The 116,370-nt window shown below is 44.9% G+C and overlaps 2 protein-coding genes, 1 long non-coding RNA gene and 1 other non-coding gene across 4 annotated transcripts in view; 3 read left to right on the top strand and 1 right to left on the bottom strand.

The window, feature by feature from the left end:
- Positions 1-26,912: 26,912 nt before the first annotated feature.
- Positions 26,913-69,660, top strand: tmem135 (transmembrane protein 135). Its single transcript, XM_029770405.1, has 14 exons — positions 26,913-27,142; positions 47,044-47,171; positions 47,359-47,451; positions 47,928-47,961; positions 48,095-48,160; positions 49,008-49,096; positions 51,595-51,762; positions 52,037-52,106; positions 59,826-59,993; positions 66,648-66,711; positions 67,501-67,577; positions 67,724-67,822; positions 68,704-68,771; positions 69,149-69,660. Exons 1-14 carry the CDS (start codon positions 27,005-27,007, stop codon positions 69,255-69,257), a joined length of 1,371 nt encoding a protein of 456 aa, XP_029626265.1. The 5' UTR covers positions 26,913-27,004; the 3' UTR covers positions 69,258-69,660.
- On the bottom strand, positions 30,709-30,781 carry trnaa-ugc (transfer RNA alanine (anticodon UGC)). Its single transcript has one exon. It is a non-coding gene; the product is annotated as a tRNA-Ala (tRNA).
- Positions 69,661-92,502: 22,842 nt separating the features above from the next.
- Positions 92,503-102,409, top strand: LOC115204686 (uncharacterized). The gene is made up of 2 exons (XR_003880433.1): positions 92,503-92,599; positions 102,068-102,409. It is a non-coding gene; the product is annotated as an uncharacterized LOC115204686 (long non-coding RNA).
- Positions 102,410-102,566: 157 nt separating this feature from the next.
- The window catches only part of grm5a (glutamate receptor, metabotropic 5a), a 69,538-nt gene continuing 55,734 nt past the window's right edge, over positions 102,567-116,370 (top strand). Inside the window, exons 1-5 of the mRNA XM_029766751.1 lie at positions 102,567-102,779; positions 103,199-103,251; positions 103,682-103,864; positions 103,994-104,267; positions 107,086-107,200. Coding sequence (XP_029622611.1) covers positions 102,579-102,779; positions 103,199-103,251; positions 103,682-103,864; positions 103,994-104,267; positions 107,086-107,200 — 826 coding nt within the window. The 5' untranslated portion in view covers positions 102,567-102,578. The remainder of the gene's footprint in view (positions 102,780-103,198; positions 103,252-103,681; positions 103,865-103,993; positions 104,268-107,085; positions 107,201-116,370) is intronic.

The raw sequence follows: 116,370 nt of genomic DNA, 5'->3' as shown, positions 1-116,370 counted from the left end.
CACTCTGGGAGGAGGACACAATGGAGTTGTCAACCGTGATGGCGAGATCATGGAACGGGCAGTCCTTCCCCGGGAGGAAAAGCAGCTCTGTCTTGCCGAGGTTCAGCTTGAGGTGGTGATCCGTCATCCACACTGATATGTCTGCCAGACATGCAGAGATGCGATTCGCCACCTGGTTATCAGAAGGGTGAAAGGAGAAGATTAATTGTGTGTCGTCTGCATAGCAATCATAGGAGAGACCATGTGAGGATATGACAGAGCCAAATGACTTGGTGTATAGCGAGAATAGGAGAGGGCCTAGAACAGAGCCCTGGGGGAAACCAGTGGTGAGAGCACGTGGTGCGGAGACAGATTCTTGCCACGCCACCTGGTAGGAGCGACCTGTCAGGTAGGACGCGATCCAAGCGTGGGCCGCGCCGGAGATGCCCAACTCGGAGAGGGTGGAGAGGAGGATCTGGTGGTTCACAGTATCAAAGGCAGCAGATAGGTCTAGAAGGATGAGAGCAGAGGAGAGAGAGTTAGCTTTAGCAGTGCGGAGAGCCTCCGTGACACAGAGAAGAGCAGTCTCAGTTGAATGACCAGTCTTGAAACCTGACTGATTTGGATCAAGAAGGTCATTCTGAGAGAGATAGCAAGAGAGCTGGCCAAGGACGGCACGTTCAAGAGTTTTGGAGAGAAAAGAAAGAAGGGATACTGGTCTGTAGTTGTTGACATCGGAGGGATCGAGTGTAGGTTTTTTCAGAAGGGTTGCAACTCTCGCTCTCTTGAAGACGGAAGGGACGTAGCCAGCGGTCAAGGATGAGTTGATGAGCGAGGTGAGGTAAGGCAGAAGGTCTCCGGAAATGGTCTGGAGAAGAGAGGAGGGGATAGGGTCAAGTGGGCAGGTTGTTGGGCGGCCGGCCGTCACAAGACGCGAGATTTCATCTGGAGAGAGAGGGGAGAAAGAGGTCAAAGCACAGGGTAGGGCAGTGTGAGCAGGACCAGCGGTGTCGTTTGACTTAACAAACGAGGATCGGATGTCGTCAACCTTCTTTCAAAATGGTTGACAAAGTCATCCGCAGAGAGGGAGGAGGGGGGAGGAGGATTCAGGAGGGAGGAGAAGGTGGCAAAGAGCTTCCTAGGGTTAGAGACAGATGCTTGGAATTTAGAGTGGTAGAAAGTGGCTTTAGCAGCAGAAACAGAAGAGGAAAATGTAGAGAGGAGGGAGTGAAAGGATGCCAGGTCCGCAGGGAGGCGAGTTTTCCTCCATTTCCGCTCGGCTGCCCGGAGCCCTGTTCTGTGAGCTCGCAATGAGTCTTCGAGCCACGGAGCAGGAGGGGAGGACCGAGCCGGCCTGGAGGATAGGGGACATAGAGAGTCAAAGGATGCAGAAAGGGAGGAGAGGAGGGTTGAGGAGGCAGAATCAGGAGGTAGGTTGGAGAAGGTTTGAGCAGAGGTGAAGAGATGATAGGATGGAAGAGGAGAGAGTAGCGGGAGAGAGAGAGCGAAGGTTGCGATGGCGCAATACCATCCGAGTAGGGGCAGAGTGAGAAGTGTTGGAGGAGAGCGGGAGGGAAAAGGATACAAGGTAGTGGTCGGAGACTTGGAGGGGAGTTGCAATGAGATTAGTGGAAGAACAGCATCTAGTAAAAATGAGGTCAAGCGTATTGCCTGCCTTGTGAGTAGGGGGGAAGGTGAGAGGGTGAGGTCAAAAGAGGAGAGGAGTGGAAAGAAGGAGGCAGAGAGGAATGAGTCAAAGGTAGACGTGGGGAGGTTAAAGTCACCCAGAACTGTGAGAGGTGAGCCATCCTCAGGAAAGGAACTTATCAAGGCGTCAAGCTCATTGATGAACTCTCCAAGGGAACCTGGAGGGCGATAAATGATAAGGATGTTAAGCTTGAAAGGGCTGGTAACTGTGACAGCATGGAATTCAAAGGAGGCGATAGACAGATGGGTCAGGGGAGAAAGAGAGAATGTCCACTTGGGAGAGATGAGGATTCCAGTGCCACCACCCCGCTGGCCAGATGCTCTCGGGGTATGCGAGAACACGTGGGCAGATGAGGAGGGAGCAGTAGGAGTAGCAGGTTTATCTGTGGTAATCCATGTTTCCTTCAGCGCCAAGAAGTCGAGGGACTGGAGGGTAGCATAGGCTGAGATGAACTCTGCCTTGTTGGCCGCAGACCGGCAGTTCCAGAGGCTGCCGGAGACCTGGAACTCCACGTGGGTCAAGCGCGCAGGGACCACCAGGTTAGAGTGGCAGCGGCCACGCGGTGTGAAGCGTTTGTATGGCCTGTGCAGAGGGGAGAGAACAGGGATTGACAGACACATAGTTGACAGGCTACAGAAGAGGCTACGCTAATGCAAAGGAGATTGGAATGACAAGTGGACTACACGTCTCGAATGTTCAGAAAGTTAAGCTTACGTTGCAAAAATCTTATTAACTAAAATGACTAAAATGATACAGTACTGCTGGCTGGTGAAGTAGGCTAGCTAGCAGTGGCTGCGTTGTTGACTTTGTATAAGGGGTGTTTGGTTTATGTAATCCGGGGTTTTTGTGTATGTTCTAGTGTTGGTTTTCTATGGTTTTCTAGTTTGTATATTTCTTTGTAGTCTGTGTGGCTCTCGATCAGGAACAGCTGTTCATCGTTGTTCCTGATTGGGAGTCATATTTAAAATGCTTATTTTCACCTGGGGATTTTGTGGGTAGTTGTCTTTAGCACTGCTAGTTGTATTTAGCCTGTTAAACTGTCTTCTGTCGTTCTTCGTTTTTGTTATTTTTTCCGTGCTCTCTGTGTTAATAAATATTCAAGATGAGCATCCACATTCCTGCTGCGTTTTGGTCGTCTTTACCCGACGACACCCGTGACAGTTAATCAGGGTGATATTTCCACAAATAGACAGGTATTTTCCTTTCCATGGTAGCAAGATCTTATCTATTTTTGCTAACTTTCTATAAAAATGTATTGGAGTGAGATCATTTCTTTCTTTTGGGATATGTATACCGAGTATGTCCACATCTCCGTCAGACCATTTAATTGGTAAACTACATGGTAATGTAAAATTAGCATTTTTTTGTGATCCAATACTTATCATAATTTGGTTTTAATCCAGAGAGGATAGCGGAAGTATCTAGATCCTCTATGAGGCCGTGGAGAGATTCTAATTGTGATTTTAAAAGAAAACATGAATCATCGTCGTATATTGACACCTTTGTTTTTAAGCCACGGATTTCTAATCCCTTAATATTATTGTTTGCTCTAATCTTAACAGCTAACATTTCAATGGCAATAATAAATAAATATACCGATAGTGGACAACCTTGTTTTACTCCTCTAGATAGTTTAAAACTTTCTGAGATGTAGCCATTATTTACTATTTTACACCTAGGGTTACTATACATAACTTTAACCCATTTTATAAGAGAATTACTGGGATCTTTTTTTTTCAGCTCATGAAACTTGGGACCATCACTTTACATGTTGCGTTTATTATTTTGTTCAGTGTATATGTATATATATATATATATATATATATCTAATTTACATAATTATTCACACCCCTGAGGCAATACTTTGTAGATGCACCTTTGGCAGCGATTACAGCTGTGTGTCTTTCTGGGTAAGTCTCTAACAGTGATTACAGCTGTGTGTCTTTCTGGGTAAGTCTCTAACAGCGATTACAGCTGTGAGTCTTTCCGGGTAAGTCTCTAAAGAGCTGTGAGTCTTTCCGGGTAAGTCTCTAAAGAGCTGTGAGTCTTTCCGGGTAAGTCTCTAAAGAGCTGTGAGTCTTTCCGGGTAAGTCTCTAAAGAGCTGTGTGTCTTTCCGGGTAAGTCTCTAAAGAGCTGTGTGTCTTTCTGGGTAAGTCTCTAAAGAGCTGTGTGTCTTTCTGGGTAAGTCTCTAAAGAGCTTTTACACCTGGATTGTACAATATTTGCAGAAAATTCTTTAAAAATTCTTCAAGCTCTGTCAAGTTGATTATTGATCATTGCTAGACAACCAATTTCCAGTCTTGGAATAGATTTTCAAGCCAATTTAAGTCAAAACTCTAACTAGACCACTCAGGAAAATGCAGTGTCGTCTTGGTAAGCAACTCCAGTGTAGATTTGGTCTTGTGTTTTAAGTTGTCCTGCTGAAAGGTGAATCCATCTCCAATGTTGTTGGAAAGCAGATTGAACCAGGTTTACCTGTAGGATTAAAATATATATATATATATATATTTATATTTATATTTATATTTATATTTATATTTATATTTATATTTATATTTATATTTATATTTATATTTATATTTATATTTGATACAATATGGAGCTTGCGCTTTACTACTTTAACAGCCCATAGAAACCAGCCCATAGAAACCAGCCCATAGAAACCAGCCCATAGAAACCAGCCCATAGAAACCAGCCCATAGAAACCAGCCCATAGAAACCAGCCCATAGAAACCAGCCCATAGAAACCAGCCCATAGAAACCAGCCCGTAGAAACCATTCATAAATGGCAGCAAAAAAAAAGACAAAAAGTAAATAATAAGGAATAAGGTTTTGAGTAAGTTTTCTAGAGCTCCCGAGTGGCGCAGTGGTCTAAGGCACTGCATCTCAGTGCTAGAGGTGTCACTACATACCCTGGTTCGAAGCCAGGCTGTATCACATCTGGCTGTGATTGGCAGTCTCATAGAGCAGTGTGCAATTGGTCTGGGTTTGGCCGTCATTGTAAATAAGAATTTGTTCTTAACCTGACACCAAACGAGCACTGCTTATTTACAACCCTCTCATTGAGGATGTGCTGACTGTATACTTATAATCACATTTCAGGGTACACCCCCCTAGCCTTTAAATTCAATCTTTCAGGGGCCAGATCCCGTGGTTGTGGGTGACAAACTCTCCTGTGTGCCCAAGTTACACAGAACCCTCTATGGGTCCACTGGCACATGCTCTCTAGGAACCAGGGTTGTCTTGGCCAATGAGGAGCCACCAGAATAAACCACAGACCCCTTCCTGATGGACTCTCTCCACGGTGGCCTGAATCAGGTCCATAGAGCAGGGTCTGATGCCACTGAAGCACCCAAAGGAGTGTCCATAGTGCCCAGATCCCTCATTGACAAGACAACAATGCATGTTTTCTCGCAATGCGTAAAGATTTAGTTAGGCCCCTGCCAAACGCTTCCCATATCTGGGCAACCAGTTGATGTACACCACCGCTGTCCTTTTGTCTGACCTTGCCCTCCAACCACAGCTAATGAAGTCACTGAAACCCTTAACAAAGAGTTGCAGTCTGTTTTGGAATGGGTGGCCAGTAATAAACTGGTCCTGAACATCTCTAAAACTAAGAGCATTGTATTTGGTACAAATCATTCCTTAAGCTCTAGACCTCAGCTGAATCTGGTAATGAATGGTGTGGCTGTTGAACAAGTTGAGGAGACAAAATCTTAGATTGTAAACTGTCATGGTCAAAACATACAGATTCAATGGTTGTAAAGATGAGGAGAGGTCCGTCCGTAATGAAGAGATGCTCTGCTTTTTTGACCCCACACTCAAAAAAGCAAGTTCTGCAGGCTCTAGTTTTGTCTAATCTTGATTATTGTCCAGTCGTGTGGTCGAGTGATGCAAGGAAATGCCTAGTTAAGCTGCAGCTTGTCCAGAATAGAGCGGCACGTTTTGCTCTTCATTGTAATCAGAGGGCTGATATAAATACTATGCATGCCAGTCTCTCTTGGCTCAGAGTTGAGGAAAGACTGACTGCATCACTTCTTTTTTTATGAGAAACATTAATGTGTTTAAAATCCTAAATTGTTTGCATAGTCAACTTCCACACAGCTCTGACACACACACTTATCCCACCAGACATGCCACCAGGGGTCTTTTCACAGTCCCCAAATCCAGAACAAATTCAAGAAAGCGTACAGTATTATATAGAGCCCTTATTGCATGGAACTTCCTTCCGTTTCATAATGCTTTAAATAAACAGCAAACCTGGTTTCAAAAAACAGATAAAGCAACACCTCACGGCACAACGCCTCTCCCCTATTGGACCTCGATAGTTTGTGTGTGTGTATTGATATGTAGGCTACGTGTGCCTTTTTAAAAAAATGTATGTAGTTCTGTCCTTGAGCTGTTCTTGTCTATTAATGTTCTGTATCATGTTTCATGTTTTGTGAAGACCCCAGAAAGAGTAGCTGGTGGTTTTGTAACAACAACTAATGGAGATCCTAATAAAATCCCAAATAGTAAACATCGGAAGGGAACACCTCAGCGCTAGCAAAACAGTTAGTAGCTCTAGGTAATTAATATGCAATGCCCATTGTGCTGTTGACCAAATCCCTCTTTCCCAGTAGCCCCCACACAGCGCTCCCCGTGCCAGTAAAGATGCATCTGTCGTGATCACCCTGCAGGATACTACACGGCCCATCAGAACCCCCTGCAAAAGCAGTCGCAGGTCCCCTCCCAAAGAGTCAACGCCCTTAGGCACAACGGGGATTCCTTGAGTACCCAATGGCAGTGGCAAGATGCGTCCAGACAGATTAACATAAGTCCCAAAGGCACCACAGCTATAGTAGAGGCCAACAGACCCAATAACCGCAGGCACAAGTGAAAAAGGAAGTGCCTCCAGCTGAAACCGTGCCAGACAGAGCCGGAATGCAACAATCCTCTGTTAGGACAAAAAAATACACGATTCAGAACTGTGGCTAGCACAAGACTCAGAAACTGAAAGCGTTGAGCCCGAGTCAAATATATGTTCATGAACCCCAGAGACTAAATATGGGAAACCTCAGAAACTTTTTTGTGGGGGAGGATGTATAGCCACATGGAAATACGCATCGAGACATTTTAGAGCATTGTTGCCCGTGTCAATGCTTGGGGAGGAAGGCCCCCGAGAACACGCCCCCCCAACTCCTGCCTCCAACTAGGGTCAAGAGGTCTGCTTCTACCCCTCGGGAACCGCCGAGCCCCCCCCTGGAAAAAAAGAATTTTCATGGGAAAAGAACCCGTAGAACTGTGTCCTGTTTTGTTGATTCTCCTTGAAACGGGCTTGTAAAGACTCCATAGCCAAGCCAAACGACCTTAATAATGGCGAAAAATGGATCATCCAAATGTAACCGCCTGTCCCTCTCAGGACTTTGGGATAACGTCGACCAGAGGTTGTGTCATTGATATTTGGAAATTCACATATAAATATTCAGTTCATAAGCACTGACTGTAATATCTCTAGGATCCAAGGTATCGGGAAACAGCTTTCTTCCCAGCCTATAGAGTTGGAATAGTGAATTAGGACCAGCTCCCCCCTTGTCCATGTAATCATTCATTGTGATATAAAAGGCAAAACTGATCCTAAAATAGTACTCCTACTTTGTGAATACGGGCCCTTGTCTGTCTGGATGCTGCTCTGGTCTGTCTGGATGCTTCCCTGGTCTGTCTGCATGCTGCCCTGGTCTGTCTGCGTGCTGCCCTGGTCTGTCTGCATGATGCCCTGGTCTGTCTGCATGATGCCCTGGTCTGTCTGCATGCTGCCCTGGTCTGTCTGCATGCTTCCCTGGTCTGTCTGCATGATGCCCTGGTCTGTCTGCATGCTGCCCTGGTCTGTCTGCATGCTTCCCTGGTCTGTCTGCATGCTTCCCTGGTATGTCTAGATGCTGCCCTGGCCTGTCTGCATGCTTCCCTGGTCTGTCTGTGTGCTGCCCTGGTATGTCTAGATTCTGCCCTGGTCTGTCTGCATGCTTCCCTGGTCTGTCTGCATGCTGTCCTGGTCTGTCTGCATGCTTCCCTGGTATGTCTGCATGCTTCCCTGGTATGTCTAGATGCTGCCCTGGTCTGTCTGCATGCTTCCCTGGTCTGTCTGCATGCTGCCCTGGTCTGTCTGAATATTCCCTTGGTCTGTCTGCATGCTTCCCTGGTCTGTCTGGATGCTTCCCTGGTCTGTCTGGATGTTGCCCTGGTCTGTCTGCATGCTTCCCTGGTCTGTCTGTGTGCTGCCCTGGTATGTCTAGATTCTGCCCTGGTCTGTCTGCATGCTTCCCTGGTCTGTCTGCATGCTGTCCTGGTCTGTCTGCATGCTTCCCTGGTATGTCTGCATGCTTCCCTGGTATGTCTAGATGCTGCCCTGGTCTGTCTGCATGCTTCCCTGGTCTGTCTGAATATTCCCTTGGTCTGTCTGCATGCTTCCCTGGTCTGTCTGGATGCTTCCCTGGTCTGTCTGGATGTTGCCCTGGTCTGTCTGCATGCTTCCCTGGTCTGTCTGGATGCTGCCCTGGTCTGTCTGCATGCTGCCCTGGTCTGTCTGCATGCTGCCCTAGTCTGTCTGCATGCTGCCCTGGTCTGTCTGCATGCTGCTTTCTAGTGATCTAACTCCCCTCTTCATCTGAAATGCAACACCACCAAAAACATGAAGAATTAGCCTAGTCAGTCAGTAACTTAGTTAACTAATGAAACACTTATGTAAATATGCAGAAGCCTATTCAACCAATTTATACCAAAACATCAGCCTATTTAAATAAATATTTAACCTTTATTTAACGAGGTAAGTCAGTTAAGAACAAATTGTTATTTACAATGATGACCTGTTTGCAGTGAAATCAAGAGGGGCATTTTTCTTGCCAATGTTTTCAGTCACCAGGGCGTCATTAAACAGACAGGGGAATTAGGTAGTTTGACAAACAAAAACAAATCACAATAGTCAGTATTATAGCTAGAAAATATAGTTGTTATTTTCTAGAAACCTACAGTCCACTAAGCTAGCTCAAATTAATACAACAGGTGTAGACCTTACAGTGAAATGCTTACTTACAAGCCCTTAACCAACAATGATTTAAGAAGTTTTAATAAAAATAAGTGTTCAGTAAAAAATTGAAAATAAAAGAAACAAATAATTCAAAAGCAGCAGTAAAATAACAATATTGTTGATTTATTTTATTTCACCTTTATTTAACCAGGTAGGCCAGTTGAGAACAAGTCCTTTATTTAACCAGGTAGGCCAGTTGAGAACAAGTTCTCATTTACAACTACGACCTGGCCAAGATAAAGCAAAGCAGTTCGACAACATACAACAATACAGAGTTACACATAAACAAACGTACAGTCAATAGCTAGACTATATACAGGGTGTTACGGTACAGAGTCAATGTGGAGGCTATATACAGGGGGTACCGGTACAGAGTCAATGTGGAGGCTATATACAGGGGGTACCAGTACAGAGTCAATGTGGAGGCTATATACAAGGAGTACTGGTACAGAGTCAATGTGGAGGCTATATACAAGGGGTACCAGTACAGAGTCAATGTGGAGGCTATATACAGGGGGTACCGGTACAGAGTCAATGTGGAGGCTATATACAGGGGGTACCGGTACAGAGTCAATGTGGAGGCTATATACAGGGGGTACCGGTACAGAGTCAATGTGGAGGATATATACAGGGGGTACCGGTATCGAGTCAATGTGGAGGCTATATACAGGGGGTACCGGTACAGAGTCAATGTGGAGGCTATATACAGGGGGTACCGGTACAGAGTCAATGTGGAGGCTATATACAGGGGGTACCAGTACAGAGTCAATGTGGAGACTATATACAGGGGGTACCAGTACAGAGTCAATGTGGAGGCTATATACAAGGGGTACCAGTACAGAGTCAATGTGGAGGCTATATACAAGGGGTACCGGTACAGAGTCAATGTGGAGACTATATACAGGGGGTACCAGTACAGAGTCAATGTGGAGGCTATATACAAGGAGTACTGGTACAGAGTCAATGTGGAGGCTATATACAAGGGGTACCGGTACAGAGTCAATGTGGAGGCTATATTGCGTTTTATTGCGTTTACAATTGCAACAAATAATCTGCTCAGACCCCAACCAAGGAAGATTAAAAGTCGTGCTATAAATTCTCAGACAACCCAAAGATTCCTTGATGCCCTTCCAGACTCCCTCTGCCTACCCAAGGACGTCAGAGGACAAGAATCAGTTAACCACCTAACCGAGGAACTCAATTCAACCTTGCGCAATACCCTAGATGCAGTTGCACCCCTAAAAATTAAAAACATCTGTCATAAGAAACTAGCTCCCTGGTATACAGAAAATACACGAGCTCTGAAGCAAGCTTCCAGAAAATTGGAACGGAAATGGCGCCACACTAAACTGGAAGTCTTCCGACTAGCTTGGAAAGACAGTACCGTGCAGTATCGAAGAGCCCTCACTGCTGCACGATCATCCTATTTTTCTAACTTAATTGAGGAAAATAAGAACAATCCGAAATTTCTTTTTGACACTGTCGCAAAGCTAACTAAAAAGCAGCATTCGCAAATGGAGGATGGCTTTCACTTCAGCAGTAATAAATTTATGAACTTTTTTGAGGAAAAGATCATGATCATTAGAAAGCAAATTACGGACTCCTCTTTAAATCTGGGTATTCCTCCAGGGCTTCATTGTCCAGAGTCTGCACAACTCTGCCAGGACCTTGGCTCAAGGGAGATACTAAAGTGTTTTAGTACTATATCTCTTGACACAATGATGAAAATAATCATGGCCTCCAAACCCTCAAGCTGCATACTGGACCCTATTCCAACTAAACTACTGAAAGAGCTGCTTCCTGTGCTTGGCCCTCCTATGTTGAACATAATAAACGGCTCTCTATCCACCGGATGTGTACCAAGCTCACTAAAAGTGGCAGTAATAAAGCCTCTCTTGAAAAAGCCGAATCTTGACCCAGAAATTATAAAAAACTATCGGCCTATATCGAATCTTCCATTCCTCTCAAAAATTTTTGAAAAAGTTGTTGCGCAGCAACTCACTGCCTTCCTGAAGACAAACAATGTATACGAAACGCTTCAGTCTGGTTTTAGACCCCATCATAGCACTGAGACTGCACTTGTGAAGGTGGTAAATGACCTTTTAATGACGTCAGACCGAGGCTCTGCATCTGTCCTCATGCTCCTAGATCTTAGTGCCGCTTTTGATACCATCGATCACCACATTCTTTTGGAGAGATTGGAAACCCAAATTGGTCTACATGGACAAGTTCTGGCCTGGTTTAGATCTTATCTGTCGGAAAGATATCAGTTTGTCTCTGTGAATGGTTCGTCCTCTGACAAATCAATTGTAAATTTCGGTGTTCCTCAAGGTTCCGTTCTAGGACCACTATTGTTTTCACTATATATTTTACCTCTTGGGGATGTCATTCGAAAACATAATGTTAAATTTCACTGCTATGCGGACGACACACAGCTGTACATTTCAATGAAACATGGTGAAGCCCCAAAATTGCCCTCGCTAGAAGCCTGTGTTTCAGACATAAGGAAGTGGATGGCTGCAAATTTTCTACTTTTAAACTCGGACAAAACAGAGATGCTTGTCCTAGGTCCCAAGAAACAAAGAGATCTTCTGTTGAATCTGACAATTAATCTGGATGGTTGTACAGTCGTCTCAAATAAAACTGTGAAGGACCTCGGCGTTACTCTGGACCCTGATCTCTCTTTTGAAGAACATATCAAGACTGCTTCACGGACAGCTTTTTTCCATCTACGTAACATTGCAAAAATCTGAAACTTTCTGTCCAAAAATGACGCAGAAAAATTAATCCATGCTTTTGTTACTTCTAGGCTCGACTACTGCAATGCTCTACTTTCCGGCTACCCGGATAAAGCACTAAACAAACTTCAGTTAGTGCTAAATACGGCTGCTAGAATCCTGACTAGAACCAAAAAATTTGATCATATTACTCCAGTGCTAGCTTCCCTACACTGGCTTCCTGTTAAGGCAAGGGCTGATTTCAAGGTTTTACTGCTAACCTACAAAGCATTACATGGGCTTGCTCCTACCTATCTTTCCGATTTGGTCCTGCCGTACATACCTACACGTACGCTACGGTCACAAGACGCAGGCCTCCTAATTGTCCCTAGAATTTCTAAGCAAACGGCTGGAGGTAGGGCTTTCTCCTATAGAGCTCCATTTTTATGGAATGGTCTGCCTACCCATGTGAGAGACGCAGACTCAGTCTCAACCTTTAAGTCTTTACTGAAGACTTATCTCTTCAGTAGGTCCTATGATTAAGTATAGTCTGGCCCAGGAGTGTGAAGGTGAACGGAAAGGCTGGAGCAACGAACCGCCCTTGCTGTCTCTGCCTTGTCGGTTCCCCTCTTCCCACTGGGATTCTCTGCCTCTAACCCTTTTACAGGGGCTGAGTCACTGACTTACTGGTGTTCTTCCATGCCGTCCATGGGAGGGGTGCGTCACTTGAGTAGGTTGACCCACTGACGTGGTCTTCCTGTCTGGGTTGGCGCCCCCCCCTTGGGTTGTGCCGTGGCGGACATCTTTGTGGGCTATACTCGGCCTTGTCTTCGGACGGTAAGTTGGTGGTTGTAGATATCCCTCTAGTGGTGTGGGGGCTGTGCTTTGGCAAAGTGGGTGGGGTTATATCCTGCCTGTTTGGCCCTGTCCGGGGGTATCATCGGATGGGGCCACAGTGTCTTCTGATCCCTCCTGTCTCAGCCTCCAGTATTTATGCTGCAGTAGTTTATGTGTCGGGGGGCTAGGGTCAGTCTGTTACATCTGGAGTATTCTCTTGTCTTATCCGGTGTCCTGTGTGAATGTAAATATGCTCTCTCTAATTCTCTCTTTCTTTCTTTCTTTCTCTCGGAGGACCTGAGCCCTAGGACTACCTGGCATGATGACTCCTTGCTGTCCCCAGTCCACCTGGCCATGCTGCTGCTCCAGTTTCAACTGTTCTGCCTGCGGCTACGGAACCCTGACCTGTTCACCGGACGTGCTTGTTGCACCCTCGACAATTACTATGATTATTATTATTTGACCATGCTGGTCATTTACGAACATTTTAACATCTTGACCATGTTCTGTTATAATATCCACCCGGCACAGCCAGAAGAGGACTGGCCACCCCTCATAGCCTGGTTCCTCTCTAGGTTTCTTCCTAGGTTTTTGGCCTTTCTCAGGAGTTTTTCCTAGGGAGTTTTTCCCAGCCACCGTGCTTCTTTCACATGCATTGCTTGCTGTTTGGGGTTTTAGGCTGGGTTTCTGTACAGCACTTTGAGATTTCAGCTGATGTACGAAGGGCTATATAAATAAATTTGATTTGATTTGATTATATACTTGTGGAGGCTATACACTTGCAGACTTGTTTACGCTGCTGTGCGTTTTTGTTGCCGTTTTTACCTTGCTACCTGACGGTTTTTACTTTTTCATTACCGTATATTTTTACTTTTTCCCTCACTCAACTTTTTTTTTTTCATTCAACTTTCCTACCCCGGAGGTTTTATCTGGACATGGTTCGTCAGGACTTCAAACAGCCGAAGCTAAGTAACATTAACATGATGCCTTCTAATTGCAGCCGTTGTACTCATAATATACAGGAGAACGATCGCCTTACGGCAAGGATAGCTGTGCTGCAAGCCCAGCTTCAGACGCAATCGTTAGGCAAGGGTCATTTCAGTGTAGGAAAGGATGAAACAGCGTCTGTGCCACCAGCAAGTACAGATAGTAACGTTAGTATAAACCCCCTCGCACGGTCCCCGCAGCCGGACATCTTTCTCATGGCGTCTGGAGGGAAACGCTGTAGGAATGCTCAACCGGTGTCGCTTATTCAGCCGACAGAAACTTTCAACCGGTTCTCCCCGTTAAGCGAGTCGGAGTCGGAGGCCGAGACTTCTCTGGTCTCTGCTCCTCCCGTTGTGGGGTCTGAGACGCCGACGGCTCCCACCATTAGCTCTGACAAATTGAAAACCCTAGCCATTGGCGACTCCATTACCCGCAGTATTAGACTTAAAACTAATCATCCAGCGATCATACACTGTTTACCAGGGGGCAGGGCTACCGACGTTAAGGCTAATCTAAAGACGGTGCTGGCTAAAGCTAAAACTGGCGAGTGTAGAGAGTATAGAGATATTGTTATCCACGTCGGCACCAACGATGTTAGGATGAAACAGTCAGAGGTCACCAAGCGCAACATAGCTTCAGCATGTAAATCAGCTAGAAAGATGTGTCGGCATCGATTAATTGTCTCTGGCCCCCTCCCAGTTAGGGGGAGTGATGAGCTCTACAGCAGAGTCTCACAACTCAATCGCTGGATGAAAACTGTTTTCTGCCCCTCCCAAAAGATAGAATTTGTAGATAACTGGCCCTCTTTCTGGAATTCACCCACAAACAGGACCAAGCCTGGCCTGCTGAGGAGTGACGGACTCCATCCTAGCTGGAGGGGTGCTCTCATCTTATCTACGAACATAGACAGGGCTCTAACTCCTCTAGCTCCACAATGAAATAGGGTGCAGGCCAGGCAACAGGCTGTTAGCCAGCCTGCCAGCTTAGTGGAGTCTGCCACTAGCACAGTTAGCGTAGTCAGCTCAGCTTTCCCCATTGAGACCGTGTCTGTGCCTCGATCTAGGTTGGGCAAAATTAAAAATGGCGGTGTTCGCTTCAGTAATCTTACTAGTATAAAGACCTCCTCCATTCCTGCCATTATTGAAAGAGATTGTGATACTTCACATCTCAAAATTGGGTTACTTAATGTTAGATCCCTCACTTCCAAGGCAGTTATAGTCAATGAACTAATCACTGATCATAATCTTGATGTGATTGGCCTGACTGAAACATGGCTTAAGCCTGATGAATTTACTGTGCTAAATGAGGCCTCACCCCCTGTTTACACTAGTGACCATACCCCCCGTGCATCCGGCAAAGGCGGAGGTGTTGCTAACATTTACGATAGCAAATTTCAATTTACAAAAAAAAAACAATGACGTTTTCGTCTTTTGAGCTTCTAGTCATGAAATCTATGCAGCCTACTCAATCACTTTTTATAGCTACTGTTTACAGGCCTCCTGGGCCATATGCAGTGTTCCTTACTGAGTTCCCTGAATTCCTATCGGATCTTGTAGTCATAGCAGATAATATTCTAATTTTTGGTGACTTTAACATTCACATGGAAAAGTCCACAGACCCACTCCAAAAGGCTTTCGGAGCCATCGTCGACTCAGTGGGTTTTGTCCAACATGTCTCTGGACCTACTCACTGCCACAGTCATACTCTGGACCTAGTTTTGTCCCATGGAATAAATGTTGTGGATCTTAATGTTTTTCCTCATAATCCTGGATTATCGGACCACCATTTTATTGCGTTTACAATTGCAACAAATAATCTGCTCAGACCCCAACCAAGGAAGATTAAAAGTCGTGCTATAAATTCTCAGACAACCCAAAGATTCCTTGATGCCCTTCCAGACTCCCTCTGCCTACCCAAGGACGTCAGAGGACAAGAATCAGTTAACCACCTAACCGAGGAACTCAATTTAACCTTGCGCAATACCCTAGATGCAGTTGCACCCCTAAAAATTAAAAACATCTGTCATAAGAAACTAGCTCCCTGGTATACAGAAAATACACGAGCTCTGAAGCAAGCTTCCAGAAAATTGGAACGGAAATGGCGCCACACTAAACTGGAAGTCTTCCGACTAGCTTGGAAAGACAGTACCGTGCAGTATCGAAGAGCCCTCACTGCTGCACGATCATCCTATTTTTCCAACTTAATTGAGGAAAATAAGAACAATCCGAAATTTCTTTTTGACACTGTCGCAAAGCTAACTAAAAAGCAGCATTCGCAAATGGAGGATGGCTTTCACTTCAGCAGTAATAAATTTATGAACTTCTTTGAGGAAAAGATCATGATCATTAGAAAGCAAATTACGGACTCCTCTTTAAATCTGGGTATTCCTCCAGGGCTCCATTGTCCTGAGTCTGCACAACTCTGCCAGGACCTAGGATCAAGGGAGATACTAAAGTGTTTTAGTACTATATCTCTTGACATAATGATGAAAATAATCATGGCCTCCAAACCCTCAAGCTGCATACTGGACCCTATTCCAACTAAACTACTGAAAGAGCTGCTTCCTGTGCTTGGCCCTCCTATGTTGAACATAATAAACGGCTCTCTATCCACCGGATGTGTACCAAGCTCACTAAAAGTGGCAGTAATAAAGCCTCTCTTGAAAAAGCCGAATCTTGACCCAGAAATTATAAAAAACTATCGGCCTATATCGAATCTTCCATTCCTCTCAAAAATTTTAGAAAAAGTTGTTGCGCAGCAACTCACTGCCTTCCTGAAGACAAACAATGTATACGAAACGCTTCAGTCTGGTTTTAGACCCCATCATAGCACTGAGACTGCACTTGTGAAGGTGGTAAATGACCTTTTAATGACGTCAGACCGAGGCTCTGCATCTGTCCTCATGCTCCTAGATCTTAGTGCCGCTTTTGATACCATCGATCACCACATTCTTTTGGAGAGATTGGAAACCCAAATTGGTCTACATGGACAAGTTCTGGCCTGGTTTAGATCTTATCTGTCGGAAAGATATCAGTTTGTCTCTGTGAATGGTTCGTCCTCTGACAAATCAATTGTAAATTTCGGTGTTCCTCAAGGTTCCGTTCTAGGACCACTATTGTTTTCACTATATATTTTACCTCTTGGGGATGTCATTCGAAAACATAATGTTAAATTTCACTGCTATGCGGACGACACACAGCTGTACATTTCAATGAAACATGGTGAAGCCCCAAAATTGCCCTCGCTAGAAGCCTGTGTTTCAGACATAAGGAAGTGGATGGCTGCAAATTTTCTACTTTTAAACTCGGACAAAACAGAGATGCTTGTCCTAGGTCCCAAGAAACAAAGAGATCTTCTGTTGAATCTGACAATTAATCTGGATGGTTGTACAGTTGTCTCAAATAAAACTGTGAAGGACCTCGGCGTTACTCTGGACCCTGATCTCTCTTTTGAAGAACATATCAAGACTGCTTCAAGGACAGCTTTTTTCCATCTACGTAACATTGCAAAAATCAGAAACTTTCTGTTCAAAAATGACGCAGAAAAATTAATCCATGCTTTTGTTACTTCTAGGCTTGACTACTGCAATGCTCTACTTTCCGGCTACCCGGATAAAGCACTAAACAAACTTCAGTTAGTGCTAAATACGGCTGCTAGAATCCTGACTAGAACCAAAAAATTTGATCATATTACTCCAGTGCTAGCCTCCCTACACTGGCTTCCTGTTAAGGCAAGGGCTGATTTCAAGGTTTTACTGCTAACCTACAAAGCATTACATGGGCTTGCTCCTACCTATCTTTCCGATTTGGTCCTGCCGTACATACCTACACGTACGCTACGGTCACAAGACGCAGGCCTCCTAATTGTCCCTAGAATTTCTAAGCAAACGGCTGGAGGTAGGGCTTTCTCCTATAGAGCTCCATTTTTATGGAATGGTCTGCCTACCCATGTGAGAGACGCAGACTCAGTCTCAACCTTTAAGTCTTTACTGAAGATTTATCTCTTCAGTAGGTCCTATGATTAAGTATAGTCTGGCCCAGGAGTGTGAAGGTGAACGGAAAGGCTGGAGCAACGAACCACCCTTGCTGTCTCTGCCTTGTCGGTTCCCCTCTTCCCACTGGGATTCTCTGCCTCTAACCCTTTTACAGGGGCTGAGTCACTGACTTACTGGTGTTCTTCCATGCCGTCCATGGGAGGGGTGCGTCACTTGAGTAGGTTGAGCCACTGACGTGGTCTTCCTGTCTGGGTTGGCGCCCCCCCCTTGGGTTGTGCCGTGGCGGAGATCTTTGTAGGCTATACTCGGCCTTGTCTTCGGACGGTAAGTTGGTGGTTGTAGATATCCCTCTAGTGGTGTGGGGGCTGTGCTTTGGCATAGTGGGTGGGGTTATATCCTGCCTGTTTGGCCCTGTCCGGGGGTATCATCGGATGGGGCCACAGTGTCTTCTGATCCCTCCTGTCTCAGCCTCCAGTATTTATGCTGCAGTAGTTTATGTGTCGGGGGGCTAGGGTCAGTCTGTTACATCTGGAGTATTCTCTTGTCTTATCCGGTGTCCTGTGTGAATGTCAATATGCTCTCTCTAATTCTCTCTTTCTCTCTTTCTTTCTTTCTCTCGGAAAGGACCATGCCTCAGGACTACCTGGCATGATGACTCCTTGCTGTCCCCAGTCCACCTGGCCATGCTGCTGCTCCAGTTTCAACTGTTCTGCCTGCGGCTACGGAACCCTGACCTGTTCACCGGACGTGCTTGTTGCACCCTCGACAACTACTATGATTATTATTATTTGACCATGCTGGTCATTTACGAACATTTTAACATCTTGACCATGTTCTGTTATAATATCCACCCGGCACAGCCAGAAGAGGACTGGCCACCCCTCATAGCCTGGTTCCTCTCTAGGTTTCTTCCTAGGTTTTTGGCCTTTCTCAGGAGTTTTTCCTAGGGAGTTTTTCCCAGCCACCGTGCTTCTTTCACATGCATTGCTTGCTGTTTGGGGTTTTAGGCTGGGTTTCTGTACAGCACTTTGAGATTTCAGCTGATGTACGAAGGGCTATATAAATAAATTTGATTTGATTTGATACAGGGGGTACCGGTACAGAGTCAATGTGGAGGCTATATACAGGGGGTACCGGTACAGAGTCAATGTGGAGGCTATATACAGGGGGTACCGGTACAGAGTCAAAGTGGAGGCTATATACAGGGGGTACCGGTACAGAGTCAATGTGAAGGCTATATACAGAGGGTACCGGTACAGAGTCAATGTGGAGGCTATATACAGGGGGTACCGGTACAGAGTCAATGTGAAGGCTTTATACAGGGGGTACCGGTACAGAGTCAATGTGGAGGCTATATACAGGGGGGTACCGGTACAGAGTCCATGTGGAGGCTATATACAGGGGGTACCAGTACAGAGTCAATGTGGAGGCTATATACAGGGGGTACCGGTACAGAGTCAATGTGGAGGCTATATACAGGGGGTACCGGTACAGAATCAATGTGGAGGCTATATACAGGGGGTACCGGTACAGAGTCAATGTGCAGGGGCACCGGTTATCGAGGTAATTCAGGTAATATGTACATGTAGGTAGAAGTAAAGTGACTATTCATAGATAATAACAGAGAGTAGCAGCAGCGTAGGGGGGGGGGGCAATGCAAATTAGCCATTTGATTAGCTGTTCAGGAGACTTATGGCTTAAGGGGTAGAAGCTGTTTAGAAGCCTCTTGGACCTAGACTTGGCACTTCAGCACCGCTTGCTGTGTGGTAGCAGAGAGAACAATCTATGACTAGGGTGGCTGGAGTCTTTGACAATTATTAGGGCCTTCCTCTGACACCGCCTGATATAGAGGTCCTGGATGGCAGGAAGCTTGGCCCCAGTGATGTACTGGGACGTACGCACTACCCTTTGTAGTGCCTTGCGGTCAGAGTCCCGAGCAGTTGCCATACCAGGCAACCCATCAGGATGCTCTCAATGGTGCAGCTGTAAAACCTTTTGAGGATCTGAGGACCCATGCCAAGTCTTTTCAGTCTCCTGAGGGGGAATAGATTTTGTCGTGCCCTCTTTACGACTGTCTTGGTGTGCTTGGACCATGTTAGTTTGTTGGTGATGTGGACGCCAAGGAACTTGAAGCTCTCAACCTGCTCCACTACAGCCCCGTCGATGAGAATGGGGGTGTGTTTGGTCCTCTTTTTCCTGTAGTCCACAATCATCTCCTTTGTCTTGATCATGTTGAGAGGTTGTTGTCCTGGCACCACACAGCCAGGTCTCTGACCTCCTCCCTATAGGCTGTCTCCTCATTGTCGGTGATCAGGCCTACCACTGTTGTGTCATCAGCAAACTTAATGATGGTGTTGGAGTTGTGCCTGGCAGTGCAGTCATGAGTGAACAGGGAGTACAGGAGGGGAATGAGCACGCACCCCTGAGGGTCCCCCGTGTTGAGGATCAGCGTGGCGGATGTGTTGTTACCTACCCTTACCATCTGGGGGTAATAGTTTGCAAGTCCTGCCACATCCGACGAGCATCAGAGCCAGTGTAGTACGATTCGATCTTAGTCCTGTATTGACGCTTTGCCTGATTGATAGTTCGTCGGGGGGCATAGCGGGATTTCTTATAAGCTCCTTGAAAGTGGCAGCTCTACCCTTTAGCTCAGTGTGAATGTTGCCTGTAATCCATGGCTTCTGGTCCGGGGTATGTACGTATAGTCACTGTGGGTACGACGTCCTCGATGCACTTATTGATGAAGCCAGTGACTGATGTGGTGTACTCCTTAATGCCATCGGAAGAATCCCGAAACATATTCCAGTCTGTGCTAGCACAACAGTCCTGTAGTTTAGCATCTGCTTCATCTGATCACTTTTTTATTGACCGAGTCACTGGTGCTTCCTGCTTTAATTTTGGCTTGTAAGCAGGAATCAGGAGGATAGAGTTATGGTCAGATTTGCCAAATGGAGGGCGAGGGAGAGCTTTGTACGCATCTCTGTGTGTGGAGTAAAAGTGGTCTAGAGTTTTTTTCCTCTGGTTGCACATTTAACATGTTGATAGAAATTAGGTAAAACTGATTCATGTTTCCCTGCATTAAAGTCCCCGGCCTCTAGGAGTGCCACCTCTGGATGAGCGTTTTCCTGTTTGCTTATGGCGGTATACAGCTCATTGAGCGCGGTTTTAGTGCCAGCATTGGTCTGTGGTGGTAGGCAGCTGCGAAAAATACAGATGAAAACTCTCTAGGTAGATAGTGTGGTCTACAGCTTATAATGAGATACTCTAACTCAGGCAAGCAAAACCTCAAGACTTTCTAAGATATTGTGCACCAGGCTGCAGTTCTGTTCGGCCGATAGAGTATTTTAGTGCCAGCTGTATGTTTTAAATGTCGTCGTTCAGCCACGACTCGGTGAAACATAAGATATTACAGTTTTTAATGTCCCGTTGGTAGGATATTCGTGTTTTCAGTTCGTCCCATTTATTTTTCAGTGATTGAACGTTAGCTAGCAGAACGGAAGGCAAGGGCAGATTAGCCACTCGTTGCCTGATCCTCACAAGGCGTATGTTATCGTGTGTGTCTGTGTCTGTGTGTCTGTGTGTCACATGTATTGCCGTGTTGAAGGGAGGACCAATACGCAGCAGGAATGCGGATGCTAATCTTTTAATTAGATATAATGAAGCATACACAAAAAACAAGACCGACGAAGGACAGTTTCACAGGCTAAAGCAACAATACTTAGCAGTGCAAAATGAAACTACCCACAAATGACAAACCAAACACACACCTACTTATAGGACTCCCAATCATAGGCAACTAGAAACACCTGCCTCCAATTGAGAGTCCAGCACCCAAACCTACACATAGAAAAACTAACCTAGAACATACTAATTCAGAAACATACACCCAAAACCCAGGAACACATAAATAACACACACCTCTAAACCACACCCAAAAAAACCCCGCCATACAAAACAAACATACCTCTGCCAAGCCCTGACCAAATATAATACAAATAATACCTAAATACTGGTCAGGACGTGACACTGTGTTTGTGTTGCTTCACAGTCCCCTCTGTTCTATAAGGTGGTTTTTTATCTGTTTTTTAAATCTTATTTTACTGCTGCATTATTTACCAGATGTGGAATAGAGTTCCATGTAGTCTTGGCTCTATGTAGTACTGTGTGCCTCCCATAGTCTGTTCTGGACTTGGGGACTGTGAAGAGACCTCTGGCAGCATGTCTTGTGGGGTAATGCATGGGTGTCTGAGCTGTGTGCTAGTAGTTTAAACAGACAGCTCGGTGCATTCAACATGTCAACACTTCTTACAAAAACAAATAGTGATGAAGTCAATCTCTCCTCCACTTTGAGCCAGGAGAGATTGACATGCATATTATTAATATTAGCTCTCTGTGTACATCTAAGGGCCAGCTGTGCTGCCCTGTTCTGAGCCAATTGCAATTTTCCTAAGTCATTTTTTGTGGTACCTGACCACATGGCTGAATAGTAGTCCAGGTGCGACAAAACTAGAGTCTGTAGGACCTGCCTTGTTGATAGTGTTGTTAAGAAGGTAGAAACTAGGGCCTGTAAGTTAAGAAGGTAGAAACTAGGGCCTGTAGGTTAAGAAGGTAGAAACTAGGGCCTGTAGGACCTGCCTTGTTGATAGTGCTGTTAAGAAGGTAGAAACTAGGGCCTGTAGGACCTGCCTTGTTGATAGTGTTGTTAAGAAGGTAGAAACTAGGGCCTGTAGGACCTGCCTTGTTGATAGTGCTGTTAAGAAGGTAGAAACTAGGGCCTGTAGGACCTGCCTTGTTGATAGTGTTGTTAAGAAGGTAGAAACTAGGGCCTGTAGGACCTGCCTTGTTGATAGTGCTGTTAAGAAGGTAGAAACTAGGGCCTGTAGGACCTGCCTTGTTGATAGTGTTGTTAAGAAGGTAGAAACTAGGGCCTGTAGGACCTGCCTTGTTGATAGTGCTGTTAAGAAGGCAGAGCAGTGCTTTATTATGGACAGACTTCTCCCCATCTTAGCTACTGTTGTATCAATATTTTTTGATCATGACAGTTTACAATCCAGGGTTACTCCAAGCAGTTTAGTCACCTCAACTTGCTCAAGGTCCACATGATTTATTACACGATTTAGCTGAGGTTTAGGGTTTAGTGAAGGATTTGTTCCAAATACAATGCTTTTAGTTTTTTAAATATTTAGGACTAACTTATTTCTTGCTACCCATTCTGAAACTAACTGCAGCTCTTTGTTAAGTGTTGCAGTCATTTCAGTCTCTGTAATTTTTTTTTTACCCCTTTTCTCCCCAATTGGTAGTTACAGTCTTGTCCCATCACTGCAACTCCGGTACAGGCTCGGGAGAGGCAATGGTCGAGAGCCATGCATCCTCCAAAACACAACCCTGCCAAGCCGCACTGCTTCTTGACACACTGCTCACTTAACCCGGAAGCCAGCCGCACCAATGTGTCAGAGGAAACACTGTACAACTGTCGACCGCAGTCAGCTTGCAGGCGCCCCGCCCGCCACAAGAGGGCGATGGGACAAGGACATCACGGCCAGCCAAACCCTCCCATAACCTGGACCATGTGCACCACCTCATGGGTCTCCCCATCACGGCCGGCTGTGACACAGCCTGGGATCGAACCCAGGTCTGTAATGACGCTTCAAGAACTGCGATGCAGTGTCTTAGACCGCTGCACCACTTATTAGGCCCGGAATTCTTGATTCTACCTGGATCATGTTGGAGAGGCTTCCATTAAAGAACAACGTCTGTGTTCTGTTAGACAGGGAATTCTTTATCCACAATATAGCAGGGGGTGTAAAGCCATTATAGCAGGGGGTGTAAAGCCATAACACGTTTTTCCAGCAGCAGACCATGATCAATAATGTCTAAGGCCGCACTGAAGTCTAACAAAACAGCCCCCACAATCATTTTATTATCAATTTCTTTCAGCTAATCATGCCATTTGTGTAAGTGCTGTGCTTGTTGAATGTCCTTCCCTATAAGTGTGCTGAAAGTCTGTTGTAAATTTGTTTACTCTAAAATAGCATTGTATTTGGTCAAACACCATTTTTTCCAGAAGTTTACTAAGAGTTGGTAACAGGCTGATTGGTCGGCTATTTGAGCCAGTAAAGGGGGCTTTACTATTCTTGGGTATTAGAATGACTTTAGCTTCCCTCCAGGCCTGAGGGAACACGCTCTCTCTAGTAAACCAGGAGCAACAATATAGTGTCACTTTGGTTTACGTTCAAATCTCCAATTTAGACGTTCCTACTTCCTTTAGTCAAGTGTTCTTAAGGTAAGAGATCACAAAGATGTGGGCTGTGAGGTCACGTCAGTGAGGTCATCCATTTAAAAACAACAGGAACTCTCTGACAGTCTGGCGTGGACACTGCCGTGTGTGTGTGTGTGTGTGTGTGTGTGTGTGTGTGTGTGTGTGTGTGTGTGTGTGTGTGTGTGTGTGTGTGTGTGTGTGTGTGTGTGTGAACGTACCAGGTGTGTGTGTCAGGGCACACAATTTACAATTCTTTATTTTACTTGTATTTTTTTTTCAATCTTGTCTCATCACTCCCTAATGGTCTCGGGAGGCGAAGGTTGAGTTATGCGAAACATGACACCTTTCAACTGACTACCGAGGTCAGCTTGCAGGTGCCCGGCCTGCCACAAGGTGTCGCTAGAGCGTGATGGGACAAGGACTTCTCGGCCGGCCAAACCCTCCCCTAACCCAGACAACACTGGGCCAATTGTGCGCCGCCTCATGGGTCTCCCCGTCACGGCCATCCAACTTGTCAGACCAAGGTGGCTTGTCATTTGTTGAAAGACAACAATAATTGTTTCACCTCTTCCACACTCACTTTACGGAATTCAAAATTGCAATTCTTGTCTTTCATAATTTGGTCAGATATACTTGGATGTGTAGTGTCAGTGTTTGTTGCTGGCATTTCATGCCTACGTTTGCTAATCTGGCCAATGAAAAAATCATTACAGTAGTTGGCAATATCAGTGGGTTTTGTGATGAATGAGCCATCTGATTCAATGAAGGAAATGTCCCTAAATGTCATTAAATGTGCTCCAAAGCCTTTTTACTGTCATTCATTATGTCATTTCTCTTTGTTTCATAGTGTAGTTTCTTCTTTTTATTCAGTTTAGTCACATGGTTATTCAATTTGCAGCGCGTTTGCCAATCGGTATTTGCCATTCCTTTTGCCTCATCCCGCTCAACCGTACAACTTTTCAATTCCTCATCAATCCACGGGGATTTAACAGTTTTTACAGTCATTTTCTTAATGGGTACTTATTAGTAACTGGGATAAGCAATTTCATAAATGTGTCAAGTGCAGCGTCTGGTTGCTCCTCATTACACACCACGGACCAACAAATATTATTATAATATTATTATTTACATCAGCAACATATGAATCACTACAAAACGTATTGTATGACCTCTCATACACTATATTAGGCCCAGCCTTTGGGACTTTGGTTTTCCTAGATATGGCTACTATGTTGTGATCACTACATCCTATGGATTTGGATACTGCTTTAAAGCAAATATCTGCAGTGTTAGTAAAGATGTGATCAATACATGTGGATGATTTCATTCCTGTGCTGTTTGTAACTACCCTGGTAGGTTGACTGATAACCTGAACCAGGTTGCAGGCACTGGTTACAGTTTGAAGATTTTTCTTGAGTGGGCAGCTTGATGAAAGCCAGTCAATATTTAAATCACCCAGAAAATATACCTCTCTGTTGATATCACATACATTATCAAGCATTTCACACATTTTATCGAGATACTGACTGTTAGCACTTGGTGGTCTATAGCAGCTTCCCACCAGAATAGACTTTAGGTGAGGCAGATGAACTTGTAGCCATATTACTTCAACAGTATTTAACATGAGATCCTCTCTAAGCTTTACAGGAATGTGGTTCTGAATATAAACAGCAACACCTCCCCCATTGGCATTTCTGTATTTTCTGTAAATGTTATAAGCTTGTGTTGCTACGACTGTATCATCAAATGTATTATCTAAGTGAGTTTCAGAGATAGTCAGAATATGAATGTCATCTGTTACTAGCAAGTTATTAATTTCATGAACCTTGTTTCTTAAGCTACATATTTCAACGTGAGCTTTTTTTAAGCCCTTTTCCGGGATGCTTGCTTGTTTTCATTGCTTTACTGGGAAGCTTAGCAGAAGTAGACATTCTCATGTTATTTATGTAAGTGCAGGGTGAGCTACACACAGCGGACTTCCTGCTAGGGCACAGCACCTCAGTGCTAACAGTATAACTCTGATTCATAGGCACATGATTGCTGCAGACAATGGCTGTAGGATCAGAAGAGGCATTCGGGGCAGTTAGAGGGGCATAAATTAGTTTACTTACATTTTGTCTACCAGTCCTCTTCTGGCTGTGCCGGGTGGAGATTATAACAGCACATGGCCTAGATGTTCAAATGTTCATAAATGACCAGCATGGTCAAATAATAATAATCATAGTAGTTGTCGAGGGTGCAACAAGTCAGTAACACAAGAGTAAGTGTCAGTTGGCTTTTTCATAGCCGATCTTTGAGAGTATCTCTACCGCTCCTCCTGTCTCTAGAGAGTTGAAAACAGCAGGTCTGGGACAGGTAGCACGTCCGGTGAACAGGTCAGGGTTCCAGCAGGTCTGGGACAGCAGGTCTGGGACAGGTAGCACGTCCGGTGAACAGGTCAGGGTTCCATAGCTGCAGGCAGAACAGTTGGAACTGGAGCAGCAGCACAGCCAGGTGAACTGGGGACAGCAAGAAGTCATCAAGCCAGGTAGTCCTGAGGCATGGTCCTAGGGCTCAGGTCCTCCGAGAGAGAGAAAGAGAGAAAGAGAGAATTAGAGAGAGCATATTTAAATTCACACAGGACACCGGAAAAGACGAGAGAAATACTCCAGATGTGACAGACTGACCCTAGCCCCCCGACACATAAACTACTGCAGCATAAATACTGGAGGCTGAGACAGGAGGGGTCAGGAGACACTGTCTCTACAGTGAAGTTAAACTGCAATCTGTCCATAGTAGACCTGCAGTCTACATGGAAGTTAAACTGCACTCTGTCCATAGTAGGCCTACAGTCTCTACAGTGAAGTTAAACTGCACTCCGTCCATAGTAGGCCTACAGTCTCTACAGTGAAGTTAAACTGCCCTCTGTCCATAGTAGACCTACAGTCTCTACAGGGAAGTTAAACTGCACTCTCTTTTCATAATGGGGTAATATGACAGGCAGACAGGCTAGGTGTGATAAACAAGCCACCATTGACATCAGCAGGGAGATGTTCCACTACAACAGAGACTGATTGGTTGTTGAACTCTTAGGAACACCATTAAATAAAAGAAATAAAAAAAATACAAATTAATTTGGCTGGCTGTAAATTTAAAAGGAGGGGAAACAGGTTGGTTAGGCTGACAGTTTTGGAGGGTGAATTGCCACAAGGCACATCCAGCAAGAGGGAACGCACACGCACACACACACACACACACACACACACACACACACACACACACACACACACACACACACTGAACTCCCACCTACACCGCATGCGTGTGTCGACTGTTACCCCCCCAGCCTGACCCTTTGCCTTCAATTGCATCGGTGCCGCGCATCTCCCCACAGTCGGGAGCGCGCCTCCGTTCACCAGCCGTCTGTGTTTTTCCCCCCTCAGTGCACAGCTCCGCTTCCCGACGGTCCACCGTGTAACTATGGCAGCGCTGAGTAAAATACCGCACAGCTGCTATGAGATTGGACATACGTGGAACCCTTCTTGTGTCATGTCAACCCTGGAGATCACTGCTGGGGCTCTGGAGGTTTCTTTTAAAATATATGCACCGCTTTACCTGGTGAGTAGCTAGCTCCAAATACACCGCCAGGGGATCTGTCCACCTAATGCTAACTAGCTAGCTAGCCGTGTTGTGCTACAAGGGCCTAAGTTCATGGCTATGGATGGATGGAAGCTAGTTAGCTAGCTAGTTAGCTCAATTAATCTGTCGTATGAATAGCTATGTTGCTAACTACAGTTTGTAGCCGGTCGTTAGCAATGTGACATATTTTGACACGTCGTTGCATACAGATTTCACATAATTGCTTTTTGCATGACAACGTTTTTTTAACTTCCCTATTTAGCTAGCGAATCCCAGCTAGCTATAATTGCAATTTGCCAGCTAACTAACTAGCTACTTAACGTTAGTTGGACTTTCCTCTCGGCACAGTCAGTAATATTATGTTTTAATATTATGTTTTAAAGCTAACTAGCTAGTTAACGTTAGTTGGACTTGAGTTGGTCAGTAATTTTATGTTTTAAAGCTAACTAGCAGGGTTAACGGTGGCTGAGAGATTTGCAGAACTTTGCCCTCAGCCAACATCCCTAATAGACCAGGCAATGTGTGGAAAAAAAGGATGTTCACTTTTTCATGAAACTTGGCACACTTGTACAGTTTTAGGGGCCCCTGGACATTTTCAGAGAGGGAGCCATTACAAAAAGAGTATTTTTTTTCTTTCTTCTTCAACTGGTGTTTTACCCAGTGGGCGGTGTTATATGTTATTAAGCTGAGAGTGGGTTTCAAAGTACAAGGACAGTCTGATACGTGTCCTGTTCTTCAAACCTATAATCCTCTGCCTGGTAAACCAGATATATTAGATAACATTCCACTCCTGGTCATTTCCCATGTCTTTGGCAAATGATACATGAGTGGAATGAAATAGCTTAAAAAACAAGCAGGCTAGAACCAGGAACTACTCAGCCTTCATTCCTGGTCATTTCCCATGTCTTTGAAATAGCTTAACAAGCAACCAGGAACTACCCAGCCTTCATAACTTAAGCTATGATGGGTGTTATTGTTTATAGTTGCAACTTTCCATATTGGTACATCATTTGGCTTTATTTAAATAAACTATAGCCAGCTAACAAGTGGTAGGACCAGGTTCCCAAAAAAGTGAACGATGTGTAAAGTAGTTTTTTTGCTTACTAGCCAACCAACAACGTCAATGCTGCTATGAAGGTAATCTACTAAATTTACCTGAATTAAACTGATCCTGACTAGATTTAATGTGATTTCACAGCTATTGGTTAGTCAACATGCAATAATACCTGTATACTGTCCATCACCGAGATTAATGATTTCATTAAAACAATATGTAATCTTTATTTAAACTAGGCAAGTCGGTTAAGAACAAATTCTTATTTACAATGACGGTTGGTTAACTGCCTTGTTCAGGAGCAGAACGACAGATTATTACCTTGTCAGCTTGGGGATTTGATCCAGCAACCTTTCGGTTACTAGTCCAAGGCTCTAACCACTAGGCTACCTGCCGCCCCTGCACTCTAACCACTAGGCTACCTGCCGCCCCTCCACTCTAACCACTAGGCTACCTGCCGCCCCTCCACTCTAACCACTAGGCTACCTGCCGCCCCTCCACTCTAACCACTAGGCTACCTGCCGCCCCTCCACTCTAACCACTAGGCTACCTGCCGCCCCTCCACTCTAACCACTAGGCTACCTGCCGCCCCTCCACTCTAACCACTAGGCTACCTGCCGCCTCTCCACTCTAACCACTAGGCTACCTGCCTCCCCTCCACTCTAACCACTAGGCTACCTGCCTCCCCTCCACTCTAACCACTAGGCTACCTGCCGCCCCCCTCCACTCTAACCACTAGGCTACCTGCCGCCCCCCTCCACTCTAACCACTAGGCTACCTGCCGCCCCCCTCCACTCTAACCACTAGGCTACCTGCCGCCCCTCCACTCTAAACACTAGGCTACCTGCCGCCCCTACACTCTAACCACTAGGCTACCTGCCGCCCCTCCACTCTAACCACTAGGCTACCTGCCGCCCCTCTCCACTCTAACCACTAGGCTACCTGCCCCCCCTCCACTCTAACCACTAGGCTACCTGCCTCCCCTCCACTCTAACCACTAGGCTACCTGCCGCCCCTCCGCTCTAACCACTAGGCTACCTGCCGCCCCTCCGCTCTAACCACTAGGCTACCTGCCGCCCCTCCTCTCTAACCACTAGGCTACCTGCCGCCCCTCCACTCTAACCACTAGGCTACCTGCCTCCCTGCCTCCCCTCCACTCTAACCACTAGGCTACCTGCCTCCCTGCCTCCCCTCCACTCTAACCACTAGGCTACCTGCCTCCCCTCCACTCTAACCGCTAGGCTACCTGCCGCCCCTCCACTCTAACCACTAGGCTACCTGCCGCCCCTCCACTCTAACCACTAGGCTACCTGCCGCCACTCCACTCTAACCACTAGGCTACCTGCCGCCCCTCCACTCTAACCACTAGGCTACCTGCCTCCCTGCCGCCCCTCCACTCTAACCACTAGGCTACCTGCCTCCCCTCCACTCTAACCACTAGGCTACCTGCCGCCCCTCCACTCTAACCACTAGGCTACCTGCCTCCCCTCCACTCTAACCACTAGGCTACCTGCCGCCCCTCCACTCTAACCACTAGGCTACCTGCCTCCACTCTAACCACTAGGCTACCTGCCTCCACTCTAACCACTAGGCTACCTGCCGCCCCTCCACTCTCTAACCACTAGGCTACCTGCCTCCCCTCCACTCTAACCACTAGGCTACCTGCCTCCCCTCCACTCTAACCACTAGGCTACCTGCCGCCCCTCCACTCTAACCACTAGGCTACCTGCCGCCCCTCCACTCTAACCACTAGGCTACCTGCCGCCCCTCCACTCTCTAACCACTAGGCTACCTGCCTCCCCTCCACTCTAACCACTAGGCTACCTGCCGCCCCTCCACTCTAACCACTAGGCTACCTGCCTCCCCTCCACTCTAACCACTAGGCTACCTGCCGCCCCTCCACTCTAACCACTAGGCTACCTGCCGCCCCTCCACTCTAACCACTAGGCTACATGCCGCCCCTCCACTCTAACCACTAGGCTACCTGCCGCCCCTCCACTCTAACCACTAGGCTACCTGCCTCCCCTCCACTCTAACCACTAGGCTACCTGCCGCCCCTCCACTCTAACCACTAGGCTACCTGCCGCCCCTCCACTCTAACCACTACCTGTTGCTGCTGGCTTCATTAAAAACTGTTCATCTGATGAGTGTGGATGTCCATGGTCTTCTGTATATGTTGGAAGGCCGATACACGAGGCTTTGACATATTATCTTGGAGGCAGACTTACACACCCAGTCTCATTACTTTGTGTAACTTATATCTCTCAACTTTAAACAATGTGAAATTCCAATACAAAATCATTTGTTTAGCCTAATACTATTCTGTGGCTGCTTGAAATAGCAAGCACAAAGTGAATTCAGCAATTACATTTGTTATCTTACATTTACATTACATTTTAGTAATTTAGCAGACGCTCTTATCCAGAGCGACTTACAGTAGTGAATACATACATTTCATAAATGTTTTAAAATATGTTTTCTCTTCTGTACTCGTCCCCCGTGGGAATCGAACCCACAACCCTGGCATTGCAAACACCATGCTCTACCAACTGAGCTACAGGGACCGTCAGATAGACACATCTTTGTGTCTCTCTGATGAAACAGTAACATCCATTATTGTAGTTAGACTGAGCCAACCTGTACTATAGTGGTCTCCCATGGCCCAGTGACTGTCTAGTGGTCTCCCAGTGACTGTCTAGTGGTCTCCCATGGCCCAGTGACTGTCTAGTGGTCTCCCATGGCCCAGTGACTGTCTAGTGGTCTCCCATGGCCCAGTGACTTTCTAGTGGTCTCCCATGGCCCAGTGACTGTCTAGTGGTCTCCCAGTGACTGTCTAGTGGTCTCCCAGTGACTGTCTAGTGGTCTCCCAGTGACTGTCTAGTGGTCTCCCAGTGACTGTCTAGTGGTCTCCCATGGCCCAGTGACTGTCTAGTGGTCTCCCAGTGACTGTCTAGTGGTCTCCCAGTGACTGTCTAGTGGTCTCCCATGGCCCAGTGACTGTCTAGTGGTCTCCCATGGCCCAGTGACTGTCTAGTGGTCTCCCAGTGACTGTCTAGTGGTCTCCCAGTGACTGTCTAGTGGTCTCCCAGTGACTGTCTAGTGGTCTCCCAGTGACTGTCTAGTGGTCTCCCAGTGACTGTCTAGTGGTCTCCCAGTGACTGTCTAGTGGTCTCCCAGTGACTGTCTAGTGGTCTCCCAGTGACTGTCTAGGGGTCTCCCAGTGACTGTCTAGGGGTCTCCCAGTGACTGTCTAGTGGTCTCCCAGTGACTGTCTAGTGGTCTCCCAGTGACTGTCTAGTGGTCTCCCCCATGGCCCAGTGACTGTCTAGTGGTCTCCCCCATGGCCCAGTGACTGTCTAGTGGTCTCCCAGTGACTGTCTAGTGGTCTCCCATGGCCCAGTGACTGTCTAGTGGTCTCCCATGGCCCAGTGACTGTCTAGTGGTCTCCCATGTTGATGGAAACAGAAAATTCTGAGCCTTTTGGGTAAAACACTGGGGTAAATCCTCAGTGGAAATGCACCATATACAGTGCATTTGGAAAGTATTCAGACCCCTTGACTTTTTCTACATTTTGTTACGTCACAGCCGTATTCTACAATGTATTAAATTGTTTTTTTCTCTCATCAATCAACAGACAATACCCCATAATGACAAAGCAAAAACAGTTTTAAAAAAATACAGAAAATATCACATTTACATAAGTATTCAGACCCTTTATTCAGTACTTTGTTGAAGTACCTTTGGCAGCGATTACAGCCTCGAGTCTTCTTGGGTTTGGCCCTACAAGCTTGGCACACCTGTATTTGGGGAGTTTCTCCCATTCTTCTCTGCAGATCCTCTCAAGCTCTGTCAGGTTGGATGGGGAGTGTCGCTCCACAGCTATTTTCATGTCTCTCAAGTGATGTTTGATCAGGTTGAAGTTTGAGCCCTCGCTGGGCCTCTCAAGGACTTTCAGAGTCCTGAGTCCACTCCTGCATTGTCTTGGCTGTGTGCTTAGGGTCGTTGTCCTGTTGGAAGGTGAACCTTCGCCCCAGTCTGAGGTCCTGAGTGCTCTGGAGCAGGTTTTCATCAAGGAGACTCTCTGTACTTTGCTCCGTTCATCTTGCCCTCAATCCTGTCTAGTCTCGCAGTCCCTGCTGCTGAAAAACATCTCCACAGCATGATGCCGCCACCACCATGCTTCACCATAGGGATGGTGACAGGTTTCCTACAGATGTGACGCTTGGCATTCAGGTCCAAAGATTTCAATCTTGGTTTCATCAAACCAGAGAATTTTGTTTCACATGATCTGAGAGTCTTTAGGTGCCGTTTGGCATCTGATGGAGGAATTACAGGTCAGTAGATGGATTGGCATGAGTAGTCTAGTACTCAAGAACGGATGTCAAAACTCTATATTTAACCAGAGATGGAAAAACAAAATACTGTAAAACTATTTGGTGGAATGTTGCTATGTGGCTGCCTGTTGTCTTGAAGACAATATAACATTTTCTTTGACTCTAGTGTTGCATTTGCAGGGCACAAAAAAACAAAGCCAAGGATCACACAGTTCTTCTCCCTGTACTCCTGTTAGGCCTACAGACATGGTTTTGATGTCACGTGCACAAGTACAGTTAAACCCAACCATGCAGTAATCTATATCAATGTAGCACTAAAAATAACACGGCAGAACAAAATACACAAGAAATAAAAATAAGAACAGCACGAAGAAAGCATCTTATATACAGGCTCAGTTCCAGAACCATATTATATACAGGCTCAGTTCTAGAACCATATTATATACAGGCTCAGTTCTAGAACCATATTATATACAGGCTCAGTTCTAGAACCATATTATATACAGGCTCAGTTCCAGAACCATATTATATACAGGCTCAGTTCCAGAACCATATTATATACAGGCTCAGTTCCAGAACCATATTATATACAGGCTCAGTTCCAGAACCATATTATATACAGGCTCAGTTCCAGAACCATATTATATACAGGCTCAGTTCTAGAACCATCTTATATACAGGCTCAGTTCCAGAACCATCTTATATACAGGCTCAGTTCCAGAACCATATTATATACAGGGTCAGTTCCGGAACCATATTATATACAGGCTCAGTTCCAGAACCATATTATATACAGGCTCAGTTCTAGAACCATATTATATACAGGCTCACTTCCAGAACCATATTATATACAGGCTCAGTCAGTTCCAGAACCATATTATATACAGGCTCAGTCAGTTCCAGAACCATATTATATACAGGCTCAGTCAGTTCCAGAACCATATTATATACGGGCTCAGTCAGTTCCAGAACCATATTATATACAGGCTCAGTTCCAGAACCATATTATATACAGGCTCAGTTCCAGAACCATATTATATACAGGCTCAGTTCCAGAACCATATTATATACAGGCTCAGTTCCAGAACCAGAACCATATTATATACAGGCTCAGTTCCAGAACCATATTATATACAGGCTCTGTCAGTTCCAGAACCATATTATATACAGGCTCAGTCAGTTCCAGAACCATATTATATACAGGCTCAGTCAGTTCCAGAACCATATTATATACAGGCTCAGTCAGTTCCAGAACCATATTATATACAGGCTCAGTCAGTTCCAGAACCATATTATATACAGGCTCGGTCAGTTCCAGAACCATATTATATACAGGCTCTGTCAGTTCCAGAACCATATTATATACAGGCTCTGTCAGTTCCAGAACCATATTATATACAGGCTCAGTCAGGTCCAGAACCATATTATATACAGGCTCAGTCAGGTCCAGAACCATATTATATACAGGCTCAGTCAGGTCCAGAACCATATTATATACAGGCTCAGTCAGTTCCGGAACCATATTATATACAGGCTGTCAGTTCCAGAACCATATTATATACAGGCTCAGTCAGTTCCGGAACCATATTATATACAGGCTCGGTCAGGTCCAGAACCATATTATATACAGGCTCGGTCAGGTCCAGAACCATATTATGTACAGGCTCGGTCAGTTCCGGAACCATATTATGTACAGGCTCGGTCAGTTCCGGAACCATATTATGTACAGGCTCGGTCAGTTCCGGAACCATATTATGTACAGGCTCGGTCAGTTCCGGAACCATATTATATACAGGCTCGGTCAGTTCCGGAACCATATTATATACAGGCTCGGTCTGTTCCGGAACCATATTATATACAGGCTCGGTCACTTCCGGAACCATATTATATACAGGCTCTGTCAGTTCCAGAACCATATTATATACAGGCTCTGTCAGTTCCAGAACCATATTATATACAGGCTCTGTCAGTTCCAGAACCATATTATATACAGGCTCTGTCAGTTCCAGAACCATATTATATACAGGCTCAGTTCCAGAACCATATTATATACAGGCTCAGTTCCAGAACCATATTATATACAGGCTCAGTTCCAGAACCATATTATATACAGGCTCAGTTCCAGAACCATATTATATACAGGGTCAGTTCCGGAACCATATTATATACAGGCTCAGTTCCAGAACCATATTATATACAGGCTCAGTTCTAGAACCATATTATATACAGGCTCACTTCCAGAACCATATTATATACAGGCTCAGTCAGTTCCAGAACCATATTATATACAGGCTCAGTCAGTTCCAGAACCATATTATATACAGGCTCAGTTCCAGAACCATATTATATACAGGCTCAGTTCCAGAACCATATTATATACAGGCTCAGTCAGTTCCAGAACCATATTATATACAGGCTCAGTCAGTTCCAGAACCATATTATATACAGGCTCAGTCAGTTCCAGAACCATATTATATACAGGCTCAGTCAGTTCCAGAACCATATTATATACAGGCTCAGTCAGGTCCAGAACCATATTATATACAGGCTCAGTTCCAGAACCATATTATATACAGGCTCTGTCAGTTCCAGAACCATATTATATACAGGCTCGGTCAGTTCCAGAACCATATTATATACAGGCTCGGTCAGTTCCAGAACCATATTATATACAGGCTCAGTTCCAGAACCATATTATATACAGGCCCTGTCAGTTCCAGAACCATATTATATACAGGCTCAGTCAGTTCCAGAACCATATTATATACAGGCTCAGTCAGTTCCAGAACCATATTATATACAGGCTCAGTCAGTTCCAGAACCATATTATATACAGGCTCAGTCAGTTCCAGAACCATATTATATACAGGCTCAGTCAGGTCCAGAACCATATTATATACAGGCTCAGTTCCAGAACCATATTATATACAGGCTCTGTCAGTTCCAGAACCATATTATATACAGGCTCGGTCAGTTCCAGAACCATATTATATACAGGCTCGGTCAGTTCCAGAACCATATTATATACAGGCTCTGTCAGTTCCAGAACCATATTATATACAGGCTCAGTTCCAGAACCATATTATATACAGGCTCAGTTCCAGAACCAGAACCATATTATATACAGGCTCAGTTCCAGAACCAGAACCATATTATATACAGGCTCAGTTCCAGAACCATATTATATACAGGCTCTGTCAGTTCCAGAACCATATTATATACAGGCTCAGTCAGTTCCAGAACCATATTATATACAGGCTCAGTTCCAGAACCATATTATATACAGGCTCAGTCAGTTCCAGAACCATATTATATACAGGCTCAGTCAGTTCCAGAACCATATTATATACAGGCTCAGTCAGTTCCAGAACCATATTATATACAGGCTCAGTTCCAGAACCATATTATATACAGGCTCAGTCAGTTCCAGAACCATATTATATACAGGCTCAGTCAGTTCCAGAACCATATTATATACAGGCTCAGTCAGGTCCAGAACCATATTATATACAGGCTCAGTCAGGTCCAGAACCATATTATATACAGGCTCAGTCAGGTCCAGAACCATATTATATACAGGCTCAGTCAGGTCCAGAACCATATTATATACAGGCTCAGTCAGGTCCAGAACCATATTATATACAGGCTCGGTCAGGTCCGGAACCATATTATGTACAGGCTCGGTCAGTTCCGGAACCATATTATGTACAGGCTCGGTCAGTTCCGGAACCATATTATGTACAGGCTCGGTCAGTTCCGGAACCATATTATGTACAGGCTCGGTCAGGTCCGGAACCATATTATATACAGGCTCGGTCAGGTCCGGAACCATATTATATACAGGCTCGGTCAGTTCCGGAACCATATTATATACAGGCTCGGTCAGTTCCGGAACCATATTATATACAGGCTCGGTCAGTTCCGGAACCATATTATATACAGGCTCGGTCAGTTCCGGAACCATATTATATACAGGCTCGGTCAGTTCCGGAACCATATTATATACAGGCTCGGTCAGTTCCGGAACCATATTATATACAGGCTCGGTCTGTTCCGGAACCATATTATATACAGGCTCGGTCACTTCCGGAACCATATTATATACAGGCTCGGTCAGGTCCAGAACCATATTATATACAGGCTCGGTCAGTTCCAGAACCATATTATATACAGGCTCGGTCAGTTCCAGAACCATATTATATACAGGCTCGGTCAGGTCCAGAACCATATTATATACAGGCTCAGTCAGTTCCAGAACCATATTATATACAGGCTCAGTCAGTTCCAGAACCATATTATATACAGGCTCAGTCAGTTCCAGAACCATATTATATACAGTCTCGGTCAGGTCCAGAACCATATTATATACAGGCTCTGTCAGTTCCAGAACCATATTATATACAGGCTCTGTCAGTTCCAGAACCATATTATATACAGGCTCAGTCAGTTCCAGAACCATATTATATACAGGCTCAGTCAGTTCCAGAACCATATTATATACAGGCTCAGTCAGTTCCAGAACCATATTATATACAGGCTCAGTCAGTTCCAGAACCATATTATATACAGGCTCAGTCAGTTCCAGAACCATATTATATACAGGCTCGGTCAGTTCCAGAACCATATTATATACAGGCTCTGTCAGTTCCAGAACCATATTATATACAGGCTCTGTCAGTTCCAGAACCATATTATATACAGGCTCAGTCAGGTCCAGAACCATATTATATACAGGCTCAGTCAGGTCCAGAACCATATTATATACAGGCTCAGTCAGGTCCAGAACCATATTATATACAGGCTCAGTCAGTTCCGGAACCATATTATATACAGGCTCGGTCAGGTCCGGAACCATATTATATACAGGCTCGGTCAGGTCCAGAACCATATTATGTACAGGCTCGGTCAGTTCCGGAACCATATTATGTACAGGCTCGGTCAGTTCCGGAACCATATTATGTACAGGCTCGGTCAGTTCCGGAACCATATTATGTACAGGCTCGGTCAGTTCCGGAACCATATTATATACAGGCTCGGTCAGTTCCGGAACCATATTATATACAGGCTCGGTCAGTTCCGGAACCATATTATATACAGGCTCGGTCACTTCCGGAACCATATTATATACAGGCTCGGTCACTTCCAGAACCATATTATATACAGGCTCTGTCAGTTCCAGAACCATATTATATACAGGCTCTGTCAGTTCCAGAACCATATTATATACAGGCTCTGTCAGTTCCAGAACCATATTATATACAGGCTCTGTCAGTTCCAGAACCATATTATATACAGGCTCTGTCAGTTCCAGAACCATATTATATACAGGCTCTGTCAGTTCCAGAACCATATTATATACAGGCTCTGTCAGTTCCAGAACCATATTATATACAGGCTCAGTTCCAGAACCATATTATATACAGGCTCAGTTCCAGAACCATATTATATACAGGCTCAGTTCCAGAACCATATTATATACAGGCTCGGTCAGTTCCGGAACCATATTATATACAGGCTCAGTTCTAGAACCATATTATATACAGGCTCAGTTCCAGAACCATATTATATACAGGCTCAGTTCTAGAACCATATTATATACAGGCTCACTTCCAGAACCATATTATATACAGGCTCAGTCAGTTCCAGAACCATATTATATACAGGCTCAGTCAGTTCCAGAACCATATTATATACAGGCTCAGTTCCAGAACCATATTATATACAGGCTCAGTTCCAGAACCATATTATATACAGGCTCAGTCAGTTCCAGAACCATATTATATACAGGCTCAGTCAGTTCCAGAACCATATTATATACAGGCTCAGTCAGTTCCAGAACCATATTATATACAGGCTCAGTCAGTTCCAGAACCATATTATATACAGGCTCAGTCAGGTCCAGAACCATATTATATACAGGCTCAGTTCCAGAACCATATTATATACAGGCTCTGTCAGTTCCAGAACCATATTATATACAGGCTCGGTCAGTTCCAGAACCATATTATATACAGGCTCAGTTCCAGAACCATATTATATACAGGCCCTGTCAGTTCCAGAACCATATTATATACAGGCTCAGTCAGTTCCAGAACCATATTATATACAGGCTCAGTCAGTTCCAGAACCATATTATATACAGGCTCAGTCAGTTCCAGAACCATATTATATACAGGCTCAGTCAGTTCCAGAACCATATTATATACAGGCTCAGTCAGGTCCAGAACCATATTATATACAGGCTCAGTTCCAGAACCATATTATATACAGGCTCTGTCAGTTCCAGAACCATATTATATACAGGCTCGGTCAGTTCCAGAACCATATTATATACAGGCTCGGTCAGTTCCAGAACCATATTATATACAGGCTCTGTCAGTTCCAGAACCATATTATATACAGGCTCTGTCAGTTCCAGAACCATATTATATACAGGCTCAGTTCCAGAACCAGAACCATATTATATACAGGCTCAGTTCCAGAACCAGAACCATATTATATACAGGCTCAGTTCCAGAACCATATTATATACAGGCTCTGTCAGTTCCAGAACCATATTATATACAGGCTCAGTCAGTTCCAGAACCATATTATATACAGGCTCAGTCAGTTCCAGAACCATATTATATACAGGCTCGGTCAGTTCCAGAACCATATTATATACAGGCTCAGTCAGTTCCAGAACCATATTATATACAGGCTCAGTCAGTTCCAGAACCATATTATATACAGGCTCAGTCAGTTCCAGAACCATATTATATACAGGCTCAGTCAGTTCCAGAACCATATTATATACAGGCTCAGTCAGGTCCAGAACCATATTATATACAGGCTCAGTCAGGTCCAGAACCATATTATATACAGGCTCAGTCAGGTCCAGAACCATATTATATACGGGCTCAGTCAGTTCCAGAACCATATTATATACGGGCTCAGTCAGTTCCAGAACCATATTATATACGGGCTCAGTCAGTTCCAGAACCATATTATATACGGGCTCAGTCAGTTCCAGAACCATATTATATACGGGCTCAGTCAGTTCCAGAACCATATTATATACGGGCTCAGTCAGTTCCAGAACCATATTATATACGGGCTCAGTCAGTTCCAGAACCATATTATATACGGGCTCAGTCAGTTCCAGAACCATATTATATACGGGCTCAGTCAGTTCCAGAACCATATTATATACGGGCTCAGTCAGTTCCAGAACCATATTATATACGGGCTCAGTCAGTTCCAGAACCATATTATATACAGGCTCGGTCAGTTCCAGAACCATATTATATACAGGCTCAGTCAGTTCCAGAACCATATTATATACAGGCTCAGTCAGGTCCAGAACCATATTATATACAGGCTCAGTCAGGTCCAGAACCATATTATATACAGGCTCAGTTCCAGAACCATATTATATACAGGCTCAGTCAGTTCCAGAACCATATTATATACAGGCTCAGTCAGGTCCAGAACCATATTATATACAGGCTCAGTTCCAGAACCATATTATATACAGGCTCAGTCAGTTCCGGAACCATATTATATACAGGCTCAGTTAGTTCCAGAACCATATTAACAATGTGCAGGGGTTCTGGAGTGATAGAGGTAGGAATGTATCTCGCCCTGTGAGTGTGCATAGAGATAAAAGGTCAATAAAGATTCAAGGTGAACTCGGTCCGTGTAGCTATTTTATTACCTATTTATCAGTTTTATTGCTTTGGGATAGAAGCTGTTCAGGAGCCTGTTGGTGTCAGACTTGATGCACCGCTACCTCTTGCCCTGTGGAAGCAGAGAGAACAGTCTATGACTTGGGTGACTGGAGTCTTAATAATTCTTCAGGCCTTCCTTTCACACCGCCTGGTATAGCAGGGAGTTCAGCCCCAGTGATGTACTGGGCTGTCCTCACCACCCTCCGTAGCACCATGTGATCCAGGGCGGTGCTATTGTCATACCAAGCAGTGATGCAGCCAGTCATTCACGACTGTGTGTGTGTGTGTGTGTGTGTGGGTGGGTGGGTGTGTGTGTGTGTGTGTGTGTGTGTGTGTGTGGACCATTTGAAGTCCTTAATGATTAACTTGAAGCTCTCGACCCGCTCCACTACAACTCTGTCCATTTGGATAAATGCCTATTAAAACTTCTTAACTAACTGATGTGATACCCAAGCTATATTCCATGCCAAATGACGACAGTTTCATCAGAAATTCAAAATGGACTTTGAAGTAGAGAATCATGTGTTCCAACAATGAGCTTCAGTTTCAGAATAATTGCGCTCCCCGGCTATTTCACGCTTAGGCTACATTGCGAACAGCTAGTGCCGTTTTAGAATTGGTTATCCTAGGCTATTACCCTCCTTAAATATAGCTTCCCACACTGAAAAATAGGCCAAAACATTAGTTTGATAGACAGTGTATTTTGTATGTTTTTACATCAACACATACGAACAATACAATACGATAGACCCCAAACTAATTTAACCACTATATATATCAAATAACTTTTAAAAGCAATGAGATTCATGCAACAGAACATTTTAGCTTAAAATGTTATTAAACTATTATTTCTTCACATTTATAAGCACAGCAATGAGCACATGGCAGTAGGCTATAAACGCACATGTTCTAGAATGGAATTACCGGAAAACACCGTTCTCAAAAGTGCTGCTGTAAATGCCAGCGGTTTCATTTGACAAGAGATGAAAATATCCTTCAGCAATGTAGAGAGACGGAAGATCTAAAGATGCAACAACAAGCATGGGTTGTTGCTATGGGTTGTTGCTATGGGTTGTTGCTATGGGTTGTTGCTATGGGTTGTTGCTGTGGGTTGTTGCTGTGGGTTGTTGCTGTGGGTTGTTGCTGTGGGTTGTTGCTATGGGTTGTTGCTGTGGGTTGTTGCTGTGGGTTGTTGCTGTGGGTTGTTGCTGTGGGTTGTTGCTATGGGTTGTTGCTATGGGTTGTTGCTATGGGTTGTTGCTGTGGGTTGTTGCTGTGGGTTGTTGCTGTGGGTTGTTGCTATTGGTTGTTAATATGACTCGGATTGTGTCTTTGGCCGCTGGACAATTTTGAGAACATGAGAAATACTGGTTTCAATGGCATATGAGGAAGTGTTTATACAATAATACCCTTAACATTCCTATGGTCTGAACACCATAGCCTCGGTGCCCTGGCTGATGGCCTCGGTGCCCTGGCTGATGGCCTCGGTGCCCTGGCAGATTGGGGACCTCTTGAAGGCCAAATGGCCTTGACCCTAAAATCATGAAACTCCAGGCCTGATAGCAAGTACTCTATAGTAACCTACTCTACAGTAACCTACTCTACAGTAACCTACTCTACAGTAACCTACTCTATAGTAACCTACTCTACAGTAACCTACTCTACAGTAACCTACTCTACAGTAACCTACTCTACAGTAACCTACTCTACAGTAACCTACTCTACAGTAACCTATACTACAGTAACCTACTCTACAGTAACCTACTCTACAGTAACCTACTCTACAGTAACCTACTCTACAGTAACCTACAGTAACCTACTCTACAGTAACCTACAGTAACCTACTCTACAGTAACCTACTCTACAGTAACCTACTCTACAGTAACCTACTCTACAGTAACCTACAGTAACCTACTCTACAGTAACCTATACTACAGTAACCTACTCTACAGTAACCTACTCTACAGTAACCTACAGTAACCTACTCTACAGTAACCTACAGTAACCTACTCTACAGTAACCTACTCTACAGTAACCTACTCTACAGTAACCTACTCTACAGTAACCTACAGTAACCTACTCTACAGTAACCTACACTACAGTAACCTACTCTACAGTAACCTACTCTACAGTAACCTACTCTACAGTAACCTACAGTAACCTACTCTACAGTAACCTATACTACAGTAACCTACAGTAACCTACTCTACAGTAACCTACTCTACAGTAACCTACTCTACAGTAACCTACACTACAGTAACCTATACTACAGTAACCTATACTACAGTAACCTATACTACAGTAACCTATACTACAGTAACCTACTCTACAGTAACCTACTCTACAGTAACCTACTCTACAGTAACCTACACTACAGTAATCTACTCTACAGTAACCTACTCTACAGTAACCTACAGTAACCTATACTACAGTAACCTATACTACAGTAACCTATACTACAGTAACCTACTCTACAGTAACCTACTCTACAGTAACCTACTCTACAGTAACCTACTCTACAGTAAGCTACTCTACAGTAACCTACAGTAACCTATACTACAGTAACCTACTCTACAGTAATCTAAACTACAGTAACCTATACTACAGTAATCTAAACTACAGTAACCTTCATGTGGAGTTCTGTCTGGTGAACTAAGAGGCTTATTATACTACTAGACACCAGCTGTCATTGTCTGTATGTCCCTCTTACTTTGTCTCCTCTCTCTTTCTTGTCCCCCTCTGACCGTGGACAGTAAGGCTAGTTGATCTGTCCTGACCGTGGACAGTAAGGTTAGTTGATCTGTCCTGACCGTGGACAGTAAGGCTAGTTGATCTCTCCTGACCGCGGACAGTAGTCTGACCGTGGACGGTAGTCTGACCGTGGACAGTAGTCTGACCGTGGACAGTAAGACTAGTTGATCTGTCCTGACCGTGGACAGTAGTCTGACCGTGGACAGTAGTCTGACCGTGGACAGTAAGGTTAGTTGATCTGTCCTGACCGTGGACAGTAGTCTGACCGTGGACAGTAGTCTGACCGTGGACAGTAGTCTGACCGTGGACAGTAGTCTGACCGTGGACAGTAGTCTGACCGTGGACAGTAGTCTGACCGTGGACAGTAAGGCTAGTTGATCTGTCCTGACCGTGGACAGTAAGGCTAGTTGATCTGTCCTGACCGTGGACAGTAAGGCTAGTTGATCTGTCCTGACCGTGGACAGTAAGGCTAGTTGATCTGTTCTGACCGTGGACAGTAAGGTTAGTTGATCTGTTCTGACCGTGGACAGTAGTCTGACCGTGGACAGTAAGGTTAGTTGATCTGTTCTGACCGTGGACAGTAAGGCTAGTTGATCTGTTCTGACCGTGGACAGTAAGGCTAGTTGATCTGTTCTGACCGTGGACAGTAAGGTTAGTTGATCTGTTCTGACCGTGGACAGTAAGGTTAGTTGATCTGTTCTGACCGTGGACAGTAAGGTTAGTTGATCTGTCCTGACCGTGGACAGTAAGACTAGTTGATCTGTCCTGACCGTGGACAGTAAGGCTAGTTGATCTGTTCTGACCGTGGACAGTAGTCTGACCGTGGACAGTAGTCTGACCGTGGACAGTAGTCTGACCGTGGACAGTAGCCTGACAGTAGCCTGACCGTGGACAGTAAGGCTAGTTGATCTGTCCTGACCGTGGACAGTAAGGCTAGTTGATCTGTCCTGACCGTGGACAGTAGTCTGACCGTGGACAGTAGTCTGACCGTGGACAGTAGTCTGACCGTGGACAGTAGCCTGACCGTGGACAGTAAGGCTAGATGGTCTGTTCTGACCGTGGACAGTAAGGTTAGTTGATCTGTTCTGACCGTGGACAGTAAGGTTAGTTGATCTGTTCTGACCGTGGACAGTAAGGTTAGTTGATCTGTTCTGACCGTGGACAGTAAGGTTAGTTGATCTGACCGTGGACAGTAAGGCTAGTTGATCTGTCCTGACCGTGGACAGTAGTCTGACCGTGGACAGTTGATCTGTCCTGACCGTGGACAGTAAGGTTAGTTGATCTATCCAGACCGTGGACAGTAGTCTGACCGTGGACAGTAAGGCTAGTTGATCTGACCGTGGACAGTAAGGCTAGTTGATCTGTCCTGACCGTGGACAGTAAGGCTAGTTGATCTGTTCTGACCGTGGACAGTAGTCTGACCGTGGACAGTAGTCTGACCGTGGACAGTAAGGCTAGTTGATCTGTCCTGACCGTGGACAGTAGTCTGACCGTGGACAGTTGATCTGTCCTGACCGTGGACAGTAAGGTTAGTTGATCTATCCAGACCGTGGACAGTAGTCTGACCGTGGACAGTAAGGCTAGTTGATCTGACCGTGGACAGTAAGGCTAGTTGATCTGTCCTGACCGTGGACAGTAAGGCTAGTTGATCTGTTCTGACCGTGGACAGTAGTCTGACCGTGGACAGTAAGGCTAGTTGATCTGTTCTGACCGTGGACAGTAAGGTTAGTTGATCTGTTCTGACCGTGGACAGTAAGGTTAGTTGATCTGTTCTGACCGTGGACAGTAAGGTTAGTTGATCTGTCCTGACCGTGGACAGTAAGGTTAGTTGATCTGTTCTGACCGTGGACAGTAAGGCTAGTTGATCTGTCCTGACCGTGGACAGTAAGGCTAGTTGATCTGTCCTGACCATGGACAGTAAGGCTAGTTGATCTGTCCTGACCGTGGACAGTAAGGCTAGTTGATCTGTCCTGACCGTGGACAGTAAGGCTAGTTGATCTGTTCTGACCGTGGACAGTAAGGCTAGTTGATCTGTTCTGACCGTGGACAGTAAGGCTAGTTGATCTGTTCTGACCGTGGACAGTAAGGCTAGTTGATCTGTTCTGACCGTGGACAGTAAGGCTAGTTGATCTGTCCTGACCGTGGACAGTAAGGCTAGTTGATCTGTCCTGACCGTGGACAGTAGGCTAGTTGATCTGTTCTGACCGTGGACAGTAAGACTAGTTGATCTGTCCTGACCGTGGACAGTAAGGTTAGTTGATCTGTTCTGACCGTGGACAGTAGTCTGACCGTGGACAGAAAGACTAGTTGATCTGTCCTGACCGTGGACAGTAAGGCTAGTTGATCTGTTCTGACCGTGGACAGTAGTCTGACCGTGGACAGTAGTCTGACCGTGGACAGTAAGGCTAGTTGATCTGTTCTGACCGTGGACAGTAAGGCTAGTTGATCTGTTCTGACCGTGGACAGTAAGGCTAGTTGATCTGTTCTGACCGTGGACAGTAAGGTTAGTTGATCTGTTCTGACCGTGGACAGTAAGACTAGTTGATCTGTCCTGACCGTGGACAGTAAGACTAGTTGATCTGTCCTGACCGTGGACAGTAAGGCTAGTTGATCTGTCCTGACCGTGGACAGTAAGGCTAGTTGATCTGTTCTGACCGTGGACAGTAGTCTGACCGTGGACAGTAGTCTGACCGTGGACAGTAGTCTGACCGTGGACAGTAGCCTGACAGTAGCCTGACGTGGACAGTAAGGCTAGTTGATCTGTCCTGACCGTGGACAGTAAGGCTAGTTGATCTGTTCTGACCGTGGACAGTAGCCTGACCGTGGACAGTAAGGCTAGTTGATCTGTCCTGACCGTGGACAGTAGTCTGACCGTGGACAGTAGTCTGACCGTGGACAGTAGTCTGACCGTGGACAGTAGTCTGACCGTGGACAGTAGTCTGACCGTGGACAGTAGTCTGACCGTGGACAGTAGTCTGACCGTGGACAGTAAGACTAGTTGATCTGTCCTGACCGTGGACAGTAAGGCTAGTTGATCTGTTCTGACCGTGGACAGTAGCCTGACCGTGGACAGTAAGGCTAGTTGATCTGTCCTGACCGTGGACAGTAGTCTGACCGTGGACAGTAGTCTGACCGTGGACAGTAGCCTGACCGTGGACAGTAAGGCTAGATGGTCTGTTCTGACCGTGGACAGTAAGACTAGTTGATCTGTCCTGACCGTGGACAGTAAGGCTAGTTGATCTGTCCTGACCGTGGACAGTAGTCTGACCGTGGGCAGTAAGGTTAGTTGATCTGTCCTGACCGTGGACAGTAGGCTGACGTGGACAGTAGTCTGACCGTGGACAGTAAGGCTAGTTGATCTGTTCTGACCGTGGACAGTAAGGCTAGTTGATCTGTCCTGACCGTGGACAGTAGACTGACCGTGGACAGTAAGACTAGTTGATCTGTTCTGACCGTGGACAGTAGTCTGACCGTGGACAGTAAGGCTAGTTGATCTGTCCTGACCGTGGACAGTAAGGCTAGTTGATCTGTCCTGACCGTGGACAGTAAGGCTAGTTGATCTGTCCTGACCGTGGACAGTAAGGTTAGTTGATCTGTCCTGACCGTGGACAGTAAGGCTAGTTGATCTGTCCTGACCGTGGACAGTAAGGCTAGTTGATCTTTCCTGACCGTGGACAGTAAGGCTAGTTGATCTGTCCTGACCGTGGACAGTAAGGCTAGTTGATCTTTCCTGACCGTGGACAGTAAGGCTAGTTGATCTTTCCTGACCGTGGACAGTAAGGCTAGTTGATCTGTCCTGACCGTGGACAGTAAGGTTAGTTGATCTGTTCTGACCGTGGACAGTAAGGCTAGTTGATCTGTCCTGACCGTGGACAGTAAGGTTAGTTGATCTGTCCTGACCGTGGACAGTAAGGCTAGTTTAAACTACTCCTACTGTTTGCATTTGTTCAACTTTATGTTCACTTCCTGATCTCAACTCTGTGTGTGTGTGTGTGTGTGTGTGTGTGTGTGTGTGTGTGTGTGTGCGCGCAGATAGCAGCCATCCTGCGGAGGAGGAAGAAAGAGTATTATCTGAAGAGACTACTCCCTGAGATCCTTCAGTCCACGTCCTTCCTCACCGCTAATGGCGGACTCTACATCGCCTTCTTCTGCATCCTCAGGTAACACACACACACACACGCAATCCTTGAGTGGCCTGACCTGATAGCCAATCAGAGGGATTTGAAACAGTCCTCTTGTCCTTGGCCCAGTAGGTTGAAGAGGGTGAAGTCCATAGCGTACTAGATGGTACCAGGCAGGTTCAGATAAGACTTGAGATATGTTGTTATCTTGTTTGGTGTGTGTTAGGAGACTGCTGGGTGGCTTCACGTCCTGGTCAGCTGGCTTCGGAGCAGCTCTACCTGCCTCTTACATCTCTATCCTCATGGAACGCAAGAGCAGGTAAACCTCTTTTCTCCCCTCCCATTTTCTCTCCTCCCCTCTCTTCCCTTTTCCCCTCTCCTCCCCTCTTCCCTTTTCCCCTCTCCTCCCCTCTTCCCTTTTCCCCTCTCCTCCCCTCTCCCCTCCTCTCCTCTCTTCCCCCCTCTCTCCCTCCCCTCTCTTCCACTTTCCCCTCTCTTCCACTTTCCCCTCTCTTCCCTTTTCCCCTCTCCCCCTCTTCCCTTTTCCCCTCTCCTCCTCCCCCTCCTCTCTTCCCTTTTCCTGTCTCCTCTCTTCCCCTTTTCTCTCCTCCCCTCTCCTCCCCTCTCCTCCCCTCTCCTCTCTCTCCCCTTTTCTCCTGTTCTTTCCTCTCCCCTCTTTTCTCTTCTCCTCCCCTCTCCTCCCCTCTCCTCTCCCCTCTTTTCTCTTCTCCTCCCCTGTTTTCTGTCTTCTATCCACAGGTTTAATCATTATTATTGATGTATGTTTTCTTGTAGGAGAGGCCTGCTGACGATCTACATGGCCAACCTGGTAAGAGACATGTACTTGTTACAGCCCTGCTGTTACGCCGAGATCGTATGATGGGAATGTGGGTGGGCGGACGGACGGACAGGCAGACATACATGTGAATAGCTATTGTTTGTGCGTGTGTTTTGTTTCCTAGGCGACAGAGACCTTGTTCCGTATGGCTGTCACACGAGGCATCGTCAACCCTCTCAAACACGGGGAGGTAGGATGGAGGGAGGGGGAGGGATGGAGGGAGGGGGAGGGATGGAGGGAGGGGGAGGGATGGATAGAGGGGGAGGGATGGATAGAGGGGGAGGGATGGATAGAGGGGGAGGATGGATAGAGGGGGAGGATGGATAGAGGGGGAGGATGGATAGAGGGGGAGGGGGAGGATGGATAGAGGGGGAGGGGGAGGATGGATAGAGGGGGAGGATGGATGGATAGAGGGGGAGGATGGATGGATAGAGGGGGAGGATGGATGGATAGAGGGGGAGGATGGATGGATAGAAGGGGAGGGGGAGGATGGATGGAGGGGGAGGGAGGGAGGATGGATGGAGGGGGAGGGAGGGAGGGAGGATGGATGGAGGGGGAGGGAGGGAGGGAGGATGGATGGAGGGGGAGGGAGGGAGGGAGGATGGATGGAGGGGGATGGAGGAGGGAGGGAGGGAGGAGGAGGATGATGGATGGATGGATGGGGAGGGAGGATGGAGGGGGATGGAGGAGGATGGAGGGAGGGAGGAGGAGGAGGATAGAAAGTGTGAGGGATGTGTCATTATTTTAATCTCTCACCCTCTCTCTCTCTCTCTCACTCTCTCTCTCTCTCTCTCTCTGTCTCTCTCTCTCTCTCTCTCTCTCTCTCTCTCTCTCTCTCTCTCTCTCTCTCTCTCTCTCTCTCTCTCTCTCTCTCTGTCTCTCTCTGTCTCTCTCTCTCTCTCTCTCTCTCTCTCTCTCTCTCTCTCTCTCTCTGTCTCTCTCTCTCTCTCTCTCTCTCTCTCTCTCTCTCTCTCTCTCTCTCTCTGTCTCTCTCTCACTCTCTCTCACCCTCTCTCTCACCCTCTCTCTCTCTCCAGGTTCTGCTGTTCTGTATGACAGCGTCTCTCTACATGTTCTTCTTCAGGAGTAAAGATGGACTGAAAGGATTCTCTTTCTCAGCGCTGAAGTAAAGGGTTCTATATGAAACTGGTTTGGGATTTAGCATGTGTCTAGTGGTGAATTCGGCAGTATTTCTTTTTTTAAACCTCCAGCTTTGGGCTGGATTTACCAATGTGTAGTTCATACATACATACATAGTCTATGAGCAGAATTACTGTTTCACCTCAATTAACCACAAACTTCCTGGTTTGAAAGTAACTGTTTACTGAAAGCCGTGCAGCGCCATTTTCCCTATTCATGGAATCTACACACACGGTGATGTACTGTAAGGTTGGGGGGCCAGCCCCCTGCCACTTTGAATTCCAGCCAATGAGCTTCAGTCCCTCACCATTTGAGTGAAAGCTAGCAAGAGGCACACACTGTCTATATATTATATATCTACCTGATCTGTCCTGACCGTTACAGCTAGAGGTTAGGGGAAGTGTTTATCTATATATTATATATCTACCTGATCTCTCCTGACCGTTACAGCTAGAGGTTAGGGGAAGTGTTTATCTATATATTATATATCTACCTGATCTGTCCTGACCGTTATAGCTAGAGGTCAGGGGAAGTGTTTATCTATATATTATATATCTACCTGATCTGTCCTGACCGTTATAGCTAGAGGTCAGGGGAAGTGTTTATCTATATATTATATATCTACCTGATCTGTCCTGACCGTTACAGCTAGAGGTTAGGGGAAGTGTTTATCTATATATTATACATCTACCTGATCTGTCCTGACCGTTACAGCTAGAGGTTAGGGGAAGTGTTTATCTATATGTTATATATCTACCTGATCTGTCCTGACCGTTACAGCTAGAGGTTAGGGGAAGTGTTTATCTATATGTTATATATCTACCTGATCTCTCCTGACCGTTATAGCTAGAGGTTAGGGGAAGTGTTTATCTATATATTATATATCTACCTGATCTCTCCTGACCGTTACAGCTAGAGGTTAGGGGAAGTGTTTATCTATATATTATATATCTACCTGATCTGTCCTGACCGTTACAGCTAGAGGTTAGGGGAAGTGTTTATCTATATGTTATATATCTACCTGATCTGACCGTTACAGCTAGAGGTTAGGGGAAGTGTTTATCTATATGTTATATATCTACCTGATCTGACCGTTACAGCTAGAGGTTAGGGGAAGTGTTTATCTATATATTATATATCTACCTGATCTGTCCTGACCGTTATAGCTAGAGGTTAGGGGAAGTGTTTATCTATATATTATATATCTACCTGATCTGTCCTGACCGTTATAGCTAGAGGTTAGGGGAAGTGTTTATCTATATATGATATACAGTTGAAGTTGGAAGTTTAAATACACCTTAGCCAAATACATTTCAACTCAATTTTTCACAATTCCTGACATTTAATCTGAGTAAAAATTCCCTGTCTTAGGTCAGTTAGGATCACCACTTTATTTTAAGAATGTGAAATGTCAGAATAATAGTAGAGAGAATGATTTATTTCAGCTTTTATTTCTTTCATCACATTCCCAGTGGGTCAGAAGTTTACATACACTCAATTAGTATTTGGTAGCATTGCCTTTTAATTGTTTAACTTGGGTCAAACGTTTCAGGTAGCCTTCCACAAGCTTCTCACAATAAGTTGGGTGAATTTTGGCCCATTCCTCCTTACAGAGCTGGTGTAACTGAGTCAGGTTTGTAGGCCTCCTTGCTCGCACACGCTTTTTCAGTTCTTCCCACAAATTTTCTATGGGATTGAGGTCAGGGCTTTGTGATGGCCACTCCAATACCTTGACTTTGTTGTTCTTAAGCCATTTTGCCACAACTTTGGAAGTATGTTTGGGGTCACTGTCCATTTGGAAGACCCATTTGCGACCAAGCTTTAACTTCCTGACTGATGTCTTGAGATGTTGCTTCAATATATCCACATAATTTCCCTGCCTCATGATGCCATCTATTTTGTGAAGTGCACCAGTCCCTCCTGCAGCAAAGCACCCCCACAACATGATGCTGCCACCCCCGTGCTTCACTGTTGGGATGGTGTTCTTTGGCTTGCAAGCCTCCCCCTTTTTCCTCCAAACATAACGATGGTCATTATGGCCAAACAGTTCCATTTTTGTTTCATCAGACCAGAGGACATTTCTCCAAAAAGTACAATCTTTGTCCCCATATCTAGTTGCAAACCGTAGACTGGCTTTTTTTTATGGTGGTTTTGGAGCAGTGGCTTCTTCCTTGCTGAGCGGCCTTTCAGATTATGTCAATATAGGACTCGTTTTACTGTGGATATAGATACTTTTGTACCTGTTTCCTCCAGCATCTTCACAAGGTCCTTTGCTGTTGTTCTGGGATATATTTGCACTTTTCGCACCAAAGCATGTTCATCTCTAGGAGACAGAACGCATCTCCTTCCTGAGCGGTATGACGGCTGCGTGGTCCCATGGTGTTTATACTTGCGTACTATTACCGTTACAGCTAGAGGTTAGAGGAAGTGTTTATCTATATATGCTATATCTGTGCCGTTGTGATGATTGCTTTCCTCCCAAAGGTTCATCGTTGGGAAGGAGGAGATTCCAACGCACTCCAACCTGTCCGAGCACAGCTTTCCACAACCCCCGGACACATCCGTCAACACAGAGTCACAGAGGTCAATAGGAAGCCCCGCATCTGGCAGGAAGTCCCTCATCACCCTCACCAGGAGACTGCTAGAATCTATGTGAGGACAACACGCACAGCAACGTTTATACACAGGCACGCACGCACGCACACACACACACACACACACACACACACACACACACACACACACACACACACACACACACACAGTAACATTTACAAGCAAGCACACACACACACACACACACACAGTAACATTTGCAAGCACACACACACACACACACAGTAACATTTACAAGCAAGCACTCACACACACACACACAGTAACGTTTACACACACACAGAGTTGTGACCGTGTTGTTTGTCTCCAGATGCAAGCATGGACCCAGACATAGATGCTGTAAACACTACCAGGACAACTGCATAGCCTACTGCGTCAAGGTGAGATACCTGTAAACACTACCAGGACAACTGCATAGCCTACTGCGTCAAGGTGAGATACCTGTCAGGTGCTGTGAGGAAGGAAAAACATCCCTTGAAAAGTATTTTTTGGACATGGATATTTGATCATCATTTCAACACGATTGACAGTAAAGAAAACCTAATTTAACAAATACACTTTGCAATCATTTATGTAGAAATGCAGGTTTGTACACCCCTACCTTTATCATAGAATCAGGTGCACCAAAATAGGTGATAGGAATCATTGGAGAGTAACTTGGAGGGTCCAGCCTTCCATGAAGATCAGAAACTGGGTCTGGTTTGGTAGGGTCCAGCCTTCCATGAAGATAGGAAACTGGGTCTGGTTTGGTAGGGTCCAGCCTTCCATGAAGATCAGAAACTGGGTCTGGTTTGGTAGGGTCCAGCCTTCCATGAAGATCAGAAACTGGGTCTGGTTTGGTAGGGTCCAGCCTTCCATGAAGATCAGAAACTGGGTCTGGTTTGGTAGGGTCCAGCCTTCCATGAAGATAGGAAACTGGGTCTGGTTTGGTAGGGTCCAGCCTTCCATGAAGATCAGAAACTGGGTCTGGTTTGGTAGGGTCCAGCCTTCCATGAAGATCAGAAACTGGGTCTGGTTTGGTCTTAAACATACAGGTGTGTGGTAACACATTATGCCAAGACCAAAAGAGCTCTCTGAGGTCCTCAGAATAAACATTGATGATGCCCATGAGTCTGGGAGGAGTTACAAGCAATTTCACAGCACTGTACACTGAATGTACAAAACATTAAGGTGCCCCCCCCCCCCCCCCTTGCCCTCAGCCTCATTTTGTCGGGGCATGGACTCCACAAGGTGTCTAAAGCGTTCCACAGGGATGCTGGCCCATGTTGACTCCAATGCTTCCCACAGTTGTGTCAAGTTGTCTGGATGTCCTTTGGGTGGTAGATCATTCTTGATACACACAGAAAACTGCTGAGTGTGAAAAACCCAGCAGCGTTGTAGTTCTTGACACAAACCGGTACGCTTGACACCTACTACCATACCCCCCGTTCAAAGGCACTGAAGTCTTTTATCTTGCCTCATTCACCCTCTGAATGAAACACATACACAATCCATAACTCAAGGCTTAAAAATCCTTCTTTAACCTGTCTCCTCCCTTTCATCTACACTACTGTTCAAAAGTTTGGGGTCACTTAAAAAATGTCCTTGTTTTTGAAAGAAAATCACATTTTTTTTGTCAATTTAAAATAACATCAAATTGATCAAATCAAAGTTTAATTGTCACGTGCGCCGAATACAACAGGTGTAGTAGACCTCACAGTGAAATGCTGAATACAACAGGTGTAGTAGACCTCACAGTGAAATGCTGAATACAACAGGTGTAGTAGACCTTACAGTGAAATGCCGAATACAACAGGTGTAGTAGACCTCACAGTGAAATGCTGAATACAACAGGTGTAGTAGACCTTACAGTGAAATGCTGAATATAACAGGTGTAGTAGACCTCACAGTGAAATGCTGAATACAACAGGTGTAGTAGACCTTACAGAGAAATGCTGAATACAACAGGTGTAGTAGACCTCACAGTGAAATGCTTAATACAACAGGTGTAGTAGACCTTACAGTGAAATGCTGAATACAACAGGTGTAGTAGACCTCACAGTGAAATGCTGAATACAACAGGTGTAGTAGACCTTACAGTGAAATGCTGAATACAACAGGTGTAGACCTCACAGTGAAATGCTGAATACAACAGGTGTAGTAGACCTTACAGTGAAATGCTGAATACAACAGGTGTAGACCTCACAGTGAAATGCTGAATACAACAGGTGTAGTAGACCTCACAGTGAAATGCTGAATACAACAGGTGTAGTAGACCTCACAGTGAAATGCTGAATACAACAGGTGTAGTAGACCTCACAGTGAAATGCTGAATACAACAGGTGTAGTAGACCTGACAGTGAAATGCTGAATACAACAGGTGTAGTAGACCTCACAGTGAAATGCTGAATACAACAGGTGTAGGTAGACCTCACAGTGAAATGCTGAATACAACAGGTGTAGTAGACCTTACAGTGAAATGCTAAATACAACAGGTGTAGACCTCACAGTGAAATGCTTAATACAACATGTGTAGACCTCACAGTGAAATGCTGAATACAACAGGTGTAGTAGACCTCACAGTGAAATGCTGAATACAACAGGTGTAGTAGACCTCACAGTGAAATGCTGAATACAACAGGTGTAGGTAGACCTCACAGTGAAATGCTGAATACAACAGGTGTAGGTAGACCTTACAGTGAAATGCTGAATACAACAGGTGTAGTAGACCTCACAGTGAAATGCCGAATACAACAGGTGTAGTAGACCTCACAGTGAAATGCTGAATACAACAGGTGTAGACCTTACAGTGAAATGCTGAATACAACAGGTGTAGGTAGACCTCACAGTGAAATGCTGAATACAACAGGTGTAGTAGACCTCACAGTGAAATGCTGAATACAACAGGTGTAGTAGACCTCACAGTGAAATGCTGAATACAACAGGTGTAGTAGACCTCACAGTGAAATGCTGAATACAACAGGTGTTGTAGACCTTACAGTGAAATGCTGAATACAACAGGTGTTGTAGACCTTACAGTGAAATGCTGAATACAACAGGTGTAGTAGACCTTACAGTGAAATGCTGAATACAACAGGTGTAGTAGACCTTACAGTGAAATGCTGAATACAACAGGTGTAGTAGACCTTACAGTGAAATGCTGAATACAACAGGTGTAGTAGACCTCACAGTGAAATGCTGAATACAACAGGTGTAGTAGACCTCACAGTGAAATGCTGAATACAACAGGTGTAGTAGACCTCACAGTGAAATGCTGAATACAACAGGTGTAGTAGACCTCACAGTGAAATGCTGAATACAACAGGTGTAGTAGACCTCACAGTGAAATGCTGAATACAACAGGTGTAGTAGACCTCACAGTGAAATGCTGAATACAACAGGTGTAGTAGACCTCACAGTGAAATGCTGAATACAACAGGTGTAGGTAGACCTTACAGTGAAATGCTGAATACAACAGGTGTAGTAGACTTTACAGTGAAATGCTGAATACAACAGGTGTAGTAGACCTTACAGTGAAATGCTGAATACAACAGGTGTAGTAGACCTTACAGTGAAATGCTGAATACAACAGGTGTAGTAGACCTCACAGTGAAATGCTGAATACAACAGGTGTAGTAGACCTCACAGTGAAATGCTTAATACAACAGGTGTAGTAGACCTTACAGTGAAATGCTGAATACAACAGGTGTAGTAGACCTCACAGTGAAATGCTGAATACAACAGGTGTAGTAGACCTTACAGTGAAATGCTGAATATAACAGGTGTAGTAGACCTCACAGTGAAATGCTGAATACAACAGGTGTAGTAGACCTCACAGTGAAATGCTGAATACAACAGGTGTAGTAGACCTCACAGTGAAATGCTGAATACAACAGGTGTAGTAGACCTCACAGTGAAATGCTGAATACAACAGGTGTAGTAGACCTCACAGTGAAATGCTGAATACAACAGGTGTAGTAGACCTCACAGTGAAATGCTGAATACAACAGGTGTAGTAGACCTCAGTGAAATGCTGAATACAACAGGTGTAGTAGACCTCACAGTGAAATGCTTACTTACAGGCTCTAACCAACAGTAGAGAGGTTATATACAGTAGAGAGGTTATATACAGTAGAGGTTATATACAGTAGAGAGGCTATATACAGTAGAGAGGCTATATACAGTAGAGGGGCTATATACAGTAGAGAGGCTATATACAGTAGAGAGGCTATATACAGTAGAGGGGCTATATACAGTAGAGGGGCTATATACAGTAGAGGGGCTATATACAGTAGAGGGGCTATATACAGTAGAGGGGCTATATACAGTAGAGGGGCTATATACAGTAGTGAGGCTATATACAGTAGAGAGGCTATATACAGTAGAGGCTATATACAGTAGAGGCTATATACAGTAGAGGCTATATACAGTAGAGAGGCTATATACAGTAGAGGGGCTATATACAGTAGAGGGGCTATATACAGTAGAGGGGCTATATACAGTAGTGGGGCTATATACAGTAGTGGGGCTATATACAGTAGAGAGGCTATATACAGTAGAGAGGCTATATACAGTAGAGAGGCTATATACAGTAGAGAGGCTATATACAGTAGAGAGGCTATATACAGTAGAGAGGCTATATACAGTAGAGAGGCTATATACAGTAGAGAGGCTATATACAGTAGAGAGGCTATATACAGTAGAGAGGCTATATACAGTAGAGAGGCTATATACAGTAGAGAGGCTATATACAGTAGAGAGGCTATATACAGTAGAGGCTATATACAGTAGAGGCTATATACAGTAGAGGCTATATACAGTAGAGGCTATATACAGTAGAGGTTATATACAGTAGAGGTTATATACAGTAGAGGTTATATACAGTAGAGGCTATATACAGTAGAGGCTATATACAGTAGAGGCTATATACAGTAGAGAGGCTATATACAGTAGAGAGGCTATATACAGTAGAGAGGCTATATACAGTAGAGAGGCTATATACAGTAGAGAGGCTATATACAGTAGAGAGGCTATATACAGTAGAGAGGCTATATACAGTAGAGGCTATATACAGTAGAGGCTATATACAGGAGAGGCTATATACAGTAGAGAGGCTATATACAGTAGAGAGGCTATATACAGTAGAGAGGCTATATACAGGAGAGGCTATATACAGGAGAGGCTATATACAGGAGAGGCTATATACAGGAGAGGCTATATACAGGAGAGGCTATATACAGGAGAGGCTATATACAGGAGAGGCTATATACAGGAGAGGCTATATACAGTAGAGGCTATATACAGTAGAGGCTATATACAGTAGAGAGGCTATATACAGGAGAGAGGCTATATACAGGAGAGAGGCTATATACAGGAGAGAGGCTATATACAGGAGAGAGGCTATATACAGGAGAGAGGCTATATACAGGAGAGAGGCTATATACAGGAGAGGGGCTATATACAGTAGAGGGGCTATATACAGTAGAGGGGCTATATACAGTAGAGGGGCTATATACAGTAGAGGGGCTATATACAGTAGAGGGGCTATATACAGTAGAGGGGCTATATACAGTAGAGGGGCTATATACAGTAGAGGGGCTATATACAGTAGAGGGGCTATATACAGTAGAGGGGCTATATACAGTAGAGGGGCTATATACAGTAGAGGGGCTATATACAGTAGCGGGGCTATATACAGGAGAGGGGCTATATACAGGAGAGGGGCTATATACAGGAGAGGGGCTATATACAGGAGAGGGGCTATATACAGGAGAGGGGCTATATACAGGAGAGGGGCTATATACAGGAGAGGGGCTATATACAGGAGAGGGGCTATATACAGGAGAGGGGCTATATACAGGAGAGGGGCTATATACAGGAGAGGGGCTATATACAGGAGAGGGGCTATATACAGGAGAGGGGCTATATACAGGAGAGGGGCTATATACAGTAGAGGGGCTATATACAGTAGAGGGGCTATATACAGTAGAGGGGCTATATACAGTAGAGAGGCTATATACAGTAGAGGCTATATACAGGAGAGAGGCTATATACAGGAGAGAGGCTATATACAGGAGAGAGGCTATATACAGGAGAGAGGCTACATACAGTAGAGAGGCTACATACAGGAGAGGCTATATACAGTAGAGAGGCTATATACAGTAGAGAGGCTATATACAGTAGAGAGGCTATATACAGTAGAGGTTATATACAGTAGAGAGGCTATATACAGTAGAGGTTATATACAGTAGAGAGGCTATATACAGTAGAGAGGCTATATACAGTAGAGAGGCTATATACAGTAGAGAGGCTATATACAGTAGAGGTTATATACAGTAGAGAGGCTATATACAGTAGAGAGGCTATATACAGTAGAGAGGCTATATACAGTAGAGAGGCTATATACAGTAGAGAGGCTATATACAGTAGAGAGGCTATATACAGGAGAGGCTATATACAGGAGAGGCTATATACAGTAGAGGCTATATACAGTAGAGGCTATATACAGTAGTGAGGCTATATACAGTAGAGAGGCTATATACAGTAGAGAGGCTATAATAAAACTGGCCTTCTTTAGACTAGTTGAGTATCTGGAGCATCAGCATTTGTGAGTTCCATTACAGGTTCAAAATGGCCAGAAACAAAGCCCTTTCTTCTGAAACTCGTCAGTCTATTCTTGTTCTGAGAAATGAAGGCTATTCCATGAGAGAAATTGCCAAGAAACTGAAGATCTCGTACAACGCTGTGTGCTACTCCCTTCACAGAACAGCGCAAACTGGCTCTAACCAGAATAGAAAGAGGACTGGGAGGCCCCAGGGGCACAACTGAGCAAGAGGACAAGTACATTAGAGTGTCTAGTTTGAGAAACAGACGCCTCACAAGTCCTCAACAAACACCAGTTAAACGTCAACAGTGAAGAGGCGACTCCGGGATGCTGGCCTTCTAGGCAGAGTTCCTCTGTCCAGTGTCTGTGTTCTTTTTGCACATTTTAATCTTTTATTTTTATTGGCCAGTCTGAGATATGGCTTTTTCTTTGCAACTCTGCCTATACTGCGTTGTACGAGCTCTTCAGTTTCTTGGCATTTTCTCACATGGAATGGCCTTCATATTGAACAACATGGATCGGTATCCTAGGCTAGGTCTCATAGCTCTGCTATCATGAACTCTGACCTGTCTGATCTGTTATTTTCTTATTATGGTTTTGTGTATACGGTAATCAAAATATTTTGTCATGTTTTTTTTTTTTTAACATTGAAACAGAATACCATGTGATCACCTCGATTCTCTTTTAAATGTTTTATTGTTTGACAGCCCTGATTTATAGTGTATTATCTTGGTGTTATTTGTATGTTGACTTCACAAAATGAATTTCCATGTAAATGGTCAATAAATTATATTGTCAAAGACGGTACAGTATGAAGATGGGCAGAAACTGCTTCTCCAATAGAAACCCCCGATCATGCTCTTAGGCGACGTTGGTTAGCTAAGCTCGTACGCGGAAACACGTCATCTAGTCTGTTTGTCTCGTGCTGAACTGTGCAGGCTGTCAAGACACTCCTTCCATATAGTCATTTTTTAAAAATTAAAATGAAAACAATGCTGGAGTATTAATATGTTCAACTATTGAAGACATCGGCTCCAATCTTGGATGCGCCTTTTATATTTGGAGAAAATGAACAACTAAGGAAGAATGTTTTACTTTTTCTCATGTGACTTCTTTAACACCAAATCCCGTCCTGGTCTGCCTGGTCGTCCTGGTCTGCCTGGTCGTCCTGGTCTGCCTGGTCGGCCGTCCTGGTCTGCCTGGTCGGTCGTCCTGGTCTGCCTGGTCGGTCGTCCTGGTCGGCCTGGTCTGCCTGGTCGTCCTTGTCGGCTTCACAAGCGTTCCCAGAAGTCTGGTGATGTCTCAGTTTAGAAACTGAAATCGTATTGTATTAATGTGGTTTCCATGGCTACCTGATCCAGTGTTGTCTGAAGGTTATAACATGTTATAGCGACGTTATAATAATGTTATATTAATGTTTCCAGAGCTTCATCCGTATGTTCAGTGTGGGTTACCTGATCCAGTGTTGTCTGAAGGTTATAACGACGTTATAATAATGTTATATTAATGTTTCCAGGGCTTCATCCGTATGTTCAGTGTGGGCTACCTGATCCAGTGTTGTCTGAAGGTTCCGGCAGCGTTCCGCCAGGTCTTCACGAAGCCGTCCTGCCTCCCCTCTCTCTTCTACAACAAAGAGAACTTCCAGCTCGGGGCTTTCCTCGGGTCCTTCGTCTCTATATACAAGGTAAACGCTAGATTCAGTGTTGGGATTTAGTTACTTTAAACAAAAGTCATATTGCGTATTACTCTTTTAACTAATGACGTATTTCTCCCTGGGAAACGTAATGAGTTGCACTACCAGTTAGAGGTTCACCGCTGTTATTCTGAAACCTGTTCTTACTCTTTTCATCTCTTTGCTTGACATGATCTAATAACTCAAGCAGAGTTTGGTAACACTTTTCATGATCTAATAACTCAAGCAGAGTTTGGTAACACTTTTCATGATCTAATAACTCAAGCAGAGTTTGGTAACACTTTTCATGATCTAATAACTCAAGCAGAGTTTGGTAACACTTTTCATGATCTAATAACTCAAGCAGAGTTTGGTAACACTTTTCATGATCTAATAACTCAAGCAGAGTTTGGTAACACTTTTCATGATCTAATAACTCAAGCAGAGTTTGGTAACACTTTTCATGATCTAATAACTCAAGCAGAGTTTGGTAACACTTTTCATGATCTAATAACTCAAGCAGAGTTTGGTAACACTTTTCATGATCTAATAACTCAAGCAGAGTTTGGTAACACTTTTCATGATCTAATAACTCAAGCAGAGTTTGGTAACACTTTTCATGATCTAATAACTCAAGCAGAGTTTGGTAACACTTTTCATGATCTAATAACTCAAGCAGAGTTTGGTAACACTTTTCATGATCTAATAACTCAAGCAGAGTTTGGTAACACTTTTCATGATCTAATAACTCAAGCAGAGTTTGGTAACACTTTTCATGATCTAATAACTCAAGCAGAGTTTGGTAACACTTTTCATGATCTAATAACTCAAGCAGAGTTTGGTAACACTTTTCATGATCTAATAACTCAAGCAGAGTTTGGTAACACTTTTCATGATCTAATAACTCAAGCAGAGTTTGGTAACACTTTTCATGATCTAATAACTCAAGCAGAGTTTGGTAACACTTTTCATGATCTAATAACTCAAGCAGAGTTTGGTAACACTTTTCATGATCTAATAACTCAAGCAGAGTTTGGTAACACTTTTCATGATCTAATAACTTTTCTAGTTTGGCACACAGAAACTACAGGCCATGAGTAACTGGGTAAAAAAATAATGGCTCTGATTGGCCTGTTAGGTGGTGCCGATTGGCCTGTTAGGTGGTGCCGATTGGCCTGTTAGGTGGTGCCGATTGGCCTGTTAGGTGGTGCCGATTGGCCTGTTAGGTGGTGCCGATTGGCCTGTTAGGTGGTGCCGATTGGCCTGTTAGGTGGTGCCGATTGGCCTGTTAGGTGGTGCCGATTGGCCTGTTAGGTGGTGCCGATTGGCCTGTTAGGTGGTGCCGATTGGCCTGTAGGTGGTGCCGATTGGTCTGTAGGTGGTGCTGATTGGCCTGTAGGTGGTGCCGATTGGCCTGTAGGTGGTGCTGATTGGCCTGTAGGTGGTGCCGATTGGCCTGTTAGGTGGTGCCGATTGGCCTGTAGGTGGTGCCGATTGGCCTGTAGGTGGTGCCGATTGGCCTGTAGGTGGTGCCGATTGGCCTGTAGGTGGTGCCGATTGGCCGATTGGCCTGTAGGTGGTGCCGATTGGCCTGTAGGTGGTGCCGATTGGCCTGTAGGTGGTGCCGATTGGCCTGTAGGTGGCGCCGATTGGCCTGTAGGTGGCGCCGATTGGCCTGTAGGTGGCGCCGATTGGCCTGTAGGTGGCGCCGATTGGCCTGTAGGTGGTGCCGATTGGCCTGTAGGTGGTGCCGATTGGCCTGTAGGTGGTGCCGATTGGCCTGTTAGGTGGCGCCGATTGGCCTGTAGGTGGTGCCGATTGGCCTGTTAGGTGGCGCCGATTGGCCTGTAGGTGGTGCCGATTGGCCTGTAGGTGGCGCCGATTGGCCTGTTAGGTGGCGCCGATTGGCCTGTAGGTGGTGCTGATTGGCCTGTAGGTGGTGCTGATTGGCCTGTAGGTGGTGCCGATTGGCCTGTTAGGTGGTGCCGATTGGCCTGTAGGTGGTGCCGATTGGCCTGTTAGGTGGTGCCGATTGGCCTGTTAGGTGGTGCTGATTGGCCTGTTAGGTGGTGCCGATTGGCCTGTAGGTGGTGCTGATTGGCCTGTTAGGTGGTGCTGATTGGCCTGTTAGGTGGCGCCGATTGGCCTGTAGGTGGCGCCGATTGGCCTGTAGGTGGCGCCGATTGGCCTGTAGGTGGTGCCGATTGGCCTGTTAGGTGGTGCTGATTGGCCTGTAGGTGGTGCTGATTGGCCTGTTAGGTGGTGCTGATTGGCCTGTAGGTGGTGCTGATTGGCCTGTAGGTGGTGCTGATTGGCCTGTAGGTGGTGCCGATTGGCCTGTAGGTGGTGCCGATTGGCCTGTAGGTGGTGCCGATTGGCCTGTTAGGTGGTGCCGATTGGCCTGTTAGGTGGTGCCGATTGGCCTGTTAGGTGGTGCCGATTGGCCTGTTAGGTGGTGCCGATTGGCCTGTAGGTGGTGCCGATTGGCCTGTTAGGTGGTGCCGATTGGCCTGTAGGTGGTGCCGATTGGCCTGTAGGTGGTGCCGATTGGCCTGTAGGTGGTGCCGATTGGCCTGTAGGTGGTGCCGATTGGCCTGTTAGGTGGCGCCGATTGGCCTGTAGGTGGTGCCGATTGGCCTGTTAGGTGGTGCCGATTGGCCTGTAGGTGGTGCCGATTGGCCTGTAGGTGGTGCCGATTGGCCTGTTAGGTGGTGCCGATTGGCCTGTTAGGTGGTGCCGATTGGCCTGTTAGGTGGTGCCGATTGGCCTGTTAGGTGGTGCCGATTGGCCTGTTAGGTGGTGCTGATTGGCCTGTAGGTGGCGCCGATTGGCCTGTAGGTGGCGCCGATTGGCCTGTAGGTGGCGCCGATTGGCCTGTAGGTGGCGCCGATTGGCCTGTTAGGTGGTGCCGATTGGCCTGTAGGTGGCGCCGATTGGCCTGTTAGGTGGTGCCGATTGGCCTGTTAGGTGGTGCCGATTGGCCTGTAGGTGGCGCCGATTGGCCTGTTAGGTGGTGCCGATTGGCCTGTTAGGTGGTGCCGATTGGCCTGTAGGTGGCGCCGATTGGCCTGTTAGGTGGCGCCGATTGGCCTGTTAGGTGGTGCCGATTGGCCTGTAGGTGGCGCCGATTGGCCTGTAGGTGGCGCCGATTGGCCTGTTAGGTGGTGCCGATTGGCCTGTTAGGTGGTGCCGATTGGCCTGTTAGGTGGTGCCGATTGGCCTGTAGGTGGTGCCGATTGGCCTGTTAGGTGGTGCCGATTGGCCTGTTAGGTGGCGCCGATTGGCCTGTTAGGTGGCGCCGATTGGCCTGTTAGGTGGCGCCGATTGGCCTGTAGGTGGTGCCGATTGGCCTGTAGGTGGCGCCGATTGGCCTGTAGGTGGCGCTGATTGGCCTGTTAGGTGGCGCTGATTGGCCTGTAGGTGGTGCCGATTGGCCTGTAGGTGGTGCCGATTGGCCTGTAGGTGGTGCCGATTGGCCTGTAGGTGGTGCCGATTGGCCTGTTAGGTGGTGCCGATTGGCCTGTTAGGTGGTGCCGATTGGCCTGTTAGGTGGTGCCGATTGGCCTGTTAGGTGGTGCCGATTGGCCTGTTAGGTGGTGCCGATTGGCCTGTAGGTGGTGCCGATTGGCCTGTTAGGTGGTGCCGATTGGCCTGTAGGTGGTGCCGATTGGCCTGTTAGGTGGTGCCGATTGGCCTGTAGGTGGTGCCGATTGGCCTGTTAGGTGGCGCCGATTGGCCTGTAGGTGGCGCCGATTGGCCTGTTAGGTGGCGCCGATTGGCCTGTAGGTGGTGCCGATTGGCCTGTAGGTGGTGCCGATTGGCCTGTAGGTGGTGCCGATTGGCCTGTTAGGTGGTGCCGATTGGCCTGTTAGGTGGTGCCGATTGGCCTGTTAGGTGGTGCCGATTGGCCTGTTAGGTGGTGCCGATTGGCCTGTTAGGTGGTGCCGATTGGCCTGTTAGGTGGTGCCGATTGGCCTGTAGGTGGTGCCGATTGGCCTGTTAGGTGGTGCCGATTGGCCTGTAGGTGGTGCCGATTGGCCTGTTAGGTGGTGCCGATTGGCCTGTAGGTGGTGCCGATTGGCCTGTTAGGTGGCGCCGATTGGCCTGTAGGTGGTGCCGATTGGCCTGTTAGGTGGTGCTGTAGGTGGTGCCGATTGGCCTGTAGGTGGTGCCGATTGGCCTGTAGGTGGTGCCGATTGGCCTGTAGGTGGTGCCGATTGGCCTGTAGGTGGTGCTGATTGGCCTGTTAGGTGGCGCCGATTGGCCTGTAGGTGGTGCCGATTGGCCTGTTAGGTGGCGCCGATTGGCCTGTAGGTGGTGCCGATTGGCCTGTAGGTGGCGCCGATTGGCCTGTTAGGTGGCGCCGATTGGCCTGTAGGTGGTGCTGATTGGCCTGTAGGTGGTGCTGATTGGCCTGTAGGTGGTGCCGATTGGCCTGTTAGGTGGCGCCGATTGGCCTGTAGGTGGTGCCGATTGGCCTGTAGGTGGTGCCGATTGGCCTGTAGGTGGTGCCGATTGGCCTGTAGGTGGTGCCGATTGGCCTGTAGGTGGTGCCGATTGGCCTGTAGGTGGTGCCGATTGGCCTGTAGGTGGTGCCGATTGGCCTGTAGGTGGTGCCGATTGGCCTGTAGGTGGTGCCGATTGGCCTGTAGGTGGTGCCGATTGGTCTGTAGGTGGTGCCGATTGGCCTGTAGGTGGTGCCGATTGGCCTGTAGGTGGTGCCGATTGGCCTGTAGGTGGTGCCGATTGGCCTGTAGGTGGTGCCGATTGGCCTGTTAGGTGGCGCCGATTGGCCTGTAGGTGGTGCCGATTGGCCTGTTAGGTGGCGCCGATTGGCCTGTTAGGTGGTGCCGATTGGCCTGTTAGGTGGCGCCGATTGGCCTGTTAGGTGGCGCCGATTGGCCTGTTAGGTGGTGCCGATTGGCCTGTAGGTGGTGCCGATTGGCCTGTAGGTGGTGCCGATTGGCCTGTAGGTGGTGCCGATTGGCCTGTTAGGTGGTGCCGATTGGCCTGTAGGTGGTGCCGATTGGCCTGTTAGGTGGTGCCGATTGGCCTGTTAGGTGGTGCCGATTGGCCTGTTAGGTGGTGCCGATTGGCCTGTTAGGTGGTGCCGATTGGCCTGTTAGGTGGTGCCGATTGGCCTGTTAGGTGGTGCCGATTGGCCTGTTAGGTGGTGCCGATTGGCCTGTTAGGTGGTGCCGATTGGCCTGTAGGTGGTGCCGATTGGCCTGTTAGGTGGCGCCGATTGGCCTGTTAGGTGGCGCCGATTGGCCTGTAGGTGGCGCCGATTGGCCTGTAGGTGGCGCCGATTGGCCTGTAGGTGGCGCCGATTGGCCTGTAGGTGGCGCCGATTGGCCTGTAGGTGGTGCCGATTGGCCTGTAGGTGGTGCCGATTGGCCTGTAGGTGGTGCCGATTGGCCTGTTAGGTGGTGCCGATTGGCCTGTTAGGTGGTGCCGATTGGCCTGTTAGGTGGTGCCGATTGGCCTGTTAGGTGGTGCCGATTGGCCTGTTAGGTGGTGCCGATTGGCCTGTTAGGTGGTGCCGATTGGCCTGTAGGTGGTGCCGATTGGCCTGTTAGGTGGTGCCGATTGGCCTGTAGGTGGTGCCGATTGGCCTGTTAGGTGGTGCCGATTGGCCTGTAGGTGGTGCCGATTGGCCTGTAGGTGGTGCCGATTGGCCTGTAGGTGGTGCCGATTGGCCTGTAGGTGGTGCCGATTGGCCTGTAGGTGGTGCCACCTACAGGCCAATCGGCGCCACCTACAGGCCAATCGGCGCCACCTACAGGCCAATCGGCGCCACCTACAGGCCAATCGGCGCCACCTACAGGCCAATCGGCGCCACCTACAGGCCAATCGGCGCCACCTACAGGCCTGTAGGTGGCGCCGATTGGCCTGTAGGTGGCGCCGATTGGCCTGTAGGTGGCGCCGATTGGCCTGTAGGTGGCGCCGATTGGCCTGCAGGTGGCGCCGATTGGCCTGCAGGTGGCTCCGACTGTAGGTGGCGCCGATTGGCCTGTAGGTGGCTCTGTTATAAGCAGTCTCACTTAAACCCTCATATCCACCACCCCGTTTGACCTAGAGACTTGAAACTTTGTTTTGTAGGTGTCTTTCCTCACGCTGAACAAATTTGCCTCAAGGACCCATCAGGTCTGCCAGGATAGGTTGTCCTCCATCTTGGACAGTTTGAACATATGAAGTGTGGTTCTCAGTGATGTGTTGGATTGACCCCAAACATACCACTTTGTATTCAGGACAGAAAGTTAATTTCTCTGCCACATTTTTTTTGCAGTTTTACTTTAGTGCCTTATTGCAAACAGGATGCATGTTTTGGAATATTTTTTATTCTGTACAGGCTTCCTTCTTTTACATTAGTATTGTGGAGTAACTACAATGTTGTTGGTCCATCCTCAGTTCTCTCCTATCACAGCCATTAAACTCTAACTGTTTTAAAATCACCATTGGGCTCATGGTGAAAATCCCTGAGCGGTTTCCTTCCTCTCCGGCAACTGAGTTAGGAAGGGATGCCTGTAACATGTTACCCCCAACACTGTATATAATCCCTCTCCTTCTTCTTCTTCTCTATCATTTCTAGGGTCCTAAGGTACATATATTCTCTCCTTCTCTTTCTCTCTGATATGAACTACTCTCTCTCTCTCTCTCTCCCAGGGGACCAGCTGCTTGCTGCGTTGGGTGCGTAACCTTGATGACGAGCTCCACGCTCTTATAGCGGGTAGGTCAGTCTTTCCCGTGTCCAATCAGCTAGCTGTAAGTCTTGCCACTGTCCAATCAGCTAGTCATCGGTTAGAGTCCAGCAATGCATTCATTTCTGTTTTTGTCCCATTTGAATCTCCTCTTTCTCTCTTTCCCTCTTTCTCTCCATCTCTCCTCTTTCTCTCTCCGCCTCCTCTTTCTCTCTCCCCCTCCTCTTTCTCTCTCCCCCTCCTCTTTCTCTCTCCCCCTCCTCTTTCTCTCTCCCCCTCCTCTTTCTCTCTCCCCCTCCTCTTTCTCTCTCTTTCCCTCTTTCTCTGCCTCCTCTCGCTTTCACTCTCTCTCTCCTCTTTCTCTCTCCCCCTCTTTCTCTCTCTTTCCCTCTTTCTCTGCCTCCTCTCGCTTTCACTCTCTCTCTCCTCTTTCTCTCTCCCCCTCCTCTTTCTCTCTCTTTCCCTCTTTCTCTGCCTCCTCTCGCTTTCACTCTCTCTCTCCTCTTTCTCTCTCCCCCTCCTCTTTCTCTCTCCCCCTCCTCTTTCTCTCTCCCCCTCCTCTTTCTCTCTCCCCCTCCTCTTTCTCTCCATCTCTCCTCTTTCTCTCTCCCCCTCCTCTTTCTCTCTCCCCCTCCTCTTTCTCTCTCCCCCTCCTCTTTCTCTCCATCTCTCCTCTTTCTCTCTCCCCCTCCTCTTTCTCTCTCCCCCTCCTCTTTCTCTCTTTCCCTCCTCTTTCCCTCTTTCTCTGACTCCTCTCGCTTTCTCTCTCCCTCTTACTCTCTCCCTCCCTCCATCTTGATCTCTCTCTCTCTCTCTAGGGTTCCTGGCTGGCATGTCCATGTTCTTCTACAAAAGCACAACAATCTCCATGTACCTGTTCTCCAAGCTAGTGGAGGTGAGGTCTGTGTCTGTGTCCCATTTCACATTCCCCTGGACACATTCACAAAGAACCTGTGTTATTGTAGGAAATTATACTACCGTTTCAGATGTGTGTCAGATGAAAACCACATATCTTTATTGTACTGCTGTGTCCCTCTCCAGACCATGTACTTTAAAGGCATTGAGACGGGCCACCTCCCCTACTTCTCCCAGGCTGACACCATTATCTACGCCATATCTACTGCAATCTGCTTCCAGGCTGTAAGAGACACACACACACACACACACACACACACACACACACACACACACACACACACACACACACACACACACACACACACACTGTTCAGTGCTGACCCTTTCTCTGTCTGTCTCTCTCTCTGTCTCTCTCTCTCTCGCTCTGGCTCTCTCTGTCTCTCGCGCTCTGTCTCTCTCTCGCGCTCTGTCTCTCTCTCTCGCGCTCTGTCTGTCTCTCTCGCGCTCTGTCTGTCTCTCTCGCGCTCTGTCTCTCTCTCTCGCGCTCTGTCTCTCTCTCTCGCGCTCTGGCTCTCTCTCTCGCGCTCTGGCTCTCTCTCTCGCGCTCTGGCTCTCTCTCTCGCGCTCTGGCTCTCTCTCTCGCGCTCTGGCTCTCTCTCTCGCGCTCTGGCTCTCTCTCGCGCTCTGGCTCTCTCTCTCGCGCTCTGGCTCTCTCTCTCGCGCTCTGGCTCTCTCTCTCGCGCTCTGGCTCTCTCTCTCGCGCTCTGGCTCTCTCTCTCGCGCTCTGGCTCTCTCTCTCGCGCTCTGGCTCTCTCTCTCGCGCTCTGGCTCTCTCTCTCGCGCTCTGGCTCTCTCTCTCGCGCTCTGGCTCTCTCTCTCGCGCTCTGGCTCTCTCTCTCGCGCTCTGGCTCTCTCTCTCGCGCTCTGGCTCTCTCTCTCGCGCTCTGGCTCTCTCTCTCGCGCTCTGGCTCTCTCTCTCGCGCTCTGGCTCTCTCTCTCGCGCTCTGGCTCTCTCTCTCGCGCTCTGGCTCTCTCTCTCGCGCTCTGGCTCTCTCTCTCGCGCTCTGGCTCTCTCTCTCGCGCTCTGGCTCTCTCTCTCGCGCTCTGGCTCTCTCTCTCGCGCTCTGGCTCTCTCTCTCGCGCTCTGGCTCTCTCTGTCCTAGGCGGTGATGGAGGTGCAGAATCTGAGACCCTCCTACTGGAAGTTTCTCCTCAGGCTGACCAAGGGCAGGTGTGTCTACTTGTTAGTTAGAAACAAAACATCAAGCGGGTTTAACTCCTTTAGGAGAGCAGACATCGTTATGTTGTCGTCCTGAGTCACTTTTATTTATTTTCCAAGCTATAGCACACACTATCTGTGTGTCAGATCTGGGTTCAAATACTTTTCCAGTTTCTTTCACATACATTTGATATATATTCAGATATATTTTATTTGAAAATACAAGAAGTTTAATATTTTTATGTATTTTGAAATACACTCCTATGCATTTAAATACCAGATACTAAAATACACTCATACTACCCAGGTCTGGTGGGGGTGTCGTTGGGTGGGTGTGGTTGGGGGTGTGTTGGTGACTAAAACCCCTCCCTCTCTCTCTCCCTCTACAGGTTTGCTTTTATGAACAGGAGAGTGCTGGATGTGTTTGGGACTCAGGCCTCCAGAGACTTCCATGGATTCATGCCCAACTGGACCCCCGTTACGCCACCCCGACCCTGACCCCCGTTACGCCACCCTGACCCCCGTTACGCCACCCTGACCCCCGTTACGCCACCCCGACCCCTGGACAGAACATCGCTCTGGGTTGACCCCACACTGTTAAAGGTCAGGGGGTCAGCCAGAGTGGGGGGAGGGGAGAGTCCTAAATGGCGCCCTGTTTCCTATAGAGTGCACTACTTTTGATCAGGGGCCTGCGTAGGATAGTGCACTACATAGGGAACACATTGGCTCTCTCTAAGAAACCTATGTCTGTGTGAGGACACTTCATAAGGCTGTCTTAAGGCTGTTCAACCCGTTAGAGGGCAGATGATATTGTATGTAATGTGGTGAAGGGAGAAGGTTTTGGGAAACTGCCCTCGTCGGTAGAAGTCTGGATATCTGAGTTGATTTAATATGAGCAATAGGGCTTAAACCTATCCAATATGCTCTCAGATCTGCCCTGGAGAATAGAGGCTAGGGGAAAGAGGCTAGGGGAAAGAGGCTAGGGGGAAGAGGCTAGGGGGAAGAGGCTAGGGGGAAGAGGCTAGGGGGAAGGGGCTAGGGGGAAGAGGCTAGGGGGAAGGGGCTAGGGGGAAGGGGCTAGGGGGAAGGGGCTAGGGGGAAGAGGCTAAGGGGAAGAGGCTAGGGGGAAGAGGCTAGGGGGAAGAGGCTAGGGGGAAGAGGCTAGGGGGAAGAGGCTAGGGGAAAGAGGCTAGGGGCTAGGGGGAAGAGGCTAGGGGGAAGAGGCTAGGGGGAAGAGGATAGGGGGAAGAGGATAGGGGGAAGAGGCTAGGGGGAAGAGGCTAGGGGGAAGAGGCTAGGGGGAAGGGGCTAGCCCGGGCTAGGGGGAAGGGGCTAGGGGAAGAGGCTAGGGGGAAGAGGCTAGGGGCAAGAGGCTAGGGGCAAGAGGCTAGGGGAAAGAGGCTAGGGGCTAGGGGAAAGAGGCTAGGGGAAAGAGGCTAGGGGAAAGAGGCTAGGGGGAAGAGGCTAGGGGGAAGGGGCTAGGGGGAAGGGGCTAGGGGGAAGAGGCTAGGGGGAAGAGGCTAGGGGGAAGAGGCTAGGGGAAAGAGGCTAGGGGCTAGGGGAAAGAGGCTAGGGGAAAGAGGCTAGGGGGAAGAGGCTAGGGGGAAGGGGCTAGGGGGAAGAGGCTAGGGGGAAGAGGCTAGGGGAAAGAGGCTAGGGGCTAGGGGAAAGAGGCTAGGGGAAAGAGGCTAGGGGGAAGAGGCTAGGGGGAAGAGGCTAGGGGGAAGAGGCTAGGGGCAAGAGGCTAGGGGGAAGAGGATAGGGGGAAGAGGCTAGGGGGAAGAGGCTAGGGGGAAGAGGCTAGGGGGAAGAGGCTAGGGGAAAGAGGCTAGGGGGAAGGGGCTAGGGGGAAGGGGCTAGCCCGGGCTAGGGGGAAGAGGCTAAGGGGAAAGGGGCTAGGGGGAAGGGGCTAGGGGAAAGGGGCTAGGGGAAAGGGGCTAGGGGGAAGGGGCTAGGGGGAAGGGGCTAGGGGGAAGGGGCTAGGGCTTGATTTGGGTCACTGAGTTAAGGTGGGGAGGGGGAGTTTACTGGACGGTTTTCTAGCTGTTGTCTTGGTGTTCTGTTGTGGAAACCAACCTTCTGGGGTTACACTGGCCGTGTCCCAAATGTGGCTTGCGTACTACTTACTAAAACGGCATACTGTGTATTAATCATAACTTATACTATTTAGCAGTGATGTGGTCGAGTCACTAAACGTCAAGTCCGAGTCGAGGCCCAAGTCCCTTTTTCTATATCAGGTTATTTACCCAGTCAGATATAGAGGAGTTATTTACCCAGTCAGATATAGAGGAGTTATTTACCCAGTCGGATATAGAGGAGTTATTTACCCAGTCAGATATAGAGGAGTTATTTACCCAGTCAGATATAGAGGAGTTATTTACCCAGTCGGATATAGAGGAGTTATTTACCCAGTCAGATATAGAGGAGTTATTTACCCAGGCGGATATAGAGGAGTTATTTACCCAGGCGGATATAGAGGAGTTATTTACCCAGTCAGATATAGAGGAGTTATTTAACGTAGTGTTTAGTAAAAAAACAACAACGAATGCAGTAAGCACCAAGTATCAGGATCCTACTGAGAATGAGTCATCCTCGTGCAGTTGATTCCTGCCATTTGTTCATCGAAGGCCCCCCCCCACCCGATTATCAACTGTTGTCAGATACACGTCTGGAAAGACGATTCTCTTCCTCAATAACGTGCAGCGAATTCTACTAGATGAAAAGCCGAAATGAGTATAACATCCTGGTATTTAAAGTATTGTACATTTTAGAAATTTCACCGACCTATATAAAACATTTATTTTTAATTTTTAAATGCCTTCTGTTTAAAACACAAGTACGGTTATTGGGACATGGCCAATCAATGGGGGCTGCAGGTAGTCTAGTGGTTAGAGTGGAGGGGCGGCAGGTAGCCTAGTGGTTAGAGTGGAGGGGCGGCAGGTAGCCTAGTGGTTAGAGTGGAGGGGCGGCAGGTAGCCTAGTGGTTAGAGTGGAGGGGGGGGCAGGTAGCCTAGTGGTTAGAGTGGAGGGGCGGCAGGTAGCCTAGTGGTTAGAGTGGAGGGGCGGCAGGTAGCCTAGTGGTTAGAGTGGAGGGGCGGCAGGTAGCCTAGTGGTTAGAGTGGAGGGGAGGCAGGTAGTCTAGTGGTTAGAGTGGAGGGGGGGCAGGTAGCCTAGTGGTTAGACTGGAGGGGCGGCAGGTAGTTAGAGCGTTGGGCCAGTAACCGAAAGGTTGCTAGATCGAATCCCCGAGCTGACAAGGTAAAAAATCTGTCGTTCTGCCCCTAAACAAGGCAGTTAACCCACTGTTCCCCGGTAGGCCGTCTTTGTAAATAAGAATTTGTTCTTAACTGACCCCAACCACACCCTTAACTGGTTAAATAAAGGTTTAAAAATGTTTTATAAAAAAAGGGCAACACACACCTCAATTCAGCAGCACAGTAACTCCTATCCTCTCCACCAGGGGGCAGGCTTCATTCAGTAACTCCTATCCTCTCCACCAGGGGGCAGGCTTCATTCAGTAACTCCTATCCTCTCCACCAGGGGGCAGGCTTCATTCAGTAACTCCTATCCTCTCCACCAGGGGGCAGGCTTCATTCACTTCTCAATTCCACTTTCTATTTAGTCATTTATTGATGTCAGAGTTCTACTTCAGTGGGAGTTCAGATTAATCCTGTACTAAATTGAAAACTCCTTTCATAAAACATTGAACATATTCAATCGACGACTTTAATTGACTGAGTTAAAACTGTCAGGTCCCAATCCTGCTCTCTTCCCTCTCTCCCTCTTCCCTCTCTCCCCCTTCCCTCTCTCCCCCCTCCCTCTCTCCCCTCCCTCCCCTCCTCTCTCCCCCTCCCTCTCTCCCCCTCCCTCCCTCTCTCCCCCTCCCTCTCTCCCCCTCCCTCCCTCTCTCCCCCTCCCTCCCCTCCCTCTCTCCCCCTCCCTCCCTCTCTCCCCCTCCCTCCCTCTCTCCCCCTCCCTCTCTCTCCCTCTCCCTCTCTCTCCCTCTTCCCCCTCTTCCCTCTCTCTTCTCTCCCTCTCTCCTCTCTCCCTCTCTCCTCTCTCCCTCTTCTCTCTCTCTCCCTCTTCCCTCTCCCTCCCTCTCTCCCCTCAATCTTCCCCCTCTCTCCCTCTTCCCTCTCCCTCTCCCTCTCCCCTCTCTTTCTCCCTTCTTTCTCGCTCTCTCTCCAGGTTGAGAGAAACTGATTGTGAAAAGCATCAAGTAACAGAAATCACCATAGAAACGTAGCAGAGCTCTTTTTAAATATAGCAATATACAGACTAATGTATGATACTGGATTATAATCTCAACATATATATATAAATACCTGTATGACAATGTTTGTAATTTATGTATAAAATAATTCAGCAACATGTTTAGTATTTTGTTGATGTTTCCAGAAAGTGTGATGACTTTCTATTAAATATTTTGTAGAATCTTGTTGTAATGTTGTCTGTTATTTTGGGGGATGTAAAATCCAACAGAGCATCATGCTGGACATTTCCTCTGCGTTCGTGGAGCTCATGTCCAACAGGGAAAAACATCTGGTGCGGAGTGATATTACAAACAGAGGGTGTCTGGAATCAGTCATAGACCCACATTTGGTTAGAGCGGAGGGGCGGCAGGTAGCCTAGTGGTTAGAGTGGAGGGGCGGCAGGTAGCCTAGTGGTTAGAGTGGAGGGGCGGCAGGTAGCCTAGTGGTTAGAGTGGAGGGGCGGCAGGTAGCCTAGTGGTTAGAGTGGAGGGGAGGCAGGTAGCCTAGTGGTTAGAGTTTTGGGCTAGTAACCGAAAGGTTGCTGGAACGAATCCCCGAGCTGACAAGGTAATAATCTGTCGTTCTGCCCCTGAACAAGGCAGTTAACCCACTGTTCCCCGGTAGGACGTCATTGTAAATAAGAATTTGTTCTTAACTGACTTACCATGTTAAATAAAGGTTACATTTAAAAAAAAAAAAAAAAAAAAAAAACAGGCTTGTTATATTTTCATGGAAGCATATTGTATTTGGTATCGTCGTGTAAAAATATTGTGTAATAAATAAGGACACCTTTCATCATGTCGATGTACTATAGAGAGTCAGCCCACCAACCAGCCCCCCCATTCTGTACTATAGAGAGTCAGCCCACCAACCAGCCCCCCCATTCTGTACTATAGAGAGTCAGCCCACCAACCAGCCCTAGTGGGAGGGCATAGGCCCACCCACTTGAATGAGTTTTTCCCCACAAAAGGGTTTTATTACAGACATAAATACTCCTCAGTCTCAACTGTCCGGGTGGCTGGTCTCAGACCATCCCGCAGGTGAAGAAGCCGGATGTGGAGGTCGTAGTTTCGTTGCAGCAATTCGACCATGAAGGCCTGATTCACACTGTCTCCTCTGAACAGGGATAGGGCCTGATTCACACAGTCTCCTCTGAACTGGGATAGGGCCTGATTCACGCAGTCTCCTCTGAACAGGGATAGGGCCCTACCTTGTCACAACACAACTGATTGGCTCAAACACATTAAGAAGGAAAGAAATGCACAAATTAACTTTTAACAAGGCACACCTGTTAATTGAAATGCATTCCAGGTGACTACCTCATGAAGCTGGTTGAGAGAATGCCAAGAGTATGCAAAGCTGTCATCAAGGCAAAGAGTGGCTACTTGGAAGATATGTTTAACACGTTTTTGGTTACTACATGACTCCATATGTGTTATTTCATAGTTTTGATGTCTTCACTATTATTCTACAATGTAGAAAATAGTAAAAATAAAGAAGAAACCTTGAATGAGGTGGTGTGTCCAAACTATTGACTGGTAATGCAGTTTTACTTTAGTGCTTTATTACAAAATGGATTCATGTTTTGGAATATTTTTTATTCTGTACAGGCTTCCTTCTTTTCACTCTGTCATTTAGGTTAGTATTGTGGAGTAACTACAATGTTGTTGATCCATCCTCAGTTTTCTCCTATCACAGCCATTAAACTCTGTAACTGGTTTAAAATCACCATTGGCCTCATGGTGAAATCCCTGAGAGGTTTCCTTCCTCTCCGGCAACTGAGTTAGCAAGGACGCCTGCATCTTTGTAGTGACTGGGTGTATTGATACACCATCCAAAGTGTAATGAATAAATTCACCATGCTCAAAGGGATATTCAATGTCTGCATTTTTATTTATTTTTTTACCCGTCTACCAACAGGTGTTCTACTTTGCGAGGCATTGGAAAACCTCCCTGGTCTTTGTGATTTGTGTTAATAATTCACTGCTCTTCGTCTCGGGCCTAACAACACCCGTACCAATATATCTTCCAAACACCGGCTTTAAGTGTATCACTTAAATATATAAACTTTTCAAATACATTAAAAGGCGACACGTGCTTCTACATCTGCATTGCTGTTGGGGGTTTTAGGCTGGGTTTCTGTACAGCAGATATCAGTTGATGTAAAAAGGGCTTTATAAATACATTTGATTGATTAATTGATAGATTTTTCTTTGATATTCAAATACAGGACTCAGAAAAAAACAAATAATATTTGACAGTATTTTGAACACCTTTCAGAAAACCTAGTAATATTTTAAGGTATTTGAATATATGCTAATTTTTATGAAGTTATTTGAAAACAAAAAAATATATATATTTCATGGCTCACGAATATTTGATGAAGAAACCAAAAACTACAACACTTGTAATTAGTCTTGAATATACAATCATAAGCATATAGTTTGGAGAGATCTTAGATATATGAATCTTAATATATATATATATCCTATAGCCTAGAATGAAGTACATGAGGGACATGGAATCCCCTCAACATGAGAGTAAACCACTTCTGAAGCTTCAAAATGGCTAACAAATATATTTTCATATTGAGTGAGAAACAACACTTTATCCAGTTCTTATACAGTATGTTGTGAGTGGGTAGACGTGCGCGGGTTAGCCTAGTAAAGGAGACCCCTTTTCAAGTGATTTGTTTGACAATCAGATGAAATCGTCACGACCGGTTGTGTTTATGCCACAACAAAAGGTCATACATTTAAAAAGTTTTTTTTTAAAAAGATAAATGACAAATCTGTATAGACTAGGATTAGGCCCACTGAGATGCTATTGAATTAATAGGGATTCCCACATATAAATCTAGGATTAGGCAGCTGCCTGGAGCGGCAGTTTAACTAGGGCGCCGTTTTTTTCCAATCTTAACGGACCAAGACTCACCACCTGCAACAACACAACCCACACCCAGTGGCACGAGGGCTATTTAGGTGAGCGATGATGCCTCCCCATGACAAGCGGTGCCCACTTTGCGTTAATGATTTATCTTGTACATGCCCAGCAGTGAAGGGAAATCTTAACCCTACAGCATACAATGACGTTGTAGACGATTCTGTGCTTCCAACTTTGTGGCAACAGTTTTGGTGGAAAGTCCTTTCCTGTTTCAGCATGACAATGCCCCCTGCACAAAGCGATGGTCCATACAGAAATGGTTTGTCGAGATCGGTGTGGAAGAACGTACATTTTTATTTTTGTCATTTAGCAGATGCGATTCCACCCCCCGTGGGAATCGAACCCACAATCCTGGCGTCTACCAACTGAGCTACACAGGATAACTTGATTGGCCTGCACAGAGCCCTGACCTCAACCCCATCGAACACCTTTGGGATTAATTGGAACTGTGACTGTGAGCCAGGCCTAATCACCCAACATCAGTGCCCGACCTCACTAATGCTCTTGTGTTTGAATGGAAGCAAGTCCCCTCAGCAATGTTCCAACATCTAGTGGAAAGCCTTCCCAGAAGAGTGGAGGCTGTTATAGCAGCAATGTTCCAACATCTAGTGGAAAGCCTTCCCACAAGAGTGGAGGCTGTTATAGCAGCAATGTTCCAACATCTAGTGGAAAGCCTTCCCAGAAGAGTGGAGGCTGTTATAGCAGCAATGTTCCAACATCTAGTGGAAAGCCTTCCCAGAAGAGTGGAGGCTGTTATAGCAGCAATGTTCCAACATCTAGTGGAAAGCCTTCCCAGAAGAGTGGAGGCTGTTATAGCAGCAATGTTCCAACATCTAGTGGAAAGCCTTCCCAGAAGAGAGGAGGCTGTTATAGCAGCAATGTTCCAACATCTAGTGGAAAGCCTTCCCAGAAGAGAGGAGGCTGTTATAGCAGCAATGTTCCAACATCTAGCGGAAAGCCTTCCCAGAAGAGTGGAGGCTGTTATAGCAGCAATGTTCCAACATCTAGTGGAAAGCCTTCCCAGAAAAGTGGAGGCTGTTATAGCAGCAATGTTCCAACATCTAGTGGAAAGCCTTCCCAGAAGAGTGGAGGCTGTTATAGCAGCAATGTTCCAACATCTAGTGGAAAGCCTTCCCAGAAGAGTGGAGGCTGTTATAGCAGCAAAAGGTGGGAACAACTCCATGTTAATATCCATGATTTTGGAATGAGATGATAGACGAGCAGGTGTCCACATACTTTTGGTCATGTAGTGTAAATTAGGCCTATGTAGCCTACAGTATAACGAGTAGTTGCCTATGTAGCCTACAGTATAATGAGTAGTAGCCTATGTAGACTACAGTATAACGAGTAGTAGCCTATGTAGCCTACAGTATAATGAGTAGTAGCCTATGTAGCCTACAGTATAACGAGTAGTAGCCTATGTAGCCTACAGTATAATGAGTAGTAGCCTATGTAGCCTACAGTATAACGAGTAGTAGCCTATGTAGCCTACAGTATAACGAGTAGTTGCCTATGTAGCCTACATTATAGCGAATAGTAGCCTATGTAGCCTACAGTATAACGAGTAGTAGCCTATGTAGCCTACAGTATAATGAGTAGTAGCCTATGTAGCCTACAGTATAACGAGTAGTAGCCTATGTAGCCTACAGTATAACGAGTAGTTGCCTATGTAGCCTACCTTATAGCGAATAGTAGCCTATGTAGCCTACAGTATAACGAGTAGTTGCCTATGTAGCCTACAGTATAACGAGTAGTAGCCTATGTAGCCTACAGTATAACGAGTAGTAGCCTATGTAGCCTACAGTATAACGAGTAGTAGCCTATGTAGCCTACAGTATAATGAGTAGTAGCTTATGTAGCCTACAGTATAACGAGTAGTTGCCTATGTAGCCTACAGTATAACGAGTAGTTGCCTATGTAGCCTACAGTATAACGAGTAGTTGCCTATGTAGCCTACAGTATAACGAGTAGTAGCCTATGTAGCCTACAGTATAACGAGTAGTAGCCTATGTAGCCTACAGTATAACGAGTAGTAGCCTATGTAGCCTACATTATAACGAGTAGTAGCCTACAGTATAATGAGTTTTTTGTTATTGTTTTTTTGTGTAGCCCTGGATTGGAGACTAAATGTATTACAATGTCATGAGACAAACTTTTTAAATCATGTAATGTATTAATGAGGAGAGAGAGAGAGAGAGAGAGTGCAGGAGAAAGTCAACTAAAAAGGCAAAACGGCATCAGCTTTGGAACAGCTGTGACATAATTCAACAGAAGTGGAGCTGAAAGTAATTCATTTCAACAATCGTCTTCATTTTAATTAGACTTCACAATCCTCCCATACTGTCTCTATATCCTTCAATAGCTCTGTGTCTGGGAAGGTCTTTTAATTAGACTTCACAATCCTCCCATACTGTCTCTATATCCTTCAATAGCTCTGTGTCTGGGAAGGTCTTATTGTGTCGGGTTAAAACCAGACCCTGGTTTTATATTTTGAAAAAAAATAAAAAAGTATTCGCATAATATAAAGCGTTATATAACAATGTTTAACTCTGTGATACCTTATGGTAGAAACAAACTTTAAAATGCCCACAAGAACCATGACTGATGCATATGGAGCTATATTGATTAATCTCTATTACATTCTGAAGCTGAACTGTAACCTTCAATATTCGAGGAGCCAACAAAAAAAAATGAACTTTGCTATTCTGTCCCTCATTAACTCAGATTTTCACTTTCTGAAAAGAGAATATGTTTAAACCAGGAGGCTGTTGTTGGGTTAAGCAATAGACAAGTGGTCAGCGGTTCAAGATGCCATTTTTCTGCGTCCGTCGAGCCGCCTCTGTTTGGGTGGATAGGCCATGTTTAGATGTCTAATATTTAATAATAATAATATACAATATAATAATAATAATAATATAATATTTAATAATTCAACCGTTTCGTTGCTAACAAGACACTCTGGTTTGACATTTGAGAAATATGGTAAGAATGCTTTTTTTCTCTTCCCTAAAACGTATATTTTCATTACACACCTTTCTATTGAGAAAGTTTCAGAGCGATATTTTCTCTTGATTGCAAGCTGTTTTCAACGCACAAAATATATATATTTTAAACTAATTTAATAGAGACATTGGTGATTTTATCAGTGTAATGAGATTGAAAATATTCGGCTATGTTATTGACACTCTCTCTCATCGTCACCCATGCCTGGGTTTACCTCCACTGTACCCGCACCCCACCATACCCCTGTCTGTACACTATGCCCTGAATCTATTCTACCACGCCCAGAAATCTGCTCCTTTTATTCTGTCCCCAACGCACTAGACGACCAGTTTTGATAGCCTTTAGCCGTACCCTCATCCTACTCCTCCTCTGTTCCTCTGGTGATGCAGAGGTGAATCCAGGCCCTGTGTGTTCTCAGGCACTCTCATTTGTTGACTTCTGTAACCGTAAAAGCCTAGCTTTCATGCATGTTAACATCAGAAGCCTCCTCCCTATGTTTGTTTTACTCACTGCTTTAGCACACTCTGCCAACCCTGATGTCCTTGCCGTGTCTGAATCCTGGCTTAGGAAGGCCACCAAAAATTCTGAGATTTCCATCCCCAACTACAACATTTTCCGTTAATTAAGATAGAACTGCCAAAGGGGGAGGAGTTGCAATCTACTGCAGAGATAGCCTGCAAAGTACTGTCATACTTTCCAGGTCTATACCCAAACAGTTCGAGCTTCTAATTAAAAAAATGTATCTCTCCAGAAATAAGTCTCTCACTGTTGCCGCCTGTTATAGACCCCCCTCAGCTCCTAGCTGTGCCCTGGACACCATTTGTGAATTGATTGCCCCCCATCTATCTTCAGAGTTCGTTCTGTTAGGTGACCTAAACTGGGATATGCTTAACACCCCGGCAGTCCTACAATCGAAGGTAGATGCCCTCAATCTCACACAAATTATCAAGGAACCCACCAGGTACAACCCTAAATCCGTAAACATGGGCATCCTCATAGATATCATCCTAACCAACTTGCCCTCCAAATACACCTCTGCTGTCTTCAAGCAGGATCTCAGCGATCACTGCCTCATTGCCTGCATCCGTAATGGGTCTGCGGTCAAACGACCACCACTCATCACTGTCAAACGCTCCCTAAAACACTTCTGCGAGCAGGCCTTTCTAATCGACCTGGCCCGGGTATCCTGGAAGGATATTGACCTCATCCCATCAGTAGAGGATGTCTGGTTGTACTTTAAAAGTAATTTCCTCGCCATCTTAAATAAGCAACATTTAGAACTAAGAACAGATATAGCCCTTGGTTCACTCCAGACCTGACTGCCCTTGGCCAGCATAAAAACATCCTGTGGTGTATTGCATTAGTATCGAATAGTCCCCGCGATATGCAACTTTTCAGGGAAGTCAGGAACCAATACACACAGGAAAGCAAAGGCTAGCTTTTTCAAACAGAAATTTGCATCCTGCAGCTCTAACTCCAAAAAGTTCTGGGACAATGTAAAGTCCATGGAAAATAAGAGCACCTCCTCCCAGCTGCCCACTGCAATGAGGCTAGGAAACACTGTTATCACCGATAAATCCACAATAATCCAGAATTTCAATTAGCATTTCTCTATGGCCGGCCATGTTTTCCTCTTGACTACCCCAACCCCGGCCAACAGCTCTGCACCCCCCGCAGCTACTTGCCCAAGCCTCCCCAGCTTCTCCTTCACCCAAATCCAGATAGCAGATGTTCTGAAAGAGCTGCAAAACCTGGACCCGTACAAATCAGCTGGGCTACACAATCTGGACCCTCTCTTTCTAAAACTATCCGCATTGTTGCAACCCCTATTACTAGTCTGTTCAACCTCTCTTTCGTATCGTCCGAGATCCCTAAAGATTGGAAAGCTGCTGCGGCGGTCATCCCCCTCTTCAAAGAGGGTGACACTCTAGACCCAACTGTTATAGACCTATAACCATCCTGCACTGCCTTTCCAAAGTCTTCGAAAGCCAAGTTAACAAACAGATCACTGACCATTTCGAATCCCATCGTACCTTCTCCGCTGTGCAATCCGGTTTCCGAGCTGGTCATGGGTGCACCTCATGTCTCTGGTCTCTGCTCTGGTCTGGTCTCTGGTCTGGTCTCTGCTCTGGTCTCTGGTCTCTGCTCTGGTCTCTGCTCTGGTCTCTGCTCTGGTGTCTGCTCTGGTCTCTGGTCTCTGCTCTGGTCTCTGGTCTGCTCTGGTCTCTGCTCTCTGCTCTGGTCTCTGCTCTGGTCTCTGCTCTGGTCTGGTCTCTGGTCTCTGCTCTGGTCTCTGCTCTGGTCTCTGCTCTGGTCTCTGCTCTGGTCTCTGGTCTGGTCTGCTCTGGTCTCTGCTCTGGTCTCTGGTCTCTGCTCTGGTCTCTGGTCTCTGCTCTGGTCTCTGGTCTCTGGTCTGGTTTCTGGTCTGGTCTGGTCTGGTCTCTTTTCTGGTCTCTGCTCTGGTCTCTGGTCTCTGGTCTGGTCTTTGCTCTGGTCTCTGGTCTCTGGTCTCTGCTCTGGTCTCTGCCTCTGCTCTGCTCTGGTCTCTGGTCTGGTCTCTGCTCTGCTCTGGTCTCTGGTCTGGTCTCTGCTCTGGTCTCTGGTCTCTGGTCTGGTCTCTGGTCTCTGCTCTGCTCTGGTCTCTGGTCTGGTCTCTGGTCTCTGCTCTGGTCTCTGGTCTCTGCTCTGCTCTGGTCTCTGGTCTGGTCTCTGCTCTGCTCTGGTCTCTGGTCTGGTCTCTGCTCTGGTCTCTGGTCTCTGGTCTGGTCTCTGCTCTGCTCTGGTCTCTGCTCTGGTCTCTGCTCTGGTGTCTGGTCTCTGCTCTGGTCTGGTCTGGTCTGGTCTCTGCTCTGGTCTCTGCTCTGGTCTGGTCTCTGCTCTGGTCTGGTCTGGTCTGGTCTCTGCTCTGGTCTCTGGTCTGGTCTTTGCTCTGGTCTCTGGTCTCTGGTCTGGTCTCTGCTCTGGTCTCTGGTCTGGTCTGGTCTCTGCTCTGGTCTGGTCTCTGCTCTGGTCTGGTCTCTGCTCTGGTCTCTGGTCTTTGGTCTGCTCTGGTCTGGTCTCTGCTCTGGTCTGGTCTCTGCTGGGGAGGGATCATGCTTGTTACCAGGAGTGTTACCACCACTGCTCTGCCTTTGTATGTGGGTATCATTCTCATGAAGGTCACTCTTTTTTTTAAATAATCGTTTTATAATTAAATGACATCGTATCAGAACCACATGATTTCAAGTATGGAAAAGGTTTTTCTAAAATCAACTTATCTAACTATCTGTCTAACTTATCTAACTTATCTAACTTATCTAACTATCTATATAACTTATCTAACTATCTAACTATCTAATGTATCTAACTTATCTAACTTATCTAACTATCTAACTTATCTAACTATCTAACTTATCTAACTATCTAACTTTCTAACTTATCTAACTATCTAACTATCTAACTTATCCAACTATCTAACTTATCTAACTTATCTAACTATCTAACTTATCTAACTATCTAACTTATCTAACTATCTAACTTTCTAACTTATCTAACTATCTAACTATCTAACTTATCTAACTATCTAACTATCTAACTTATCCAACTATCTAACTTATCTAACTATCTAACTATCTAACTTATCCAACTATCTAACTTATCTAACTATCTAACTATCTAACTATCTAACTGAACACTCCTAGTCCCATTTCCTCTGTCCAGTTTGAGAAGGTTCTCTGTTCCACCTGCCTAGTGGGCCCCAGACATAAACTGGTTGACATTGTGATGTGTATTATTTACCAGAAGGTGGCGTGTGAAGCAAAGCGTGAAACAAAGCCACAGATAGTCTATGATATAGACCTGCTAGAACTACCACTGGTGGAGGTGGTGGACACAGATAGTCTATGATATAGACCTGTTAGAACTACCACTGGTGGAGGTGGTGGACACAGATAGTCTATGATATAGACCTGCTAGAACTACCACTGGTGGAGGTGGTGGACACAGATAGTCTATGATATAGACCTGTTAGAACTACCACTGGTGGAGGTGGTGGACACAGATAGTCTATGATATAGACCTGCTAGAACTACCACTGGTGGAGGTGGTGGACACAGATAGTCTATGATATAGACCTGTTAGAACTACCACTGGTGGAGGTGGTGGACACAGATAGTCTATGATATAGACCTGTTAGAACTACCACTGGTGGAGGTGGTGGACACAGATAGTCTATGATATAGACCTGTTAGAACTACCACTGGTGGAGGTGGTGGACACAGATAGTCTATGATATAGACCTGTTAGAACTACCACTGCTGGAGGTGGTGGACAATGAGATACATTCCCTCTATTCAAAATGGTTCATAAATTCACTTTACAAATAGGTTGTGTGCATGTGTGTTTTGCAGGTGTGTGTGTGTGTGTGTGTGTGTGTGTGTGTGTGTGTGTGTGTGTGTGTGTGTGTGTGTGTGTGTGTCTCTGTCTCTGTCTGTCTGTCTGTCTGTCTGTCTGTCTGTCTGTCTGTGTGTGTGTGTGTTTGTGTGTGTATATGAGAGGTTTTGATACGGAATACAAACGGTTAGTGACAGTAATATCACAACTGTGTGGCGCGAACATTCCCTCCGCAAGACAGAGAGCAAGAGCCACCGCTGCCGAGGGCGGGAAAGAACAAGCATGAGCCCTTTTTCTTCTTCTTCTGCCGTTGCCATGGAGAGAAAAGTGGATTAATCACGATTCGTGATGATGACCTGTTCATGCCGCCTTCATCTTTTTTGGGGGAATATAATTGATCTTTTCTCCAAATATGGAATATTTTAAAAGCCCACACTATTTTATATGAAACAGTAGGCTGGTAGGTCTATGTAAGGTCTACTACCTAACTTATATGTAGCTAACTATGGGTGAAAAACAAAGCTATAGGCCTAACCACTGCTCTTAGTGCTAATAGTCTAGCCAGCTGTTGTTGGTTAGGTTTGATTATTAACCTACCTTACATACGTCTCCATATCAACAAGGGCATAACACGAATTCTAATGTGGCTCCAAACAGTGTCTACGGGAAAATGCGTGGTTGTTTCATGGTAGGCATGGTTGTTTAATGGTAGGCGTGGTTGTTTCATGGTAGGCATGCATGGTTGTTTAATGGTAGGCGTGGTTGTTTAATGGTAGGCGTGGTTGTTTCATGGTAGGCATGGTTGTTTCATGGTAGGCATGGTTGTTTAATGGTAGGCGTGGTTGTTTAATGGTAGGCGTGGTTGTTTCATGGTAGGCATGGTTGTTTCATGGTAGGCATGCATGGTTGTTTAATGGTAGGCGTGGTTGTTTAATGGTAGGCGTGGTTGTTTAATGGTAGGCATGGTTGTTTAATGGTAGGCATGGTTGTTTCATGGTAGGCATGGTTGTTAAATGGAAGGCGTGGTTGTTTAATGGTAGGCATGGTTGTTTAATGGTAGGCATGGTTGTTTCATGGTAGGCATGCATGGTTGTTTAATGGTAGGCGTGGTTGTTTAATGGTAGGCGTGGTTGTTTCATGGTAGGCATGGTTGTTTCATGGTAGGCATGGTTGTTTAATGGTAGGCGTGGTTGTTTAATGGTAGGCGTGGTTGTTTCATGGTAGGCATGGTTGTTTCATGGTAGGCATGCATGGTTGTTTAATGGTAGGCGTGGTTGTTTAATGGTAGGCGTGGTTGTTTAATGGTAGGCGTGGTTGTTTAATGGTAGGCATGGTTGTTTAATGGTAGGCATGGTTGTTTCATGGTAGGCGTGGTTGTTTCATGGTAGGCATGGTTGTTTAATGGTAGGCATGGTTGTTTCATGGTAGGCGTGGTTGTTTCATGGTAGGCGTGGTTGTTTAATGGTAGGCATGGTTGTTTAATGGTAGGCATGGTTGTTTCATGGTAGGCGTGGTTGTTTCATGGTAGGCGTGGTTGTTTCATGGTAGGCATGGTTGTTTCATGGTAGGCATGGTTGTTTAATGGTAGGCATGGTTGTTTCATGGTAGGCGTGGTTGTTTCATGGTAGGCATGCATGGTTGTTTAATGGTAGGCGTGGTTGTTTAATGGTAGAAGTGGTTGTTTCATGGTAGGCGTGGTTGTTTCATGGTAGGCATGGTTGTTTCATGGTAGGCATGGTTGTTTAATGGTAGGCGTGGTTGTTTAATGGTAGGCATGGTTGTTTAATGGTAGCCATTGTTGTTTCATGGTAGGCATGCATGGTTGTTTAATGGTAGGCGTGGTTGTTTCATGGTAGGCATGGTTGTTTCATGGTAGGCATGGTTGTTTAATGGTAGGCGTGGTTGTTTAATGGTAGGCGTGGTTGTTTCATGGTAGGCATGGTTGTTTCATGGTAGGCATGCATGGTTGTTTAATGGTAGGCATGGTTGTTTAATGGTAGGCGTGGTTGTTTAATGGTAGGCGTGGTTGTTTAATGGTAGACATGGTTGTTTAATGGTAGGCATGGTTGTTTCATGGTAGGCGTGGTTGTTTCATGGTAGGCATGGTTGTTTAATGGTAGGCATGGTTGTTTAATGGTAGGCATGGTTGTTTCATGGTAGGCGTGGTTGTTTCATGGTAGGCGTGGTTGTTTCATGGTAGGCATGGTTGTTTCATGGTAGGCATGGTTGTTTAATGGTAGGCATGGTTGTTTCATGGTAGGCGTGGTTGTTTCATGGTAGGCATGGTTGTTTAATGGTAGGCGTGGTTGTTTCATGGTAGGCGTGGTTGTTTCATGGTAGGCGTGGTTGTTTCATGGTAGGCATGGTTGTTTCATGGTAGGCATGGTTGTTTCATGGTAGGCATGGTTGTTTCATGGTAGGCATGTCAAACGTTAAGCACAGACCTTATTGATGCTCTGGTCTAAAGGAGGACCTGGTTAAAACAATGTTTAGGAGCATTTTTTAAACTTTGGTTAAAGTAGGAAGAAATAGATTTTAATTGTAAACATCGGTGAGTGTGCTTAATTTACTATCATCCTAAATCGAAAATATTACATTATTTAGACAATTTTTATATATTTTATATTACACTAATTGAATTTATGTTGGACAGAATGTGTTGCTAAATTTCACAAAGTAACGTTTTCACCACGCTTATTACAGGAAATATATGAATCCTTTTTTACCTGAGATTGGCGATGATAGTATAAACGTTTATAATCATCACGATTACATGAAATCAATTGTTTAAAACAGATAATCTTTGGTTTAGTACCAGGGTTTTTGGCATATGCCCTGTTGGTGTCAGAATTAACCCTTGCAGTCATTTTACAGACCACAATGTGGCAAGAACATTTTTTGGGGGGATGCTCCTCCCACAAACGTCTTTAGCCTCACGGATTTGAGGGTCAAACTGTCACTCAAATGAAATCACTATTTAGACATCGATGTGGAAAGATGATTCGCTGATGTTAACCAGTAGCAAAAGTGTTGTATTTCCTTCTTCGTATTGGCTGTCTGCCGTAAACATTTCCCCACACAGATATGTTAATCAATAGCTAAGTTTCCATCCAATTGGCGACAGATATTCATGCAAATATTTACAAAATCTGCATAAAATTAAAAAATATATATATTTTCCACACCAGTGGTGTGTTTCCACCAAACTGACTTGTTGCGTGATGACGTAGTGCACAAAAAACGGGTCCTTTCTGTTCCTCTGAAATCTATTTTTGTTTTTTTTTACATTTAGCTCGACGTTACTTCAATAGTCAGTGGGGATAGAAAAGCTTGCTATGGAAAGGGGAAAGTATTCAGACCCCTTCACTTTTTCCACATTTTGTTAGGTTACAGCCTTATATAGACAGGTGTGTGCTTTTCATGTTCAATCAGACGACACCATTCTGTATACATCTGGCCCTTCTTTAGACACTGTGTTAACAACCCTCCAAACGAGCTTCAATGCCATAAACTCTCCTTCCGTGGCCTCCAGTTGCTTTTAAATGCTAGTAAAACTAAATGCATGCTCTTCAACCGATGCCTGTCCTGCATCACTACTCTGGACGGTTCTGACTTAGAATATGTGGACAACTACAAATACCTAGGTGTCTGGCTAGACTGTAAACTCTCCTTCCAGACTCACATTAAGCATCTCCAATCCAAAATTAAATCTAGAATCGGCTTCCTATTTCGCAACAAAGCATCTTTCACTCATGCTGCCAAACATACCCTCGTAAAACTGACCATCCTACCGATCCTTGACTTCGGCGAAGTCATTTACAAAATAGCCTCCAACACTCTATAACAGTGCCATCCGTTTTGTCACCTAAGCCCCATATTCTACCCACCACTGCGACCTGTACGCTCTCGTTGGCTGGTCCTTGCTACATATTCATCGCCAAACCCACTGGTTCCAGGTCACCTATAAGTCTATGCTAGGTATAGCTCCGCCTTATCTCAGCTCACTGGTCACCATAGCAGCACCCACCCGTAGCACGCGCCTCAGCAGGTATATCTCTCTGGTCACCCCCAAAGCCTATTCCTCCTTTGGCCACCTTTCCTCCCAGTTCTCTGCTGCCAATGACTGGAACAAATTGCAGAAATCACTGAAGCTTGAGTCTTATATCTCCCTCTTGTTAAGTTGCGTCAATTCGAATCTGGTATCGGAACAAAATAGTCAGCACATAGTAACTTCTGATTTCTTTGTACTTGAATTAATGCAAACCCTTGAAGGGTAAATAGGTGGTTCGTATATACGGGCTCCCTGTAACACCTCGCAGGGCAAAACAGAGAACTGAAATGACATCATAAGTTCTTCCTTAAATACTTCTTGACAGACGTAGTTCCCTCTCTCTGAGGGCCTGTCATAGTAGAGGCTTGGGTGTGGTTTAGACTTACTCCAGCCTATCATTGGCGTGCAGGCTGGTCCCAGCCTCTAGACGCATCTTTGTTGCCAAGCATAGTTGTCTTCTAGCTTATCTTCGTGTGTGCAACCGAGAGTCAGACACTCAAGGACAGTGCCTGTTTTTATGCTACAGCTATCTTCCATTCTACCAGCCCCTCCCGTACACCTGTCCTTGAGAGGCCCCCACAACCAGGCATTGTGTGTGTGTGTGTGTCACGAGTCTACTCAGCCTACACTCCTACTAGCCAGCAACCCTCCAGTTAGTCACGTCTATTATATGTTGCTCAATCTATGTTAATACAATATAAACCTCTTAGTGCATTACAGTCCGTTCATACTTAGGCGTACATCTACTGTAAATGGTAATGCAACACACCCAACACTCTCTAGCTTTAAGCACCAGCTGTCAGAGCAGCTTACCGATCACTGCACCTGTACACAGCCCATCTGTAAACAGCCCAACCAACTACCTCATCCCCATGTTGTTATTTATCCTCTTGCTCTTTTGCACACCAGTATCTCTACTTGCACATCATCATCTGTACATCTATCACTCCAGTGTTAATTGCTAAATTGTAATTATTTCGCCTCTATGTCCTATTTATTGCCTTACCTCCCTAATCTTCTACATTTGCACACACTGTACACAGATTTTTCTATTGTGTTATTGACTGTACCTTTGTTTATGTGTAACTCTGTGTTGTTGTTTGTGTCACACTGCTTTGCTTTATCTTGGCCAGGTCGCAGTTGTAAATGAGAACTCGTTCTCAACTGGCCTACCTGGTTAAATAAAGGACTTGTTCTCAACTAGCCTACCTGGTTAAATAAAGGACTTGTTCTCAACTAGCCTACCTGGTTAAATAAAGGACTTGTTCTCAACTAGCCTACCTGGTTAAATAAAGGACTTGTTCTCAACTAGCCTACCTGGTTAAATAAAGGACTTGTTCTCAACTGGCCTTCCTGGTTAAATAAAGGTGAAACACATTTTACCACAGATAGACTCCAATCAAGTTGTAGAAACATCTCAAGGATGATCAATGGAAACAGGATGCACCTGAGCTCAGTAAGTCTCATAGCAAAGGGTCTGAATACTTATGTCAATAAGTTATTTTTTTTTTAAATGTCTAAAAACTTGTTTTCGCTTTTTCATTATAGAGGTATTGTGATGTCATTATAGAGGTATTGTGATGTCATTATAGAGGTATTGTGATGTCATTATGGAGGTATTGTGATGTCATTATGGAGGTATTGTGATGACGTTATGGAGGTATTGTGATGTCATTATAGAGGTATTGTGATGTCATTATGGAGGTATTGTGATGTCATTATGGAGGTATTGTGATGTCATTATGGAGGTATTGTGATGACGTTATAGAGGTATTGTGATGTCATTATGGAGGTATTGTGATGTCATTATAGAGGTATTGTGATGTCATTATAGAGGTATTGTGATGTCATTATAGAGGTATTGTGATGTCATTATGGAGGTATTGTGATATCATTATGGAGGTATTGTGATGACGTTATGGAGGTATTGTGATGTCATTATGGGGTGTTGTGATGTCATTATGGAGGTATTGTGATGTCATTATGGAGGTATTGTGATGTCATTATGGAGGTATTGTGATGTCATTATGGAGGTATTGTGATGACGTTATGGAGGTATTGTGATGACGTTATGGAGGTATTGTGATGTCATTATGGGGTGTTGTGATGTCATTATGGAGGTATTGTGATGTCATTATGGAGGTATTGTGATGTCATTATGGAGGTATTGTGATGTCATTATGGAGGTATTGTGATGACGTTATGGAGGTATTGTGATGACGTTATGGAGGTATTGTGATGTCATTATGGGGTGTTGTGATGTCATTATGGAGGTATTGTGATGTCATTATGGAGGTATTGTGATGTCATTATGGAGGTATTGTGATGTCATTATGTGGTATTGTGATGTCATTATAGAGGTATTGTGATGTCATTATGGAGGTATTGTGATGTCATTATGGAGGTATTGTGATGTCATTATGGAGGTATTGTGATGACGTTATAGAGGTATTGTGATGTCATTATGGAGGTATTGTGATGTCATTATAGAGGTATTGTGATGTCATTATAGAGGTATTGTGATGTCATTATAGAGGTATTGTGATGTCATTATGGAGGTATTGTGATGTCATTATGGAGGTATTGTGATGACGTTATGGAGGTATTGTGATGTCATTATGGGGTGTTGTGATGTCATTATGGAGGTATTGTGATGTCATTATGGAGGTATTGTGATGTCATTATGGAGGTATTGTGATGTCATTATGGAGGTATTGTGATGTCATTATGGAGGTATTGTGATGACGTTATGGAGGTATTGTGATGACGTTATGGAGGTATTGTGATGTCATTATGGGGTGTTGTGATGTCATTATGGAGGTATTGTGATGTCATTATGGAGGTATTGTGATGTCATTATGGAGGTATTGTGATGTCATTATGGAGGTATTGTGATGTCATTATGGAGGTATTGTGATGTCATTATGGAGGTATTGTGATGTCATTATGGAGGTATTGTGATGTCATTATGGAGGTATTGTGATGATGTTATGGAGGTATTGTGATGTCATTATAGAGGTATTGTGATGTCATTATGGAGGTATTGTGATGTCATTATGGAGGTATTGTGATGTCATTATTGATGTCATTATGGAGGTATTGTGATGTCATTATGAAGGTATTGTGATGTCATTATGGAGGTATTGTGTGTAGATTGCTGAGGATCTTTTTTATTTAATCAATTTTAGAATGAGGCTGTAACGTAACAAAATGTAGAAAAAGTAAATGTGTGTGAATACTTTCCGAAGGCACCATATGTATAGTTGTTTTAGCGTAGGTGCATGGGTGCTCTCGGCAGCCTAGGATATAGCTGTTTACATGCGCGATGGAAAATCAAGTGTAGGGGGCGAGATGCGACTGACATTTTGCGAAACAGAGTGGAGGAGGAGGCTTGGTTTGAAGCGCTGGACATCTTCTTACGGCATGTATTATCTGGATTAGCATTAGTCCCACAGCATTATACCTACGGAGGAGCGGCTGAACTTCCGAGAGTTCGACCACAGCTAGTTTGTGTGTGCAGAGCGGCACCAGAATTAAAAAACACGTTTTTACCTTTCTGTAGTTAATAAATCCACAATGTGAAACGTGATAACAATATTATTCCTAACTAGCAATGAAAAAACGTTCATCCGTTCTTCTGTAATGAAAAAGAAAACCTTTGTGAATCAGGCTTGTAACGTCAGTAGCTACTGCGGGTTAAACGGGGCACTTTGCCAACATACTGGCGAAGACACCGGAATATGTTTCTGATTCAGTGAAACTTCTGGCAAAGGCTTCTTGTTGCGTTTTATGTGGGGCTGAAAAAAAACATCTGAAATGTAAAAAAAAACGTTATTAACCGGTTCCCATATTTTAAAATACTGATTTTATATAGATCACTCTTGTTTCCCGTTTCTGATTGTTCATCAAACAATTTTTATTTTTTTTTCGCTTATATTTTCATGTACCGAATAAAAATCACAAAAGTCACATGTGTTTCCATCACATTTTCAACTCTACGGATAGTTTTGTCACAGAAACTGTTGCGTTATTTTTGGTCTTGGCACATGCGCTGTAGCCAACAGCTCGTAGAGAAGACGAGTTAGTCTACATGATCAGATGTCACCAATAACACCCCGATGTCTCCTGGAAAGGAGCATCAAGCTCAATCACCGCGCTCTTTCACCCCCCTGTGAAGTTCATCATTAATGTCTAATAAACTGCTTTCCTGAGTCCTGTCATCATGTTCTCTCCGATAGGATCCGTATTTTATCAACATTTGCGTATAAAGGCGTTTCCATTGACATGTCTCGCATTATACATTTATTAACAGACACAAAAATATATCAAAATAACAAATGATCTGTTGACATTGTACCGAAACATCCTGTTTCCATCACGACTGTCTTGCTTTTTAAAAATAAAATAAGGTATGACTTTACTCGCATAAAAACCGGTGGATGTAAACGCGGTCATTGGCCGCTATGTTCTCCTCCGTCGACAGATATATGTAGTATAACCAAGTTCTTTAGTGTTTTACAAGGCACATGTACCGCCAGAGAATTGCCCCAGTTCCATTGAACATCCAAATCTTCATGTGACGGATTCATCTACTCGCGTTATTGATAACAGTTATCAAACTAATCCATTCCAGTCTTCAGTGTCCGCTTGGTAAATATTACTGCGTGTTTTACTGCGTGTTCACTTTAGAAAGTACTCATTTAGCAAAATGCAGTAATCTGAACACAAGTGTGGAATGTGTGTTGGGAGTAGCTTTTAATGTATTGGTCTGTAACATATCACAATTTATTTCCGCATATTGATTATTAATTTAGACATTTAAAACCGGTGTGTATAAAGTTTAACATTCGGGCTATAAATCAAAAAACCATGACAACAGAAAAACAGCCTTATCACTTTCAATGTATGTTTTAAGAAATATAAATGGTACTTTTAACATGATTTTTCCAAACAGAATTCTACTTAGTCAGGTTAAAAACGACGGAATGAGATTATTATTATTTTTTTTTAAAACCTCGACTATGATTTCTAGATTTGAATCATATTAGTGAAATCGTGATGATGATTGTGTCCCGGTGATAAACGCGGTCCTGATCCGTCATGAAGGAGGAGCAGCGGAACAGTCTGCCTGTTACTCTGCCGATACAGCTGCTTGATGGAATATCTGTTCTTCCAATGACAGGGAATATTCAGCATGAAGAGACTGTAAAACAGAGAAGGTAAATTAATCAACATTTACTCTGAGATATAAACGCTTTTTGTTGTTGTTGTTGTTGAGGAAATGCTATCATAGATATCAGATATTCCAATTATTTATTATCAATACATTTGATTATAAATGGAAAAAAAGAATGTATTTTCAGCACAAGATTTCTGTTTGGAGCATCTTGCACATGTGTATACGCATTCTGCATTCTTTTAGCTTTTGAATGAATTTGAGCTATATTGGTCTATCTGAGTGTCAGTATCCTGCTGTTAAATAAGATTATAAATTATAATTTATATAGTTGTGGCTCAGTCACAATTAAAGTCATTTCATTTCCGGACCATGGACAGCAATAAAACACTATGTAAAAACACATCCAAAACGCAGCGCTAAAAACGTTGGACCTACATTACACTGCACAGAGTGATTTACATTTTAGTGATTAAGTAGATGGTCTTATCCAGAGTGATTTACATTTTAGAGATTTAAACAGACGGTCTTATCCAGAGTGATTTACATTTTAGTGATTAAACAGACGTTCTTATCCAGAGTGATTTACAATTTAGAGATTTAAACAGACGGTCTTATCCAGAGTGATTTACATTTTAGTGATTAAACAGACGTTCTTATCCAGAGTGATTTACATTTTAGTATTTAAACAGATGTTCTTATCCAGAGTGATTTACATTTTAGTGATTAAAACAGACGGTCTTATCCAGAGTGATTTACATTTTAGTGATTAAACAGACGTTCTTATCCAGAGTGATTTACATTTTAGTATTTAAACAGATGTTCTTATCCAGAGTGATTTACATTTTAGTGATTAAAACAGACGGTCTTATCCAGAGTGATTTACATTTTAGTGATTAAGTAGATGGTCTTATCCAGAGTGATTTACATTTTAGTGATTAAGTAGATGGTCTTATCCAGAGCGATTTACATTTTAGTGATTAAGCAGACGGTCTTATCCAGAGTGATTTACATTTTAAACATTCTGCAGACGGTCTTATCCAGAGTGATTTACATTTGAGTGATTAAGCAGATGTTCTTATCCAGAGTGATTTACATTTTAGTGATTTAAACAGATGTTCTTATATAGAGTGATTAACATTTTAGTGATTAAAACAGACGGTCTTATCCAGAGTGATTTACATTTTAGTATTTAAACAGACGTTCTTATCCAGAGTGATTTACATTTTAGTGATTAAACAGACGTTCTTATCCAGAGTGATGTACATTTTAGTATTTAAACAGATGTTCTTATCCAGAGTGATTTACATTTTAGTATTTAAACAGATGTTCTTATACAGAGTGATTTACATTTTAGTGATTAAAACAGACGGTCTTATCCAGAGTGATTTACATTTTAGTGATTAAACAGACGTTCTTATCCAGAGTGATTTACATTTTAGTATTTAAACAGATGTTCTTATCCAGAGTGATTTACATTTTAGTGATTAAAACAGACGGTCTTATCCAGAGTGATTTACATTTTAGTGATTAAGTAGATGGTCTTATCCAGAGCGATTTACATTTTAGTGATTAAGCAGACGGTCTTATCCAGAGTGATTTACATTTTAAACATTCTGCAGACGGTCTTATCCAGAGTGATTTACATTTGAGTGATTAAGCAGATGTTCTTATCCAGAGTGATTTACATTTTAGTGATTTAAACAGATGTTCTTATCCAGAGTGATTTACATTTTAGTGATTAAAACAGACGGTCTTATCCAGAGTGATTTACATTTTAGTATTTAAACAGACGTTCTTATCCAGAGTGATTTACATTTTAGTGATTAAACAGATGTTCTTATCCAGAGTGATGTACATTTTAGTATTTAAACAGATGTTCTTATCCAGAGTGATTTACGTTTTAGTGATTAAGCAGACGGTCTTATCCAGAGTGATTTACATTTGAGTGATTAAGCAGATGTTCTTATCCAGAGTGATTTACATTTTAGTGATTTAAACAGATGTTCTTATCCAGAGTGATTTACATTTTAGTGATTAAAACAGACGGTCTTATCCAGAGTGATTTACATTTTAGTATTTAAACAGACGTTCTTATCCAGAGTGATTTACATTTTAGTGATTAAACAGACGTTCTTATCCAGAGTGATGTACATTTTAGTATTTAAACAGATGTTCTTATCCAGAGTGATTTACGTTTTAGTGATTAAGCAGACGGTCTTATCCAGAGTGATTTACATTTCAGTGATTAAGTAGATGGTCTTATCCAGAGTGATTTACATTTTAGTGATTAAGTAGATGGTCTTATCCAGAGTGATTTACATTTTAGTGATTAAGTAGATGGTCTTATCCAGAGTGATTTACATTTTAGTGATTAAACAGACGTTCTTATCCAGAGTGATGTACATTTTAGTATTTAAACAGATGTTCTTATCCAGAGTGATTTACGTTTTAGTGATTAAGCAGACGGTCTTATCCAGAGTGATTTACATTTGAGTGATTAAGCAGATGTTCTTATCCAGAGTGATTTACATTTTAGTGATTTAAACAGATGTTCTTATCCAGAGTGATTTACATTTTAGTGATTAAAACAGACGGTCTTATCCAGAGTGATTTACATTTTAGTATTTAAACAGACGTTCTTATCCAGAGTGATTTACATTTTAGTGATTAAACAGACGTTCTTATCCAGAGTGATGTACATTTTAGTATTTAAACAGATGTTCTTATCCAGAGTGATTTACATTTCAGTGATTAAGTAGATGGTCTTATCCAGAGTGATTTACATTTTAGTGATTAAGTAGATGGTCTTATCCAGAGTGATTTACATTTTAGTGATTAAGTAGATGGTCTTATCCAGAGTGATTTACATTTTAGTGATTAAGTAGATGGTCTTATCCAGAGCGATTTACATTTTAGTGATTAAGCAGATGGTCTTATCCAGAGTGATTTACATTTTAAACATTCTGCAGACGGTCTTATCCAGAGTGATTTACATTTGAGTGATTAAGCAGATGTTCTTATCCAGAGTGATTTACATTTTAGTGATTTAAACAGATGTTCTTATCCAGAGTGATTTACATTTTAGTGATTAAAACAGACGGTCTTATCCAGAGTGATTTACATTTTAGTATTTAAACAGACGTTCTTATCCAGAGTGATTTACATTTTAGTGATTAAACAGACGTTCTTATCCAGAGTGATGTACATTTTAGTATTTAAACAGATGTTCTTATCCAGAGTGATTTACGTTTTAGTGATTAAGCAGACGGTCTTATCCAGAGTGATTTACATTTCAGTGATTAAGTAGATGGTCTTATCCAGAGTGATTTACATTTTAGTGATTAAGTAGATGGTCTTATCAAGAGTGATTTACATTTTAGTGATTTAAACAGACGTTCTTATCCAGAGCGATTTACATTTTAGTGATTAAGCAGACGGTCTTATCCAGAGTGATTTACATTTTAAACATTCTGCAGACGTTCTTATCCAGTGTGATTTAGATTTTAGTGATTAAACAGACGTTCTTATCCAGAGTGATTTACATTTCAGTGATTAAGTAGACGTTCTTATCCAGAGTGATTTAATTTTTAGTGATTAAACACACGGTCTTATCCAGAGTGATTTACATTTGAGTGATTAAGCAGATGTTCTTATCCAGAGTGATGTACATTTTACTGATTTAAACAGACGGTCTTATCCAGAGTGATTTACGTTTTAGTGATTAAGCAGACGGTCTTATTCAGAGTGATTTACATTTTAGTGATTGAAACAGACGTTCTTATCCAGAGTGATTTACATTTTAGTCATTAAACAGTCGGTCTTATCCAGAGTGATTTACATTTCAGTGATTAAGCAGACGGTCTTATCGAGTGATTTAGATTTTAGTGATTAAGAAGACTTTCTTATCCAGAGTGATTTAGATTTTAGTCCCTATAGGACAGGTTATTCATCTCTTACCCTATAGGACAGGTTATTAATCTCTTACCCTATAGGACAGGTTATTTATCTCTTACCCAATAGGACAGGGATTTATTAATCTCTTACCCTATAGGACAGGTTATTTATCTCTTACCCTATAGGACAGGTTATTTATCTCTTACCCTATAGGACAGGTTATTCATCTCTTACCCTATAGGACAGGTTATTCATCTCTTACCCAATAGGACAGGACGAATTGTTGTTAAATATTTAGTTCATCAATAGATTATCGGGTTTCTATGTCCTGCCTTGCTATAGGCTCTGAGATTAAATAGGCAATGATGTCACGCTCCTATCCTTCCTTGCTATAGGCTCTGAGATTAAATAGGCAATGATGTCACGCTATCCTATCCTGCCTTGCTATAGGCTCTGAGATTAAATAGACAATGATGTCACGCTCCTATCCTGCCTTGCTATAGGCTCTGAGATCAAATAGACAATGATGTCACGCTCCTATCCTGCCTTGCTATAGGCTCTGAGATCAAATAGACAATGATGTCACGCTCCTATCCTGCCTTGCTATAGGCTCTGAGATCAAATAGACAATGATGTCACGCTCCTATCCTGCCTTGCTATAGGCTCTGAGATCAAATAGACAATGATGTCACGCTTCATTTCACACAGCAATACTGTAGCCTACGCATACTGTCAAATACTCGTCTATTTACTGTGTTGGCAGAATGTTAAAATGTTTTGCAGTCATTTATGCTGCATTTGGCAAAGGACTGAGACAGTTTCTGAAAGAGAAAACAATGGTAAATTGTTGTGGACCTGTCTGCAGAACGTTTTAAATCAATTATGTTTTGTATTGACTTTTCCCCCCAATCCTAAATATGCGAATTCCCGGCGAATTCTGAAACATTTTGGATGTTTGTCAATATGCTTGCTACCACCACTCTCGTACTCCGAGTGCATCCTTCAACCAGCTTCTCTTGAGTACGTTCTTGGGAGGACGAGACTGTGTTAGGAACGCATAAAACAATACATTTTGACAAAGCATTCACACTCCCCCTCTACTGTATTACCTCACACTTCATCTCCCCACTTCACTGAACCGTCTTCCAGTCAGGACAATGGCAACAATAGAGACCAAACAAGATATACTGTCTTGCCCTGACCTGAGAGAGACGTTTTTCTCTGTTTGGTTAGGTCAGGGTGTGACATGGGGTGGGCATTCTATGTGTTGTATGTCTATGTTTTTTTTTTCTTTGTTTTGAGCCGAGTATGGTTTCCAATCAGAGGCAGCTGTCATTCGTTGTCTCTGATTGGGAATCATACTTAGGCAGCCCTTTTTCCCACAGTAAGTTGTGGGATCTTGTCTTTGTTTGGTTGCATGTATTTTTGCACTACGAAGCTTTTCGTTCGTTGTGTTGTTTATTGTTTTTTGCTGGTTCACCTTTAAAATGAAAGATGATGAACCCAACACATGCTGCGCCTGTGGTCTACCCTTTACGACGAACGTCACATATACACAAAATAAACATTTTACTTCATAATTATTAGCTACATATGTAGATCGTAATAATCTAGCTAGCCAGCTAGTTAAACACGCAAAAATGACCTAAAACTAATGTTAAGCAAGGTAGATGTACATTTTTTTTGGGGGGGGGGAGATAGCTACCAATTCTTTGTGGCTAGCTAACTAACAATTTAACCCTATTGACTTACTATGTACTTACAGTACCCACTCACTGAACCATCTTCCAGCCAAGGCAACAATGGCAATAGAGAGGAAACAAGATATAAACAAAGCAACTGTTTTACTTCATAACTATCAGCTAGCTATATGTGAGCTAGCTATATGTGAACTAGCTATATGTGACTGTAACGGTCGTCGTATGGAGGGGACCAAAATGCAGCGGGTTGAGTGCTGATCTTAACTTTTATTTAGAACACTTAATAAACAAAACAAGAAAACGATCGAACGAACATGATTACAGGCTAAACACAGCTATGCAACCACAACTTCCCACAAAGGGACAGGTAAAAACAGGGCTACCTAAGTATGACTCTCAATCAGCAACAACGATGTACAGCTGTTCCTGATTGAGAGCCATACAAGGCCAACACAAAGAAATACACAACATAGATAGAGCATAGAAATACAAAACATAGAACATAACCAAAAACCCCGGAATACTCGAAACAAACACCCCTCTACATAAACACATATATCAACAAACCCCGAACCACATGAAACAAATACCCCCCTGCCACGTCCTGACCAAACTACAATAACAAATAACCCCTATTACTGGTCAGGACGTGACAGTGACCTAAAACTAATATTAGATTCTTTGTGGGTAGCTAGCTAACAGAACTAGTAGCTAGACAGTTAGCCCTATTGACTTATTATGGGATTGCCATCTACGGTACGTAGGCAGGTAAACATGCCAAAATGTATTTATTAACGTATCAAGATAAAATATTGTAGTCAGGCAACATATGAAATGTGAATGATCAACATTTCATCCCGAAGTCGGAGTGTATTATCTCTCGCTTCAGCTCAAATAATGGCCGCCCGTTGATTTAACTTAACCACGGCATATCTACGTGGTTGCATCATATTTGTTTCCATACTTTTTGTTGAAGTTGCATCGATGTATTCTTCAACATATGCACCGACGTGCTCCATTTCGTATACTTTGGATTTGGACTCCAACTCCGACACTCCCGTGCTCGGAGCACGCTAGTGTGCATATTGAGAAATAGCCGTTGTCTAGGCTACTCAAAACAACGACAGTAGGCTAAATACAGTAGTAGCATACATAGTTCAAAGTAAAAGTCCAACTGTCTTGATGTTCACCCTGTTAAATTTGTCTGTAGGCCATTAACAGCGCTTTCTATGGGATGTATTTCATGTTTTGTTGTAGGCTATCTGGGCTATTTACTAGGCTATCAACTTTGGCTCAGTTGGTAGAGCATGGTGTTTGCAACGCCAGGGTTGTGGGTTCGATTCCCACGGGGGACCAGTACGGAGAAAAAAATTATGAAATGTATGCATTCACTACTGTAAGTCGCTCTGGATAAGAGTGTCTGCTAAATGACTAAAAATGTAAAAAAAATGTTTATCTGGGCTATTTACTAGACTATCTGGGCTATTTACTGTGCTATCTGGGCTATTTACTGGGCTATTTACTAGGCTATCTGGGCTATATACTGTGCTATTTACTAGGCTATCTGGGCTATTTACTAGGCTATCTGGGCTATTTACTAGGCTATCTGGGCTATTTACTGGCCTATCTGGGCTATATACTGTGCTATCTGGGCTATTTACTAGGCTATCTGGGCTATTTACTAGACTATCTGGGCTATTTACTGTGCTATCTGGGCTATTTACTGTGCTATCTGGGCTATTTACTAGGCTATCTGGGCTATTTACTAGACTATCTGGGCTATTTACTGTGCTATCTGGGCTATTTACTGTGCTGTCTGGGCTATTTACTAGACTATCTGGGCTATTTACTGTGCTATCTGGGCTATTTACTAGGCTATCTGGGCTATTTACTGTGAATAGGTCCAGTTAGCCTACATGAGAGATGTGGTCATTTGTTGTATGGATACTTGAGGAGTATGAACCTATCATGGCCAGAAAAAGGTAAATAATTAATTCTGCAATGTTATAAAAATAAAAACAGGAAATAGATTCCCATGTCTAATTAGTTTAGATCCCCCCCCCCCTATTTTTTTTCTTCCGTTCTACAAATGGCTACATCTTGTTATTATGTTTTTACGGATAAGCGTGTCACATACCGCAATTTGCACAAAATACTTAGGCCTACTTGCATGCTTGTAATACAATACTTCAACCACTAGAAGGCGTGTGTACGCGTGGTCTTGTCACAGGCGTCGTAGTGAAGAGACCAATGTGCTGCGTGTAGAGTGGTCATTCTTACTTTATTAAATGATGACACTTCAACGAAAACAACCAAACGACAGCCAACAGTTCCGTAAGGTACTCGGACTAAACGGAAAACAACCACCCACAAAACCCAAAGGAAAAACAGGCTGCCTAAGTATGGCTTCCAATCAGAGACAACGAAAGACACCTGCCTCTGATTGGAAACCATACTCGGCCAAACATGGAAAACGAAACAGAGAAATAGAAAACTGGAACAAAATCCCCCTACATACAAACCAACCCCAAAACACCCAAAACAACCCCCCTGCCACGCCCTGACCATTCTACTATGGCAAAATGACCCCTTTCACTGGTCAGGACGTGGCAGTTCTAATGCTTGTGTGGAGGAAAGGACATTCTCACATCAAGTTCAGCTTTTATAAATGCCAACTTTTTTTTGCGGAAATCTGGTGCACGCACATTTTGGGGGTATATTCTGTGCATACGCACAGTTTATAAATTAGATATTCTGTACATACGCACAATTTATAAATTCGATATTCTGTACATACGCACGCACAGTTTATACATGAGGCCCCAGGAGAGTATCGGTTATGTTGAGGTGGACAGTCAGTAGTGTGGCTAGCCACTGGATGGCTCTGAGTAAAGTACTGTCATCTAGTCAAAGCTACTAACCTCCTTTGGAGCTAACTAGTACTCTGGTGTAGTCAAAGCTACTAACCTCCTTTGGAGATAACTAGTACTCTGGTGTAGTCAAAGCTACTAACCTCCTTTGGAGCTAACTAGTACTCTGGTGTAGTCAAAGCTACTAACCTCCTTTGGAGCTAACTAGTACTCTGGTGTAGTCAAAGCTACTAACCTCCTTTGGAGCTAACTAGTACTCTGGTGTAGTCAAAGCTACTAACCTCTTTTGGAGATATCTAGTACTCTCGTGTAGTCAAAGCTACTAACCTCTTTTGGAGATAACTAGTACTCTGGTGTAGTCAAAGCTACTAACCTCTTTTGGAGATAACTAGTACTCTCGTGTAGTCAAAGCTAACTAACCTCTTTTGGAGATAACTAGTACTCTCGTGTAGTCAAAGCTAACTAACCTCTTTTGGAGATAACTAGTACTCTCGTGTAGTCAAAGCTAACTAACCTCTTTTGGAGATAACTAGTACTCTCGTGTAGTCAAAGCTAACTAACCTCTTTTGGAGATAACTAGTACTCTCGTGTAGTCAAAGCTACTAACCTCTTTTGGAGCTAACTAGTACTCTCGTGTCGCATTCTGATGTTGACTGCAAATTACAGTTGTATTAATAACATGGCTAACTTAGCTAGCTAATGTACATTTAGAGAAAACAAGTTATATTAAGCGGCCGGTAAAGCGTTTCGCCATAGTTCTCATTGGCTTTCGTGCGTTTGAAAAAAAACGTGAGCTTGTCCGAGTTTTCGGGGACTCAACGACAGTTGCTATTCATTGGAGCGCTGTGATTGGTTGTCCAACATTCTGGTGGCGGGGTTTAGCGAAGGGTCCGTTGCACCCACCTGTTTGTCCCAGGTCTAAATCAGTCCCAGATTGGAGGGAGAGGAATGATAAAACAAACAGTGGAACTGGCTTGTAGGTCCAGAGTTAAATAGGAGGGATATAGAGGTCGTACTGTAACACCACTACCGTCTCCTTCTAAGGTCAAGACACGAGGAAACAACGTGGAAAAAACACTGAGGAGAAGTAAAGTGTTACCGTGGTGACACTGTGGAGGGTTCCATGCTGAATCATTCCAGATCATTCCAGATCATTCCAGATCATTCCAGATCATTCCAGATCATTCCAGAGCCCTGAGTGGAGTCAGAGTGTCCTGATAACTCTTCCTGGATCTCTGTAACCTTACTTCTGGGATGAAGAGGTTGCCCTGAGCAACACAGAGCTCACACAGGCACAGACAGGTCCTATTTCAAACGAACCAAAGCACGACTCTGGCAGTGACATCACCACCACCATGCTCCAACCCACCGAAGCACGTTGCTGAAGATTCAGAAGATGGAGGGAGGAGAGAGGAGGAGAGAGAAGATGGAGGGAGGAGAGAGGAGGAGAGAGAAGACGGACGGTGGAGAGAGGAGGAGAGAGAAGATGGAGAGAGTAGAAAGGAGGAGAGAGAGAGATGGGTAGAGTTAGAGAGTAGAAAGGAGGAGAGAGAGGATGAGAGGAGGTGGTAGAGGGGTGTACGTGTGGCTGCTCCTGGCGTGTGTGTTGCTGGGGGATGACCTGGGCTGGGTGACCCCTGGAGTTCATGTTGGGGTCAAGGCTCAGGCCAATGAAAGGAGAGTCCTGGCTCACATTCCTGGTGACATCATCATAGGAGCGCTGTTCTCTGTTCACCACCAACCTCCTGCAGACAAGGTACACTGAGTGGTGGAGTGTGTGTGTGTGTGTGTGTGTTGGAGTGTGTGTGTGTGTGTGTGTGTTGGAGTGTGTGTGTGTGTGTGTGTGTTGGAGTGTGTGTGTGTGTGTGTCTGTGTGTGTGTTGGAGTGTGTGTGTGTGTGTTGGAGTGTGTGTGTGTGTGTGTGTGTGTTGGAGTGTGTGTGTGTGTGTTGGAGTGTGTGTGTGTGTTGGAGTGTGTGTGTGTGTTGGAGTGTGTGTGTGTGTTGGAGTGTGTGTGTGTGTTGGAGTGTGTGTGTGTGTGTGTGTGTTGGAGTGTGTGTGTGTGTTGGAGTGTGTGTGTGTGTGTGTGTGTGTGTGTGTGTGACGGCGTGTCGTGTGTGTGTCTGACGGACAGTGTGTGTGTCTGACGGACAGTGTGTGTGTCTGTAATCCACAGGTCCATGAGCGTAAGTGTGGAGCAGTCAGAGAGCAGTATGGTATCCAGCGTGTGTGTGTGTGTGTCTGTAATCCACAGGTCCATGAGCGTCAGTGTGGAGCAGTCAGAGAGCAGTATGGTATCCAGCGTGTGTGTGTGTGTGTCTGTAATCCACAGGTCCATGAGCGTCAGTGTGGAGCAGTCAGAGAGCAGTATGGTATCCAGCGTGTGTGTGTGTGTGTCTGTAATCCTCAGGTCCATGAGCGTAAGTGTGGAGCAGTCAGAGAGCAGTATGGTATCCAGCGTGTGTGTGTGTGTGTCTGTAATCCACAGGTCCATGAGCGTCAGTGTGGAGCAGTCAGAGAGCAGTATGGTATCCAGCGTGTGTGTGTCTGTAATCCTCAGGTCCATGAGCGTAAGTGTGGAGCAGTCAGAGAGCAGTATGGTATCCAGCGTGTGTGTGTGTGTGTGATCCACAGGTCCATGAGCGTAAGTGTGGAGCAGTCAGAGAGCAGTATGGTATCCAGCGTGTGTGTGTGTGTGTGATCCACAGGTCCATGAGCGTAAGTGTGGAGCAGTCAGAGAGCAGTATGGTATCCAGCGTGTGGAGGCTATGATGCACACGCTGGACCTGATCAACTCAGACCCTCAGCTCCTCCCCAACATCACCCTGGGCTGTGAGATCAGGTAGGATCTCTTAGGGTCGGGGGGGGTGTTAAATTCACTCCACAGCGACTCACTGACCTTGTGTTTATGTGTGTGTGTGTGTGTGTGTGTGTGTGTGTGTGTGTGTGTGTGTGTCTGTTCTCCTTACAGAGACTCTTGCTGGCACAGTGCAGTAGCTTTAGAACAGAGCATAGAGTTTATCCGAGACACGCTGGTCTCCAACGAGGAGGAGGAGAGTCTGAGCCAGGGGAAATGTCTGGGGGAAGCCGGGGTAGAGGTGACCCCTGTTAGGGGGAAGAAACCCATAGTGGGATTGATTGGACCAGGTTCCAGCTCTGTGGCCATCCAGGTGCAGAACCTGCTGCAGCTGTTCAACATACCACAGATCGCCTACTCTGCTACCAGCATGGACCTCAGCGACAAGGTACTGTAAGGCAGTGATACACTTTACACTCATGCTATCAGTACTTTATGAGTACTGTGTTTTTTCTATTCTAAAGTCTGTCTCGGTACTTTATGAGTACTGCGTTTCTGTTCTAAAGTCTGTATCAGTACTTTATGAGTACTGTGTTTTTTCTATTCTAAAGTCTGTATCGGTACTTTATGAGTACTGTGTTTCTGTTCTAAGGTCTGTATCAGTACTTTATGAGTACAGTATTCTATAGTGTGTATCAGTATGTTATGAGTACTGCGTTACAGAGTCTGTAATGTACATACTCAATACTCATAATATAACAGTAGTCATAAAGTACTGATACAGACTCCATAACAGACTCTAGAATACAGTTCTTGTAAAGTATTGCTAGACTCGAGAACACAGTACACATAACGTACTGATACAGACTCTAGAACACCATACTCATAAAGTATTGATAAAGACTACCACAGTTTTCATAAAGTATTGATTAAAACTCTAGAACACAGTACTCATAAAGTACTGATGGATACAGACCTCTGGAACAAACACAGTACTCATGAAGTACTGGAACATGGTCTATACTTGAAATAGAGTACTCATAAAGTACTGATACAGACTGTATAACAGACTCTAGAACACAGTACACATAAAGTTCTGATACAGACTCTAGAATACCATACTCATAAAGTATTGATAAACTCTGTAACACAGTATAATAAATTACTGATACAGAGTGAAACAGAGTATCATAAAGTGCTGATAAAGACTCTAGAATAGAAACCCAGTTTTCATAAAGTACTAATGCAGACTCTAGAATAGAAACACAGTTTACATAAAGTACTGATGCAGACTCTAGAATAGAAACACTGTACTATGAGTACTGTTTCTATTCTAGAGTCTGTATCATTACGTTATGAGTACTGTGTTCTAGAGTCTGTATTTGTACTTTTTGAGTACTGTGTTCTAGAGTCTCTATTAGTACTTTATGAGTACTGTGTTCTAGAGTCTATCAGTGTTTTATGAGTACTGTGTTTCGGTTATAAAGTCTGTCTCAGTATTTCGAGTGCTGTTTATGTTACAGTCTGTATCAGTACTTTATGAGTACTGTGCTCTAGAGTATATGTCAGTATGTTATGAGTTCTCTATAACAGAAACAGAGTCTATCAGTACTTTATGAGTACTGTGTTTATGTTATTGCGTCTGTATCAGTACTTTGAGTACTGTATTTCTGTTATCAAGTCTGTAACAGCACATTATGAGTACTGTGTTTCTGTTATAGAGCCTATATCAGTACTTTATGAACACTCGGGTCTAGAGTCTATATCAGTACTTTATGAACACTCTGGTCTAGAGTCTGCATCAGTACTTTATGAACACTCTGGTCTAGAGTCTATATCAGTACTTTATGAACACTCTGGTCTAGAGTCTGCATCAGTACTTTATGAACACTCTGGTCTAGAGTCTATATCAGTACTTTATGAACACTCTGGTCTAGAGTCTGTATCAGTACTTTATGAACACTCTGGTCTAGAGTCTATATCAGTACTTTATGAACACTCTGGTCTAGAGTCAGTATCAGTACTTTATGAACACTCGGGTCTAGAGTCTATATCAGTACTTTATGAACACTCTGGTCTAGAGTCTGCATCAGTACTTTATGAACACTCTGGTCTAGAGTCTATATCAGTACTTTATGAACACTCTGGTCTAGAGTCTGTATCAGTACTTTATGAACACTCTGGTCTAGAGTCTATATTAGTACTTTATGAACACTCTGGTCTAGAGTCTGTATCGGTACTTTATGAACACTCTGGTCTAGAGTCTGCATCAGTACTTTATGAACACTCTGGTCTAGAGTCTGCATCAGTACTTTATGAACACTCTGGTTCAGAGTCTGTATCAGTACTTTATGAACACTCTGGTTCAGAGTCTGTATCAGTACTTTATGAACACTCTGGTCTAGAGTCAGTATCAGTACTTTATGAACACTCTGGTCTAGAGTCTATATTAGTACTTTATGAACACTCTGGTCTAGAGTCTGGATTGGTACTTTATGAACACTCGGGTCTAGAGTCTGTATCAGTACTTTATGAACACTCTGGTCTAGAGTCTGCATCAGTACTTTATGAACACTCTGGTTCAGAGTCTGTATCAGTACTTTATGAACACTCTGGTTCAGAGTCTGTATCAGTACTTTATGAACACTCTGGTCTAGAGTCAGTATCAGTACTTTATGAACACTCGGGTCTAGAGTCTATATCAGTACTTTATGAACACTCTGGTCTAGAGTCTGCATCAGTACTTTATGAACACTCTGGTCTAGAGTCTGTATCAGTACTTTATGAACACTCGGGTCTAGAGTCTGTATCAGTACTTTATGAACACTCTGGTCTAGAGTCTGCATCAGTACTTTATGACCACTCTGGTCTAGAGTCTGTATCAGTACTTTATGAACACTCTGGTCTAGAGTCTGCATCAGTACTTTATGACCACTCTGGTCTAGAGTCTGTATCAGTACTTTATGAACACTCTGGTCTAGAGTCTGTATCAGTACTTTATGAACACTCTGGTCTAGAGTCTATATCAGTACTTTATGAACACTCTGGTCTAGAGTCAGTATCAGTACTTTATGAACACTCTGGTCTAGAGTCAGTATCAGTACTTTATGAACACTCTGGTCTAGAGTCTGTATCAGTACTTTATGAACACTCTGGTCTAGAGTCTGCATCAGTACTTTATAAACACTCGGGTCTAGAGTCAGTATCAGTACACTGAATCAACACTAGGTATCACTGACCAATTGCTGCCTGTGTTTCTTCTCTAGAGTCTGTATAAGTACTTCATGAGGGTGGTGCCGTCGGATGCTCAGCAGGCCAGAGCCATGGTGGACATCGTGAAGAGATACAACTGGAGTTACGTCTCTGCTATACACACAGAGGGTAAGTCCTCGCCCTGAACGCAAAGCCTGATGTTTAGTGCCGTTCCTAACACAGTACTTCACTGAGTACCACTCTTCATATTTTCAAGCGTGGTTTGAGGCTGAATCAATGAGTGTATGCTTGTCATTGGCAAGGGACTATGGAGTTATTATATATATATATATATATATATATATATATATATATAATTTTTTTTTTAAACGGAGTAGAGCAAAGAACAGGCGAAATCCTAGGGGGGAAACCTGGTTTAGTCTTCTTGCCAACAGACACTGGGAGACAAATTCACATTTCAGCAGGACAAAAAAAACTTTGAACACATGGCTAAATATACACTGGTTACTTGCCAAGTACTTGACAGAGTTTGAAGAGTTTTTAAATGAATAATGTACAAATATTGTACAATCCAGTCGTGCAAAGCTCTTAGAGATCCATAGCTGTAATCACTGCCAAAAGTCATTTTAACTTGTATTTACTCAAGGGTGTAAATACGCTATATATACAAAAGTATGTGGACACCACTTCAAATAACTGGATTCGGCTATTTCAGTCACAACCGTTGCTGACAGGTCTAAAAAAATCGAGCCCAGAGCCATGCAATCTCCATAGACAAACACACATACTTTTGCCTATATAGTATATGTAGGTGCAGTTAGTCTTGTTAAAACTGTAATGACTAGCTATGAAGGTGTATTTACAATGTTAGAATGTTATTTAAATTTAATTTTATATTTATTTATTTATTTTATTTATCTCTAGATCTCCTGTGCATTTAGTCATATTAAAACTGTGGAAAGACTCTACATCTAGTTCTCCTATGTAGGTCTGTTTAGACATGTTAAAACGGTGTAAACAATAAAGATCTATGTACAGTTAAAATCGGAAGTTTACATACAACTTAGCCAAATACATTTAAACTCCGTTTTTCACAATTCCTGACATTTAATCCTAGTAAAAACTCCCTGTCTTAGGTCAGTTAGGATCACCACTTTATTTTAAGAATGTGAAATGTCAGCATAATAGTAGAGAGAATGATTTATTTCAGCTTTTATTTCTTTCATCACATTCCCAGTGGGCCAGAAGTTTACATACACTCAATTAGTATTTGGTAGCTTTGCCTTTAAATTGTTTAACTTGGGTCAAACGTTTCGGGTAGCCTTCCACAAGCTTCTCACAATAAGTTGGGTGAATTTTGGCCCATTCCTACTGACAGAGCTGGTGTAACTGAGTCAGGTTTGTAGACCTCCTTGCTTGCACACACTTTTTCTGTTCTGCCCACAAATGTTCTATGGGATTGAGGTCAGGGCTTTGTGATGGCCACTCCAATACCTTGACTTTGTTGTCCTTAAGCCATTTGGCCACAACTTTGGAAGTATGCTTGGGGTCAATGTCCATTTGGAAGACCCATTTGTGACCAAGCTTTAACTTCCTGACTGATGTCTTGAGATGTTGCTTCAATATATCCACATAATTGTCCTGCCTCATGACGCCATCTATTTTGTGAAGTGCAGCAAAGCTCCTGCAGCAAAGCACCCCCACAACATGATGCTGCCACCCCCGTGCTTCACGGTTGGGATGGGGTTCTTCGGCTTGCCAGCTTCCCCCTTTTTCCTCCAAACATAACGATGGTCATTATGGCCAAACAGTTCTATTTTTGTTTCATTAGACCAGAGGACATTTCTCCAAAAAGTACAATCTTTGTCCCCATGTGCAGTTGCAAATCGTAGTCTGGCTTTTTTAAGTGTATGTAACTTCTGACTTCGACTGTAAGTGCATATAGACATGTTTCGTCATTTAGAAGACGCAGTAGTGAAGCGCCAAATTCTCTACCAACTGAACCATACAGGGACCCTCTCTCTCTCTCTCTCTCTCTCTCTCTCTCTCTCTCTGTCTCTCGCTCTCTCTCTGTCTCTGTCTCTGTCTCTGTCTCTGTCTCTCTCTCTCTCTCTGTCTCTCTGTCTCTCTCTCTCTCTGTCTCTCTGTCTCTGTCTCTGTCTCTGTCTCTGTCTCTGTCTCTGTCTCTGTCTCTCTCTCTCTCTCTCTCTGTCTCTCTCTCTCTCTGTCTCTGTCTCTGTCTCTGTCTCTGTCTCTGTCTCTGTCTCTCTCTCTCTCTCTCTGTCTCTCGCTCTCTCTTGCTCTCTGTCTCTCTGTCTCTCTCCCTCTCTCTCTCTCGCTCTCTCTCTCTCTCACTCTCTCTCTCCTCTGTCTCTCGCTCTCTCTCGCTCTCTCTCTCTGTCTCTCTCTCGCTCTCCTCTCTCTCTCTCTCTCTCTCTCTCTCCTGTCTCTCTCTCTCTCTCTCTCTCTCTCTCTCTCTGTCTTTCTCTCTCTCTCTCTGTCTCTCTCTCTCTCTGTCTCTGTCTCTGTCTGTCTCTCTCTCTCTCTCTCTCTCTCTCTCTCTCGTTCTGATGGATGGTGTGTGGGGACCATGATGCTACAGAGTAGATTATAAAAAAAACTATCATAAGATAATTAACAACTGTAAGACAAATCTATCATTAGAGAGTTAACTAAGTTAAAATAGAAGACTTCACTCCAGTAGAATTAGACCAAACACGGTTGGTGGCAGGAATAAAAACATCAGGCTAAAACAAGCTAAATCAAATTATTAATGTCATTTTTTTTGTAGCTTTTTTTCAGCTTTAATATTGCAGATAGATTGTAGCTTCTATCAATGTAATTGTTTGCATAATTTTCAATTCACCCATATATTTTTTTCTTAAATATAAACTCAGCAAAAAAAGAAACGGCCATTTTTCAGGACCCTGTGTTTCAAAGGTAATTCGTAAAATCCAAGTAACTTCACAGATTTTCATTGTAAAGGGTTTAAACACCGTTTCCCATGTTTGTTCAATGAACCATAAACAATGAATGTACATGCACCTGTGGAACGGTTGTTAAGACACTAACAGCTTACAGACGGTAGGCAATTAAGGTCACAGTTATGAAAACATAGGACACTAAAGAGGCCTTTCTACTGACTCTGAAAAACACCAAAAGAAAGATGCCCAAGGTCCCTGCTCATCTGCATGAATGTGCCTTGGGCATACTACAAGGAAGTATGGGGACTGCAGATGTGGCCAGGGCAATAAATTGCAATGTCCGTACTGTGAGACACCTAAGACAGCGCTACAGGGAGACAGGACGGACAGCTGATCGTCCTCACAGTGGCAGACCACGTGTAACAACACCTGCACAGGATCGGTACATCTGAACATCACACCTGTGAGACAGGTACAGGATGGCAACAACAACTGCCCGAGTTATCCCAGGAACCCACAATCCCTCCATCAGTGCTCAGACTGTCCACAATAGGCTGAGAGAGGCTGGACTGAGGGCTTGTAGGCCTGTTGTAAGGCAGGTCCTCACCAGACATCACTGGCAACAATGTCACCTGTGGGTACAAACCCACCATCGCTGGACCAGACAGGACTGGCAAAAAGTGCTCTTCACTGACAAATTGCGGTTTTGTCTCACCAGGGGTGATGGTCGAATTTGCGTTTATGGTCGAAGGAATGAGCGATTACACCGAGGCCTGTACTCTGGAGCGGGATCAATTTGGAGGTGGAGGGTCCATCATGGTCTGGGGCGGTGTGTCACAGCATCATCGGACTGAGCTTGTTGTCATTGCAGGAAATCTCAACGCTGTGCGTTACAGGGAAGACATCCTCCTCCTCCCTCATATGGTACCCTTCCTGCAGGCTCATCCTGACATGACCCTCCAGCATGACAATGCCACCAGCCATACTGCTCGTTCTGTGCGTGATTTCCTGCAAGACAGGAATGTCAGTGTTGTGCTATGGCCAGCGAAGAGCCCGGATCTCAATCCCATTGAGCACGTCTGGGACCTGTTGGATTGGAGGGTGAGAGCTAGGGCCATTCCCCCCAGAAATGTCCGGGAACTTGCAGGTGCCTTGGTGGAAGAGTGGGGTAACATCTCACAGCAAGAACTGGCAAATCTGGTGCAGTCGATGAGGAGGAGATGCACTGCAGTACTTAATGCAGCTGGTGGCCACACCAGATACTGACTGTTACTTTTGATTTTGACCCCCCCCCCTTTGTTCAGGGACACATTATTCCATTTCTGTTAGTCACATGTCTGTGGAACTTGTTCAGTTTATGTCTCAGTTGTTGAATCTTGTTATGTTCAAACAAATATTTACACATGTTAAGTTTGCTGAAAATGAACGCAATTGGCAGTAAGAGGACGTTTATTTTTTTGTTTACATACACAACCCAACACATCTTGATCCTTGCAGGAGTTTCTCATTTATGTTTAACCCTTGAGTGACCATCTGACCATGTGACCTTGGCAGAAAGTCAGTTTAGTGAAATCCTGTTTAGTTCAGAACGCTGAGCTCTGTGACATCACACTGCAAACACTGGCGTTCGCCGCTGATAGGATCCAAGGCTAGTTGCTATAGTAACTTCTAAAATCTGAAACCACACGCACGCTCATGAACGTGCACGTGTTCACCCCCACTAGAGAGAGAGGCACGTGTTCACCCCCACTAGAGAGAGGCACGTGTTCACCCCCACCAGAGAGAGGCACGTGTACACCCCCACTAGAGAGAGGCACGTGTTCACCCCCACTAGAGAGAGGCACGTGTTCACCCCCAACCAGAGAGAGGCACATGTTCACCCCCACTAGAGAGAGAGGCACGTGTTCACCCCCACTAGAGAGAGAGGCACGTGTTCACCCCCACCAGAGAGAGGCACGTGTTCACCCCCACTAGAGAGAGGCACGTGTTCACCCCCAAACAGAGAGAGGCACGTGTTCACCCCCACTAGAGAGAGAGGCACGTGTTCACCCCCAACCAGAGAGAGGCACGTGTTCACCCCCACTAGAGAGAGGCACGTGTTCACCCCCACTAGAGAGAGAGGCACGTGTTCACCCCCACCAGAGAGAGAGGCACGTGTTCACCCCCACCAGAGAGAGGCACGTGTTCACCCCCACCAGAGAGAGGTACGTGTTCACCCCCACCAGAGAGAGGCACGTGTTCACCCCCACCAGAGAGAGGCACGTGTTCACCCCCACCAGAGAGAGGCACGTGTTCACCCCCACCAGAGAGAGGCACGTGTACACCCCCACTAGAGAGAGGCACGTGTTCACCCCCACTAGAGAGAGAGAGAGGCACGTGTTCACCCCCAACCAGAGAGAGGCACCCCCACTAGAGAGAGAGAACAGATGTTCCCCAGCAACAGGAAGTAGGTGACCTGGTTTCCATGTAAATGGGGGAGTCTCTCCCTGATACTGAGACAAATGGGGACATGAACTATATAGAGCATCACGCTGGTAAGCCTGTGTGTGTGTGTGTGTGTGTGTGTGTGTGTGTGTGTGTGTGTGTGTGTGTGTGTGTGTGTGTGTGTGTGTGTGTGTGTGTGTGTGTGTGTGTGTGTGTGTGTGTGTGTTTGTGTGTGTGTGTGTGTGTGTGTGTGAGTCAAAGCTACCAAGCTACTGCGATGTCTAGGTCTATGTTGTTTTATAGGTAGCCTTCTGTTTCTGCTGCTCTCATTATGTCTAGGGGTCCTAGCTACATGGTCTGTAACCTGACTCATTATGTCTAGAGGTCCTAGTTACATGGTCTGTAACCTGACTCATTATGTCTAGGGGTCCTAGCTACATGGTCTGTAACCTGACTCATTATGTCTAGGGGTCCTAGTTACATGGTCTGTAACCTGACTCATTATGTCTAGGGGTCCTAGTTACATGGTCTGTAACCTGACTCATTATGTCTAGGTGTCCTAGTTACGTGGTCTGTAACCTGACTCATTATGTCTAGGGGTCCTAGCTACATGGTCTGTAACCTGACTCATTATGTCTAGGGGTCCTAGTCCTAGTTACATGGTCTATAACCTGACTCATTATGTCCAGGGGTCCTAGTTACATGGTCTGTAACCTGACTCATTATGTCTAGGGGTCCTAGTCCTAGCTACATGGTCTGTAACCTGACTCATTATGTCTAGGGGTCCTAGTTACATGGTCTGTAACCTGACTCATTATGTCTATGGGTCCTAGTCCTAGCTACATGGTCTGTAACCTGACTCATTATGTCTAGGGGTCCTAGTTACATGGTCTGTAACCTGACTCATTATGTCTAGGGGTCCTAGTTACATGGTCTGTAACCTGACTCATTATGTCTAGGGGTCCTAGCTACATGGTCTGTAACCTGACTCATTATGTCTAGGGGTCCTAGTCCTAGCTACATGGTCTGTAACCTGACTCATTATGTCTAGGGGTCCTAGTTACATGGTCTGTAACCTGACTCATTATGTCTAGGGGTCCTAGTTACATGGTCTGTAACCTGACTCATTATGTCTAGGGGTCCCAGCTACATGGTCTGTAACCTGACTCATTATGTCTAGGGGTCCTAGCTACATGGTCTGTAACCTGACTCATTATTTCTAGGGGTCCTAGTCCTAGTTACATGGTCTGTAACCTGACTCATTATGTCTAGGGGTCCTAGCTACATGGTCTGTAACCTGACTCATTATGTCTAGGGGTCCTAGCTACATGGTCTGTAACCTGACTCATTATGTCTAGGGGTCCTAGCTACATGGTCTGTAACCTGACTCATTATGTCTAGGGGTCCTAGCTACATGGTCTGTAACCTGACTCATTATGTCTAGGGGTCCTAGCTACATGGTCTGTAACCTGACTCATTATGTCTAGGGGTCCTAGTCCTAGTTACATGGTCTGTAACCTGACTCGTTATGTCTAGGGGTCCTAGCTACATGGTCTGTAACCTGACTCATTATGTCTAGGGGTCCTAGTTACATGGTCTGTAACCTGACTCATTATGTCTAGGGGTCCTAGTCCTAGCTACATGGTCTGTAACCTGACTCATTATGTCTAGGGGTCCTAGTTACATGGTCTGTAACCTGACTCATTATGTCTAGGGGTCCTAGTTACATGGTCTATAACCTGACTCATTATGTCCAGGGGTCCTAGTTACATGGTCTGTAACCTGACTCATTATGTCTAGGGGTCCCAGCTACATGGTCTATAACCTGACTCATTATGTCTAAGGGTCCTAGTTACATGGTCTGTAACCTGACTCATTATGTCTAAGGGTCCTAGCTACGTGGTCTGTAACCTGACTCATTATGTCTAGGGGTCCCAGCTACATGGTCTGTAACCTGACTCATTATGTCTAGGGGTCCTAGCTACATGGTCTGTAACCTGACTCATTATGTCTAGGGGTCCTAGTCCTAGTTACATGGTCTGTAACCTGACTCATTATGTCTAGGGGTCCTAGCTACATGGTCTGTAACCTGACTCATTATGTCTAGGGGTCCTAGCTACATGGTCTGTAACCTGACTCATTATGTCTAGGGGTCCTAGCTACATGGTCTGTAACCTGACTCATTATGTCTAGGGGTCCTAGTCCTAGCTACATGGTCTGTAACCTGACTCATTATGTCTAGGGGTCCTAGTTACATGGTCTGTAACCTGACTCATTATGTCCAGGGGTCCTAGTTACATGGTCTGTAACCTGACTCATTATGTCTAGGGGTCCTAGCTACATGGTCTGTAACCTGACTCATTATGTCTAGGGGTCCTAGTTACATGGTCTGTAACCTGACTCATTATGTCTAGGGGTCCTAGTCCTAGCTACATGGTCTGTAACCTGACTCATTATGTCTAGGGGTCCTAGTTACATGGTCTGTAACCTGACTCATTATGTCTAGGGGTCCTAGTTACATGGTCTATAACCTGACTCATTATGTCCAGGGGTCCTAGTTACATGGTCTGTAACCTGACTCATTATGTCTAGGGGTCCCAGCTACATGGTCTATAACCTGACTCATTATGTCTAAGGGTCCTAGTTACATGGTCTGTAACCTGACTCATTATGTCTAGGGGTCTTAGCTACATGGTCTGTAACCTGACTCATTATGTCTAGGGGTCCTAGTTACATGGTCTGTAACCTGACTCATTATGTCTAGGGGTCCTAGTCCTAGCTACGTGGTCTGTAACCTGACTCATTATGTCTAGGGGTCCCAGCTACATGGTCTGTAACCTGACTCATTATGTCTAGGGGTCCTAGTCCTAGTTACATGGTCTGTAACCTGACTCATTATGTCTAGGGGTCCTAGTCCTAGCTACATGGTCTGTAACCTGACTCATTATGTCTAGGGGTCCTAGTCCTAGTTACATGGTCTGTAACCTGACTCATTATGTCTAGGGGTCCTAGTTACATGGTCTGTAACCTGACTCATTATGTCTAGGGGTCCTAGCTACATGGTCTGTAACCTGACTCATTATGTCTAGGGGTCCTAGTCCTAGCTACATGGTCTGTAACCTGACTCATTATGTCTAGGGGTCCTAGCTACATGGTCTGTAACCTGACTCATTATGTCTAGGGGTCCTAGCTACATGGTCTGTAACCTGACTTGATGTGAGTAGTAAGCATGTGTGACCAGGTGTTGACTGCATGTACTCAGGAAACAGCCACCTTTCATTAGGTTTAGGGCTCCTTCTCTCTTGACGTCTTGGTCGGCCAGCGGATTATTATCTTGTTCAAACTAAAATAAATACACTACCGGTCAAAAGTTTTAGAACACCTACTCATTCAAGGGTTTAGTTTTTCTCTTTTTTACATCATGGAATAGTAGTGAAGACATCAAAACTAGCTGCTTTTCCTTCACTCTGCGGTTCGACTAATCCCAAAACCATCTCAATTGGGTTGAGGTCAGGGGGATTGTGGAGGCCATGTCATCTGATGCAGCACTCCAACACTCTCCTTCTTGGTCAAATAGTCCTTACACAGCCTGGAGGTGTGTTGGGTCATTGTCTTGTTGAAAAACAAATGACAGTCCCACTAAGCGCAAACCAGATGGGATGGTGTATCGCTGCAGAATGCTGTGGTAGCCATACTGGTTAAGTGTGCCTTGAATTCTAAAAATATCACAGACAGTGTCACCAGCAAATCACCCCCACACCATAACACCTCCTCCTCCTCCAAGCTTCATGGTGGGAACCACACATGCGGAGATCATCCATTCACCTACTCTGCATCTCACAAAGACACGGCGGTTGGAACCAAAAATTTCCAATTTGGACTCCAGACCAAAGGACAGATTTCCACCGGTCTAATGTCCATTGCTCGTGTTTCTTGGCCCAAGCAAGTCTCGTATTGTTATTGGTGTCCTTTAGTAGTGTTTTCTCTGCA

Source organism: Salmo trutta, chromosome 12, assembly GCF_901001165.1.
Source record: "Salmo trutta chromosome 12, fSalTru1.1, whole genome shotgun sequence".
NCBI lineage: Eukaryota > Metazoa > Chordata > Actinopteri > Salmoniformes > Salmonidae > Salmo > Salmo trutta.
This window is presented reverse-complemented; position numbering and strand designations above follow the sequence as displayed.

Bases quoted from the DNA above. Each gene is read 5' to 3' on its own strand.
- tmem135 (XM_029770405.1), top strand. From the start codon at position 27,005: ATGGCAGCGCTGAGTAAAATACCGCACAGCTGCTATGAGATTGGACAT. The intron at 48,161-49,007 runs GTAGGATGGAGG...CTCTCTCTCCAG, and splicing joins ACCCTCTCAAACACGGGGAG to GTTCTGCTGTTCTGTATGAC. The intron at 66,712-67,500 runs GTAGGTCAGTCT...CTCTCTCTCTAG, and splicing joins GCTCCACGCTCTTATAGCGG to GGTTCCTGGCTGGCATGTCC.